This window comes from Salvelinus namaycush, chromosome 40, assembly GCF_016432855.1.
Source record: "Salvelinus namaycush isolate Seneca chromosome 40, SaNama_1.0, whole genome shotgun sequence".
Taxonomy (NCBI): Eukaryota; Metazoa; Chordata; class Actinopteri; order Salmoniformes; family Salmonidae; genus Salvelinus; species Salvelinus namaycush.
The window spans coordinates 419,173-563,351 of NC_052346.1; the positions used below are offsets into that span (position 1 = coordinate 419,173).

The 144,179-nt window shown below is 42.3% G+C and overlaps 1 protein-coding gene across 1 annotated transcript; it reads right to left on the minus strand.

The window, feature by feature from the left end:
• Positions 1-1,843: 1,843 nt before the first annotated feature.
• LOC120033159 (zinc finger protein 804A-like) lies at positions 1,844-98,672 on the minus strand. Its single transcript, XM_038979444.1, has 5 exons — positions 98,562-98,672; positions 13,845-13,988; positions 5,227-5,357; positions 3,523-4,589; positions 1,844-2,379 (listed from the first exon to the last, which is right to left on the minus strand). Exons 1-5 carry the CDS (start codon positions 98,670-98,672, stop codon positions 1,844-1,846), a joined length of 1,989 nt encoding a protein of 662 aa, XP_038835372.1.
• Between the last annotated feature and the right edge of the window lie 45,507 nt (positions 98,673-144,179).

Here is a 144,179-nt window from a genome sequence, read left to right on the forward strand (position 1 = left end):
AAGGTATTGGAGTGAACATCACAAAGCCCTGACCTCAATCCCATAGAACATTTGTGGGCAGAACTGAAAAAGCATGTGCGAGCAAGGAGACCTACAAATCTAACTCAGTTACAACAGCTCTGTCAGTAGGAATGGGCCAAAATTCACCCAACTTATTGTGGGAAGCTTGTGGAAGGCTCCCGTATTTTAAATATTATTCAAGTTTCTCTAGAACAATGCAAAACAGTAAAACAAGACAACACCCTCACAGTGGAGAAGTTTTGGAAACCTCTATCAAATACTTGAGTGTTCGATAACCCATTCTGGAAAGAAATGTCACCACACATTTTCCGGAGGCAAAAGAAACACTCACCTGTCTAGGCAAGTTGCTGGCTAGCGGAGTAGAACACTTGAAAAGAAAAGGAGAGCCGCATCCTCTAGGAGCTCATATGCAATACTTTAATAACCAATGTTTCGACAGACAAGCTGTCTTCACACATTTTCACACAGAATGCTATGCTGGCTGATATACAATAGATAAATAAATACAATGAGAGCTGCCCTAAAATAATAGATAAAAGTTCTAACGCTCGGACAAAGCACTTCCAGTGCAAGTACACTATATGACCAATATGCTCGTTGAACATCTCATTCCAAAATCATGGGCATTAATATTGAGTTGGTCTCCCCTTTGTTGCTATAACAGCCTCCACTCATCTGGGAAGGCTTACCACTAGATGTTGGTACATTGCTGCTGGGATTTGCTTCCACTCAGCCATGAGCATTAGTGAGGTCAGGCAGTGATGTTGGGTGATTAGGCTCGCAGTCGGCATTCCAATTCATCCCAAAGGTGTTCGATAGAGTTGAGGTCAGGGCTCTGTGCAGGCCAGTCAAGTTCTTCCACACTGATCTCAACAAACCATTTCTGTATGGACCTCGCTTTGTGCACCGGGGCATTGTCATGGGGAACTGAAACAGGAAAGGACCTTCCCCAAACTGTTACCACAAAGTTGGAAGCACAGAATCATTTAGAATGTCATTGTATGCTGTAGCGTTAAGATTTCCCTTCACTGGAACTAGCCCGAACCATGAAAAACAGCCCCAGACCATTATTATCTTCCACCAAACTTTAAAGTTGGCACTACGCATTCGGGCAGGTAGCGTTCTTCTGGCATCCGTCAAACCCAGATTCGTCCATCGGACTGCCAGATCGTGAAGCGTGATTCATTACTCCAGAGAACGCGTTTCCACTGCTCCAGAGTCCAATGGTGGCGAGTTTTACACCACTCCAGCCGACGCCTGGCATTGCGCATGGTGATCTTAGGCTTGTGTGCTGCTGCTCGGCCATGGAAACCCATTTCATGAAGCTCCCGTCAAACAGTTATTGTGCTGTTGCATCCTTAGGCAGTTTGGAACTCGGTATTAAGTGTTTCAACCGAAGACAGATGATTTTTACGTGCTTCAGCACTTGGCGGTCCCTCTCTGTGAGCTTGTGTGGCCACTTCTCGGCTGAGCCGTTGTTGCTCCTAGATGTTTCCACTTTACAATTACAATTGACCGGGGCAGCTCTAGCAGTGCATACATTTGACAAACTGACTTGTTGTAAAGGTGAAAGTTGAAAGTCACTGAGCTCTTCAGTAAGGCCATTCTACTGCCAATGTTTGTCTATGGAGATTGCATGGCCATGTGCTTATTTTTATACACCTGTCAGCAACTGGTGTGGCTGACATAGCCAAATCCACAAATTGAAGGGGTGTCCACATACTTTTGTATATATAGTGTATATACTATGTAGTCAAAACCAGACTTTACAAAGCAAAGAGGGCTACACTAGTATTTTAATTCTATGGAGGTCAATGGAGTCTTAAAACAGAGGATGTAGGGGGATGACAGTGTGGTGAGGTGGGAACATATGAGGAAACATAGTGTGAGGCAGGGTGTGAAAGGACATAGTCATGGGGTGCAGGCTCGGTCGTGCCATGACCGAAATTGGGGCTGGGTAAATAAAGGGAGGGTGACCGTGTGGGCAAACCTCTGCCCTCAGCGGCAGGTGAGTGAAGGGGAGGATAGGTGACATGAGTGGGGGCTGTGGCTGGAGGAAGTCTGTGTGGTGCTGCAGGAAAGTCTGGTGGATGGTGATGGAGGTGGATAAGGGTAGAGGGAGTTGTACAGGGTGTAGTACTACGGGGGAGGACACAGGGATGTGCGGGCTGGCTAGAACTGGTTTCAGTTTGTCAGGGAACGCTTGATAGTCCATAGCCTTCCTGTGGGCTTGGAGATGTTGGAGGCAATGCCACTCCAGTCTGTCCAGTGTGGACCTGTAACAGTCCTTTGAGTTAAATGATTCCTCCTCTAATTCTGTGTAGCTAGCATTAAAGGTCTCTGACATTTTCCCATTGCCTATTGGTAGAAATACTTTACAGGAGCCATCACTCTTACTGTGAAAGTTTGGCTGATCTGGGCTCATCACAGACTTATGTGCAACAATAACATCTGAGCCCTTAGCTCCGGAATCAAAAATATACCTCTTGAGATCTGACCCATTGATCTGGCCTTTGCAGCTGGATCTGCCATTTACACTGTCAATACTCTTCTCAAGTGCATCAGGTTTCAATCTATCCTCAGGTCCAGGGGAGTCGGAGCCAGTGTATGGGCTAAGGCCATTTGCTCCTCGACTCTGCTCATATCTCTCTCCACTGCTCATGTCAGCCACTGAACTCTGATGAGCTCCACATGCCCTTCTCCTCCTTCTTCGTCTCTTGTTTGGTTTATGCAAAGAGTTCACACAAGTACTACCAACAGTTTGGTCATCCATAGTTCTTTTTCGACATCTTCCACCTTCCTGTAACAATGATTCAGGGAGTGGCTGGTGTTTTAAAGGTGTGGGATCTCTTTTATTCATCTGGTCTGCGCTTGTGATGACCGGGTTGGTCTGGAGAGATCCACAGTTGAGAGAGGTGTGTTCTATGGCATTTACGTGTTGGGACAGCTGAAGGTGCATATTGCCCTCGTTGATCTGTCCTGGACCCTGGAGAGCCTCATCAGAGTGGGCCAGACTAGCTGCTGGGCCATTCATACACTCTGCCAATGCCTGCCTCACAACACCTGCTGTGTCTCTGTAAGCTTCAATTCTCCCCTCGTTGCCCTCAATTGAGGGTGATTGCTTGGGCTCGTCTGGCTGAAATTGTTTTGCACTGCTATCACTTATTTGGTCATCAAGCCTTTCACAATGATTGGGAAGTGTCAGGCAATTACCAAATCTTTCTGTTGCCCCTTCATATCCGTCTCCCCCCCGGTGAGTCATCCGTCTGTGCCCCCGCCGCCTTCTCCTCCTCTGGCTTGTGCTACAACACCTGCGTGTGTCCACAGCCATAGCTGTGTGTGTCAAGCTTGTGGTTGCCAACTGTGCTGAATAATTGCAACACTGCTCATCCTTTCTGATGAGTGTGTTGCTTTGCTCCTCGCATCCATGACTTTTAGGCCTCTCGCAATCCTCCTGAACAAGGCTGCGCTCTGGGCTTGGCAAGCTTTTAAACAACTCACGTGTTTCCAGGGTTGCTTCATCGCTGCAGAACTTCTTAGCTAATTCAGCTGATTTCTCGACATCTCTTTCCACCACTCTGCAGCCAGCGTTTTTAGTGGAGGCTCTGAAGTCAAAGTGAAGGGGGTTGCAGCTGAAGGAAATAGATGGGCTTGTCCTGGTGAATGTCAACATCTCAGAGGGCCACTGGAGCACCGTTTTCCTATTTCTACTGAGGATAGAGCAGAAAGGTTTACATGGCCTTGCAACTGTCCATTTCTCATCCTCTGACACACTTAGGTCTTCGTCTTGAGGTTGAGTGTAAATTGCTTCATTCGAATGATTAGCGCAGTTCGACAATGGGTGTTCTCCCTTATGGGAGACATTATCTGCTAACATGATTTTGTCAGGCTCTGTCCCCTGTCCTTGTTCCACCTCAGTTTCCTGTCTTTGTTCAGCCAAGTTGCTTTTTAGACTTCCCTGCACCATGTCCAGTTCACAGTCATCTAATGTGTTTGAATGGGAGAGAAACATGGAGGATTGGACTGTGCAGGGAAAAGCCACATCCTCAGAGTAAACGAGGATAGCGCACAAATCAGCCGGGGGCATCGAGCTGTCTGACCCCGATGGTGCATTGGTTAACCCCTGACCCTGTGAGCCTGCAATGTGAATCTTCCCCTTGTTATGCAGAGCCTTCTCGCTGGCAGGGGGGCTGGGGGAGTTGAGGCCAGCGGGAGGCCGTGGGGAGTTGAGCTGCACACTGAGTCTCTGTCTACATGCATGCCTGCTTGACCCGTCCTCCCCAGCCTGGCAGAACACCGCCGCCGAAGACTCCAGCTTCACAGAGGCCTTTTTAGGGAAGGAGAAAGATATTTTTTGGCCACACTTTCCGGCCACACTGCTGGGAGTTTGCTGGGCCTGAATGGTGCTGGGGTTATCTGTAAGTGTGTCTAGGGTGATTTTTGGGCACATTGTGTGTTCCTGGGTGCTGTTCTGTGCCCGGCTGCTGGCTCTGTCACCACCGGCTCCCCTGTAGCCTCCCTCCACGGCCACAGTGGTAGATCGGAACATGGGTCCACTACCAGGTGCGCTGCACAGAAAGGAGTTGACACTAGAATCAGTATGACAGCAGCCAACATCCAAAAATCAACATGTTTACATGCACACTAATAATTATATATTAAACTGATTACGGCAGAAGGCAGAGTATGGCATTAGTCATGCATACACCTTACTCTGCTTACCGTAAGGTCATAATCAAAGTAAGCATACACCGATTTAAAACACCTGGTTTTCATACAAACTCTATATGTCTGAACTCAGAATCAAATAGTGTTACTGTTATTATAACACAATATCATGGTCACTGTGGTAGAACGTTTATTTTGATTGCCGATTTTCTGCATTTATCAAAAGTCCCATCAGCAGCCAGATTTGAGATGTGTCCATGTAAACATAATTGTTAGGGAAATTGTTCTTCTTGCAAAGCATGGACATGTTTTAAATTAAGTATTATATTAACTTGACTATCCACAATAATCACACTGTGTGCATGTAACCGTGCTCATCGTCTAATTCATCCCAAAAATAAATACATCTAACATTAGTTTTGATAAGTATTTTAACTTACGTAAACTACAATTGCAACTCGTTCTAAAATTAATTTACAGCCTGTAGCAATTATGTCATATAGGGACACATACGAGTCCATTGGCTGTTCCACCCACCTTTGGACCTCCCGCCGCTGTTCGGCCAGCTCATGTAAACGTCGTAGTGCTCTCTCTTGCTTTCTGCCATCCTTCTTGGATTTGGAGGACACGTTCCGGGCAAACTCCCGCTGCTTCAGCTCTTTCAGTCTCTGGCAGAGAGAAGAAATATCACCAGACTCATTATCTACTGTACTGAGTCAGCCACTGAGGAGCTTACTCCAGCCAAACTAATTGAATTAAGTGATATTACTCTTTCAGGTCATTTTTATTTCCTTAGACGGTCCTCTCCAATATAAGGCATTGGAACGCAATGAAGATATAATGTCTCTATGGAGAAGGTTTTAAACTAACTGTACAGTATCAGACAGCCACCCACAGTGCTGTAAATCTCTGGAGGCATGTGTTGTAAGAATATTCTATGTACACATTTTATGCCACAACAACTCACATCTCATTAATTCACGTTGGCTAACCTTATCCAACTTATTCCAAATCAGCAATCCTGACGTTCACTAATTGGTTACCATATCCTCACAGTTACCCTACACCTGTTTTTAATTCAATGAAGCAAATATTAAAAAAATACAATATTGCAGTGATTGGGAAGGTGAGGTTTATTGATCACATTGCTTCACAATTTACAGCATGTTTAATTATAGACTCATACCCTAGGACTGAGTTCACACTCAGTGGAACAGAAGTTATACAATGCATTTTTCCACAACTGTTGTGTGACAACCAAGGATGTAGTGGACCATAAACACAAATGCAGATCATGCACATTTTGCAATTAGCGTTTATGCACCTAGTGTTCTTTAAATTAGTGTTTAGCGTTACTCGCCACAACTATTGTGTGTACAACTGTTGTTACCCTTGAGTGAACTAACCCTACATTTGCCATAATATATCTTTATTTTTCACCTAATAGAATAGATAATCTATAGGGCTCTATAATTACCCAAACCCATGAATGGCTCCACCTTATGTATTCTACACAGGCTCCTTTGTATTACACACAACTCAGCAAGGCTATGTGACCTTACCTCTTTGAAGTACTCTGATGGTTGCATTTAGAGTGGCTGGGTCACAAAGCCAGGAGATTATTTGCATGCATCCGAGATAATTTTGTCATGTTAAGTAGCCTCTTCTCTCAGGGTTATCGAGCAGAGAGGCTAGGCAATTGTTAATGTGCTGGGTTTACAGTATAGGACGAGCCTGTCCAACAGACACACGTTATTGAGCTTCTACCTCTTGCAGGCTCTCCAAAATGTTTAGCCTTTTCATTCTACAAGTGAGGTAGGTACAAGTGACTATTGATGCAAATTGTTGCCCTCGAAGGTAGAATGTAATGTAGATAAATGACTGTATATGCAGACACAATGTTTTGTTCAGCCAAATGTCAGTCTTTACATTACTTATTAATATATTATACAACAGGTCGGTCTAATCCTGAATGCTAATTGGTTATAATCGCATTCCACCCTGTGTCTATTCCACAAGTTACCACCGGCTTAATCTATTAAAATGCCTATTTACTCTGTTCCATCTGACTGTGCAATCCACTGTCTCATCAGCACAGCCAGGCACTTTATAAACTTGATCTCCACTAGAAAAAGCATCTAGACATTATCTCACATTCCTTTTGAACTAACATTTAGTTTTCAACAGCCGAGATTTGTAAAAACCTTGCTCTCTGTCTCTCCGACTTTTGCAACATTGTTTTAATATTCAAATTCGATCTCCAGCTGTCCCATAGTAATGAACGACGTCGGGACAAGACCCCCAGTCGAAATCATGAATCAGCTAGCATAATTCTTCTGGATATATACAAAGAATTGTCAATTGAAAAAATGTCAGTTAGTTTGCAGTCTTTCCAGCTTCAGTTTGAAGGGATTGTATTAGGTGTGTTGTTGGCTACCTCCTCTGAACAACAACAGTGTCCTGATGAGAAAGCACATTTTCTATGCCAGGCGAAATTGCAACTCATTAGCTCATTATTATGGATATATTCAAATAAATGTCACTAGAAAACAGCTTAAACAAATGCAGCTACTTTCCTATTAATCTGGCTGCACTTTGACGTAACTGTAAATTAGCCATAGTTGGCTAGCTAGCAATCAAGGGATAAGAGTGATAACGCTCTTGAAGCTGGTGTTTGGAGGATATATTGCCACAGTTAACAACACCCATGCCAATATATCCTTCAAACACCAGGTTCTCGGGCGTTATCACTTACATGGAAATACACAATGCACAATGAAGTGCATGTGACATTGTCATGTTATTGTTTTGCAGAATAACGTTTTTTTTGTTATCGCCTCTTAACGGATACTGTTGGGATAACCATCACAGAGATACTCTAAATTTTGACACCTTTAAACACTCACCTGCTAGCCTAGACCAGATCTGTGTGACGCTTTAGCTACAACTGCCCTGGTCACAGTAGTTTGCTAAATCACATGTAGATATAAACCAGGCTACTGTCTTTTTGGTTCTCATCAATCTGCTTTTTAGATGGGGTCAAAGTGGAACTGATATTTAGACTGTTCCAACTATGCTGTTGTAGGCTGCTCCGGGATGAAGTTTACACTAGGCACAGGTCTAGGATCAGCTTCCCCTCCCCCAATAGTAACCTTGCAATACTGACAATGTAATTCTGACCCAAGATCTAAGGGAAACTTCACCCTACTCCTTGTGTGTAGGATAACACAGCCAGCTAGAGGAATTAGCTCTGTCAGTGTTATGTATATGTCTGAAAATCGGTTTATTCATTGACCTGTGCTTGATAAGTGAGAATGGATGTTAATGCAAAATTAATAATGCAGATACAGTTCAGCTTAGGTTAGCATATGATCTTTAAACAAATATTAATTACATTTGTGACTGGTTACAGAATCGGGGACGTTTGACAATAGTTCTTACCTCACAGTAATGTCGTTTGAAAGAAAGTTTAAAAAAATTATAATTCTCCAGAAATGCCTTCTTGAGTATGTGAACTTTCTAGGCCTTAATTACAAACCTGTATGTGATCCGTAAATATGATTATGAGCCTAGTTTAGCCAAGGAGAAGCACTGAGCTTTATATGGAGGAAGACAGGATACTTCCTGGCTAACGAAGACTGGCTGGGATCATGGAGGGGTTGACCATGGTAACAGTTGGTCATGCATTTGCATGTGAATTCTTAAAGAGATGGGTGGGACTAATGCTTAAGATGTTGTGAACAATGCTGAATGGGAGTAAACAAAGAAAATCTATTTAGCAAGTGTGAAAACCTCATCAAAATCTTTCAAGGGTATTTTCTGCTTGTCTCCTAAGTGGGATATCAAGTTTGTCAACTTTCAAAGCAGCATAACTTTCCCATGTTTCCTCCAACTACAGTGTATGTACCATTTTGAAGCTCTGAGTCTGTACTTTTATCAAATAAATTAAGTGAACCACTTAAATTTGACTTTTCATAGAGATATCTGGTCACATTTGATCAAACCTCAAAAACCTTAATATACACGGAGTGTACAAAACATTAGGAAAACCTTCCTAATATTGAGTTGCACCCTATTTTGCTCTGAGAACAGACTCAATTTGTCAGGGATTCTAACAAGGTGTCGAAAGCGTTCCACAGGGATGCTGGCTCATGTTGACGCCAATTCTTCCACAGTTGTGTCAAGTTGGCTGTTGGGTGGTGGACCATTCTTGATACACACAGGAAACTGTTGAGTGTGAAAAACCCAGCAGCCTGGCACCTACTACCATAGCCCATTGAAAGGCACTTAAATCGTATGTCTTGCCCATTCACCCTTCAAATGGCATACATACACAGTCCATGTCTCAAGACTTAAAAATCCTTCTTTTATATTTGCTATTTACCTCTGCTAGATCACATTTATCAATAAAAGAGCTATTTGTAAAAAATAAAAAAAGATTTTTGCAAACAAAATCAAGACATGGGTGGAATAAATCATGTTTATCTTGAACAAATATAAATGAAACAAGGTTTTCATCAGTATTGATGTTTATTGCTTTGACCTGAACAAATTGGAAGGACACATTTTACACACAGTATTTTACGGAAATGATAAATGAACCCCATTGAACACAAATTAAGGCCGGTCTACACACCACATGAGGGACAGAGTTTTACACTGTCTGTGTGTTGCAAATGTGTTTCTTGCCCTTGATGCATGTGTACTGTGTATTCCTGTCCTTCTTGGGTAAAGACATATCACAGCGCTTCTTCTTGTTGCTACCGGCTGCAATCTAGAATGATGAAAACACTTAGTTCAGGAATTTTACTAACATCTCACTCACATATATAGTTACAGCAGGCCAAGTTAGGAGAGACACACACACACACATGCAACAACATCATTCACACTTACTTCCGGTACTAGAGTTGTTGGTTCTGTGGATCAGGTGGACGGGGCACCAGCATCCTCCTCACGATGGCAGCAGAAGCTGGGGTCCTTGGGATAAGTTGCCTCCTCTGGATTTGAGGTCTTACCAATGTCTTGCCCAGCTCCTTGAGAAAGAGCCGTCTCCTCTGGAGCTTCCCTCTGTTCCAATCTGGGTTCAATGCCATCCAGATGACAAACGTGCTGTATGCCAAGATGTCCAAGATGAATATCACAAGTGGCCAGCGTAGGGTTCTTCTTTTGCAGCTGTAGCCAGTCACCAGCTTGTCTAAAATGTCCACCACTCCCTTTGTGGCATTGTAATCCATTATGATTTCTGTTTTTTAATGTTCCTGGCCACAGACTCTCCCATCCCTATGCAGTGTACTCATGAGTGCCATATTTTTGTCTAGGGACGTGTCGGCCGTGAACACAAACTTACAGGAATTGATAGCTGTATTCAACAGCTGAGGTGGGAGTTCTGACTTGTTTTTTCGTACTGTTCTTACCATCGTCAGCTTCCTCTTGAGGAACTCTTGGCCCAGCTTGTGCGAAGTTAAAAAGTTATTTCATGTGATGTTGTGGCCACGTAGTCACTGTGTCACGTCCAAGGACAACCTGCATCCCTTGGATCTTCTCAGGGGCTCCTCCATCTGGCTTCCCCATATACAGTTGAAGTCAGAAGTTTACATACACATTAGCCAAATACATTTAAAAAAATTTTTTTCACAATTCCTGACATTTAATCCTAGTAAAAATCCCTGTTTTAGGTCATTTAGGGTCACCACTTTATTTTAGGAATGTGACATGTCAGAATAAGAGTAGAGAGAATGATTTATTTCAGCTTTTATTTCTTTCATCACATTCCCAGTGGGTCAGATGTGTACATACACTCAATTAGTATTTGGTAGCATTGCTTTTAAATTGTTTAACCTTTTACTGCTAGGGGTTCCGCTAGCGGAACGTTTCGACAACTTCCGGTGAAATTGCAGAGGGCGAAATTCAAAAAAGATTATTAGAAATATTTAACTTTCATACAATCACAAGTGCAATCCACCAAAATACAGCTTAACTTCTTGTTAACCTCTTCGGGCTAGGGGGCGGTATTTTCACGTCCAGATGAAAAGCGTGCCCAAAGTAAACTGCCTGCTACTCAGGCCCAGAAGCTAGGACATGCATATAATTGGTCGTTGTGGATAGACCACACTCTAAAGTTTCTAAAACTGTTAAGATGATGTCTTTGAGTATAACAGAACTTATTAGGCAGGCGAAACCCCGAGGACAAACCATCCAGGATTTTTTTTGTTGAGGTGACAGTGGTTTCAAGGGGATTTCTATGTGGATCTAGATTTCTAAGGCACTTTCTTGCAGTTCCTATTGCTTCCACTAGATGTCAACAGTCTTTAGAAATTGGTTGATGTTTTTCCTTTGAGAAATTAAGAAGTAGCCATTTCCTATCTGGGTGGATAGCCAAGTGTACTGTTGTGGTTGGGGCGCGCGACCTGAAAGCTCGCTCCACTTTGTTTTTATCCGCTATTGAACGCAGCTTATCCCGTCTTAAATTTGATTGATTATTTCCGTAAAAAAATACCTAAAGTTGGATTAGGAAAGTTGTTTGAAACGTTTGGACAATGATTACAGGTAACTTATTAGATATTTTGTAGTCATGTTGTGCGAGTTGGAACCGGTGTTTTTCTGAATCAAACGCGCCAAATAAATTGACATTTTGGAGATATAACGACGGAATTTATCGAACAAAAGGACCATTTATGAATTTTATGGAACATATTGGAGTGCCAACAGAAGAAGATCTTCAAAGGTAAGGCATGAATTATATAGTTTTTTCTGAGTTTTGTGTCGCGCCTGGCGAGTTGAAATGCCATTGTCATGTGTTTGATTGATAGGGTGTTGTCCTCAGATAATAGCATGGTTTGCTTTCGCCGTAAAGCCTTTTTGAAATCTGACACGGTGGCAAGATTAACTTGGGTCAAACGATTCAGGTAGCCTTCCACAAGCTTCCCACAATAATTTGGGTGAATTTTGACCCATTCCTCCTGACAGAGCTTGTGTAACTGAGTCAGGTTTGTAGGTCTCCTTGCTAACACATGCTTTTTCAGTTCTGCCCATACATTTTCTCTAGGATTGAGGTCAGGGCTTTGTGATGGCCACTCCAATACCATGACTTTGTTGTCCTTAAGCCAATTTGCCAAAACTTTGGAAGTATGCTTTAACTTCCTGACTGATGTCTTGAGATGTTGCTTCAATATATCCACATAATTTTTCTACCTCATGATGCCATCTATTTTGTAAAATGCACCAGTCTCTCCTGCAGCAAAGCACCCCCACAACATGATGCTGCCACCCCTGTGCTTCACGGTTGGGATGGTGTTCTTCGGCTTGCAAGCGTCCCCCTTTTTCCTCCAAACATAACGATGGTCATTATGGCCAAACAGTTATATTTCTGTATGATTTTGTACGAAAAGTACGATCTTTGTCCCCATGTGCAGTTGCAAACTGTAGTCTGGCATTTTCATGGCGGTTTTGGAGCAGTGGCTTCTTCCTTGCTGAGTGGCCTTTCAGGTTATGTCGATATAGGACTCGTTTTACTGTGGATATAGATACTTTTGTACCTCTTTCCTCCAGCTTCTTCACAAGGTCCTTTGCTGTTGTTCTGGGATTGATTTGCACTTCTCGCACCAAATAAATTCATCTCTAGGAGACAGAACGTGTCTCCTTCCTGAGCGGTATGACGGCTGAGTGGTCCCATGGTGTTAATACTTGCGTACTATTGTTTGTACAGATGAATGGGATACCTTCAGGCATTTGGAAATTGCTCCCAAGGATGAACCAGACTTGTCTGATTTCTTTTGATTTTCCCATGATGTCAAGCAAAGAGGCACTGAGTTTGAAGGTAGGCTTTGAAATACATCCACAGGTACATCTCCAATTGACTCAAATGATGTCAATTAGGCTATCAGAAGCTACTAAAGCATTACATAATTTTCTGGAATTTTCCAAGTTGTTTCAAGGCAGAGTCAACTTAGTGTATGTAACCTTCTGACCCACTGGAATTGTGATACAGTGAATTATAAGTGAAATTGTCTGTCTGGAAACAATTGTTGGAAAAAATACTTGTCATGCACAAAGTAGATGTCCTAACTGACTTGCCAAAACTATGTTTTTTTAACAAGAAATTTGTGGAGTGGTTGAAAAACGAGTTTTAATGATTCCAACTGTAAACTTCAACTGTACACTTGCAAGTTCCACGCATATGATGAAGCATCATCACAGGCAGCCTAGATCTTGATTCCATATTTTGCGGGCTTGATTCCATATTTTGCGGGTTTAGACGGTATGTCCTGCCTGAAGGGGCAGCGGCCCCAAAATGGCATAAACTGCTCATCAACAGTAACGTTGGCCCATGGTTGTAAAACCGTGGAAGGCGGTCCACCCACTTGTCCCACACTGACTTGATTGCAGTTAGCTTGTCTCTCTTCCGCCGAGCTGGTCTGGTGTCTCGGTTATTGAAACGGCTAATCCTTGAAATAATGTGGACGTTTTCCAGAGACATTGTTGCACAGAAAAGTTCTCTGCCAGTTTCTGCATCCCAAAGGGATTCAAACCCACTTCCCTGGCATTTCAAGTGCCATGCTCTACCAACTGAGCTTCAAAGGACCACAAACTTTGTTGAAGGCATGAACAAGAATCCCCTTTAGTGGAATAATGTGTTCACTGTAGTTCAGTGTTTCCCAAACTCGGTCCTGGGGACCCCAAGGGATGCACATTTCGTTTTTTATCCTAGCACTACACAGGTGATTCAAATAATCAAAGCTTGACGATGAGTTCATCATTTGAATCAGCTGTGTAGTGCTAGGGCAAAAACCAAAACATGCACCCCTTGGGGTCCCCAGGACAGGGTTTGAGAAAAGCTGCTGTAGGTAACGGGGGATATAAATGTGTACACTGTAGTAAATGGGGAATATGCTCATTCAGGGCACAGGTCAAATATTTTTCTCAGGTTAAGCAAGTCATGCAAATACTGTAGCATGGAAGAACAAACACCTTTTTATCCCCTCATATTCTTTTGATATGTACTTTGAAATCAAATATGCCCTTTTGTTGGAGATTGCTATTTTGACAGTGTTTTCTTTGTCCTTCGTAGATTAGATTTTTTTTTGCATTTGGCAACGTTGAAATGTAACTAGTCTGAATGAATTGCATGGTAGGAGGTATTAGGTGCACCATACCTGTTTGTGAGCATGGTCGTAAGAGTTGATGTGGTTGTCAAACTCCTGATGCTTGTAGTACTGCTTGTCACACAGCTCACAGTAGAAATGAGCCTTCAGGTCCTCAAGTGCCTCGGCCATAGTCCTCTCCTTCTGTGAGTAATCCTGGTCAGGGAAAATTTAGAGAAAATGCTAAACTCAATTATATGTCTCACTAGCTAGGTTTCCATCCAATTTCAATTGAATATTCAAAAATGTGCATGAACTAATAAGCACCTTTTTCCACCAGAGATGTGTTTCCATCAAACTGACTTATTGGGGGGAAAAGTCTGTACGTGATGACGTAGTGCACATGACAATAATGTTTGTGGTTAAATTCCAATGTGCCAAATGAAAAATACAAGTTAAATGGGTTTCCGTCGCATTCAACTCTGCTGATGGTTTTGTCACAAAAACTGTTGCGCAAATGTGCACGCTCTGGTCTTGGCACGTGCGCTCTAGCCAACACCTCACAGATACGTGTAGGTTACCTACATTATGAGATAATTATGGAAATATATACATTTATACCATAGTTACCCGGAGGAGGGTCCTGCTTTTTCAATTTCAGTCAGGGGGAGGGTTTAGTATTTATTTATTTTGTCCAGGGGAGGGTCATGTAATTTGTAATCGATTACATGTCATATTACTCAGGGTTTGAGAATCAGTTGCTTATTTAAGTATCTCATGTGTGCCCGATGATGCCCCCCATCCTTGATTCTCTGCTGGGCACTCAATATAAGTGTACTTAATGTGGTCTCAATAAAATTATCCGTAGCCTATATTATAGGCTATATGAAGAGCATGCTCGGAGACGCTCACGGCAAAGTTTTGATTCCTGAGTTTTTGCACTGCTGGGATGGTGTGTATACAAACCTAGGCCACATTGCATTACACTGCAATGGAGAGGCATTCCCAATTATGAGCCCTGACCCGCCCTGCTTTTGCTGATGTGAACCGTTATGTAGTGCCTATCCAATGACTGTACTGTGTACAGTGGCACTATAGGAGGCGAGTCCATTTGTAAAAAAAAAATGCAATATCTGTGCGTGTGGACTAGGCCTACTTATGTCCTGTTCAGTTTGAGATGAGAAGGAGACCGGAAGTCTAAGACACTGCACCTCAGTGCAAGAGACGTCACTGCAGTACCTGGTTCGAATCGAGGCTGTATCACATCTGGCCGTGATTGGGAGTCCCATAGGGCGGCGCACAATTGGCCCAGTGTCGTCCAGGTTTGGCTGGGGTAGGCCGTCATTGTAAATAAAAATTTGTTCTTAACTGACTTGCCTAGTTAAATAAAGGTTAAATAAAAAATAAATAAAAAGCTTGCTACGCTATAATTAATTTGAATAAAACCAGTATGTTTTGTTGCCCATAATGAAACTATTTATCAGTTATTGATCTCACAATAAGCCATATTCAAGTAATTTACATAACATACATTACTATGAAGTGGCAGCCGGGGAGATGGAAAGCGTATGGTGCTAAAAGAAGGCTAATTCGAGAGGGCCTAAATCATTTAAACAGTCTCCATTTTAATTTGACTTTAGGCTACTAACAACGAGGTCTTTGTGTTTGAGCCTATTTATTCCTATTAAAAAAATAAGCAGTAGCCCTTACTGTTTGACAGACAAAATCAGTCATAGATTTTGTCAGCAATGTTCCATTCAGAGAACAAATCACTTTTCTCCCGGGTAACCTAGTATTTCCCAAAGAAAACTGGAAGTGTCATTCAAACGCATATAAATACGTCTGGATTTGACTAGAGCTTTGATCGGCATAAAAATTCAAACCTCATGCTACCTGAGCATGATAAGCCTTACATTAAATATGTTTTATGAGCCCTACATTAAATACATTTTATGAGGCCAAGCCCAAAAAAGCCGAAATAATTGTTCCCTTATCCAATACATAGCCTATGATATATAGGCTAACGCACATTACGCACTACAGAAAAACATAAAAGCCCATTGATGTAGCTATGCTCTCTTGAGAAAATAAATTAAACTAACTCCAGTAGGCTAATATTTTTGAGTGTGGACTGTAGTACTGTACTGTATTGGATTAAATGAGCAGGAATTAAGCACCTTGTTCAAACCATGATGCTGGGAGAGAACATGGGATGCTGGTGCAGGACATGCAGCCATAAAAGTATAGCTACTTTGCAACTACTTAGCATGTTAGCCAACCCTTCCCCTAACCTTAACCCAACTCCTAACCTTAACCCTAACCCCTTGCCTAGCTAACATTAGCAAGTTACCTAACGTTAGCCACCTAGCCAATGTTAGCCACAACAAATTGTAATTCGTAACATATAATACGTTTTGCAAATCGTAACATATTGTACATATTGCAATTCGTAACATATCGTACAAAATGGATGATGGACATCCACAAATTAATACATACCATACAAAACATAACATATCATACTGAATGGTGTGTAGCTGGTTTACGTACAGATTAATACGGTTGGTCAGCCATGATTAAGACCTTTGCTGAATGGGTTAATGTTCTGCTTGTTGAGGACCTGGTGATGACCTGGTCATTTAGAAAACACCATGTCTGCTCTGCCAGCACCAAGCAGTAGATCAATCAGCTTTCTCCTGCCACGCCACTTACTGTACATCAACCCACCCACACTCTCACGCTGTGATAAACCAATATATAGACCAGCATGGCTCTAGCAGTAGGGATAATCTTTCATACACTCACAAAAGGTCATGTGGGACCACTACATTTGGAAAGTTTGGAGAGTTCAAGAATGATTTTACATGACTCTGAAACATCAATGTTTCAGAGTGAATCAAAGTGAATCATCAGTGAATCATTTTTATTCACAAATTATCTCAGTAAAAGAGAAGTAAAGCAATGCATAAGAAGGTAAATGTTTTAAGGGGTTGTGGTACTGACAGAAAAAACAACATTTGAAGTTTATAAGATCACAAGTCACTCAAGTATGGATGTTTCATTCTGGGCGGGAGAATATTTTAAATGTCAGGTTGCTTTTCATCTATTCTCTGCCATCAGGGAATTTAGACTAGAGGCGTTTAACCTTGTAGTATTCACACTGTGAAAAGATAATTCTATTCTATTCATTATTTAATTTGTGGTTGTAATTATATTTCGTCTTTTTGAAGTAGTTACTGATTTCCATATGTTGAATGTTATGAAGACATCTTTGCAAACAGTGATTATGTTTGACTCTTGTACTTCAAAGATGACTGAAATGATTGATTTTATTGTAGGCCTACAGCTAGATTCCGTTAACTCAAAGTTATTGCTAACCAAAGATTGCATAATGCCTATGTAACGAGTATTAATATTGTCTTATATATATTTAATCTAAATCCTTTTATTTGTTTTTTATTTACCATATCCATGGATTGTGAGTGTATCGATTGCTTTTTGGTATAGTGCTCTGGCCTGCAGTATCTTCAAGTCAGCTGCGGGAGTTTGAAGCAAATACATATGCTATGAAGCCCCTAAATAAGATCTGGTGCAACCAAATACCTCCAGATGTCAAATAATTAGTTAGATTGCACACAGGTGGACTTTATTTAAGTGTCACATGATCTGTCACATGATCTCAGTATATATACGCCTGTTCTGAAAGGCCCCAGAGTCTGCAATACCACTAAGCAAGGGGCACTACCAAGCAAGCACCATGAAGACCAAGGAGCTCTCCAAACAGGTCAGGGGCAAAGTTGTGGAGAAGTACAGATCAGGATTGGGTTATAAATATCAGAAACTTTGAACATCCCACAGAGCACCATTAAATCCTTTATAAAAAATTGAAAGAATATGGCACCACAACAAACCTGCCAAGAGAGGGCCGCCCACCAAAACTCACAGACCAGGCAAGGAGGGCATTGATCAGAGGCAACAAAGAGACCAAAGATAACCCTGAAGGAGCTGCAAAGCTCCACAGCGGAGATTGGAGTATCTGACAATAGGACCACTTTAAGCCGTACACTCCACAGAGCTGGGCTTTATGGAAGAGTGGCAAGAAAAAAGCCATTGCTTCAAGAAAGAAATAAGCAAAGACGTTTGGTGTTTGCCAAAAGGCATGTGGGAGACTCCCCAAACATATGGAAGAAGGTACTCTGGGTCAGATGAGACTAAAATGTAGCTTTTTGGCCATCAAGGAAAACGCTATGTCTGGTGCAAACCCAACACCTTTCATCACCCCGAGAACACGATCCCCACAGTGAAGCATGGTGGTGGCAGCACATTGCTGTGGGGATGATTTTCATTGGCAGGGACTAGGAAACTGGTCAGAATTGAAGGAATGATGGATGGCGCTAAATACAGGGAAATTCTTGAGGGAAACCTGTTTCAGTCTTCCAGAGATTTGAGACTGGGACGGAGGTTCACCTTCCAGCAGGACAATGACCCTAAGCATACTGCTAAAGCAACACTTGAGTGGTTTAAGGGGAAACATTTAAATGTTTTGGAATGGCCTAGTCAAAACACAGACCTCAATCCAATTGAGAATCTGTGGTATGACTTAAAGATTGCTGTACACCAGCGGAACCCATCCAACTTGAAGGAGCTGGAGCAGTTTTGCCTTGAAGAATGGCAAAAATCCCAGTGGCTAGATGTGCCAAGCTTATAGAAACCTACCCCAGGAGACTTGCAGCTGTAATTTCTGCAAAAGGTTTCTCTACAAAGTATTGATTTTGGGGGAGTGAATAGTTATGAATGCTCAAGTTTTCAGTTTTTTTGTCTTATTTCTTGTTTGTTTCACATGAAAAAATATTTTACATCTTCAAAGTGGTAGGCATGTTGTGTAAATCAAATGATGCAAACCCCTCCAAAAATCTACTTTAATTCCAGGTTGGAAGGCAACATGGAAAAATGCCAAGGGGGTGAATACTTTCGCAAGCCACTGTATTCTAAGATTGTTGTGTTGCCAGCTAAACTTTTGGGATTAAATATAATTCTGCTGAAAGAGTCTTCTACCGCGTGGTGCAATATTAGGCTATCTAGCTACAGTACATGCTAGCAGACTGTCTGCAACATAGCTTCCCTTGTGTGCACTGTGTGCAGCATTGAGAAACTACCCCTCATTGTATTGCATTTATTTAATCCAATCCAAGTATGTAGGTCTACAGTGGTATTGTAATGTGCATTGCATTTAGTTGTGGCAAGTTTGTTACTGTTTATAGTACAGCCGGTGGTCTTTTGTAATGTGAAGTGTACAACACACAAATATATTTATTTGTATAATGCAGAGCTTAACCTGATGAGGACAGAGGGCGCTGTTGTCACTTTGGGGGAAAAACGTGCCCAATTTAAACGGCCTCGTACTCAATTCTTGCTCGTACAATATGCATATTATTATTACTATTGGATAGAAAACACCCTCTAGTTTCTAAAACCGTTTGAATTATATCTGTGAGTGAAACAGAACTCATTTGGCACAAACTTCCTGACCAGGAAGTGGAAAATCTGAAATCGATGCTCTCTTCTGGGTCCTGCCTATAAATGGGCATGATACCTATTAGTATACATGCACGTCATACACCTTCCCCTGGATGTCAAGATGCAGTGAGAGAAGAAATGGAGTGTTTATCTTGGTCTGAGATGGAATACGTCCTCTTGGAATGACGTGTCACCCATTTCATGTTTTCAGGAAGGCGCGAAGTTGGACCTGGAAATGCCTTCTGAATAGTTGTCGTTATAGGCGACTACTATCTCCGGCTTTGATTTTATTTGATACATGTGACAATATCATCGTAAAGTATGTTTTTTCAATATAGTTTTATTAGATTTTTGAAATTTATTCGGGACGTTAGGCGTGTTGAGTTGTGTGCCTTTGTTCAGAAAGGAGAGCTTCGCGCCACTTGGCCAGTGTGCTTGCTAATTCAAGAGGGAAAAACGATGTTCTAAATCCAAACAACGACTGTTCTGGACAAAGGACCCCTTGTCCAACATTCTGATGGAAGATCACCAAAAGTAGGACCCATTTTGTGATGCTATTTCATATATCTGTCGAACTGTGTACTAGTAGTTTTGCGCCCAGGTTTTGGCCACTCTCTCGCTATAACATAAGCCTTATGTCGTAATGAAGATATTTTTAGAATTCTAACACTGCGATTGCATTAAGAACTAGTGTATCTATCATTTCCTATACAACATGTATTTTTTTGTAATGTTTATGAATAGCTATTTGGTCAGAATAGGTGAGAGTCTAATAGAAATATCCGCACATTCTGGGAAAAAGAAGCTACGTTAGCATAATGGATAACCACTGATTTCAGCTCTAAATATGCACATTTTCGAACAAAACATAAGTGTATGTATAACCTGATGTTATAGGACTGTCATCTGAGGAAGGTTTATGAAGGTTAGTGAAAATTAATATCTTTTGCTGGTTTATTCGCTAACGTGCCTATTGCTATCGCTAACGTGCCTTGATGGATGAATGCGGTAGTGTGGTAGGCTATTGTAGTAAGCTAATATAATGCTATATTGTGTTTTCGCTGTAAAACACTTAAAAAATCTGAAATATTGCCTGGATTCACAAGATGCTTGTCTTTCATTTGCTGTACACGATGCATTTTTCAGAAATGTTTTATGATGAGTATTTAGGTATTCCACGTTGGTCTCTATATTTACTCTGGCTGCTTCGGTGCTATTTTTGACGGTAGCTGTGATGGTAGCTGCAATGTAAAACTGATTTATACCTCAAATATGCACATTTTTCGAACAAAACATAGATTTATTGTGTAACATGTTATAAGACTGTCATCTGATGAAGTTGTTTCTTGGTTAGTTTGGTTGGTTCTTGGTTAGTTAGGTTGGCTTTGTGCATGCTACCTGTGCTGTGAAAAATGTCTGTCCTTTTTTGTATTTGGTGGTGAGCTAACATAAATATACGTGCTGTTTTCGCTGTAAAACATTTTAAAAATCGGACATGTTGGCTGGATTCACAAGATGTGTACCTTTCATTTGCTGTATTGGACTTGTTAATGTGTGAAAGTTAAATATTTCAAAAAAATATATTTTGAATTTCGCGCTCTGCCTTTTCAGTGGAATGTGGGAGGAGTTCCGCTGGCGGAACGCTGGAGCAGTAAAGGTTAATTACTTTGGAGTAATGGTATTATTTCAAATACATTTTTTAGATCCATTGAATGTACAGTATCTGTTTTGATTCTATTGAGGAGATGTATGCACTGTGTGCAGCATTGAGAAGTTCACCATTCATTGTATTGCATTTATTTAATCCAATCCAGATTAATAAAGGACCAGAAACCGGCAACTAGCAGACAGGTCTCTGACTGATGTGTAGCTACGTTTCTCCGATTGTCAAGACTTTTGCCGAAGTTGGTCCCTCTCCTTGTTCGGGCGGCGTTCGGCGGTCGACGTCACCGGCTTTCTCGTCACCACCGATCCATGTTTCATTTTCGTTTTGTTTTGTCTTCATTATACTCACCTGGTTTCCATTCCATAATCAGCGTTCCTTATTTAACCCTCTGGCTACCTGGCTCTACCTGGCAACCGTTCGGCCGGCTCCTTTGGAACGCGAGGTTGTGAACGCCCTCATCTCCTGTCTGACTGGTAAAGCACTTGAATGGGCCAACGCCATCTGGGGAAGGGAAGGACCGGTGTTGGACGATTATGAAGATTTCACCCGCCATTCCGGGCGGTTTTCGATCATCCACCTGAAGGGAGAGCGGCGGGGGAACGACTATATCATCTCAGACAGGGGATGAGGAGCGCACAAGAGTTCGCGCTGGACTTTCGTACTCTGGCCGCCGGCGCGGGATGGAATGAGAAGGCCCTGATTGATCACGACAGGTGTAGTTTACGCGAGGACGTTCGTAGGGAGCTAGCCTGCAGGGACACCACCCTTAACCTTGACCAGCTGGTGGACCTATCCATCCGGCTGGATAACCTGTTGACCTCCCGCGGACGTCTGGATCGGGGTCCGTCAGTTCCATCCCCCAGCACTTCCGATCCAACGCCGATGGAGCTGGGAGGTGCTGCTATGAGGGGGATCGCAGAGGGCACACTGCTGGTCGGTGCTGGGGAGGGTTCCCCAGGGAGTCGAGTTAGCAGGCGGAGCGCTGGTGGATCATCCCAGGTGAGTAGGCACCCGACTCACTCAGAGCTCCCTGTTGCACATATGTGGTTGTATATAGAATTTCCTGAGTTTTCCCCGCATTACCAGCATAAGGCGCTAGTCGATTCAGGCGCAGCTGGGAAATTGATTGACCTTTCCTTTGCACGTAGATTAGGGATCCCTATTGTTCCTGTTGATGTTCCCTTCCCTGTACATGCCTTAGATAGCCGTCCTTTGGGGTCGGGGCTAATTAGGGAGGTCACAGCTCCACTCTGTATGATAACGCAGGAGGGTCTCAAGGAGAGAATTAGTCTCTTCCTGATCGACTCTCCTGCGTTTCGTGTTGTGTTGGGCCTTCCCTGGTTGGCCTCAAATGACCCCACTATTTTGTGGCAACAGAGGGCTCTCAAGGGATGGTCCCGTCAATGCTCAGGGAGGTGTGTAGGTGTTTCCTTAGGTGCAACTACGGTGGAGAGTCCAAACCATGCACATCCCCCCCGAATATGCCGATTTGGCACTTGCCTTCTGTAAAAAGAAGGTGACTCAATTACCACCCCATCGACGGGGGGATTGTGGTCGACGGGGGGATTCTCGGCGGGGGGATTCTCTTGGTAGACGCAGCACCTCCCAGGAGTCACGTGTATCCTCTCTCACAGGAGGAGACGGCGGCTATGGAAACATATGTCACCGAATCTCTGGGACAGGGATACATTCGGCCTTCCACTTCACCTGCCTCCTCGAGTTTATTTTTTGTGAAGAAGAAGGATGGAGGTTTACGCCCGTGTATTGACTATCGAGGTCTTAATCAGATCATGGTAAAGTACAGTTACCTCTCATAGCCAGTGTGACAGAGTCATTGCACGGGGAGCGCTTCTTCAAAAAATTGGATCTCAGGAGCGCTTAAAACCTGGTGCGTATCCGGGCGGGGGATTAGTGGAAGACGGCATTTAGTACCACTTCTGGGCACTATGAGTACCTCGTCATGCCGTACTGGTTGATGAATGTTCCATCAGTCTTCCAATCCTTTGTAGATGAGATTTTCAGGGACCTGCACGGGCAAGGTGTGGTGGTGTATATAGATGACATTCTAATATACTCCGCCACACGCGCCGAGCATGTGTCCCTGGTACGTAGGGTGCTTGGTCGACTGTTGGAGCATGACCTGTACGTCAAGGCTGAGAAATGTCTGTTCTTCCAACAGTCCGTCTCTTTCCTAGGGTACCGCCTTTCCGCGTCAGGGGTGGAGATGGAGAATGACCGCATTGCAGCCGTGCGTAATTGACCCACTCCAACCACGGTTAAGGAGGTGCAGTGGTTCTTAGTGTTTGCCAACTACTACGAGAGGGGCTTTGGTCAGGTACCGGCTCCCATTACTTCCTTGCTGAAGGGGGGACCGGTGCAACTGCAACGGCTGGGGCGGACAGGGCTTTTAGTCACCTGAAGGCTCTGTTTACCTCGGCTCCTGTGCTGGCTCATCCTGATCCCTCCTTGGCATTCATAGTAGAGGTGGACGCGTCCAAGGCTGGGATAGGAGCTGTGCTGTCTCAGCGCTCGGGTATGCCACTAAAGCTCCGCCCCTGTGCTTTCTTTTCGAAGAAGTTCAGCCCGGCGGAGCAAAATTATGATGTGGGGGACCGGGAGCTGTTGGCTGTTGTCGGGGCTCTGAAGGCGTGGAGACATTGGCTTGAGGGGGCTAGACACCCTTTCCTCATTTGGACTGACCACCGCAATCTGGAGTACATCCGGGCGGCGAGGAGACTGAACCCTTGCCAGGCGAGGTGGGCAATGTTTTTCACCCGCTTTGTTTTCACCCTATCATACAGACCAGGATCCCAGAACGTGAAGGCAGACGCGCTGTCCTGGATGTATGACACAGAGGAGCGGTCCGCGGATCCCTCTCCCATAATTCCAGCTTCTTGCCTGGTGGCACCGGTGGTATGGGAGGTGGACGCGGACATCGAGCGGGCGTCACGTACAGAGCCCACTCCCGCACAATGTTCAGTTGGGCGTCTGTACGTTCCGTCTGATGTCTGCGACCGTTTGATCTGTTGGGCCCACACGTCACACTCCTCTGGCCACCGGGCATCGGTCGGACCGTGCGCTGTCTCAGTGGGAAGTACTGATGGCCCACGTTAGCCAAGGACGTGAGGGTTTATGTTTCCTCCTGCTTGGTGTGCGCCCAGTGCAAGGCACCTAGACACCTGCCCAGAGGGAAATTATAACCCCTACCCGTTCCACAACGGCCGTGGTCACACCTATCGGTGGATTTTGTGACTGATCTTCCCCCGTCACGGGGTAACACCACGATCCTGGTCATTGTGGATCGGTTTTCTAAGTCCTGCCGTCTCCTTCCTTTGCCCGGTCTCCCTACAGCCCTACAGACTGCGGAGGCCCTGTTCACCCACGTATTCCGGCACTACGGGGTGCCTGAGGATATAGCTTCTGATCGGTGTCCCCAATTCACGTCTAAAGTCTGGAGGGCGTTTATGGAACGCCTGGGGGTCTCGGTCAGCCTCACCTCAGGTTTTCACCCCGAGAGTAACGGGCAGGTGGAGAGAGTTAACCAGGATGTGGGTAGGTTTCTGCGGTCCTATTGCCAGGACCGGCCGGGGGAGTGGACGGTTTTTATTCCTCAATAACCTATCACCTTTTCAGTGTCTGCTGGGTTATCAGCCGTTTCTGGCACCGTGGCATCAGAGCCAGATCAAGGCTCCTGCGGTGGATGAATGGTTTTGGCACTCGGAGGAGACATGGGACGCTGCCCATGTGCGTCTACAACGGGCCATCAGGCGGCAGAAGACGAGTGCCGACCGCCATCGCAGTGAGGCCCCGGTGTATGCACCGGGGGACCGGGTCTGACTCTCGACCCGAAACCTTCGCCTGCTCTGCCGGAAGTTGGGTCCGCGGTTTGTGGGGCCATTTAAAGTTCCGAGGAGACTGAACAAGGTTTATTATAAGTTACAACTCCCCCCTGATTACCGAATTAACCCCTCGTTCCATGTGTCTCTCCTCAGGCCGGTGGTGGCTGGTCCGTTCCAGCAGTCTGAGGTGCGGGAGGTTCCTCCCGCACGGTGCGAGCCATACGGTGCGAGCCATCATGGACCTAAAGCGTCGGGCGAGAGGCCTCCAGTACCTCGTGGAGTGGGAAGGGTACGGTCCGGAGGAGAGATGCTGGGTACCGGTGGAGGACATCCTGGATCCGTCCTTACTGCAGGAATTTCACCGTCTCCATCCGGATCGCCCTGCGTCTCGTCCTCCGGGTCGTCCCCGAGGCGCGCGCGACTTACGCCGAAGTTGGTCCCTCTCCTTGTTCGGGCGGCGTTCGGCGGTCGGCGTCACCGGCTTTCTTGTTACCACCAATCCATGTTTAATTTTTGTTTTGTTTTGTCTTCATTATACTCACCTGGTTTCCATTCCATAATCAGTGTTCCTTATTTAACCCTCTGGCTTCCCCTGTTGTTTTGTGCGTGATTGTTTTTGTCAAGTAGTTCCGTGTACGTGATCTGGATTGTTTATGTTTATCCTTGTTGGAGTATTGTTGAATTTGAGTAAATATCGTGGCTTTACTCATACCTGTGTCCTGCGCCTGACTCCGCCTTATTCCATTCCCCTAGAACATTGACACCGGTACACTTTCTCGGTCAATCCAGACAATTTTTCTCCAGTAAAATGCTAAATTAACTTTAAGAAAAACATTAGCAAATTAAGCTGGCTACATTCTTTATATGATTAACATTAGAAATATGATGGCCATGCATCGGTTTTATAAAAACTACCTTACTTTTTCAATGTACGCTCATTTACTTGTGTGGCTGTCAGCCAAATTGTGTTGCATTTCTGTTGTCATCTGATTAAAATGTTCTGCCGAATGTGTTGCCCTAAAGTATTTTGCGTGAAAGAAAACTATAGATGCACGTTCCTGATCACTCTATTAAAGCAAAAAAAATAAAACTTAACTTTCATTATAAAGCGCGACCCCAGCTGGACTGACCTGCCGTTATGTTATTTACAAACAAACACGTGGCTGGCTCAACTGTTCTGGGGAACTCTGGTATGCTTCATAAGTTAATGTAACGGGTGTCGTCGTCGGATGAGGAAGAATCGGACCAAAGCGCAGCGTGGTAAGTGTTCATGACTTTTATTTAAACTGAACACTAGAACAAAAAGAACAAAGTGCAAAACGAAACGGAAACAGTCCTGTCAGGTGCAGAAAACACTAAACAGAAAATAGCTACCCACAAAGCATCGGTGGGGAAAAGCTACCTAAGTATGGTTCCCCATCAGAGACAACGATAGTCAGCTGTCCCTGATTGAGAACCATACCCGGCCAAAACAAAGAAATACAAAACATAGAAAAAAGAACATAGAATGCCACTACATGCCATAACTTCACCATTCCAAAAATGGCTGGACAGCACATATTCCACTGAAGTTTGGGCTGATTCCACCATCTGTGTATGATACTAAGAGCTAATCCTTATTAATTAACATATTGAAAACAGCAATGAAAAGATGTCTCATTGATTTTAAAGTAAAAAAAAAAGTTTTTGCTGGACAATTACTACACAACGGTTAGGTCTAGTTTCTCTTTTTGGTGTTTAATTATTTGTAGTGGAGCGACTTACCACTGTTAGTGTAGTAGATGGGGATCTGTGAAACTCAATCCTCAGCCTGAATTATCGCTGATTGCACCACTAAATAATGCATTTTTGGTGGCGTGATGGGTTGAAAAGCTTCAGGAGGGGTATCACGTGTTTGCAAGGCAGATGTCCCACATTCGAGCCAGTTACTGTAGATGCCAGATCATGGGGAAGTGGTCCTCGCAAAGCAAGCAGCGTAACGTTCTTTACAATTGTGCACGTGGACTTGGTTCTACAGTTGCGCTCAGCTCAACTGCTGGTGTCACTGTGGAGTGTGATTGGGGGGTGAATGTAGCAGACAGAGATATGGGAAACTCAGTACATCTTTATAATGAAGATCAATGTCAGAACCAAGTCCTTTTATTGTTATCTGGCTCACTTATGTTGACAGGTAACACTTTACTTAACCATGTCATAACCAGTGGCGACCCCTCATTCAGGGCAAGTGCGGCAGATATCACATATCAGTTTGCAAACAATGTAAAAATGCAAAATGTTATTTGAGTCAATAAAGCCGCATACAAACATGGTCTCTCTTTGGTTTTCTTGAGTAAGACAGCTTCAAAATGCAGGTGTTTCAACCTAGCTCAGTGCTTTCTGTGGTGGTGGGGCAGCCAGCGGAATATATGGAGCGTAGGGGTTGGTAATGTTCTCTAGTTGCACTATCATTTGTTTTTCAACTGGACAATGACCCAACACACCCCCTGGCTGTGTAAGGGCTATTTGACCAAGAAGGAGTGCTGCATCAGATGACCTGGCCTCCACAAACACCTGACCTCAACCTAATTGAGATGGTTTGGGATGCGTTGGACAGCAGAGTGAAGGAAAAGCAGCCAACTAGTGCTCAAAAACTCCTTCAAGACTGTTGGAAAATCGTTCCAGGTGAAGCTGAATGAGAGAATGCCAAGAGTGTGCAAAGCTGTCATCAAGGCAAAGGGTGGCTACTCTGAAGAATGTCAAATATCAAATATATTTTGATTTGTTTAACCCTTTTTTGGTTGCTACATGATTCCATGTGTGTTATTTCATAGTTTATGTCTTCACAATTATTCTACAATGTAGAAAATAGTAAAAATAAAGAAAAATGCTGGAATGAGTTGGTGTGTCCAAACTTTTGACTGGTACTGTATATATTAGGTCTCTTTCTACAAATATTTATAAAACAACTATTTCATATGCAATACAGTCAAGGTATAATGTGGAGGAGTTTGTAGAGCAGTGGTTCCCAACCAGGGGTACTTGGCCTATATACTTGAGGCCAACTGGTAAAATGCACATGAGGGGGTACTTCAGGAGTACTCCAGGCAGAGCAAAATTCAATTGGTGGTACTGTAAGCGAAAAATGTTGGGAACCACTGTTGTAGAGGATTACTCCTCTGTGTTTGGAAATAATGAATTTTTTTCCTAGCACATATGGCAGACCTATTGAAACCGGTCAACAATGGCAGTAGTAAAGTGGTTCTACACCACAGAATCAATTTTTGTAGGCTGTGTGGCAATTTGTTTGGCCCTCCCACTCAATCAGATTGTGGTTGAATTTTGTGACTGAGGTGTTGGTATTCTATTATAGCCCTTACACTAGGAAAAAGATCATGATGGAATTGAATAGAGCTTCCGTCCCCGAGAGAACATTGTATTACAAACTCAATAATGTCTGGTCTTTCACTCCACTGTAATGCTTTCCTCTGAAAGGGCTAAAGAGAACAGAGCTTTAAAAAAATCACTCAGGTGCTGACTTCTCCTGAGTGCTTAACCCTTGTGTTGTCGTACGTGTAAAAAATGACCCGCCACTATGTTTAAACCCCCTAAATTATATTTTTTCAACTTGAAATTTGATTACTTTTCCTAGAGTGACCCCAACATTAGAAAAAGTGAAACATTACCTTTGTCAATATTTTCATGAAAGCTGTATACCACCAGAGTACAAATATTGTCTTAGGGTCATTTTTGACCCGGCAGTTATAAAATAATTTACGCACGCACACACACACACACACACACACACAACGAGGAATTGAGATGATGTGTGCTACTGATTGAACTCAGCCAGGAGCTCCTGTAGAGGAAGATCAGCATGGTTGGCACAGTTAGAAAGAACAAGCCTGAGCTCCCCCTGCACTCCTCGCAACAAGGGGGAGAGAGGCCTTCTCATCAAAGTTTGGCTTCACCCCCACCACCACTATAGTTTTTTACCTCCCAAAGAGGAACAAGAATGTGGTCCACCTGAGCACACCGCAGAAAACGGCTGAGGTCAGTAATCGTGAGGACAGGAAGCCAGCCATCATCCTGGACTACAACCACAACAAAGGTGGTGATTGGAACTTACAGCTGCAGGAGGATGACTGCCCGCTGGCCCCTGGTCATCTTCCATAACATCATTGATGTTTCCTCATACAATGCCTTCGTGATAATAAGATCAACCCTACCTGGATGCCTGATAAGCAGAACAAGAGGAGGGTGTTCCTGCAGCAGCTGGGAAAGACACTTGTAACTCCACACATTCAAAGAAGGGAGCGCCTCCCCCGCACAGTAGCCTCTGCAACGCTTGTGAAAGCTGTTCAGGGGGCTGAATCTTGTCCTGATCCACCTGTGGCTGCAGCTGGGGTGTCACGTTCCTGACCTGTTTTCTGTTGTTTTGTATGTGTTTAATTGGTCAGGGCGTGAGTTGGGGTGGGTAGTCTATGTTATGTGTTTTCTATGTTGGGTTAATGGTTTGCCTGGTATGGTTCTCAATTAGAGGCAGGTGTGTGTCGTTTCCTCTGATTGAGAGCCATATTAAGGTAGGTTGTTCTCACTGTTTGTTTGTGGGGGATTGTTCCTGTGTCTGTGTATACCACATGGGACTGTTTCGTTTGTTCGTTCATTTTAGGTAGTCTGTTCCTGTTCGTGCGTTCTTCGTCTATATGTAAGTTCGTTTGTTTCAGGTCTGTTGCCTTCGTTTATTGTTTTGTAGTTTGTTCTAGTGTTTTGTCAGTGTTTCGTCTGTTAAATAAATTCAGTATGTATTCATCACCCGCTGCGCCTTGGTCCGTTCAATCACCACAAGACGAACGTTACATGGGGCAGGCAAGAGGAAGAGATGCCAATTCTGCCACCCAAAGAAGGACTGTAAAACAAATGCTATGTGCTGCACGTGAGAAATACATTTGCAAAGTCCATGCACACACCCATGCATACTGTTCTACATGTGCTAATTAGAGTTGATTGATTTATGTTTTTCACATTTTAGTTTTGTAGCTATTATCTTATTTTATTCTAATTTATTGTTGTTGTTTATACACCTTGTGGGCGGAGGAAATGGTTAAAAAAATGGGAGAAGACTAGTATTTTGTAGTTGAATTCTTCATTGTACAGTGTATATAGGAATATATCACTATGTTGCAAAAAAAGTTCAAGACTGTTATTGTTTCCTTCAATAAAATGCATTCAAACTACTTTCTGCACATTTCTGCTAATTTCTTAGGCTATACAAGTGCTATCGCTTGAAAAAAAAATCTTTACACCTATGCAATACCTTTAGCAATAATAATAATAAACCTCTACTTTAGTAAAGAAAACAATTATGACAGGTGTGTTATAATAAAAACGAGTGGTGTCCACTGATTAAATGCAGTCTTTCTGCATTGTGAAGAGGGAAAACCCAGCTATTCACAAAGTTTGTGATGCATGACAGGTTGAATCTTCATGCAAAATAGATTTGGGGTTTAAAATTCAATTAAGCTGCTTTATTTGAGGGGTTTAGTGAAGGCAGGTCATTTTTTACTCTTAGGGCAAGGGGAATATACACAATGTTAAAACTACACAAGGGTTTAGAAAATACACAGGTAAGCCTGGGTTAAAAAAAACTGAAAAGTAAAGTAAACTCAGTAGGTAGAGTCTGATTTGATGTGCTGAAATAATGGTTAATCAATGATCTTCTTGGTACAGATATAGGATCTTAATTTGTGCCAGTTTGCTACAGTAGGAAAATAATCCTGTAGCAACAGAAAGTTAATTATTATGTGGATTATAATTAATAGAGACCTTTTGTAGGGTTTGATACATTTTTTGTTAGGGCAAATCAAATATGACATTTGAAGTGGAAATTACAAACTTTAGAAGCATTCTTTGCAGGAAAATTCCTGAAACAACAGGATGACTAAATTAAGATACGGCATCTGTACACATCCTTACTACACTATAAAGCTGCGTTGAGACAATGATTTATCAATGACTCAAGCCCAGCTCAGCTAATCCCTACCATTGTGACGCAGAGTTGTCATAATGCTTCAGAAAATGTACATTACACCAGTGGCGTCAGTAGACACAATATAAGTAACCTAATTTATGTCCCTTTAACTGCCCTGAATGCCTCTACTGATCTTACAGCTATTGTATGCAGTAATCATGTGCCTATGAACCAGAGTTATACTGTTAGCACTAAGCCGGTGTGCCCTGAGGAAGTCCACTGTGAGCAGCTCACCCTGCACTAACATAAATAACATGAGCATGTCTACTTCCCAGTAAAGCAATAAAAGCATGTAAGCATCCCATAAGAAAAGTGCTCAAAATTAGCCCACGTTAATATATATAGCTTAAGAAACAAGGTTCATGAAATCAATATTTTGCTAGTAACAGATGACAATCATATTCTGACAATCTCTGAAACGCAATTAGACAATACCTTTGACAATACAGTAGAAGCAATTCAAGGATATGACATTTATAGAAAAGATAGAAATGACAATGGTGGAGGTGTTGCTTTTTATATTCAGAACCCCATTCCTGTAAAGATTAGAGTGGATCTCATGTCAAATACAGTTGAAGTAATATGACTACAGGTTCATCTGCCTCACCTAAAGCCAATTCTAGAGGGAAGCTGATATAGACCACCAAGTGCTAAAAGTCAGTATCTGGAAAACATGTGTGAAATGCTTTAAATTGTATGTGATATCAACAGAGAGGTATATTTTCTGGGTGCTTTTTCAATATTGACTGGCTTTCATCAAGCTGCCCACTCAAGAAAAAGCTTCAAACTGTAATCAGTGCCTTTAACCTGGTTCATGTTATCAGTCAACCTACCAGGGTAGTTACAAACAGCAGAGGAATGAAATAATCAACATGTATTGATCACATCTTCACTAATGCTGCAGAAAGGCCACTCCAGGACTTTGAAATGCTTCTTACGAAGCCACTCCTTCGTTGCCCGGGCGGTGTGTTTGGGATCATTGTCATGCTGAAAGACCCAGCCACATTTCATCTTCAATGCCCTTGCTGATGGTAGGCTTTGTTACTTTGGTCCCAGCTCTCTGCAGGTCATTCACTAGGTCCCCCCGTGTGGTTCTGGGATTTTTGCTCACTCATTTTGACCCCACGGGGTGAGATCTTGCGTGGAGCCCCAGATCGAGGGAGATTATCAGTGGTCTTGTATGTCTTCCATTTCCTAATAATTGCTCCCACAGTTGATTTCTTCAAACCAAGCTGCTTACCTATTGCAGATTCAGTCTTCCCAGCCTGGTGCAGGTCTACAATTTTGTTTCTGGTGTCCTTTGATAGGTGTCTTTTATACTGATAACAAGTTCAAACAGGTGCCATTAATACAGGTAACGAGTGGAGGACAGAGGAGCCTCTTAAAGAAGAAGTTACAGGTCTGTGAGAGCCAGAAATCTTGCTTGTTTGTAGGTGACCAAATACTTATTTTCCACCATAATTTGCAAATAAAATCATTAAAAATCCTACAATGTGATTTTCTGGTTTTTTTTTTCTCATTTTGTCTGTCATAGTTGAAGTGTACCTATGATGAAAATTACAGGCCTCTCTCATCTTTTTAAGTGGGAGAACTTGCACAATTGGTGGCTGACTAAATACTTTTTTGCACCACTGTAGTGTATAAGAGGTCATACAAGACGTTTTGTAGCGATTCCTATGTTATTGATGTAAAGAATATCTGTTGGTCCGTGGTGTGTAATGAGGAGCAAACAGACACTGCACTTGACTTATTTATGAAATTGCTTATTCCATTTGCTAATAAGCATGCACCCATTAACTGTAAAAACTGTTAAATCCCTGTGGATTGATGAGAAATTTAAAAATTGTATGGTTGAGAGGGATGAAAAAAGGAATGGCAAATAAGTCTGGCTGCACAACCGATTGGCGAACTTATTGCAAATTGAGAAATCATGTGACTAAACTGAATAAAAAGAAGAAGAACTACACTATGAAACCAAAAATGATTTTTGTCTATCAACAATGACACCCGGGTCTGACAACTTGAATGGAAAATGACTGAGGATAATAGAGGACGATATTGCCACTCCTATTTGCCACATCTTCCATTTAAGCCTGCTAGAAAGTGTGTGCCCTCAGGCTTGGAGGGAAGCAAAAGTAATTCCGCTACCTAAGAATAAGTAAGTCCCCTTTACTGGCTCAAATAGCCAACCAATCAGCCTGTTACCAACCCTTAGCAAACTTTTGGAAAAAATTGTGTTTGACCAGACACAATGCTATTTTACAGTAAAAAAATTGACAACAAACTTTCAGCATGCATATAGAGAAGGACATTCAACAGGCAGGCACTTACACAAATGACTGATGATTGGCTGAGAAAAATTGATGATAAAAAGATTGTGGGTGCTGTTTTGTTAGACTTCAGTGCGGCCTTTGACATTATCGATCAGTCTGCTGATGGCAAAACGTATGTGTTACGGCTTTACACCCCTTGCTATATTGTGAATAAAGAGTTACCTGTCTAACATAACACAGAGGGTGTTCTTTAATGGAAGCCTCTCCAACATAATCCAGGTAGAATCAGGAATTCCCCAGGCAACTGTCTAGGCCCATTGAAAAAGGTAATCTTTACTTATGACATGCCTTTACTTTACTTATGACATGCTTTGAGTAAAGCAAGAGTGTCTATGTATGTGGATGACTCAACACTATACACGTCAGCTACTACTGCGACTGAAATGACTGCAACACTTAACAAAGAGTTGCAGTTAGTTTCAGAGTGGGTGGCAAGGAATAACTCAGTCCTAAATATTTCTAAAACTAAAAGCATTGTATTTGGAACAAAACACTCACTAAACCCTAAACCTCAAATACATCTTGTAATAAATCATGTGTAAATTGAGCAAGTTGAGGTGACTAAACTGCTTGGAGTTACCCTGAACTTCCTTGGCATTAGCTAATGGGGATCCATAATAAATACAAATACACTGTTCTTCTATCCTGTCACAACCATGCCCATGTTTGAAAAGCGTGGTGACTTGAGGCATTAATGATTGGTGTCATAGATTTTCTTCTACCCGGCTTGAGTGTCCCCCAAACCCTGCTAAAGAAAAAGTGTGTGAGTTTGTTGATAAATACATGTACATGCCAGCGGCCTGACATACACATTATGCCAGCTGCTCCACATTTTGGCAGCTGTAAAAGCAGAGACAAAATTTGAAGGCTGAGATATTTCAACTTTAACATTAAATGTTGTCTTCTTCCTGTGCCTGAATGTCTGATATTTATTGATATCTTCATTCATAACATGGTAAAAGGAAAACATATCTGATGGTCCATTCAAAGTAAGGGAGACTGGGGTTGGTTGTTACACATTTGACTCTTTTGTGTATTTCTCAGCACCAGTATATCTTAAATGACTTGTTTCAATATTAGGAGAAAGACCACGGTATTGGGTTGAAATTTGTATCCTCATATCTCATTCCAACATGGAGTTATAAGCCATCAAACACACTCTGTCCACTTGTGTCAACCAGTATGGGGTTGGTCATCACAATGTTTGCCCTGCTATTAATATTGAGGGTTGCAATGTGTTTAGAGCTGACAGAAAGAGTAGAGGTGGAGGATTGGCCATTTTATAACAAATATTTTCTCTGTCTCTTTACTGAAATCCATTTCCCTTGCCAATTTCTTTTAGCTACCATCTTAAAACTTCTTCTCAATAGGGGGTGCTGTTTGCACTTTGTAATAATTTCGTTCCCAAATTAAACTGCCTCGTACTCAATTCTTGCCCGTACAATATGCATATTATTATTACTATTGGATAGAAAACACTCTCTAGTTTCTAAAACCGTTTGAATTATATCTGTGAGTAAAACAGAACTGGACTTAGAGCAATTTTCCTATGAGGATGTGAGAATGCTAAAGTTCGGCAAGCTGTTCTGAGATCTGTTTATAAATCTGCCTGTCTTCTATTGGTTGAGATGCACTGCATACGTCTTCCCCTGGGTGTCAGCGAATAGTGAGAGTTGAAATGGGGTTGCTAGGCAGAACTGAGAGGTTATAAATGGCCTGGGAACGAAGGGTCCGGTCTTTGTTCACTTCGCTCTGACGCAGGAAGGACATCTGGCTGTGGCTCTAGAACGCTGCGGTTATAGGCCTTAGATATATCCGGTCATGTTTTTATTCGTTATAGGTGTTAAAGACATCATAATGTTGCTATATTAAACCGAGTTATATCAGTTTATATCGGTATATTGCGATTTTCGGATATTTAATCGTCCTGCGTTTTAGTGAGTCGGACACATCTTTGCCACATGGCTAATGTTTACTGCTAAATCGAACGTTGAAGAGGACAATCTACAACCAAGCAACGATTATTTTGGACTAAGGACACCTTGCCCAAGATTCTGATGGAAGCTCATCAAATAGTAAGAAGTATTTATGATGTTAATTCGTTGTTCTGTTGAAAAATGTAGAACAGATATTCTGCCAATAATCTAGGTGCGGTCTCGCTTTAACGCACGCTGTATGTTGTAGTAACGTTAATTTAAAAAATCTAACACAGCGATTGCATTAAGAACTAATGTATCTTTTATTTGCTGTCCAACCTGTATTTTTTAGTCAAGTTTATGATTAGTTATCGATTAGATTAGGTGCCTCTCCCAAGATTTCTCCCGACATATTGTTGGCAGCCTGGCTACTTTTCTCATTGTATAACCACGATTTGTGCCGCTAAATATGCACATTTTCGAACAAACTCTATATGTATTGTGTAATATGATGTTATAGGACTGTCATCTGATGAAGTTTTGAGAAGGTTAGTCAAAAATGTAATATATTTTGCTGGTTTATTCGCTATCGCTAACGTGCATGAATCAATGCTGCTGTGTGGTTGCCTATTGTAGTAAGCTAATATAATGCTATATTGTGTTTTCGCTGTAAAACACTTAAAAAATCTGAAATATTGGCTGGATTCACAAGATGTTTGTCTTTCATCTGCTGTACACTGTGTATTTTTCAGAAATGTTTTATGATGAGTATTTAGGTAATTCACGTTGCTCTCTGTAGTTATTCTAGTCGCTTTGGTGAGAGTTGTGATGGTGGCTGCAATGGTAAACTATGATTTATACCTGAAATATGCACATTTTTCTAACAAAACATAAGCTATACAATAAATATGTTATCAGACTGTCATCTGATGAAGTTGTTTCTTGGTTAGTGGCTATTTATATCTTTATTTGGTCGAATTTGTGATAGCTACCTATGCAGGAAAAAAATGGTGGAGTAAAAAAAGTTGTGTCTTTTGCTAACGTGGTTAGCTAATAGATTTACATATTGTGTCTTCCCTGTAAAACATTTTGAAAATCAGAAATGATGGCTGGATTCACAAGATGTGTATCTTTCATCTGGTGTCTTGGACTTGTGATTTAATGATATTTAGATGCTAGTATTTACTTGTGACGCTATGCTAGGCTATGCTAGTCAGCTTTTTTACTGATGGGGGTGCTCCCGGATCCAGGATTGGGAGGAATTAGAGGTTAAACCTTTGTCTAGGGATTTTTTTTGTCATAACATTATATGGGTCTACCGTCCAGCTAACCTTTGTTCACTTGAGGAGTTAACTAGTTTGTTGTCTTCTTTACTAAAACAGAAGTTATTATTTTGTGTGACCTAAATTATGATTGGGAAAAGTAGGCTTCAGACAATCTAAATGATGTGTAATAATCTAAACCTAACCCAGCTGGTGAATAAGCCTAAATGGCCCAGTCCTAAAGATTCTTCAAATTCAACTTATTCTATTCTTATTCTAATGTTTCTACTGGTGTCTTCCCCCAAGATATTAGTGACCATTGCCCAGTTGTTTGTGTTAGAGATACAAAAATCTAAGCCTCATATGATCACAAAGACAAACTTTAAAAACTGAGCAGGCTTTTTTTTTTTACATAATTTTTATTTCAGTGACCTTGATTGTATTTTAGCTATCTGAACCTGATTTGGCTTTCAACCTTTTTGCTGATATATATATTTTTTTACCAGGTAAGTTGACTGAGAACACATTCTCATTTACAGCAACAACCTGGGGAATAGTTACAGGGGAGAGGAGGGGGATGAATGAGACAATTGTACTTTGGGGATGATTAGGTGACCATGATGAAGGTCAGATTGGGAATTTAGCCAGGACACCAGGGTTAACACCCCTACAATAAGTGCCATGGGATCTTTAATGACCTCAGAGAGTCAGGACCCCTGTTTACCATCCCATCCAAAAGACAACACCCTACACAGGGCAGTGTCCCCAAGCACTGCCCTGGGGAATTGGGATATTTTTTAGACCAGAGGAAAGAGTGCCTCCTACTTGCCCTCCAACACCACTTCCAGCAGCATCTGGTCTCCCATCCAGGGACTGACCAGGACCAACCCTGCTTAGCTTCAGAAGGAAGCCAGCAGTAGGATGCAGGGTGGTAAGCTGCTGGCAAATATCTTCAATAATATTATGGATAATCATGCTCCCTTCAAAACAATAAGGGTTAAAGGCAGGTTGAATGCCTGGTACACTCCAGAATAATCAGAAGTCATTCATAAAATAATTTCTGCTTCGGTCAAGTCCAGGAACACAGGATTAGGCCTGGACAGGCAAGCTTTTAATTAACTGAGGAATCATTGTGTAAGACAAATCAGAAAGGCTAAATCTGACTATTTTGTAACTGCTCTTTCAGATTTTAATGGGAATTCGGCAAAAGTTTTGAAAACTCTCAAATCCCTGAAGGTTTCTACTTCCTCCTCTCTGCCACAACACATTAATTCAGACTGTGGCCTCATTACAGAAAAAATGCCATCATTGGTGCATTTCTTCACCATTTTATTTCAGCGGGCTCTCTCTTTCAAAGAAATTCGAAGCTTATTCACAATGATACTGGGCTGGATGCTGATAGGGGAAACTTGCTGAATGATCAGATACATTATTGTCAAAGTTTTCCTTTTAGGCTACTTACAGAAAAATATGCCCTGGATGATTTGCTAGCAATAGACAACAAGAAATCCACAGGGGCCGACCAATTGGATCCCAGTCTGCTTAAGTGTGCAGCGCCCATCATTTTTGGCTCAATAACCCACATGTTTTATTTAACATTGTGACCAGGAAATATTTGAAAAGTATGGAAATCAGCTCTTGCGCTGCTACTCCATAAGGGCGGGGATAGTAGTGATCTTAATAATTATCGCTCCATTTCAAGGCTTCGCTGTGTATCTAAAATTCTTGAATCCTTGGTAAATGTACAACTTTGCTTTTTTAAAATCTGAGAAATGTATTTTGAATGTAAAACAATAATGGTTTAGGCATGGTCCTAGCACTATTACAGCAACCACTTCAGTTGTTAATGATCTTGTCAATGCTTTAGACACTAAAATAAAATGTGCTGCTTTGTTTCTGGACATGTCAAAAGCTTTTGATACTGTTGATCATACTATTTTATTGAATAGGTTGTCCTCGATAAGCCTGAGGTCTGATGCCTGTTTATGGTTTCATGATTATCTTAGTGACAGAACCCAGGCCATCGTGATTGATGGTGTTAAGTCTGAGTGCATGAAGGTGTACCACAGGGGTCGATTTTGGGACCTGTTCTCTTCACTATTTATATAAACACCATTGGTCAATCTGTTTAATTTTTTTTACTTCATCTATATGTGGCTGATACTATTATGTATGCTATTGCCTTTGACTGTTGATCTGGCTGTGTCAAACTACAGCCAGATTGTATAGCTATGCAGGAATCCCTTGCTGATGTATAACTTGTGCTTAATAGGGATCAGCCAGCCTTAACTCGGACAATCACCTGCCAGTCTGCACAGCGCGATATCAACCCAGAGCATATCGGACTGCTTCTCTCTACCATTTCACCGGATTCTTGACGCTCTGGATCATTACCCTGGATCATCGCAGCTAGCTAGCTGCAAATGAGTGGCTAATGTTAGCTAATGCCTCTGTCCCAAAGCAAGCACCAGCTAGCCTTGAGTTAGCCTCGAGCTAGGCCCATATACCAGCTACAATACATCCTTTGCTAATTGGCCTCAACCCTTTATTGTCGACATGGAGCCCCGCCAATCCATCACGACTGGACTGCCAACTTGATCGCCCAATGTGGTCTCAACAGACTATTTTGTTACGATATCGCCGAAGAACAATCTACTAGCCCCGGCCCGCTAGTTTTTCTGAATGTTGTGTCCCCTGCTTTCCTAGCATAGTAGTGACTACCGAACAGCACCCTGACTCACCTATTGCTGCTCTTTTGACCCTATGATCACCCGGCTACACAGCTGATGCCCCCTGGACTGTTTCAATAACATGGTACCTCATTTTGTTTACCTACTGGCCCCAGCCTCGAACTCAGGTCCTGTATGTACCTAACTGACCCACTCTGCCCATTCATTGCCATTTACCCGTTGTTGTCTTAGCTCTCCTGATCAACACCTGTGATTGCTTTATGCCTCTCTCTAATGTCAATATGCCTTTTCTACTGCTGTCTTGGCTAGTTTTTGTTTTATTTCACTGTAGAGCCCTCAGTCCCACTCAAAATGCCTTAGATAGTTATTTCGTCCCACCCCACACACATGCAGAGACCTCACCTAGGGTAACTGATGCCTGCAGAGACGAAACCTCTCTCATCGTCACCCAACGCATAGGTTTACCTCCATTGTACTCACATCCTATCGTACCCTTGTCTGTACATTATGCCTTGAATATATTCTACCATGCCCAGAAATCTGCTCATTTTATTCTCTGTTCCGAACGCACTAGATGACCAGTTCTAATAGCCTTTAGCCGTACCTTTATCCTCCTCCTCCTCTGTTCCTCTGGTGATGTAGAGGTTAACCCAGGCCCTGTAGCCCCCAGTATTACATCTATTCCCCAGGCACTATCATTTGTTGACTTCTGTAACAGTAAAAGCCTTGGTTTCATGCATGTTAACATCAGAAGACTCCTCCCTAAGTTTGTTTTTCACTGCTTTAGCACTCTCTGCCAAACCTGATGTCCTAGCCATGTCTGAATCCTGGCTTAGAAAGGCCATCAAAAATTCTGAAATGTCCATCCCCAACTACAACATTTTCTGACAAGATAGAACTGCTAAAGGGGGCGGAGTTGCAATTTACTGCAGAGACAACCTGCAGAGTTCAGTCATGCTATCCAGGTCTGTGCCCAAACAGTTAGATTTTCTAATTTTAAAAATCAACCTTTCCAGAAATAAGTCTCTCACTTTTGCCGCTTGCTATAGACCCCCCTCAGCCCACAGCTGTGCCCTGGACACCATATGTGAATTAATCGCCCCCAATTTATCTTCAGAATTTGTACTGTTAGGTGACCTAAACTGGGAAATGCTTAACACCCCGGCCGTCCTACAATCTAAGCTAGATGACCTCAATCTCACACAAATGATCATGGAACCTACCAGGTACAACGCTAAATCCGTAAAAGTGGGCACCCTCATAGATATCATCCTGACCAACTTGCACTCTAAATACACCTCTGCTGTCTTCAACCAGGATCTCAGTGATCACTGCCTCATTGCCTGCGTCCGTTATGGGTCCGCGGTCAAATGACCACCCCCATCACTGTCAAACGCTCCCTAAAACACTTCAGCGAGCAGGCCATTCTAATCGACCTGGCCCGGGTATCCTGGAAGGATATTGACCTCATTCCGTCAGTAGAGGATGCCTGGTTATTCTTTAAAAGTGCTTTCCTCACCATCTTAAATAAGCATGCCCCATTCAAAAAATGTAGCACTAAGAACAGATATAGCCCTTGGTTCATTCCAGACCTGACTGCCCTTGACCAGCACAAAAACATCCTGTGCCGTACTGCATTAGCATCGAATAGCCCCCGCGATAAGTAACTTTTCAGGGAAGTTAGGAATCAATATACACAGTCAGTCAGGAAAGCAAAGGCTAGCTTTTTCAAACAGTAATTTGCATCACAAACTCCAAAAAGTTCTGGGACACTATAAAGTCCATAGAGAATAAGTGCACCTCCTCCCAGCTGCCCGCTGCACTGAGGCTAGGAAACACTGTCACCACCAATAAATATACGATCATCGAGAATTTCAATAAGTATTTTTCTATGGCTGGCCATGCCTTCCACCTGGCTACCCCTACCCCGGTCAACAGCTCTGCACCCCCCACAGCAACTTGGGCAAGCCTACCCATTTCTCCTTCAACCAAATCCAGATAGCTGATGTTCTGAAAGAGCTGCAAAATCTGGACCCCTACAAATCAGCTGGGCTGGACAATCTGGACCCTCTCTTTCTAAAATTATCCACCTCAATTGTTGCAACCCCTATTACTAGCCCTATTACTAGCCTGGAAAGATGCCGCGGTCATCCCCCTCTTCAAAGGGGGAGTTACCCTAGACCCAAACTGTTAAAGACCTATATCTATCCTACCCTGCCTTTCTAAAGTCTTCGAAAGCCAAGTTAACACACAGATCACTGACCATTTTGAATCTCACCGTACCTTCTCCTCTATGCAATCTGGTTTCAGAGCTGGTCATGGGTGCACCTCAGCCACGCTCAAGGTCCTAAACGATATGATAACCGCCATCGATAAAAGACAATACTGTGCAGCCGTATTCATCTACCTGGCCAAGGCTTTCGACTCTGTCAATCACAACATTCTTATCTGCAGACTCAACATCCTTGGTTCTCAAATGACTGCCTCGCCTGGTTCACAAACTACTTCTCAGACAGAGTTCAGTGTGTCAAATCGGAGGGCCTGTTGTCCAGACCTCTGGCAGTCTCTATGGGGGTGGCACAGGGTTAAATTCTCGGGCCGACTCTTTTCTCTGTATACATCAATGATGTCGCTCTTGCTGCTGGTGATTCTCTGATCCACCTCTACGCAGATGACACCATTCTGTATACTTCTGGCCCTTCTTTAGACACTGTGTTGACAAACCTCCAGACGAGCTTCAATGCCATACAACTCTCCTTCTGTGGCCTCCAACTGCTCTTAAATGCAAGTTAAACTAAATGCATGCTCTTCAACCGATCGCTGCCCGCACCTGCCCGCTCGTTCGTCTAGCGTCACTACTCTGGACGGTTCTGACTTAGAATTTGTGGACAACTACAAATACTTAGGTGTCTGGTTAGACTGTAAACTCTCCTTCCAGACTCACATAAAGCATCTCCAATCCAAAATTAAATCTAGAATCTTCATCCTTCACTCATACTGCCAAACATACCCTCGTAAAACTGACTATCCTACCGATCCTTGACTTCGGCGATGTAATTTATAAAATAGCCCCCAACACTCTACTCAACAAATTGGATGTAGTCTATCACAGTGCCATCCGTTGTGTCACAGTGCCATCCAAGGCCCCTTATACTACCCACCACTGCAACCTGTATGCTCTCGTTGGCTGGTCCTCGCTTCATATTCGTCGCCAAACCCACTGGCTCCGGTCATCTATAAGTCTTTGCTAGGTAAAGCCCCGCCTTATCTCAGCTCACTGGCCACCATAGCAGCACCCACCCGTAGCATGCGCTCCAGCAGGTATATTTCACTGGTCACCCCCAAAGCCAACTCCTACTTTGGCCGCCTTTCCTTCCAGTTCTCTGCTGCCAATGACTGGAACAAATTGCAAAAATCACTGAAGCTGGAGACACATATCTCCCTCACTAACTTTAAGCATCAGCTGTCAGAGCAGCTCACAGATCATTGCACCTTTACATAACCCAACTACTTCATCCCCATATTGCTATTTATTTTGCTCCTTTGCTCCCAAGTATCTCTACTTTCACATTCGTCTTCTGCTCATCAATCACTCCAATGTTTAATTGCTGAATTCTAATTATTTTGCCACCATGGCCTATTTATTGCCTTACCCACCTAATCTTACTTCATTTGCACACACTGTAAATATACTTTTCTATTGTGTTATTGACTGTATGTTTGTTTATCCCATGTGTAACTCTGAGTTGTTTGTGTCGCACTGCTTTGCTTTATCCTGGCCAGGTCACACTTGTAAATGAGAACTTGTTCTCAACTGGCCTACCTGGTTAAATAAAGGTGAAATAAATAAATAAAGTAATTAAAAAGGGGGCAAAACGAAATACATGTTTTTAAACTCTCGTAAGAATGTTTCAGATGAACTACATGTTCATTCATTAGATGCTTTTCCAATTGAACGTTTTTCGGCATTTGGATTGATATTGATTTGACATTTAAAAAATACATATATAGGTTAGCTGGTTAAGAAGTTAAGATTTAAAGTTGTCTTTTTCTACAGAAACAGATCATGCCTTAGTAGGAAGCAGATTATTCAATGAACCCTTTTATCTGTCCTTGATTATTGTCAGAGTGTGCGCAACTGGTCGAAGGAAGTCAGGTGCAGGAGAGCAGAGATGAGTAAACAGGCACACATTATTTAGGCAGAGGAAAATGGCCGGATGCAACTGTGTCACAACACTCTGGCCCCAGGAAAAAACGAGCACACAAATACACAAAAATGGTACGAGTAACCAAACCACGGGTTACAAACCCGGCGCAAAACCAGCCTGTAGCGTCACACACGTAACGAAACGAACAATACCACACACAGACATGGGGGGAACAGAGGATAATATACACGTAGAGTAATGAGGGGATGTAAACCAGGTGTGCGGAAAAACAAGACAAAACAAATGGAAAATGAAAGGTAGAGCGGAGATGGCTAGAAGACCGGCGACGTCGACCGCCGAACGAACAAGGAGAGGGACCGACTTCGGCGGGAGTCGTGACAATTATGGTGATATCATTTTTCAAGTGCAGCTGCTACTACTCTTAAACCTTTGGGTGCTGTTTGGCAGTTTAGAGTACTGATTGGGGAATTATTTGTGGAGGAATGTAACTGTATTTCTTGTTGATTTGTGATGTTTTTCTTGTGGCTCACAATTTAAAAATTTAAGAAAAAAGTAAAGGCTTTACTTGAAACATTATTTCTGCAAAAATTCAACACAGTATTTGATTTGACATTTGAGTTCTTACTCAACTCAAATTGTCATATTAATAGTTAATAAAACAAACAGTAACTATCTGATATGTGGAGAATTTTTTTATAAGGACTTTGGTAAATTGAAACAAGGAATGCTTTTTCAAAAATAACAGGTGTGTGTGTGTGTGTGTGTGTGTGTGTGTGTGTGTGTGTGTGTGTTTGTGTGTGTGTGTGTGTGTACCAACATGTGAAGTTCATAGGAGAATGTCAAATGAATGTCCAGACCAAATCTGAACCGATCAGACGTCTATGTTTTACAGGTCTGTACATTAGAGTACAATACTGTACTCTATTGGTGCAGAGGAATGGAATGGTGTACCAAACTATATAAAATCCATCCCTACGCTAGGGAGTTTTAAGATAAACCTTAAGAAATGGTTTATGGGCAAAATGATTTAAAACTGCACAGGATTAAAGAAAGCATAATTGTTCAATGAGCATTAATTGGTCATCTATTTTATTCCTTTCACAGTTTCCTCCCTATTGATGAGATGCATTTTGTTTTCATGTTGTAATCTTGTGTATATTTTGTTGATGTATTTTGAGAAGGACCACAATTGAAATAAGTTTACTCTCGATTATTTTTACTGTACTGTATCAATGCGTGTTTTTGCACTGTGTTTAAAATGGTCAAGAAATAAATCAAAATTAATTGTTACAATGAGGATGGTGACAACCAACGCCAGCATCAATGTGACAACCACCCCCAATAGCAACTATTTTCCTAGCTATCACATGACTTAAGCTAGCAACTCACAAATGTGCTTGAAATAAAGCTCTCCCTTATCTCTTTTCAATCAAAGTAATTGTTTATGGATACTCCCACCATACACATATTTATTAAAGAAATTACAAGCATGTGAATATTTACTTTTGACCCATTAAAAGTTCCTCACCTCAATGTTTTGTGATCCTGACCTGAATTGACCACGTGGATCTCTCCTACAGAGAAATTATTACACAGCACCCTCTGTATTTTGTGTAAGAAGCATTGTGACAACCAACCCCTGTGACAACCAACCCAGGTCTCTCCTAATCATATTCAACCATGTTCACTTCTTGCTTCACCGAGGAGAGAAATACACGTTTTTAAATCAGGATACAATCTCCTCAAAAACACACAACACACGTAGTTGAGCACATTACAAATGCATGCAAGTGCGCGCACACACACACACACACACACACACACACACACACACACACACACACACACACACACACACACACACACACACACACACACACACACACACACACACACACACACACACACACACACACACACACACACACACACAACTCCGTTTTGAAAGGGGCTCTATTTTTCAGTTGTGTGGAGTTGTGGCTGCCGTATGTGATGTGAGTGGGGAGGTTCGCCCGGTGCAGCTCTAGTCACAGTTAGGGGAATGGATGGATGGCTGGATTAGAGCACTCAGTGGGAGGTGCACACTGGGAAAAGAGGAATTGGACTGAAAAGCTACAATGTTCTCTGTCATCCTTCATCTGGAGACTCAACCTCTCTCATAAGCAGTGCTACACTAGAGCCGATGTGTAATACACTCAGTCTGTTGCTCTCCCACCTGTAAGGATTTATAGCCTTTACCCCTACAGATGTAGGATCTTAATTTGAGCCAGTTTGCTACAGCAGGAAAATAACCCTGAAGCAACAAGAAATGTGACTTATTGTAATGAATAGATATTTGTAGGGGTTGATACATTTTTCGTTAGGGTTTCGTCAGTCTGACATTTTAAAATGTAAACTACAAACTTTAGAAGCCTTTTTAAACCTTGAATACACTTTTCATATCCTGCTGTGAAGGAAAATTCCTACAACAGCAGGGTTATCAAGTTAAGATACGGCATCTGTACTCTCTTCAGAGGGCAGGGGGGAAATGAAGTAGACTTCCTCTAAGACAAGAACATGAGAAAGGCCTTCTTATCATCCAGATTCATAACACTGGTGTGTACAGTAGAATGTAGGGCATAAAGCCCTAGGATGAGCTCTTCTCTATTTGTATCTTCATATATGTCCCGTTACTCCTACCAGGTTGTCTCAACGTGGTGCGTACGGATATAACACAACGTTCAAACTGATGTAAAGACCGACTATGGAATACAGTCAGTTTGCATTGATATAGTGTCGTCTGACAGTATGGAACAGTATAACGAGGTAGCCCTTGTCCAGTTGTGTGCTATGAAGCTGTAATCAGTCAATTTCACCAGCATTCATCTGAAGTTGAACAGCACACTTTCACTTCATCTCTTTTTAGCACTACGGGCAATCACAAGCAGTGTCCTGCAATTACAATTATAGTTATTTTATCTATCCTCGTCTCCTTCCGACTTCCTCAAAATTACATTTATGGTAAATGTGACTAGATCGAATTACGATTATGCAAAACGTAGATAAGGCCTTTCTGACCAACATCAATGAACAACTATACAGCCATATTGATGTCGGGAGTTCTGCAACATATCATTGTTCAATCAGTAAATCTTGACAATGCAACAAACTTTATCCAAGCTAAAACCCAACCTGGTCACAGAGCATTTCGTATTATTCTGTACGTAACCCAAGACACTCCATTCAGTATGATGGAGTGTCATACAGAATAATAGGTATGGTATATATTAATTTATGGATGTCCATCACCCATTTCATATCATATGTTATGTATTCCAATTCATATGATATGTTATGAATTGGAAAAAACGTACAATATGTTACACATTTGCAAAACGTATAAGTTAAAAATTCTAGCTAGCTTGCTAACGTTAGTTAGGCTAGGGGTTATGGTTGGGGGTTAAGTTTAGGAGTTAGGGGAAGGGTTAGCTAAAAGGGTAAGGGTTAGGGGAAGGGTTAACTCAAATTCTAAAGTTGTCCCCGTGATGAGATTCTAACTTGAAACCTTTGGGTTGCTAGACGTTTTCGTTATACACCCACACATCCACTCCGACCAACCACCCTCCTTTCGTTTTTGCCTTTAGTAACCATCTGTCTTGTGTAACCATACCAAACGCAACATATCATACTAAATGAGTATCTCGGATTTAGATACAGAATAATATGAAATGCTCTGAGAGCAGGTTGTAAAACCGGGTGCACTTTTCCTACTTGTTTAGAACCGAGTTGCCTAATAGATTTGACTGTTTTTTACCTCTGACTTCACACAGTGCTCACATTGACTAGCGTCCTGTTGAGATATGATTTGGGGGGATTCAATCAAAGGCCCGCTATAGCGCAGGGAACTATACAGCAGACAATGTGGCTTTTAAATGGCTTTTCAATGGCTTTTAAATGGTCTCCCAAGTGGTGCAGGAGTCTAAGGCACTGCATCTCAGCGCTAGAGGTGTCACTACAGACCCTGGTTCTATTCCAGGCTGTATCACAACCGGCTGTGATTGGGAGTACCATAGGGTGGCGTACAATTGGCCCAGTGTCATCTGGGTTAGGGTTTGGCCGGGGTAGGCCGTAATTGTAAATAAGAATTTGTTCTTAACTGACTTGTCTGGTTGAGTTAAAAAAAGATAGATAAATTAAATGCATTGTTCGTGGAAATCGCATTCATGGTAAATGCTGTGCATGTTGGCTTAATTGAAATAACCTTTAAAGGGATGTTATATAATGTGCTGTGCAGTTAAATTATTTTAATAATTTAATAAAAAACACCAAGAAGAAATAAAAGTAACAAATAATTAAATAGCAGCAGTAAAATAACAACAGTGAGGCTATATACAGGGGGTACAGTTTCAGAGTCAATATGCAGGGGTACCGGTTAGTTGAGGTAATTGAGGTAATATGTACATGTAGGTAGAGTTATTAAAATGACTATGCATACATAATAACAGAGAGTAGCAGCAGCGTAAAAGGGGGAGGGGGCAATGCAAATAGTCAAGGTAGCCATTTGATTAGATGTTCAGGAGTCTTATGGCTTGGGGGTAGAAGCTGTTTAGAAGCTTCTTTGACCTAGACTTGGCGCTCCGGTACCGCTTGCCATGCGGTAGCAGAGAGAACAGTCTAACTAGGGTGGCTGGAGTCTTTGACAATTTTTAGGGCCTTCCTCTGACGCCGCCTGGTATAGAGGTCCTGGATGGCAGGAAGCTTGGCCCCTGTGATGTACTGGGCCGTACGCACTACCCTCTGTAGTGCCTTGCGGTCAGAGGCCGAGCAGTTGCCATAGCAGGCAGTGATGCAACCAGTCAGGATGCTCTCAATGGTGCAGCTATAGATCCTTTTGAGGATCTGAGGACCCATGACAAATATTTTCAGTCTCCTGAAGGGGAATAGGTTTTGTCGTGCCCTCTTCACATCTGACTTGGTGTGCTTGGACCATGTTCGTTTGTTGGTGATGTGGACACCAAGGTACTTGAAGCTCTCAACCTGCTCAACTACAGACCCTTCGATGAGAATGGGGGAGATCTCGGTCTTCCTTTTCCTGTAGTCCACAATCATCTCCTTTGTCTTGATCATGCTGAGGGAAAGGTTGTTGTCCTTGCACCACGAGGTTGTTGTCCTGGCACCACATGGCCAGGTCTCTGACCTCCTCACTATAGGCTGTCTCGTAATTGTCGGTGATCAGACCTAACACTGTTGTGTCATTGGCAAACTTAATGATGAGGTTGGAGTCGTGCCTGGCCATGCAGTAATGAGTGAACAGGGAGTACAGGAGGGGACCTGAGCATGCACCCCTGAGGGGCCCCCGTGATGAGGTTCAGTGTGGCGGATGTGTTGTTATCTACTATTACCACCTGGGAGTGGCTCGATAGGAAGTCCAGGATCCAGTTGCAGAGGGAGGTATTTTGTCCCAGGGTCCTTAGCTTAGTGATGAGCTTTGAGGGCACTATGGTGTTGAATGCTGAGCTGTAGTCAATGAATAGCATTCTCACATACAGTTGAAGTCGGAAGTTTACATACACCTTAGCCAAATACATTTAATCTCAGTTTCACAATTCCTGACATATAATCCTAGTAAAAATTCCCTGTCTTTGGACATTTAGGAGCACCACTTTATTTTAAGAATGTGAAATGTCAGAATAATAGTAGAGAAAATGATTTATTTCAGTTTTTATTTATTTCATCACATTCCCAGTGGGTCAGAAGTTTACATGCACTCGTACATACACTAGTATTTGGTAGCATTGCTTTTAAATTGTTTAACTTAGGTAAAACATTTCGGGTAGCCTTCCACAAGCTTCCCATAAGTAGGGTGAATTTTGGCCCATTCCTCCTGACAGAGCTGGTGTAACTGAGTCAGGTTTGAAGGTATCCTTGCTCGCACACGCTTTTTCAGTTCTGCCCACAGATTTTCTATGGGATTGAGGTCAGGGTTTTGTGATGGCCACTCCAATACCTTGACTTTGTTGTCCTTAAGCCATTTTGCCAAAACTTTGGAAGTATGCTTGGGGTCATTGTCCATTAGGAAGACCCATTTGCAACCAAGCTTTAACTTCCTGACTGATGTCTTGAGATATTGCTTCAATAGATCCACATAATATTCCTCCCTCATGATGCCATCTATTTTGTGAAGTGCACCAGTCTCTCCTGCAGCAAAGCCCCCCCACAACATGATGTTGCCACCCCGTGCTTCACGGTTGGGATGGTGTTCTTCGGCTTGCAAGCCTCCCCCTTTTTCCTCCAAACATAACGATGGTCATTATGGCCAAACAGTTCTATTTTTGTACGATTTTGTACGAAAAGTACAATCTTTGTCCCCATGTGCAGTTGCAAACCGTAGTCTGGCTTTTTCATGGCGGTTTTGGAGCAGTGGCTTCTTCCTTGCGCTGAGTGGCCTTTCAGGTTATGTCGATATAGGACTCGTTTTACTGTGGATATAGATACTTTTGGATATGTTTCCTCCAGCTTCTTCACAAGGTCCTTTGCTGTTGTTCTGAGATTGATTTGCACTTCTCGCACCAAATATGTTCATCTCTAGGAGACAGAACGTGTCTCCTTCCTGAGCGGTATGACAGCTGAGTGGTCCCATGGTGTTTATACTTGCGTACTATTGTTTGTACAGATGAACGTGGTACCTTCAGGCATTTGGAAATTGCTCCCAAGGATGAACCAGACTATTGGAGGTCTACAATTATTTTCTGAGATCTTGGCTGATTTCTTTTGATTTTCCCATGATGTCAAGCAAAGAGGCAATGAGTTTGAATCTAGGCCTTGAAAGACATCCACAGGTACACCTCCAATTGACTCAAATGATGTCAATTAGCCTATCAGAAGCTTCTAAAGCCATGACATCATGTTCGGGAATTTTCCAAGCTGTTTAAAGGCACAGTCAACTTAGTGTATGTAACCTTCTGAACCACTGGAATTGTGATCCAGTGAATTATAAGTGAAATAATCTGTCCTTAAACAATTGTTGGAATAATGACTTGTGTCATGCACAAAGTACATGTCCTAACCTACTTGCCAAAACTATAGTTTGTTGAAAAGAAATTTGTGGAGTGGTTGACAAACGAGTTTTAATGACTCCAACCTAAGTGTATGTAAGCTTCCGACTTCAACTGTATCTACAGTACTACATCCAATGTATGTGTGTGTATAGTGCATGTGTTCTCGTGTGCGTATATGCATTTGTCTGTGGCTATGTTTGTGTTGCTTCACATAAGGTGTTTTTTTAATCGGTTGTGTAAGCACAAGCATATTGCTACACTCGCAATAACATCTGAATGTGACCAATACAATTTGTGTCAATACCTCTCATAAATACAAGTAGTGAGGAAGTCAATCTCTCCTCCATTTTGAGCCAAGAGAGATGCATGCATATAATTAATATTAGCTCTCTGTGTACATCCAAGGGCCAGCCTTGCCGCCCTATTATGAGCCAATTGCAATTTTCCTAAATCCTTTTTTGTAGTGCCTGAGCACACGACTGAACATTGGTCAAGATGCGATAAAACTAGGGCCTGTAGGACCTGCCTTGTTGATAGTGTAGTTAAGAAAGCAGAGCAACGCTTTATTATGGACATACTTCTCCCTATCTTAGCCACTGTTGTATCAATATGTTTTGACCATGCCAGTTTACAATCCAAGGTTTAGTCACCTCAACTTGGTCAACTTGCTCAATTTCCACATTATATATTACAAGATTTAGTGGAGGTTTAGGGTTTAGTGAATGTTGTGTCCCAAATACAATGCTTCTAGTTTTAGAAATATTTAAGGCTAACTTATTCCTTGCCACCCACTCTGAAACTAACTGCAACTCTTTTTTAAGTGTTGCAGTCATTTCAGTCGCTGTAGTAGCTGACGTGTATAGTGTTGAGTCATCCGCATACATAGACACTCTGGCTTTACTCAAAGTCAGTGGCATGTCATTAGTAAAAATAGAAAAAAGCAAGGGGCCTAGACAGCTCCCCGGGGAATTCCTGATTCTAACTGGATTATTTTTGAGAGGCTTCCATTGAAGAACACCCTCTGTGTTCTGTTGGACAAGTAACTCTTTATCCACATTATTGCAGGGGGTGTAACACATACGTTTTTCCAGCAGCAGACTATGATCGATAATGTCAAAAGCTGCACTGAAGTCTAACAAGACAGCCCTGTATTATCAATTTCTCTCAGCTAATCATCAGTCATTTGTGTAAGTGCTGCGCCTGTTGAATGTCCTTCACTATTAGCGTGCTGAAAGTCTGTTGTCAATTTGTTTACTGTAAAATAGCATTGTATTTGGTCAAACACCATTTTTGCTAGAAGTTGATTAAGGGTTGGTGACAGACTGATTGGTTGGCTATTTGAGCCAGTAAAGGGGGCTTTACTATTCTTGGGTAGCGAAATTATTTTAGCTTCCCTCCAGGCTCGAGGGCACACACTTTCTAGTAGGCTTAAATTGAAGATGTGGCAATATCGTCTTCTATTATCCTCAGTAATTTTCCATCCAGACTGTCAGACCCCGATGTCTTGCCATTGTTGATAGACAAGAAAGACATGTTCACCTCTTCCACACTGACTTTACGGAATTCAAAAGAACAATTCTTGTCTTTCATAATTTGGTCCAATATACTTGGATGTGTAGTGTCAGAGTTTGTTGCTGGCATGTCATCCCTAAGTTTATCTTGCCAATGAAAAAGTCATAAACCTCTTAAGGATTGGCCCCTTTTTTTCAATTTTCACCTAAAATGACATACCCAAATCTAACTGCCTGTAGCTCAGGAAGGGGTAACATTAAAGTATTAGAACATGAAGGACAAACAATACAGCATCAAGACACTATCAAACATGTATCAGTCTTTCCGCAACAGAGCCATCCTTATGTGTGAGGGTGCATGTGCATGATAGTGATATAAAATATATGTCATAGTTTCCTTTTTCATGATCACAATCTTGTGAAACCCAAACCCTCCAAGATCCCCCCACAGTTCCCCAATAGCTGTCCCTGAACCATTCGAGACCCCTCCCACAGTCCCCAACCCCCCGGGAATAAAAAAAATAATAATAATAATTCCATTCCCCACCCCCAAGAACACCGCAACAACCAAGAGAATGAACTAAAGAGAAAAAAGGAAAAGACAGAAGAAAACAGCAAACAACAATGCAAATGTAAAAAAAAAAATTCTAATAATTTCAAACAAAAGGACATCAAGGACAACTGAAATGTTTGTGTGCATGTCTGGCACTATTACATGTATGTGTGTGTTCTTGTATGTGTTTATTTGAATGACAGTGTGTGTATATGCATGTGTACAAACACCTGCACGGCATCAGCCTCAGGCAAACCGGCATTAGTTGTAAAAACACTGCCACTTCGTGTCATTCAAATGTACTTTTATTCTGTTTAATTTTGACTTTTTTCCCTTTATCTTTTGAACATCAATCTCTCTCTCACACAGCAACTCCACTCCCACTTGTCTCCAATTCCACATACCAACCCTCAGCTTCCCTCAGCCCATCCCATCTATCTTTGCTGGCCACCCACTTTGTGTTTCTATGCAACACATATCTTTCAACTATGCTATGATGTTTAACGTACAATTTCAATCTATCTAATTGAATAGAATCTTTATACTCTTTTACTAAGAGTATTAATATATTAGTAATTGACTAACCCGGTCTCTCCAGATCAATTTTAGATCAATGCTATGCATTTTCAGCCATTCCTGAACCTGAGACCAGAAACAGGCTACCTGAGGGCAATACCAAAATAAATTGTCTATTGATTCTGTATCCTCACAACAAAATCTGCAGAGCTTCGATGATTTTATGCCCCAAATATTCAACATTTTGTTGGTGGCAAGAAATCTATATAAGTCTTGAATCTTGCGTTGTTTTATATATCAACTCATACACCCTGTTCCATGGAATCGGGACATCAAAAATCTCTTCCCAACTTTTTTGCAATCTGTATGGCACAGTTGTCAACATCCTGGTCCTCAAATGAAACTGGTATACTTTCCTATTTATGCTATTTTTATTCCTCCGCCAGTTTTGATCCTTTATATTGGGCAGACAGACCAGTTCCCTACCTCCTCCCGCTGCCACCCGCCTCCTCCATTTTTGGGGCAATGCTGTAATCAATTGGTTGTACTCTTGGATTGAGCAGACCTTCCCATACAATTCAACTCCATGAAGGACATAACTCTACCATTACAATTTACAATACAATTTAAGAACAAAATACCCTTTTCAAACATCTTTCCCACAAATACAGGTATTTTATCAACCAGCACATTTGAGTTCAGCCATTTTGTTTGTGGTAATATATGTTCTATCTTTTCAGGGGGATGAAATTGAAATTGTAGCCAGCTCTGCAATGTTTGTTTGAAAAAGACAGATACTTTGAAAAAAGTATCATTTTCAATTAATCGAAAATGAGACATGGCTATCTGCACAAAGGAAAAAGGCAATTTTTTAAACAATGGATAAGCTTTTCTTATTAATCTACTTAAGAACCATTTAGGGTTGAAATACAACTTTTGAATGAGTGCAGCTTTTAGAGATAGGTTTAGTGCTTTTATATTTAATAATCTAATTCCACCCAATTCATATTCATTATATAGATAGGCACGTTTTATTTTGTCTGGTTTAGCGTCCCAGATAAAGGGAAATCTTTTTTGCTCATATGATTTGAAAAACGAATCATCAGGAGTAGGCAGCGCCATACGTTAAACTGAGATATGACTAAGGAGTTAATCAGGGCAATTTTTCCATAAATAGACAGGTATTTACCTCTCCATGGTTGCAGGATCTTGTCTATTTTTACAAGTTTTCTATTGAAAATCATTGTGGAGAGCTTATTTATATCTTTTGTGATATGAATACCGAGTATGTCTACTTCACAATCAGCCCATTTTATAGGTAAGCTGTAAGGTAATGTAAAAGTTGTATTTCTTTAAAGATCCAATACGTAATATTGTACACTTATCATAATTAGGTTTTAGTCCAGAGAGTACAGAAAAGTTATCTAGATCTTTAACCTCTCTAGGGTAGTGGGCAGCATTCGGAATTTTGGATGAAATGCATGCCCAAATTAAACGGCCTGTTTCTTGGGCCCAGAAGATATGATATGCATATAACTGGTATATTTAGATAGAAAACACTCTAAAGTTTCCAAAACTGTTAAAATAGTGCCTGAGTTTAAAAGAACTGATTTGGCAGGCAAAAACCTGAGAAAAATCCATTCAGGAAGTATTTTTTTTTTGGTTTGTAGTTTTCTATTCAATGCCATTACAGTATCCCTTGAGTATCCCCGGATATAATTTTGATTTTTTTGTCTTCCTGTTCTGACTGCGTTTCAGCCTGTGGATTACTGAAGAAAACGCGCGAACAAAACGGAGGTTTTTGGGTATAAAGAGACTTTATCGAACAAGAGGAACATTTATTGAGTAAATAAATGTCTGCTGAGTGCAACCATATGAATATCATCAAAGGTAAGGGATTAATTTTATCTTTATTTCTAAATTGTGTAACTGTTCTATCTGGCTGGCTACTGTTTGTAATGATTGGTCTTGTGGGCTATGTTCTCATAATCGTAATGTATGCTTTCGCCGTAAAGCATTTTTTAAATCTGACACCGTGGTTGGATTCACAAGAAGTTAATCTTTAAACCTATGTTTAAACCTATGTTTAGACTTTTGTGGCGCACCTGCCTGGTTGAAATACGATTTTCATGTGTTTGTATGCGGGGCGCTGTCCTCAGATAATCGCATGGTTTGCTTTCGCCGTAAAGCCTATTTCACTGGATTAACAAGAAGTTAATCTTTAAACCTATGTAAAATATGTTTTGTTTTCTGAATTTTTATAATGAGTATTTCTGTATTTGAATTTGGCGCCCAGCAGTTTCACTGGCTGTTGAAGTGGTGGGACGCTACCGTCTCACGTGCCCAAGAGAGGTTAACCTCTCTTGGGTAGGGGGAAGTATTTTCACCTCCGGATGAAAAGCGCACCCAAAGTAAACTGCCTGTTACTCAGGCCCAGAAGCTAGGATACGCATATAATTGGTAGAGTTGGATATAAAACACTCTAAAGTTACTAAAACTGTATAATGTCTGTGAGTATAACAGAACTGATATGGCAGGCGAAACCCCGAGGACAAACCATCCAGGGGAAAAAATTGAGGCCATAGGATTTTCCATTTGTTTTCTATGGGATACCCTTATTATTAGGAACCTGGTTGCAGTTCCTATGGCTTCCACTAGATGTCAACAGTCTTTAGAAATTGTTCTATGTTTGTCTTTTGAGAAATGAAGAAGTAGTGTTATTCATTGTAAGTGTCACTCCAGGTGGACTCTACTGTTTTGATGCGCGTGAACTGGAGCGCGCTTCAAATTGTTTTTATCCGGTTTTGGAAACAGTTTATTCCATCTTAAATTCTATAGATTGTTTACGTTTTAGGGTACCTGAGGTTGGATTAGGAACGTTGTTTGAAATGTTTGGACCAAGTTTGCAGGTAATGTTATTAGATACTTTGTAGGTATGTTGGGGGAGTTGAAACCGGTGTATTTCTGAATCAAATGCGCCAAATCAATTGACATTTTTGAGACATAAAGAAGGACATTATCGAACAAAAGGACAATTTGTGATGTTTCTGGGACATTTTGGAGTGCCAACAGAAGAAGATCTTCAAAGGTAAGGCATGTATTACATCGCTATTTCTGACTTTTGTGGCGCACCTGCCTGGTTGAAATACGATTTTCATGTGTTTGTATGCGGGGCGCTGTCCTCAGATAATCGCATGGTTTGCTTTCGCCGTAAAGCCTATTTGAAATCTGACACAGCGGCTGGATTAACAAGAAGTTAAGCTTTATTTTGATGTATAACACATATATTTTCAAGAAAGTTAAATATTTGAATTTGGTATTTTTGAATTTCGCGCTCTGCAATTTCACCGGATGTTGAGCAGGTGGGACGCTACCGTCCCACAAGAAGTTAATGAGACATTGCAGGGATCTAGCTTGCGGACTTAACACAAAACTTGAGTCATCGGCATACATGGACACCTTTTTTTTAAGCCTTGGATTTCTAATCCTCTAATGTTGTTATTGGATCTGATTTTAATAGCTAGCATTTCGATGGCCATAAAGAATAGATATGGTGACAGCGGACACCCTTGTTTAACTCCTCTTGACAGTTCAAAACTCTCGGAGAAGTAGCCGTTATTTACTATTTTACACCTGGGGTTGCTATACATTATTTTTACCCATTTTATAAGAGAATTACCGAAATTGAAAAAATCCAGGCATTTATAAATAAAATCCAGTCTTACTTTATCAAATGCCTGTTCAAAATCCACTATAAATACCATTCCTGGCTTCTTAGATATTTCATGATGTTCTATTATTTCTAGTAGTTGTCGTATATTATCTCCAATGTATCATCCATGTAAAAAATCAGCAAAACACCAGTTTCAACATCAACAGTGAAGACGCGACAACGGGATGCTGGAATTCTAGGCAGAGTTGCAAAGAAAAAGCCATACCTCAGACTGGCCAATAAAAATAAAAGATTAAGATGGGCAAAATAACACAGACACTGGACAGAGGAACTCTGCCTAGAAGGCCAGCATCCTGGAGTCGCCTCTTCACTGTTGACGTTGAGACTGGTGTTTTGCGGGTACTATTTAATGAAGCTGCCAGTTGAGGACTTGTGAGGCGTCTGTTTCTCTCAAACTAGACACTCCAATGTACTTGTCTTGTCCTCTTCCTCAGTTGTGCACCGGGCCTCCTACTCCTCTTTCTATTCTGGATAAAGCCAGTTTGCGCTGTTCTGTAAAGGGAGTAGTATACAGCGTTGTACGAGATCTTCAGTTTCTTGGAAATTTATTGCATAGAATAGCCTTCATTTCTCAGAACAAGAATAGACTGATGAGTTTCAGAAGAAAGTTCTTTGTTTCTGGCCATTTTGAGCCTGTAATCGAACCCACAAATGCTGATGCTCCAGATACTCAACTAGTCTAAAGAAGGCCAGTTTTATTGCTTCTTTAATCAGAACAAGAGTTTTCAACTGTGCTAACATATTTGCAAAAGGGTTTTCTAATGATCAATTAGCCTTTTAAAATTATAAACTTGGATTAGCTAACACAACATGCCATTGGAACACAGGAGTGATGGTTGCTGAAAGTGGGCCTCTGTACACCTATGCAGATATTCCATAAAAAATCTGCCGTTTCCAGCTACAATAGTCATTTACCACTTTAACAATGTCTACACTGCATTTCTGATCAATTTAATGTTATTTTAATGGACAAAGAATGTGCTTTTCTTAGTGACCCCAATTTTTTGAACGGTAGTGTATGTTAACTTCATTGGGATAGGGGGTGCTGTTGTCACTTTTTCTGGAAATCGTGTAATTTTTAAACGGCTTCCTACTCAATTCTTGCTCGTACAATATGCATATTATTATTATTATTGGATAGAAAACACTCTCTAGTTTCTATAGCCGTTGAAATTTTGTCTCTGAGTGGAACAGAACTCATTCTACAGCACTTTCCCTGACATGGAGTCAGATTTCACACATCTTGGCCCCTGATCTGGAGTCAGTTTAAAGGTCCCTGTGAATGCTATGAGGATACAAACACTGCTTACGTCTTCCCCTGGATGTCTTTACGTGATGACGCTTTGAATGGAGTCGATTGCGCAATCACAGCCTCTATAAAACAGAACAACGTGTAGGTAGTTTCAACGTGTAGGTAGCACGGTGGACACCGACCTGCTCTTTTTCCAAGCTTTAGTGTAGCCAGTAATATTTCTCCGGTCATGTTTTTACTTGTAATAGGTGTTAAAGACATCATAAGGTAGTTAATTTAAACCGTTTTATAGCAATTTATATCCGTTTAGTGCGATTTTGGGACATTTATTTCTGAGACACTTTGAACTTCTGGGCACGTTTCCAGTTCATGCCGAACGCAGTGGGCATTTCCACATAGCAAGAGGACAGCTTTCGACCAAAAGACGATTAGACCCAAGAAAGGATTCTTTGCCCAAGATTCTGATGGAAGAACAGCTCAAAGTAAGAACAATTTATTATGATAAATCGTGTTTCTGTCGAAAAATGTTAATCGCTTATGCCGCCATTTTGTTAGATGTAGCTTCGCTTGGCGCAAACTGTATTGAAAAGTAAGGATAATTTAAAAAATGTAAATCAGCGATTGTATTAAGAATTAAATTGTCTATCAATCGCTGTCCACCCTATATTTTTTAGTCACGTTTATGAGTATTTATGTATACGACTAGATCACTGTCTAATATGTCGCACGACATTTTCTGACCAGCTGGGCAACTTTTGTCATTGTCTAACCATGATTTTGGTGGCTAAATATGCACATTTTCGAACAAACTCTATATGTATGTTGTAATATGATGTTACAGGAGTGTCATCTGAAGAATTCTGAGAAGGTTAGTGAAAAAATTAATATATTTTGGCGATGTTGACGTTATCGCTCTCTTTGGCTAGAATCAATGCTCTGGTAATGTTTGCACGTGCTATGCTAATATAACGATTTATTGTGTTTTCGCTGTAAGACACTTAGAAAATCTGAAATATTGTCTGTATTCACAGGATCTGTCTCTTTCGATTAGTGTATGCTGTGTATTTTTACGAAATGTTTTATGATTAGTAATTAGGTAATACACGTTGCTCTATGTATTTATTCTAGTCGAGTTGTGACGGTGGGTGCAATTGTAAACTATGATTTATACCTGAAATATGCACATTTTTCTAACAAAACCTATCCTATACCATAAATATGTTATCAGACTGTCATCTGATGAGGTTTTTTCTTGGTTAGTGGCTATCAATATCTTTATTTGGCCGAATTGGTGATAGCTAGTGGTGTTGGTGGACAAAGAAAAAATGGTGTCTTTTGCTAAGGTGTTTAGCTAATAGATTTACATATTGTGTCTTCCCTGTAAAACATTAAAAAAATCGGACATGTTGGCTGGATTCACACGATCTGTATCTTTCATTAGCTGTATTGGACTTGTTAATGTGTGAAAGTTAAATATTTCAAAGAATTTTTTTTTTGAATTTGCCGCTCTGCCTTTTCAATGGAATGTGGGAGGAGTGCCGCTAGCGGCACCCCTGGCCTAAACAGGTTAACGTAGGCTATTTAGAGCACTTTTCTAGTTTCCATTGCTTTACTGGGAAGCTTAGCAGAAGTAGATATTATCATGTTATTTATGTTAGTGCAGGGTGAGCTGCACACAGTGGACTTCCTACTAGGCACACCGCCTCAGTGCTAACAGTAAAAATCTGATTCATAGGCACATGATTGCTGCATATAATAGCTGTAGGATCAGCAGAGGTATTAAGGGCAGTTAGAGGGACATAAAGTTGAAGTCGGAAGTTTACATACACTTAGATTGGAGTCATGAAAACTAGTTTTTCAACCACTCCACAAATTTCTTGTTGACAAACTATAGTATTGGCAAGTCGGTTAGGACATCTACTTTGCATATGACACAAGTAATTTTCCAACAATTGTTTACAGACAGATTATTTCACATGTCATTCACTGTATCCCAATTCCAGTGGGTCAGAAGTTTACATACCCTAAGTTGCCTGTGTCTTTAAACAGCTTGGAAAATTCTGCACGGGGGTTACAGCATCATGGTGTAGGTGTGCTTTGCTGCAAGAGGGACTGGTGCACTTCACAAAATAGACGGCATCATGAGGAGGAAAATTATTTGGATATATTGAAGCAACATTTCAAGACATCAGTCAGGAAGTTAAAGCTTGGTCGCAAATGGGTCCTCCAAATGGACAATGACCCCAAGCATACTTCCAAAGTTTTGGCAAAATGGCTTAAAACTTCTTAGTGCCAGACAACATTCCGCTGAAAAGGCAGCGCGGGAAATTCAAAAATAATTTCTGGAAATATGTAACTTTCACACATTAACAAGTGCAATACACCAAATGAAAGATAGACTTCTTGTTAATCTACCCATCGTGTCCGATTTAAAAAAAACAGCTTTACAGCGAAAGCACAACATATGATTATGTTAGGTCAGAGCCAAGTCACAAAAACACACACAACCATTTTCCCAGCCAAAGATAGGAGTAAATAAAAAGCAGAAATAGAGATAAAATTAATCACTAACCTTTGATGATCTTCATCAGATGACACTCATAGGACATCATGTTACACAATACATGTATGTTTTGTTTGTTAATAAGGACAACAAAGTCAAGGTATTGGAGTGGCCATCACAAAGCCCTGACCTCAATCCCATAGAAAATGTGTGGGCAGAACTGAAAAAGTGTGGAGGAGGCCTACAAACCTGACTCAGTTACACCAGCTCTGCCAGGAGGAATGGGCCAAAATTCACTCAATTTATTGTGGGAAGCTTGTGGAAGGCTACCCAAAACGTTTGACCCAAGTTAAACAATTTAAAGGCAATGCTATCAAATACTAATTGAATGTATGTAAACTTCTGACCCACTGGGAATGTGATGAAATAAATAAAAGCTGAAGTAAATCATTCTCTCTACTATTATTCTGACATTTCACATTCTTAAAATAAAGTGGTAATCCTAACTGATCCTAATTTTTACTAGGATTAAATGTCAGGAATTTTGAAAAACTGAGTTTAAATGTATTTGGCTAAGATGTATGTTAACTTCCGACTTCAACTGTACATTAGATTATTTACATTGTGTCTATCAATGCCCCTGGTAAAATATACATTTGTTGAAGCCTTATGATGACTCAGTGACGCAATGGTCGGGATTGACTGAGCTAGGCTTAGGTCGTTTATAAGTAATTTTCTCAATGCATTCTTATAATGCTTTGAAAGGATCCAGAAACCCAAATGATTTGGGTGGATCCCATCCTCCTAATAAAATGTGTTTTGTTTCCAAAAGTTACACCCATTGAGCTGCAATAATCACGTAGCCAGTTGTGAAGAGAAAGAATCCTGCTAAAGCTTTCAATGCCACGATTTTCTATTTTATTTTTTATTTTATTTTTTATTTCACCTTTATTTAACCAGGTAGGCTAGTTGAGAACAAGTTCTCATTTACAACTGCGACCTGGCCAAGATAAAGCATAGCAGTGTGAACAGACAACAACACAGAGTTACACATGGAGTAAACAATAAACAAGTCAATAACACAGTAGGAAAAAAATTAGTCTATATACATTGTGTGCAAAAGGCATGAGGAGGTAGGCAATAAATAGGCCATAGGAGCGAATAATTACAATTTAGCAGATTAACACTGGAGTGATAAATCATCAGATGATCAATGTGCAAGTAGAGATACTGGTGTGCAAAAGAGCAGAAAAGTAAATAAATAAAAACAGTAAGGGGATGAGGTAGGTAAATTGGGTGGGCTGTTTACAGCTGCAGCGATCGGTTAGCTGCTCAGATAGCAGATGTTTAAAGTTAGTGAGGGAAATAAAAGTCTCCAACTTCAGCGATTTTTGCAATTCGTTCCAGTCACAGGCAGCAGAGAACTGGAAGGAAAGGCGGCCAAATGAGGTGTTGGCTTTTGGGATGATCAGTGAGATATACCTGCTGGAGCGCGTGCTACGGGTGGGTGTTGTTATCGTGACCAGTGAACTGAGATAAGGCGGAGCTTTACCTAGCATGGACTTATAGATGACCTGGAGCCAGTGGGTCTGGCGACGAATATGTAGCGAGGGCCAGCCAACTAGAGCATACAGGTCGCAGTGGTGGGTGGTATAAGGTGTTTTAGTAACAAAACGGATGGCACTATGATAAACTGGTCCAGTTTGCTGGGTAGAGTATTGGAAGCTATTTTGTAGATGACATCGCCGAAGTCGAGGATCGGTAGGATAGTCAATTTTACTAGGGTAAGTTTGGCGGCATGAGTGAAGGAGGCATTGTTGCGAAATAGAAAGCCGATTCTTGATTTGATTTTTGATTGGAGATGTTTAATATGAGTCTGGAAGGAGACTGTACAGTCTAGCCAGACACCTAGGTATTTATAGATGTCCACATATTCTAGGTCGGAACCGTCCAGGGTGGTGATGCTAGTCGGGCGGGCGGGTGCAGGCAGCGAACGGTTGAAAAGCATGCATTTGGTTTTACTAGATTCAGGAAGGACACGGGGTCAGATCTGATGGGTATTACTAGTGTCTAGCAGAGAGTCAATAAGCTCTTTGAAATCCAGTTTCAACTGTTCAGAGCTGCCCTTCATAGTGTCATTAAATCCCACATGGGAATTGATGTCCATGTCCTGGTGTAGTACGTTCGAGAGCAGCTTAGTAATGTCATTTACTCGAGCTCCAAGATAAGACAATTTTTTTGCACCAAGAACAGTCACATTTCTTACCATGGAGCTGCCCAAAATCACGGGTGGCGAGAAGACCTAGGAAATGTGGCCACTCCCACGCTTCACAGGATGGTGCAGGCCTCTGACAGATGGAGAAGCCCCACTTGATAAAGAGCAGGGACAGAGGGTTGCCGACGTCGACTTCGAAATCTTAGGGGAAGGAGTAGGCACAGTGGCCACAGACACAGGTACCTACAGCGACGAAGGTGTAGGAAGATCAGGCTCCAGGGCAGCAAAATTATTTGTTGTTGGTATCCGCTCCGGGCCGCTCGTTGAGAGTGTAGACTGCTTTGCGGGAGACTGCTGTCTTCAGCTTCCACGGCTTGTGACATGCGAATATCATTGATTTCCATGCTCCTCTTGCTGTGCTCTTTCGAGTCCGCTACCAGATGGGGGAGAAGAGGCAGGAGATGACAACGGCAAGACGTGCATCCAACATGCGCAAACGCCATCCAGCCACCGGCATACAAAAGGTAAAGGTTCAACTCTGCGTTTTCCCGAGTTTCATACGTAGGCTGGCAACCTGCGTTATCATGGAAGCCACTTCAAGCCTATAATCCTCTGCAAGCAAACAATTGCCGCATTGGAACTCTGAGTGAGAGATGAAATCGGTGAATACGGCCTTACAAGTCGTCCTGTGGGACCAAACTGTCACTGAAACCATCTTGTGGACCGTCCTGACAGAAGTGGAAGGAAAACTGTACTCCAAACCTTTGGAATATCTCTTTACAGAGATCGCTGATCCAGATCCGGTCACACCGAATCTGCTCTTTATGCGGCGCTTAGACGCTGCATTTCCTTAAGCCATGTATGCTGATGCCAACCTCATTGACAGACGCCGGTATCTCTGCTCAGATCTCTGCTGACCATTTCTGAGCCCAATTTATTTCGGATAACCTACCAAGCCTACAGCGTAGAGGGAAATGGCCAGCCTGGACACTGGCCAATTAGTAATGATAGTGGACACTCAACTGCCTTGAGCCTTCTGGCCGATGGGCCATATCACCGAGAAAATGCCTGGGATCGATGGTCGTGTTAGATCAGTGGAGATCCAGGTTATAGAACCGGACATACAGTATTTCCGTCCAGTTGCACGAATAATTCCTCTCCCTGAGATGAGCAAGGATGTGGAGGGATGAGCCTTTTGAGGAGTGTGGAATTTAACACAATTGGGGTGGCTGTGGAAAAGGCCCATGGAATTGGTGGAATTGCCCTTTAATCCACTTGCGCATCTGGGCCAGAGTGCTTTAATTAGGTCAGGTGGAAATGTCCAACAGATCTCAACTCATTAAAATGAGGAATTCGCCACCGCCTGACCTTGCTGCTTTCTCTCCCCCAACTCCGTCTAATCCAGACATTGTGTGTGTCCACGAATCAACGTAAGTCCACCGTATCTGTTATCTTTCATCTGAGCTATCTGTTGCGCTCGGGAGAGTGGGCCATCAGTTATTGTTTATAGTTATTACCTCGGAGCGTGGCTTTGAGCGCGCACTTCAAACCTATTGTGTTACATCAATGGACAATGATCAAGTCCCCTAACGGTCATCACAGGACAATTGTGCCATTGATATGTGACTCGTTTCAGGAAACTAGGTGCATGTCACTACCTCACAGGAGCGGCATTTGAATGTAAACGTTTATTTTTTATCAAAATGCTTTTATTCGGCAGAAATGCCTTCTGTAACATGTAAACTTTAATAAATACAAATACATTTGTTAGATTATGAGCCTAGTTGGTTTAGCAACGGAAAAGCCTTCCCGCTAGCCATGATTGGCTGAGATAGATGGGCTGGACAGGCCAGGAGATTAGTTTGGATTGTACTGCCATGTACAATCCAAACATGCTTCTGTTTATAATGTGAGCTGTTCAGTATGTGCTGACAGTCCTTTCTACCACAGCATTTTTGAAAGATGTAATGTTAGCCAAGTAGCAAAAAGTTTTGCTACTTTTCTCAACCGCATTGATGCCCTGAAGGCACTATCGACAAATCAGTTGGAAAAAGTTATGGGCCACTTTCTGCACACGCCACGGTCAGTGTGAACCGGAGTGACTTCACACAACGCTGGCCAAACAAGATGTAGCAACAAACAAAATGTAGTTAAATGATTTGAGTCTGCCGTGAAGCGTTCATCCATGTACTGTATATGGGTAAGAGTCTAGCTACATTTTGAGTTTCTAATTTTGTCAGAAAGTCGTTTTTATTGCAAGTTAAAGCATACAGTTAGTTAGCTAACAAACGTTGGCTTGCTGGCTCGCTAGCTAACGTTACGTGTATGATCTGTGTAGTAATATAATTCGAATCAGAAATCCATTTATATTGCTAGTTTTAGCCGACTGTTAGCTAGCTAACACATTTTTGTTTGAAAGCATGTTTTTTTCCTTCAGTTTTAACCTCTCTCCTAACCATAGCCCTAACCTTAAACATGTTGGTGTTCTTTCCTAAGCTTTACCAATTCAGTTTCATTGTGTCACTGAATACATCAATTTGACGAGTTAATGTCATAATGCTGACGAGTCAAGTGACATAATTCATGTCAAAATTGGACATCTGAGGCAAGAAAGACATACAGATGAGTTTGTTGGACATAAAGTAAGATGGATACAGCCATGTAGAATACCTCATTGAAGCCCAGGGCAGACAGGCTTCTGTAGAAACCATTAACGAGCTACAGAGACATCTGTGGATGTCTGCGGGAGATGATCTCACTCACACCTGCAGTTAAGGGTCATTAAAAATAATGTCCACACTATAATTACAAACAAAACCAATGTGAAAGAACAACCTGCCTTCTGGCACAACCAGCCAAAGAGACGCTGGGACAGTCCCCAAATGCTCTCTTACAATCCATTACAATGAAAATGGTGTTCATTAGCACCCCTTTCGTTCAGATTGAACACCCCTTGTGGAAATTCAATTATGGTGACAGACTTTTTATATCCCCACATCAAAGGGAATATCTGGCCAATAGGACATGCCTGGTGGGCCCCAACAGCAGTTGTTGGATGTTAAATGACTGTCACAAGTGATGATATTCCAGAGGTAGAGAGTGTGCATGGGCAAATCAAATCCAACTTTAAAGACTTTACAAAGTGTAGACTTTACCGTGAAATGCTTACTTACAAGCTCTTAACCAAAAGTGCAGTTCAAGAAGAAGAAAATATTTACTAAGTAGGCTGAAATAAAAAGTAATAATAAAAAGTAACACAATAAGAATAACAATAACGAGGCTATATACAGGGGGCACCGGTACCGAGTCAGTCTACAGGGGTACATGCTAGTTGAGGTAATCTGTACATGCAGGTGGGGGCGAAGTGACTATGCATAGGTAACACACAAACAGCGAGTAGCAGCAGTGTACAAGAGGGGGGGAGGGGGGGGTGTCAATGTAAATTATCCAGTGGCGATTTTAATGAATTGTTCAGCAGTCTAATGGCTTGGGGGTACAAGCTGTTGAGGAGCCTTTAGGTCCTAGACTTGGCGCTCTGGTACGCTTGCCGTGCGGTAGCAGAGAAAACAGTCTATAACTTGGGTGACTGGAGTCTCTGACAATTTTATGGGGTTTCCTCTGACACAGGCTATTATGTAGGTCCTGGATGGCAGGAAGCTTGGCCCAGTGATGTACTGGGCCATACGCACTCCGTGGCGCCTTACGGTCAGATGCCGATCAGTTGTCATACCAGGTGGGGATGCTCTCTACGGTGCAGCTGTAGAACCTCTTGAGGATCTGGGGACCCATGACAAATCTTTTCAGTCTCCTGAAAGGGGAAAAGGTTTTGTCGTCCCCTCTTCACGCATGTCTTGGTATGTTTGGACCATGATAGTTTGTTGGTGATGTGGACACCAAGGAACTTGAAATTCTCGACCCGCTCCACTACAGACCTGTCAACGTTAATGGGGGCCTGTTCGGCCAGCCTTTTCCTGTAGTCCACGATCAGCTCCTTTGTCTTGCTCACATTGAGGGAGTGGTTGTTGTCCTGACACCACACTGTCAGTTCTCTGACCTCCTCCCTATAGTCTCCTCGTTATCGGTGATCAGGCCGACCACTGTGGTTTCTTCAGAAAACCTAATGATGGTGTTGGCCAAGCAGTTGTGGGTGAACAGGGAATACAGGAGGGGACTAAGTACACACCCCTGAGGGGCCCCAGTGTTAAGGATCAGCATGGCAGACGTGTTGTTGCCTACTCTTACCACCTGGGGTCGGCCTGTCAGGAAGTCCAGGATCCAGTTGAAGAGGGAGGTGTTTAGTCCCAGAGTCCTTAGCTTAGTGATGAGCACTATGGTGTTGAACACTGAGCTGTAGTCGATGAACAGCATTCTCACATAGGTGTGGAGTGCGATTGAGATTGCATCATCTGTGGATCTGTTGGGGAGGTATGCGAATTGGAGTGGGTCTAGGGTGTCCGGGAGGATGCTGTTGATGCGAGCCATGACCAACCTTTCAAAGAACTTCATGGCTACTGACATGAGTGCCACAGGGCGGTAATCATTTAGGCAGGTTACCTTCGCTTCCTTGGGCACAGGGACAATGGTGGTCTGCTTGAAACATGTCGGTATTACAGACTCGGTCAGAGAGAGGTTGAAAATATCAGTGAAGACACCTGACAGTTGGTCCACGCATGCTTTGAGTACATGTCCTGGTAATCCGTCTGGCCCAGCGGCTTTGTGAATGTTGACCTGTTTAAAGGTTTTGTTCACATCGGCTACCGAGAGCGTTATCACACAGTCATCCAGAACAGCTGGTGCTCTTGTGCATGCTTTAGTGTTGCTTGCCTCGTAGCGAGCATAAAAAGGCATTTAGCTCATCTGGTAGGCTCGCTTCTGGGTTTCCCTTTGTAGTCCGTAATAGTTTTCAAGCCCTGCCACATCCGACGAGCATAGTAGGATTCAATTTTATTCCTGTATTGACGCTTTGCTTTTTTGATGGTTCGTTTGAGGGCATGGCGGGATTTTTTTTAAAGCATCCGGAGCCTTAGACCGAGTGGCACAGCGGTCTGAGGCACTGCATCTCAGTACTAGAGGCATCACTACAGACCCTGGTTCGATTCCAGGCTGAATCACAACCGGCCGTGATTGGGAGTCCCCATAGGGCGGCGCACAATTGGCCTGCGTCATCTGGGTTTGGTCGGGGTAGGCCTTCATTGTAAATAAGAATTTGTTCTTAACTGACTTGCCTAGTTAAATAAAAGTTAAATAAAATAACAATGTGTACAGTGATTAGGACCCTGTCAGGTGACATTAGCAGCGAGGACCCTTTGTGTGAATGATGAAGCCCAAAGGCAGTGGAGCGAGGAAGGCAGGCATAGGGGACACATCTGCTCAGGACACCACCAGGGACAGCTGGGCTCCATAGCCAACACATGGGGCCATGTAGCCAGCCACACACCCCCAGGGATGTGATTTGCCTCTAGGATCTGGATCACTGACCCATTGGATTGAAGCTCACCAAGCTGATGGTAAGATATGCAGCATTACGCATCTGATTACAGAAGCTTTTTCATAAAGTCATCTTGTGAAAGATAAGGAACTCTGATGTTTTATAGATAGGTAGAAGGTAAATGAGATGAGTAGGAAATCAAATTATTAGGGTATTTATGTACATGACAAGCAATACTTGTAAGCACCTGTAAGAAGCGCTTTAAATGAGTATGTTTGTGCAATTCACACACTTACGAACCTAAGCAGCTAATAAAGCCTCTTATATTTTGGATGATTTAAAATGTTATTCATGCCTTGTCTACACTAACAAGAGTGACTCCTAAAAGACTAAAACCTGTGATGTAAATCATAAAAGCTTGTGCACAAAATTATTGTGCTAGATCTAAGCACCTGATGTCTTTTCTGACCCTCCATCTCTCCCTCTGGCTGTGTTTATGTTTACGCTGCTGTCTGGCACATATTTGATTAATACTTCCTGATTACCATGTGTATGTTTGTACTTCATATTTAGGTAGGCTACTAATTTTACAGTTTTTAAGTGCTTGGAAGCAACCTGTCTCTTTTCATCAAATCATGCTATGAATCTTATGGCAGTGTCATACACTATAATAAATATTTATTTCACTGGAAAACATACTGTGTTATGCACTGTGCATGTCATTCATAATAAAAATTGTACACAGTGAAATCCACCATCATCAACAACATCATCTTTCAGCATGATAGAAAATAAACATTGCAGGCATTGTGATCGGCTTAACCAGGACATTTCAAGAGCCATTTAATTATTTCTCATTCAGCACTATAAGGATTGGAAGATGAAAAGGATGCATAGGGGCCTCCATGGGAGAACTTGAGAATGAATCATATATAACGGCAGCTAATGAAGGATGAAACATTAATTGATTCTACAGAATCCCTGACTCTATAGGGTACCAAATGTAGAAGTGTTAATTATACCCATATTGGAGGAAGTGCTCTGAAATGTGCTTATATTAACCAGAAAGGGAGGTTCATTATGGATAATTGCGATGAGTCACAGTGGTCTTTGTTATTCTAGTTCTTTATTGATGACTGCCAAATACAGCTTATGAAGACACTTGACTAATTCCACTGATACAAACTGCTCAAAATAAGTTGACATCATTAAGGTACAGTGATTAGGCATAGACAAGGAGCGAGAATCCACCTCTCTGAGGACGCATTCCCCACTTGAGATCTGCATGCACAACTATGACAAGATTGTGCAAACAATGTGCATAATGTAAGTGTTCCAACGATGAAAATATTTATATCGTCGTCTGATGTATGCCTAGGCATATGTTTACTGCTACTGTTACTGCTGTACATGTAGATATTCACCACAGTAAAACAAAAAACCTAGGCATTTGTATAAAAAAAGTCAAGTCTGCTATTAAGGTTTCTTTGTCCCCCCCCCCCCCCCCCCCACTTGTAGGGAAGGGCATTCAACATGTACGGCACTTACACAAATGACTGATGATTGGCTGAGAGATGACTCAGCACGTCAGCTACTACAGCAAGTGAAATCACGGCAACACTTAACAAAGAGTTGCAGTCAGTTTCAGAATGGGTAGCAAGAAATAAGTTAGTTCTAAATATTTCAAAAACTAAAAGCATTGTATTTGGGACAAATCATTCACTAAACCCTACACCTCAACTGAATCTACTAATGAATAATGTGGAATTTCAGCAGGTTGAGCTGACTAAACTGCTTGGAATAATTATGGATTATAAACTGTCCTGGTCAAAGATGTTGATAGAACAGTAGCTAAAATGGGGGGGGGAAGACTGTCCATTAAAAAAGCCCTGCTCTGCCTTCTAACAACACTATCAAAAAGGCAGGTCCTACAGGCCCTAGTTTTGTCGCACCTGGACTACTTTCCAGTCGTTTGGTCAGGTGCCACAAAGAGGGAATTAGGACATTTGCAATTGGCTCAGAACAGGGCAGCACGGCTGGCCTTTAAATGTGCACGGAGAGCTAACATTAATAATGTGCATGTCACTCTTTCATGATTGACTTCATCACTACTTGTTTTTGTAAGAAGTATTGACATGCTGAATACACCGAGCTGTCTGTTTAAGCTACTAACACACAGCTCGGACACCCATTCATGCCCCGCAAGACATACCACCAGAGGTCTCCTCACAATCCGCAAGTCCAAAAAAGACTATGGGAGGTGCACATGGGTAAATGGAACTCTATTCCACATCAGGTAACTGATGCAAGCAGTAGAATCAGATTTTCTTTTAAAACATATAACATAAAAAAACATAAAACAGCATATAACAGCATATAACACGCATACACATGCTACCACATGCACTCTACACACACATGCACATTGGAATATGTGTGGTAGTAGAGTAGTGGCCTGAGGCCACACATTTAATGTGTTGTGAAAATTGTTATGAAATGTAATGTCTTGTAATATTTTTTTATTGTATATAACTGCCTTAATGTTGCTGGACCCCAGGAAGAGTAGCCACTTCCTTGGCAGCAGCTAATGGGAATCCTTAATAAATACAAATACCTTGCCAATAGAATGAATAACCAGTGCTTTTGGCTTGCAACCTTAGATATAGAACGAATGACTAGGATTACTCATTAAAATGTTTTGAATGAAAACATGTTAATCTTTTAAAAAATATGTTGGTAAGTGTTTTATAAAATCAAAAGGCACTCTTAATAAGGGCTGTATCCCAACACTCCACTTCTCGTACATAAAAACAGCCCTTTTCGTCATGGGTTATTCACAATGATCCACGGGTTCTCATGCTTTATTGCTTAACACACTGTACCATGAACACAACCCATGGCAAAGGGAGAACACATGTTTGATACCACACCAGCAAACAGTTTATACAAAAATTGCAGATTTGGACAACTTTAAGGTGCTTGTGATATTTAGGCAACTGAAATTAATCTTGAAACTGCTACTGTTACTGCTGTACATGTAGATATTCACCACAGTAAAAAAAAAACTAGGCATTTGTATATAAAAAGTCAAGTCTGCTATTAAGGTTTCTTTGTCATTGCTCCACTTCTTAATGTGCTTCTCTGCAATGATTGATACAAAACAAATCAAGGTATAAACTGTCTTTGCGATTGGCAGCTTTGCGAATGGTTTGGAACACTAGAACTTGGGAAACAACTCCATTTAAAAATGGCATGATGGTTCTAACAATGATCTTATTGCTATGTACAGTACCTATGTATACGTCCAACTAACAAGGCTGCATTAACCAGGTGTCTGGCTGGTAGGGGCCTAAAGAAATGGCTGGCATAGAACCATCTGTAAAAGCACTTAAAGGATGAGACCAAAGGACAAATGGTGACTCTTAAAGGAAACCCAACACGCTGAGACAATATCCAATCTATGGCCAGTTGTGGCAAAATTAATTGGCGTCACAAAATAAATCAATACCCACAGTGGCCTTCTCTTTCCCTCATTTGTCATTTGAGCAAGGGAATGTCGAGAGAGACCCTGAAACATGCTGTTATTAAACACAGTCCCCATATGGCACCACTCCTAGTTCTGCTTAAGCAGTCCATTACAGATCCCTTTATCCCAGGAAAGAGGGGGAGAGATAACATTGTCACTCCCAAAAAATCGATCAACTGTAGGAGGAATTCTAGATTGCTTTTCCTCTCTCTCCCAAGATGGAAGAACATAAGACACATTATTTAGAAACATTCCAGTACAAAGTGATAGGGCTGAATTGATAGACTTTGGGTGCCAAGCTGGTCACTGGAAAAGCTATTTCCACTTTCCTGATATCCACCCTTCTGACAGTGAGAAAGGGAGCGCTCTGGGTACATTAACAATTGCAAGCCCACCCAATTGCATCTTGGGAGAGCTGAGCGTGTGAAGGTTTGACAGCATGAACAATACCCCAAGCAATTCAGCAAATGGATATGAAGGAATATGCTCATTCCAGCTGGGTCAATCATGTACTCTTTACTTGAAACGTATCATTTCAGATAGTATTTTTCACAATAAGAGACTGTTTATAGTGCTTTTATTAATACTTTGTTCCACAGGTATATAGCACTGACTCCTTGCTGTCCCCAGTCCACCTGGCCTTGCTGCTGTTCCAGTTTCAACTGTTCTGCCTGCAGTTATGGAACCCCTACCTGTCCCAGACCTGCTGTTTTCAACTCCTAATGATCGGCTATGAAAAGCCAACTGACATTTATTCCTGATTATTATTTGACCATGCTTGTCATTTATGAACATTTTGAACATCTTGGCTCTCTCTAATTCTCTCCTTCTCTCTTTCTTTCTCTCTCTCGGAGGAACTGAGCCCTAGGACCATACGTCAGGACTACCGGGCATGATGACTCCTTGCTGTCCCCAGTCCACCTGGCCTTGCTGCTGTCCCAGTTTCAACTGTTCTGCCTGCGGTTATGGAACCCCTACCTGTCCCAGACCTGCTGTTTTCAACTCTTAATTATCGGCTATGAAAAGCCAACTGACATTTATTCCTGATTATTATTTGACCATGCTTGTCATTTATGAACATTTTGAACATCTTGGCCATGTTCTGTTATAATCTCCACCCGGCACAGCCAGAAGAGGACTGGCCACCCCTCATAGCCTGGTTCCTCTCTAGGTTTCTTCCTAGGTTTTGGCCTTTCTAGGGAGTTTTTCCTAGCCACCGTGCTTCTACACCTGCATTGCTTGCTGTTTGGGGTTTTAGGCTGGGTTTCTGTACAGCACTTCGAGATATTAGCTGATGTACGAAGGGCTATATAAAATAAACTTGATTGATTGATTGAACATCTGCTGATTCAACCAGCAATGGTGTGTTTATGTTTTGTGTTACGACCCTATGGCCCTGGTTTGAAATACACTGTTGTGAGCTGAAAAGTGTCTCAATCCATACATTCAGCTCTAGGAAAGGAATAGCACTGTAAATACCAACCATGCACAAATCAGCTGCAATATATAGTGTGATCAATCCAGTATGGCGCTGTCAGGTTCAGGCACTCTCTGCATTAATTAGCTCCAGAGGGTGAAACTCATCTGGGTGTACACCTCTGCACTCAGAGTTCTGGTGCTCTGTGTGTGTGTGTGTGTGTGTGTGTGTGTGCGTGTGCGTGTGCGTGCGCGTGCGCGTGTGTGTGTGTGAGGAGGGAGCATGGGGGACTGGATCAGCCGATGTTTGCGGGACAGAAAGGAGCTTGACATCAGAGAAGGATAAGAGATGTGAGAGGTGGTTGGGCTATAATTGGTACTGCCTCCTCTATCAGCAGAGCATCTGAAGCACTGTGCACAACACACTCTACTGCTCTGCACGTCTGATTCAGAGTCTGACTGCATCATCAAAACAAAGCAGGGGACATTGTCTGTGCACATTCATTAAAAATATATATTTTTCACCATCTGTAAGCTGACACTTTTTTGCAGGATATATTCTAGACAAAAGATCACCAGACATTGTGCTCACCCTCTTGATAACCAGACGTTGTGCCTACCCTATGAGAGGAATCTTGTTCAAGGCATTGTAATTGCCAATGAAAAATATGGGGGCTGTGAGAGTTTATGAGACGTAGCAGGTTTTTATCTCAGCCAAGAAATCTTGTTGATAGCACTTTATTATTTACTTGGTATTGTCGGTCTTATCTGAAGAGAGAAAACATTGTTATTTTCTTCCAAGGGTGCCCCCAAAGCCTGGCGTAGGAAAAAGAACAAAATCTGTGAAAGTCTCCTCTAAATGATCGAATGTCTTTTTATCTGCGAACTTAAGCCTGATACCAGTTTATAGGCTTGCTGATGTTTCTTGTTCCATTCCTACAAGATGGATTGGGCTAACGCTGTCTCTGCAATAAACCACTCAGCACTTATCCATTAGGACATCAGAGCCTGGCCTGGAAGAGAGCCAGGTGCTGCACTGAATCCCTAAGGCTTTCCCACACACTAAAGCATGTGCACACATACACACATGCACATGTGTGTACACATACAGAGACACACACACACACACACGTGACAGGCTGGCAGGCATGCACACATACGTATTAGTGTTAGATTGCCCAAATACTACTCACACCTGATTGAGGCTGACCCAAAAATCTAATCATCCATCCACTGCGTATCAAAGTTGGGTAAGCTCTTCTAAAGCTAAGATGGGATATTGTATGTTGCAAAGTGTTTTGGTGTTTTCTGACTTCATAATGCTGTGATGAACAGCAGTAATATACATCGGGCAAGGTGATTTTAATCTTGCATCTCTCCCTCTTTTCTTCCCTCTCTCTATTCCTCTCTAGGGTAAATGTATCATGACTGACCAGAGGCTGACAGGAGGGCTGAGGTGATCATGGCCTTGGTGCCAAGTCACTGACCTGAACTCAGCCAGCCCACATGCATCCCCCCAGCCCTCTGCCTTGATAAACCCAAACTGACAAGCACCTGCTTAATTGGGCCGTTGTCTCGCAAAACATCAATGCCCTCTGAAGATAGTTTAAGCATCATGATACATAGTGATCTGGCTCCTTAAGCCATAATGACTAAGGTGGAGAATGGAGGAGATGATCGGTAGTAACATATACCTATGGCTTCCTGTTCATTAAGGATGAGAGAGAGGGAGATTGAGTTGGATAAGATTCGATGGGATTACACGTTGGACTGTATCATCATCTCTGTAACCATCTCGTTTGCGGTCAATTCCATTTTAAGCAAGTACATTTACATTTAAATTCCTTCTCAGAGAAGCATTGAGGAAAATAGGAGAATTTCAGTTTTGACTGAAGTCATATCTGAGGACTTGTTTTAGGACCTGCTTGTGTTCGGGTGCTGGATGCATGACAGTCTACTGCATTGTGTGGAGTCAAACCCTTCTCTTTATAGTTTAGGTCCAGACTCATTGATCAAGATGCAGACTCATTGATCCCTCTGTCCCATATATTGAGACCCCACTCTCAAAGATAGGGAAGACTATCTCCATTTTCCCACACACCTGTCCAATCTCTCCATCCTTCCCTGTCCAACCTTTCTATACTATTTTCCCCACCCTCCCTTCTCCCCTGTCCAATCTCTCCATCCTTTCCCCCTGTACAGTGTCCTTATTAGGACAGCCTCAGCATCACAAGGAGTTGGTGTCAGTCACAAAAGGTTAGTGTTGCAAGAAGTTCTGACCAAATGCTCCATTCTCCCTTTTCCAACTTTTCCATACTCCCTTTTCCCTTGCAGTCTGATCACTTTAGATGGCAGATGGCAGAGCTGGGGGGAGGTTGTCTGAACAGCGCTACCCCTCATTACAGCAGTGACTCAGCGCTGGGAGCACCAGACAGGCCATTAAGCAGGCAGAGAGTTACAGTATAATAAGCCATCAAGCTTACGGCAGGAGGTAGAGATCATAGTTTATCACATATGATTCCCATACATTTCCCCTAGCCGTACAAAAAATCTTCAGAACATTCACCCGCTTGGCAAAAAATGTATGTTAGCTTAGTTTATATCAAACAGCTATGTCGAGGAACTACATTAGGAGGGTAAAGGTCATGTAAGAAAGTAAAAGAAGCAAGTGGCGAAGAATGGTCAATTGAGGCGTCATTGATGATGAAATCTAAAATACTGTAGTACACACACACACAAAACCAGAGAACCCTTCTTTAATCTAACGTATCTTTCAGCTGGATTGAATTCTTTAATTCACACAGCCAGCCAGCAAAAGCACGGCCAAGCTGACCATGCACTCCTCCATGGTTCCTCCCACTGCTATTAGCTATTCAGCCGTTTCAAGCTGAGATGAAGTGAGTCAAGCCACAGATACAGTACATTCTGTGGGATATGCCGGGAGACAGAGGAAAAATCTATGCTTTACCATGGGAGAATTTTAATGAAGGTCTGGCCCTTACAAATCATGGCAGGCTAATCCTTTCTAATGCCGCCTGTTGGATCTGAGCCTGGCTGTATAGTGCTAAGCAAGGAGCTAATTGGGGGGATATGCCTTAAAAGTACACCATTTTGTACCCATATGCACCTATTTACATGTGGATATTTGAGCTCATCACATGATATGACTTACTGATGGAAACGCATGTTTTAACATGACAATTACATCAATTCACATGAGGACGTCCAAGACATCACTGTAACATGACAGTTACATCAATTCACATGAGGACGTCCAAGACATCACTTACTTCAAGCTTATTGTGTCTATACATTCTTGTGAAAACGGTGAACAGCAAAGTTAGTGTGTGTGGAGGAGGAGGTTGGAAGTTGAAGCTCATTTACTGCATTTTTACACCCACTTTTTTTAAAAGACCCCAGTCATTAAATATTGTCGCAATATTTGGTTTAAAGGTCTGTGGAACAGCATATACAATGGCAACCACTACTCAACCTCATCATAAATTGACAAATTTACATACAGTGCAATGTGAACTTGATGTGTTATATAGGTATCAAGTCACAGCAAGGCCAACTTCAAATGCTGCCATCCATAGGCTTGTGAGTTTCAAGTTTATTTACCATAAAATTGCACCTTTATAATAATGCATCTATCATCGCATTTGCAGATGAATGTAAAATATGCTACTATTCCAATTGTGATGAGTAGATTGCATCGTCATAATTTTGTCTGATAATATAAATCGATCAGTGTCAGCAAAACAGACAGTTCTGAATAATGCAGAGTATCTCTAATCAGAGACATTTCTTCTCCAGACATAAAACAGACATAAAAGTAGCGTGCACAGTTTGTCTTCTATTTGTAGTGGAAGCCTAGCTTGATTTTTAGTCGTTTACAAAGTTCGTCAACATGCATTTTAAAAGACAGTTTATCATCCAACCATATCCTTAAGTTTTTATATGCAGAGACCTGATTAATTCGAGAGCCATCTAAGCTCGTAAGTGCAAGTGTATTTTCAACCAACTTATTAAAAACCAAACCTATTAAAAATCATAAAATGTGTTTTCTTTGCATTTAAAACAAGTTTAAGCTTTACAAAAGACCCTTGTAATATCTTAAAATCTGTCTCCAATTGTGATAATGCTTGGTCAGCTGTTGAAGCAATAGAATAGAGTGAGTACATGACAGTGTCATCAGCAAATTGATTAATTTTACACGTTCTTATCTCATCACCGATATTGTTTATGTAGATAGTGAACAGTAATGGACCAAGAATAGAACCTTTAACCAACTCCAATGACTCCGACTGGATGCCGTCGACTCTAACAGCCTGACTTCTATCCTTTAGATTGTCATGAAACCAACGACAGGCATCCGATCCCAGTCCTATTAACGACAGCTTACCCAAAAGTATCGCATGGTCTACAGTGTCAAAAGCCTTAGACAAATATATAAAAAAGGTGGTACAGTACTTTCTATTATCTATGGTATTAGTAATATCTTTACAACACGTACAGTGGCCGTAGTGGTACTGTGTTTATGTCTGAAGCCAGATTGATTGCTAGAAAGAGTATTGTTAACAGTTAAAAATGATTGTAGTTGCCTACAGACCAATGACTCTAGAATTTTAGCCAAACAGGAGAGCTTAGAGATGGGCCGATAATTATCCAATTCACTACCATCACCTCCCTTGAGGAGTAGTAAAACAAAAGCTGTTTTCCAAGCTTTAGGAATCTTTCCTACATCTAATGTTTGATAAAAAATATGGGTCACTGCCTTTGCAATGATAGGTGCCGCACACTTGAGTATATATGGATCCAGATTGTCAGCGCCTAAAGATGTCTTAGAATCTATAGCAGATAGTACAGATAAGACCTAATTTCTGTGACTTTTTGGAAATTAAAAACCGGCTTACTCTTTTCCACATCAGCTGGGGGCCGAGGGCTGAAACAATAGACCGGTCAGGATCATGTTGGCCATTTTTTCTTTCAAAAAGAAAACCAGCAGAAATAAAGTACTTATTAAAAACATCACAAATTTAAATTCGGTCACTGATGATCCCAGTTTCCGATGTAATTTGCTTTGGTAGGGAAGTCAAGGAGTTTCCTTGTTTAAGTGAGTTAACAGTTTTCCAGAATTTAGAGGGATCACCAGTAGACTCTGTCATAGCACTAAGAAAATACCTAGATTTTGCCTTTTTTATTCCTCCGGTCCATTTATTTCTCAATTGCCTAAAAAGCAGCCAATCAGCTGTTTCATCATAAACCATTATAAACACATTTCATGCAATTCTACTACACTTTATATGACTGGAGACATAGGGCACAAATGAATAGCCTACTCTGCTAACACTAGTTAGGTTTCCATCCAATTCGCAACAGATTTTCATGCGAATATTCTAAAATTCGCATGAAGAAAATATGTGCATTTTCCCACCAACGGTTTTTCCACCAAACTGACTTTTTTGCAGATAAAAATCAGTGCGTGATGACGTAGTGCACACAAAACCAACTTAAGCGAAAAAGGATTAATGTAAAAAAAATCTAAAGTTCAGTGCGTTTCCATCACATTTTCAACTCTGCTTATAGTTTTGTCACAAAAACTGTTGAAATTAAATAGCAAATGTGCCTACTCTGGTCTTGGCACAAGCCAACAGCTTGCAGATACAGTGCAGGAAGGCTGTGCGTGTAGGCTAGTCTACATAATGAGATTATTATGGATAAGAGCGAGAACATTTGTTGTGTCGATCAAGTATCGATCATTATGCCACCAGAATCAGACCTTCAATATTTATTGGAAAAGAGCTTCAAGATCACCCTGCACTTTCACCACCTTCTGAAGCTCATCATAAATGATTTAATCTTAGCCTAATAAACTGTATAGAGGACCACCCAGCATAGCATCACATGACTCCCAAGTTTAGTTCAATATAATGGCTTTTACATCCAATTTTGCGCATAAAGATGTTTCCACCACCATTTGTCGCATAATTAATTTTACAGACACAAAATGATCCCACCATGTAAATCAAACAGATTATCTGTTGGCATTTATAAAATTGTACTAGGAACTTCCTGTTTCCATCAGAGCTGTTGTGATTTTTTAAAATTCAGTAGGACTTCTTGCATAAAAACTGTGGATGGAAACATGGCTACTGATTAATTAACAGATCAGTAAAAATGACCTTGTCTTGAATGCAACCATCTCATCTAGACCTACAAAATGTGGAGACACAAATTGTACAATTTGACATTTATCTAGCCTGGAGGAGGAAATGATTGTCCTTCAAAAAACATTCCAGTGATAGGTCTACTGATTCAAATCAAATCAAATCAAATTTTATTTGTCACATACACATGGTTAGCAGATGTTAATGCGAGTGTAGCGAAATGCTTGTGCTTCTAGTTCCGACAATGCATTAATAACCAACAAGTAATCTAACCTAACAATTCCACAACTACTACCTTATACACACAAGTGCAAAGGGATAAAGAATATGTACATAAAGATATATGAATGAGTGATGGTACAGAACGGCATAGGCAAGATGCAGTAGATGGTATAGAGTACAGTATATACATATGAGATGAGTAATGTAGGGTATGTAAACATAAAGTGGCATAGTTTAAAGTGGCTAGTGATACATGTATTACATAAAGATGGCAAGATGCAGTAGATGATATAGAGTACAGTATATACATATACATATGAGATGAGTAATGTAGGGTATGTAAACATTATATTAAGTGGCATTGTTTAAAGTGGCTAGTGGTACATTTTTACATAATTTCCATCAATTCCCATTATTAAAGTGGCTGGAGTTGAGTCAGTATGTTGGCAGCGGCCGCTCAATGTTAGTGGTGGCTGTTTAACAGTCTGATGGCCTTGAGATAGAAGCTGTTTTTCAGTTTCTCGGTCCCTGCTTTGATGCACCTGTACTGACCTCGCCTTCTGGATGATAGCGGGGTGAACAGGCAGTGGCTTGGGTGGTTGTTGTCCTTGATGATCTTTATGGCCTTCCTGTGACATCGGGTGGTGTAGGTGTCCTGGAGGGCAGGTAGTTTGCCCCCGGTGATGCGTTGTGCAGACCTCACTACCCTCTGGAGAGCCTTACGGTTGTGGGCGGAGCAGTTGCCGTACCAGGCGGTGATACAGCCCGACAGGATGCTCTCGATTGTGCATCTGTAGAAGTTTGTGAGTGCTTTTGGTGACAAGCCGAATTTCTTCAGCCTCCTGAGGTTGAAGAGGCGCTGCTGCGCCTTCTTCACAACGCTGTCTGTGTGGGTGGACCAATTCAGTTTGTCCGTGATGTGTACACCGAGGAACTTAAAACTTTCCACCTTCTCCACTACTGACCCGTCGATGTGGATAGGGGGGTGCTCCCTCTGCTGTTTCCTGAAGTCCACAATCATCTCCTTTGTTTTGTTGACGTTGAGTGTGAGGTTATTTTCCTGACACCACACTCCGAGGGCCCTCACCTCCTCCCTGTAGGCCGTCTCGTCGTTGTTGGTAATCAAGCCTACCACTGTAGTGTCATCCGCAAACTTGATGATTGAGTTGGAGGCGTGCATGGCCACGCAGTCGTGGGTGAACAGGGAGTACAGGAGAGGGCTCAGAACGCACCCTTGTGGGGCCCCAGTGTTGAGGATCAGCGGGGTGGAGATGTTGTTACCTACCCTCACCACCTGGGGGCGGCCCGTCAGGAAGTCCAGGACCCAGTTGCACAGGGCGGGGTCGAGACCCAGGGTCTCGAGCTTGATGACGAGTTTGGAGGGTACTATGGTGTTAAATGCTGAGCTGTAGTCGATGAACAGCATTCTCACATAGGTATTCCTCTTGTCCAGATTGGTTAGGGCAGTGTGCAGTGTGGTTGCGATTGCGTCGTTTGTGGACCTATTGGGTCGGTAAGCAAATTGGAGTGGGTCTAGGGTGTCCGGTAGGGTGGAGGTGATATGGTCCTTGACTAGTCTCTCAAAGCACTTCATGATGACGGAAGTGAGTGCTACGGGGCGGTAGTCGTTTAGCTCAGTTACCTTAGCTTTCTTGGGAACAGGAACAATGGTTGCCCTCTTGAAGCATGTGGGAACAGCAGACTGGGATAAGGATTGATTGAATATGTCCGTAAACACACCGTCTGCGCATGCTCTGAGGACGCGGCTGGGAATGCCGTCTGGGCCTGCAGCCTTGCGAGGGTTAACACGTTTAAATGTTTTACTCACCTCGGCTGCAGTGAAGGAGAGCCCGCAGGTTTTGGTAGCGGGCCATGTCAGTGGCACTGTATTGTCCTCAAAGCGAGCAAAAAAGTTATTAAGCCTGTCTGGGAGCAAGACATCCTGGTCCGCGACGGGGCTGGTTTTCTTTTTGTAATCCGTGATTGACTGTAGACCCTGCCACATACCTCTTGTGTCTGAGCTATTGAATTGCGACTCTATTTTGTCTCTGTACTGGGACTTAGCTAGTTTGATTGCCTTGCGGAGAGAATAGCTACACTGTTTGTATTCGGTCATGTTTCCGGTCACCTTGCCCTGATTAAAAGCAGTGGTTCGCGCTTTCAGTTTCACGCGAATGCTGCCGTCAATCCACGGTTTCTGGTTTGGGAATGTTTTAATCGTTGCTGTGGGTACGACATCGTCAATGCACTTTCTAATGAACTCGCTCACCGAATCAGCATATTCGTCAATGTTGTTGTTGGACGCAATGCGGAACATATTCCAATCTGCGTGATCGAAGCAGTCTTGAAGCGTGGAATCAGATTGGTCGGACCAGCGTTGAACAGACCTGAGCGAGGGAGCTTGTTGTTTTAGTTTCTGTTTGTAGGCTGGAAGCAACAAAATGGAGTCGTGGTCAGCTTTTCCGAAAGGAGGGCGGGGGAGGGCCTTATATGCGTCGCGGAAGTTAGTATAACAATGATCCAAGGTTTTACCAGCCCTGGTAGCACAATCGATATGGTGATAGAATTTAGGGAGTTTTGTTTTCAGATTGGCCTTGTTAAAATCCCCAGCTACGATGAATGCAGCCTCAGGGTGTGTGGTTTCCAGTTTACAAAGAGTCAGATAAAGTTCGTTCAGGGCCATCGATGTGTCTGCTTGGGGGGGAATATATACGGCTGTGATTATAATCGAAGAGAATTCCCTTGGTAGATAATGCGGTCGACATTTGATTGTGAGGAGTTCTAGATCAGGTGAACAGAATGACTTGAGTTCCTGTATGTTGTTATGATCACACCACGTCTCGTTAATCATAAGGCATACCCCCCCCGCCCCTCTTCTTACCAGAAAGATGTATGTTTCTGTCGGCGCGATGCGTGAAGAAACCAGCTGGCTGCACCGACTCCGTTAGCGTCTCTTGAGTTAGCCATGTTTCCGTGAAGCAGAGAACGTTACAATCTCTGATGTCTCTCTGGAATGTTACCCTTGCTCGGATTTCATCAACCTTATTGTCAAGAGACTGGACATTGGCGAGTAGTATGCTAGGGAGTGGAGCGCGATGTGCCCGTCTCCGAAGCCTGACCAGGAGACCGCTACGTTTGCTCCTTTTACGGCGTCGCATAGGGTCGCCGGCTGGGATCAGATCCATTGTATTGGGTGGAAGGCAAAACACTGGATCCGTTTCGGGAAAGTCATATTCCTGGTTGGAACGATGGTGAGTTGACGTTGCTCTTATATTCAGTAGTTCCTCCCGACTGTATGTAATGAAACCTAAGATTACCTGGGGTACCAATGTAAGGAATAACACATAAAAAAACAAAATACTGCATATTTTCCAAGGAACGCGAAGCGAGGCGGCCATCTTGGTCGGCGCCGGAAGTTGAATTCAATGGTAAAGACAGTGAATATGCATGCACTCACTGGGGATATGGTCGATGCTCTCCGCTGGTGCCAAGATACTACTCTTCACTCAATTGGGAGTTGAGAATTGTTATAGAGTATTTTCTCTGTCTTCTCTTTTCAGCAATAGTTTAGAAATCAAATGGCTATGTTTTTCCTATGATCGGATTTTGAAATATTCCGATAGGCCTAGGCCTATATAACTACTTTACACTGACTATTGCAACTCAACAATCAGCTATTTGGTAGGCTATTTGCACTCTTAAAATAAGCTAATGATCCTCTGTGGCCAAATCATGCTCTCTGGTGTAGTACTTTGAATTATTTAATTTATTTATGTGTAGCCACAAGTAATTATTTAGCTAATTCTGGCTAATTTAATTCCATTTATTTTAGGGGAAGCTTATCTTCCCCAGCCTATTGGATGTGCCTATGTCGACATTGATGTGAAAGTAACAGGTGCATAAAACAGCTGGCTGCGAGGCTTACAAGGTTGAGTTCAAATGCAGATATCAAATTGAAAGTGATCAACGCACTGCCTAAATGGTTGACTGGGACAGCAAACTGTCTGGCACTGTTAAAGTTCCAGCTTCTCTCCGAGTGATGCTTTGCATGGTCCTAAAGCCAGCCCTTCAATACGATATACAGCTGTTGCATTTTAATCGGGTTTGGAATGATTTTAGTCTACCTTTGTGTAGCCTAATTTGTATTACATTTTTGGTCTTGAGCTAGGACATGGCCCTGCCATATCCAACTGAGCAAAGTGCACTTTTCAGCAAAGATGCTAGAGGCAAGCAGAACAGAGCGAAAGGCACGAGGTGCAGTAATGTAGTAGTTAATGATGATGAGAGCTGCATCAGTATTGTATTCAGTTAAGAGGACTGAGTGAGCATGAGTCTCCTCATCATTGCTACTAGACCACAGCATGGAATATCCACACAAGACAACAACATAATATTGTCCAGATACCAATGGGACATTTAACTAGAGGTACTTAAGTGTTTAAGGTCACACAAATTCCCAAGTGTCCACATCACTAAGGACCTGTCATGGTCCAAGCACACCAACACAGTCGTGATTTGGGCAGGACAATGCCTCTTCCCCTCAGGAGGCTGAAAAGATTGGGCCCTCAGATCCTCAAAAGGTTCTACAGCTGCACCATTGAAAGCATATTGAATGGCTGCATCACCACTTGGTATGGCAACAGCTTGGCATCCGGCCACAAGGTGCTACAGAGGGTAGTGTGTACAGCCCAGTACATCACTGGGGCCAAGCTCCCTGCCATCCAGAACCTCTATACCAGGCGGTGTCAGAGGAAGGTCCTAAAAATAGTAAAAGACTCCAGCCAGGTCATAGGCTGTTCACTCTGCTACCTCACAGCAAGCAGTACCAGAGCATCAAGTCTGGAACCAAAAGGCTCCTGAACAGCTTCTACCCCCAAGCCATAACTGCTGAACAGTTAATCAAATGGATACCCAGACTGGCACTCCAACACACACATACATACAAACAGACATACTTTTACACTCTTCACATACGCTGCTGCTATCTATCCTGATTTCCCAGTCACTTTTACACTTACCTACATGTACATATTACCTCAATTACCTCAACTCGTACCCCTGCACATTGACTCAGTACCAGTATTCCTTGTTATTGTTATTTTATTGTGTTAATATTTCCTTTTAGTTTTCTTATTTGCGTTTTTTTTACTCTGCATTGTTAGGATGAAAAGAGATTTGTGAGATAATTAGGAAAAAAGATATATCCCGGAATGAAGTGTAACAGTTTTCCTTGGGTTGGGTTTATTTCAATCCTGCCCACATGCTCACAGCTGGCAGCATCCAAGTACTTATCAATTCGAAGTGCAACTGAATGCGACCGATCATAATTACCATGGTCAATTTGGTTTGACATTTGATATCCCTATGAGGCTAGTTAGGAACCATCAGTAAATTACACAATGTACATGGGAGAATATTAAACAATTTCAATAGCTCCAAATTTCAATAACTTATTAAAAACCTCAAACCAACTATAAATTGTAGAAATGAATGTACAAATATTGAAAGCATTTAATGAGACAACTAAAATGTGTATGCAACATGAAAATATTGTTCCATTTACATTCTGTAATTTATTGACGGTTGTCGTGGCAATTTCCTGTATTACCAAATGAGGAGAGTTACAAACCACACACCAGTCAGAGTTATACTTAAATTTCATCTTTAATAATATGTTATGAGCTTTACAATAGCCCTTTGACTCTCAGATCAATTCAGTGTCTATAATGAATTCTGAGAGTCCCTACAAAAGAATACCAAGATCTTTTATAGCCAAGATACACCCCTCTCAACTTACATGACAAACCACAGATCTTAGGACAACTTCACAAAGTGCCTTTTACTTGAGAAAGGAGTATCCCATAGCCAGATAGCATTAGCTATAAATTATCGTTCAGTTTGGTCTCTAAGACGAGGTTCTAATCTTGTTCCTGGTACTTCATAGTACAAAAACACCAACTTATCTAATGGCATATATCAATTGTCAACTCTAGATATGCCCATCTCAAGTTCACCCCACTCCTGGACAAGCTCACTGAGGGGAGTGAGCCTCTAGGTCATATACTATCTCAAGATAAGTGCAACATCAGAGGGGACATACAATGGTTCCAGACACTGCCATACTCCTCCCCCCAATGGGAAAAGGAGGGCGTGACTGGCGTACAGACATTGTGGAGCCAAGAGATAATTGGTACCCCCTTAATCACGCCATCCCTTCACATGGTTTAACAGATACATTCACATATGAAGACAATGTTCCATTCTGACCTCTCCCTTTCTGATATTCTGCATATTACCAGACATGTAAAACACAAGCCTGACCTCTCCCCTCTCTGGGCCCCAAGTGACTTTTCTCTAGCTGAGAAGGGGAAAGTGCAACTGCCAACATTATAGTCCAAAGGGAGACATTCTAATGACAAGTATCTCACATAAGTATATTGTGTAAATAAAACATGTTATTTATCTATGTTATCCAACTAATTCTGATTCATCCTCCACACGGTCCCTAACGAGCCACGGAGAAAGGCTATCCAAAGTCAAACCAACTTTGCCACTGTTGCACACCAGCCGGCTGAAGCTAATTGGCGAAGAAGTTGGCGAGCACTAGCTAGCATAAGCGACTCCAAGACAAGACCTGGTTCGACTGTTTCAAGTCATGTAGACGGGTGTGTGACTGTAACTGTGTACTGTTTTGGTAGAATGAATGTAAAAACGCTTGCCACATGCGAACACACAGCTAACAGACACCCACTTTAAACTACACCCCCAAGACATCTCTTGTTTGGCTTTAGTCATGGCCGCTGCATTTCTTAATGAGCAAGCAAAAAAAGTAGGCCAAATCAGTAAGTTTAGCACCACTTTAATCAATTTATATTCCATTAGCTGAGCAATGGACAGGTTGCAGTCAGACTTCCTTCCCTCTAGTGTTTGTCTTTTCCGCGCTTTGGCTTTATACTCAAACTCAGAGGGCAACATTTGGCACATAGGGGAAGGGGCAATCTGCAGGTTTGGAATGATAAATTAGTGTTAATGTTTCAACTGCTTATCGCCACTTTATTTACATAGGGCATATTGCAACCATCGACGGCCACCAGATAATTGCAAACTGATCTCTGGTCAAACCATAAATACGTGCTAAATTCACCTGCACAGCTGATTTGAATTGCAACCATTACTGGTCACCTTATTACCGCTCCCTAAAAGCTGATGTCGGTGTTACCTTAGTCCTGCTTGCTACCAGTCTTTCAAGATAAGTTCACCTTCTGGTGGTTATTATCATCTGAACAATTTAGTCCTACTTTTTGATGGGCGATTTATATATTTCCCAATCATTCCGTACAACTTAAATAAAGTATTTCCTTATTTACCACCGCAAATCGACTGTGGAAATTTGCCTGACACATTGTATGAATGGAAAACTAATGTTGGTGTAGCCTACTCTTATTATTTGATTCATTTTCCAATTCATGTAATCCATTAAATACAACTGTTGTAAATTAAAACATATATTTCTTATCAAGATCGGGGGGAAAATATCCCTGGACTGTACATATTTAAGATGTGTAACTAAATCAAGACAATTGGGATTGAGTTACAGTAAATAATCTATATTTATCAAATGAAAATGTATGGTAATATTATTTTGACATTTAAGGTGAAATGTTTGAATGAAATATAGGCCTACTACTTCTATATTCTCACAGGCTACTCTAATAAGTATTTTTTAAATTCATTAGCCTTACGGTTTCCAATGCATAATCACTCAGGGCCGACATTATGGGCTGGCCCGCCTGGCCATACTTCCTTACCCATCCAAATAAAATATTCAAATATTGCTAATTTGACCGAGACGCGTTTTATGAAATCTAGCGGTAATATGTAGCGCAGCGCTACATTCTGCCCGTTGCTTGCAATGCACTCATTATTTTTGAGTTATAAACATAATTTCAACAGACTACAACCAACTGTACTCTGTTACAACCAGGTAAACATATTTTACTTGACAAGAACAAGATGTCTTGTGACAGATGTCATACTTTGGTTGCTATATGGTCAAATAACCAGATTATGGTAAATGTTTTTTCTGCTTGCTAAAATGACAAACAAAACCTCCTATAAAACCAGTATTTTCACCATGATGTCATGAAAGACATCATTACAACCAGTTTTGCCCGCTGGGAAGAGGCGCTAGCTTTGAGTCACATGCTTAAATCAGCATGAATTCGTTGCAATCAAACTCATTTGTACTAATGTCACAGAAACACAACAGTTGGACGTTGCCTACTCATGTATGCTATGGATCACACTGGTGTTGTACCCCGTACACACTGGGTCATATTCATATCACCCCGTATGTTGGTGCTCCTGCCTACCCTCCATTCCTGACTAATACTTATTCAAGCCATTCTTCAGACTAATAAATATACAATATACCATTTCGATTGAGGCTGATGAACTGATGTATGCCTCCCAATCTAGCTCTCTCTTTGCAATCGCAAGCAAAGAGTCACTGTAATGTCTCACTGTGATGTGTTGCAAAGTGCTGGTTTGTTTCTGAAACTGGAAAATAAATGACACGAAAAAGAAATCTCTGAGTAAATAGTATGTTTTTGTACCCATGTATTGTTAACTTTGGGATCTTGCAAATGCTAAATTCAATGGAGGCCATATTACTATTACTGCTGCTGAATCAAGTGATTCAAGTGATTATTTCAGCAAGGAGCTCTAATAGGGGACGGTTTTTCTCAGAGTGTGTGTATGCAAGAGTATGACTCTAGGTTGATCTGAAAATCATCTTAGAACTCCAGACACCTGGGGAATATCGCACCCCAGGAATCTTTCTTTGAGAGAAACAGAAATGTAAGTGTGTATGAAGCATGTACAGGGGTCAGGTAAATGTTGGAGGTGTAGCACATCTCTCTCACTATTCTAGAGGGGGACATGAACCCAAGAGAGTCACCCTGTAAGCCTAAGGAGTGACCCCCATTAACCCCCTATGAACAGCTCAGGATCTGTTATCACTCCTCAATGCCCTACATTTTTTTACATTTTTACATTTTAGTCATTTAGCAGACACTCTTATCCAGAGCGACTTACAGTAGAGTGCATACATTTTACATACTGAGACAAGGATATCCCTACCGGCCAAACCCTCCCTAACCCAGACGACACTATGCCAATTGTGCGTCGCCCCACGGACCTCCCGGTTGCGGCCGGCTGCGACAGAGCCTGGGCGCGAACCCAGCCCAGCCTGGGCGCGAACCCAGAGACTCTGGTGGCGCAGCTAGCACTGCGATGCAGTGCCCTTGACCACTGCGCCACCCGGGAGGCACATACGGTTGCATCCCAAATGGCATGCTATTGCCTTTATAGTGCAAAAATATGCATTATGTAGAGAACAGGGTGCGATTTGGGATGCAACCTACCTATAAAGGCAAGGGACATACCACAGCAGCACAGCATTTGCCATGGGTGTCACACCCCTATCAGTTTCACCTGTCCTCGTTATTGTCTCCACCCCCTCCAGGTGTCGCTTGTTTTCCCAAGTGTATTTATCCCTGTGTTTCCTGTCTCGCTGTGCCAGTTTGTCTTGTACGTTAGTCAAGTCAACCAGCGTGTTTTTACCGTAATCCTTTTTCTATTCTCTTTTTGATAGTCTTCCTGGTTTTGATCCCTGCCTGACTGCACTTCGTTACCGCCTGCCTGATCATCCTGCCTGGCCTGCCCTTGATTCTGCCTGCCCTTCGGTACCTTTTGGACTCTGAACTGGTTTTGACCCTTTTGCCTGTCCACGACCATTCTCTTGCCTTCCCTATCGGATTAACAAATATTGTAAGACTCCAACCATCTGCATCTGGGTCTCGCCTTGTGTCATGATAATGGGATGTCAAATGATAGAACTTTGCTGTTGGAATCTGTTTCAAGTTACATAAAATTATCAGATTTAAAACAAGTAAAGTTATCACTTTCCTAACAGCATCATGCCTTTTTCATGCCTGGCAAATATTTTATATTGGTTGAAGCAACACATTACACCAAGGAAAATATATTTTTCTGGTTGCTAAAAAGTGGTGTAAAAGACATCTGCATACCACCTAACCATTCAACCAATTTTTTTAACTAGAAATAATTTCATGATTACTGCTCCAATGATCATAACGATACAATAATCATTACAAACACAAAGACACATGTACACACACACAAGCATGCAAGCACACATGCATACACCTACGCAGGCACCCACGCAATGTGGTGTAATACTGTTTAAAGAAGTCAGTTTTTTCCCAGTCATTAGCCAGTGCCAGTAATTTGTATTTATTTTATTAAATACATATTAACCCCACATTTTTGCTTTTGATACATACATTTTGAATAGTATATGTGGTACTTTTATATACAGCATTTACATGAACAATATATATATATATATATATATATATGGCCTGCTGGAGGCCTGCTGGAGGTCATTTTGCAGGGATCTGGCAGTGCTCCTCCTTGCACAAAGGCGGAGGTAGCGGTCCTGCTGCTGGGTTGTTGCCCTCCTACGGCCTCCTCCACGTCTCCTGATGTACTGGCCTGTCTCCTGGTAGCGCCTCCATGCTCTGGACACTACGCTGACAGACACAGCAAACCTTCTTTCCACAGCTCGCATTGATGTGCCATCCTGGATGAGCTGCACTACCTGAGCTACTTGTGTGGGTTGTAGACTCCGTCTCATGCTACCACTAGAGTGAGAGCACCACCAGCATTCAAAAGTGACCAAAACATCAGCCAGAAAGCATAGGAACTGAGAAGTGGTCTGTGGTCACCACCTGCAGAATCACTCCTTTATTGGGGGTGTCTTGCTAATTGCCTATAATTTCCACCTTTTGTCTATTCCATTTGCACAACAGCATGTGAAATGTATTGTCAATCAGTGTTGCTTCCTAAGTGGACAGTTTGATTTCACAGAAGTGTGATTGACTTGGAGTTACATTGTGTTGTTTAAGTGTTCCCTTTATTTTTTTGAGCAGTGTATATATATATAGATAGTTGAAGTCAGAAGTTTACATACGCCTTAGCCAAATACATTTAAACTTAGATTTTCACAATTCCTGAGAGTTAATCCTAGTAAGAATTCCCTGTCTTAGGTCAGTTAGGATCATCACTTTATTTTAAGAATGTGAAATGTCAGAATAATAGAAAAGAGAATGATTTATTTCAGCTTTTATTTCTTTCATCGCATTCCCAGTGGGTCAGAAGTTTACATACACTCAGTTAGTATTTGGTAGCATTGCCTTTAAATTGTTTAACTTAGGTTAAATGTTTCGGATAGCCTTCCACAAACTTCCCAGAATTGGCACATTCCTCCTGACAGAGCTGGTGTAACGGAGTCAGGTTTGTAGGCCTCCTTGCTCGCACACACCTTTTCAGTTCTGCCCACAGGTTTTCTATGGGGTTGAGGTCAGGTCTTTGTGATGGCCACTCAAATACCTTGATTTTGTTGTCCTTAAGCCATTTTGCCACAACCTTGGAAGTATGCTTGGGGTCATTGTCCATTTGGAAGACCCATTTGTGACCAAGCTTTAACTTCCTGACTGATGTCTTGAGATGTTGCTTCAACATATCCACGTAATTTTCCTCCTCGTGAAGCCATCTATTTTGTGAAGTGCACCAGTCCCTCCTGCAGCAAAGCACCCCCACAACATGATGCTGCCACCCCCGTGCTTCACAGTTGGATGGTGTTCTTCGGCTTGCAAGCCTCCCCCTTTTTCCTCCAAACATAACGATGGTCATTATGGCCAACCAGTTCTATTCTTGTTTCACCAGACCAGAGGACATTTTTCCAAAAAGTTTTGTGCAGTTGAAAACCATAGTCTGGCTTTATAATGGCGGTTTTGGAGCAGTGGCTTCTTCCTTGCTGAGCGGCCTTTCAGGTTATGTCGATATAGGACTTGTTTTACTGTGGATGTAGATACTTTTGTACCCGTTTTCACAAGGTCCATTGCTGTTGTTCTGGGATTGATTTGCATTTTTCGCACCAAGGTACGTTCATCTTTAGGAGACAGAACACATCTCCTTCCTGAGCAGTATGACGGCTGCGTGGTCCCATGGTGTATTTACTTGGGTACAATTGTTTGTACAGATGAACGTGGTACCTTCAGGCGTTTGGAAATTGCTCCCAAGGATGAACCAGACATTTCTGAGGTCTTGGCTGATTTCTTTTGATTTTCCCATGATGTCAAGCAGAGGCACTGAGTTTAAAGGTAGGCCTTGAAATACATCCACAGGTACACCTCCAATAGACTCAAATGATGTCAATTAGCCTATCAGAAGCTTCTAAATCCATGACTTTTTCTGTAATTTTCTAAGCTTTTTAAAGGCACAGTCAAAGTAGTGTATGTTAACTTCTGACCCACTAGAATTGTGATACAGTGAATTAATCTGTCTGTTAACAACAATTGCTTGTGTCATGCACAAAGTAGATGTCCTAACCGACTTGCCAAAACTATAGTTTGTTAACAAGAAATTTGTGGATTGGTTGAAAAACGAGTTTTAATGACTCCAACCTAATTGTATGTAAACTTCTGACTGTTCTTCAACTGTTCACATATTTACTCTGGTATACATTATATGTAGTGTCTTCAATAAAACCATTACCATTAATGAGCTCCTATATCCCAATGCATGTTCCATTACACAAGGCCAAACATATAGAATATAGTTTTCACTCTAGTGATGCTGAGAGCTAAATAAAGGGTAGTCCCACCTCTAATGAAGGTACATCAAAACTGTCATTATGTGTGGAAGGAGAACTCCACCTGTCGCATATTGCCCAGAAAATGAAGGCGAGGACACATGAATAACTAACCACTGCCAATATAGACTTCAAACACCTCTCTGGAGAGGAGAGGGGAGTTCTCGCTCTCTTCAAAAAGTGTGAAGCTGAATGTGCTCCTCAGACCTAGCTCATTAGTGTGGCAATCAGGGGCTCTGAAGCACAGAAATGATGGGGAAAGAGAAAGAGAGAGGAGGCTAATTGACTTGTGCGGCAATGGTGGCTCGCTTGCCGTCCTCCTACAATATTCCCGGGGTTTGACAGAGGTGAGAGATGTGTGAACGCCTACGCGCACCTCGCACACTCCTTCAGTGTCCTCGGTAACGTGACAGCATGTCAAGGCAGTGTTCCCCGGTATACATTTGTATTTTTTATTTACCTTTTATTTAACTAGGCAAGTCAGTTAAGAACAAAATCTTATTTACAATGACGGCGCTGGGCAAATTGTGCACCGCCCTATGGGACTCCCAATTACAGCGAGTTGTGATACAGCCTGGAATCGAACCAGGGTCTGTAGTGACACCTCTAGCACTGAGATGCAGTCCCTTAGACCGCTGCACCACTCGGGACACACATACTTACAGTAGCTATACTTTGTGTTGCTCTAGACTAGAGGGAAAGCCAAAGCACATATCTGTGGTGGGGTACTGCATCTTGGAGATGCTGAATTTAGTTTTTTTCTAAATTAGGGGTATGAAATCATTTAAAACATTTAAAAACATATTGCAACAGACAATTAGGATTATCGTTTCTTATTGGACAAATCCAAATAGTCCCTCCCTCTTTCAGTCAGTTTTCTTCTGTTCGGTGCTTAATTAACACAACACTGGAGTTGTAGAGAGAAATTGAAAGTGTCTAAAATCAGTCCTGTTTCCTCAACAAATTACAGTTCTAATTCCCTGACCATTGGAACACAGTGGTTCCCAAACTTTTTATAGTCCCATACATCTTCAAACGTTCCAGCTGCGTACCACCTCTCGTACCCGGGTCAGCGCACTCTGTTTTTATCCATCATTGTAAGCCTGCCACGCACACACTATACGATACATGTATTAAACATAAGAATGAGTGTGAGTTTTTGTCACAACCCGGCTCGTGGCAAAGAGCACTTATAGGACCAGGGCACAAATAATAATAATAATGATCGATAATGTTGCTCTTTCTTTAGCCATCTTACATATTAAACCTTATTTGTTCATCAAAAATTGTGAATACCTCACCACAGGTTAAAACTTCTTCGGGATAGGGGGCGGTATTAACTGCCTGTTTCTCAGGCCCAGAAGCTAGGATATGCATATAATTAGTAGATTTGGATAGAAAACACTCAGTTTCTAAAACTGTTAGAATAATGTCTGTGAGTATAACATAACTGATTTGTCAGGCGAAACCCCGAGCACAATCCATCCAGGGAAAAAATGTTTTGAGCTCATTGTGTTTTCCACTAGTTTTCACTGGGAATCCTGATTTATAAGGGCCCTGGTTGCAGTTCCTATGGCTTCCACTAGACGTCAACAGTCTTTCATTCCTCTTTTGAGGAACGGCTGTTCTTTGTTCATGTCTCTGAAGGGCTGAAGTCTTTTATTGCACGTACACAGGAACGCACTCCGTGGTATTTTTCTTCGGTATTGAAAACAGATTATCCCGTCTTAAATTTTATTGATTATTTACGTTTTAGGATACCTGAGGATGAATTAGGAACGTTGTTTGAAATGTTTGGACCAAGTTTACAGGTAACTTATTAGATACTTTGTAGGCATGTTGGGCGAGTTGAAACCGGTGTATTTCTGAATCAAACGCGCCAAATAAATTGACATTTTTGGGACATAAAGAAGAACATTATCAAACAAAAGGACCATTTGTGATGTTTCAGGGACATTTTGGAGTGCCAACAGAAGAAGATCTTCAAAGGTAAGATTAAATGGCTATTTCTGACTTTTGTGTCACACCTGCCTGGTTGATAGATGAATGTTGTCATTTTTTATGCGAGGCGCTGTCCTCAGATAATCGCATGCTCTGCTTTTGCTGTAAAGTCTTTTTGAATTCTGACACCTTGGCTGGATTAACAAGAAGTTAAGCTTTATTTTGATGTATTGCACTTGTGATTTTATGAAAGTGAAATATCTACAATACTGTATTTTGAATTTGGCGCTCTGCAATTTCACCGGATGTTGTCAAATCTATCCTGTTAACGGGATTTGATCCCTAAGAAGTTAAAACCTCTTAGCGCTAGGGGTCAGAATTATTTTTTTCTTAAAATAACTTTCCCAAGGTAAACGGACATTTTCTCTGGCCCAGGTCGTAGTATTTGCATATAATTTACAGATTAGGATAGAAAACACTCCAAAGTTTCCTAAACTGTCAAAATATTGTCTGTGAGTATAACAATACTTATTCTGCAGGCAAAAACCTGAGAAAATCTAGCCCGGAAGTGATATTTAAAAAAAGAAATCTGTGTTTCCTGGCCCGTCTATCCTCCATTTAAAGGGGTATGAACCAGATTCCTTTTCCAATGGCTTCCTCAGGCTGTGACCAGGCTTTAGACATAGTTTCAGACTTTTATTTTGAAAAATGAGCGAGATGTTTCAAAAGTAGTCAGGTGTCCTCTGAATAATTCCTGTGCGCGAGAGAGGGGCTCCCCATTTTCCTTTTCTCTCTTAAAGAATAGGTTATGGTCCGGTTGAAATATTATCGATTATGTTTGTTAAAATCAACCTGAGGATTGATTATAAAAAATATTTGACATGTTTCTACGACCATTACGGATACTTTTTGGAATTTGTCGGACGGAACAAAGCTTTGGTTTTCTGAAGATACTGCGCAACCCAAATGGCGTTTTTTTGTTATAAAAATAATATTTATCGAACAAAAAGAACATTTGTTGTGTAACTGGGAGTCTCGTGAGTGCAAACATCCGAAGATTATCAAAGGTAAGCGATTCCTTTTATTGCTTTTCTGACTTTCGTGACCATGCTAATTTGGGGCTAGCTGTTGTAGCATTGATTGATACACTCACAAAAGCTTGGATTTCTTTCACTGTAAAGTATATATTCAAAATCTGACACGATAGGTGGATTAACAACAAAATAAGCTGTGTTTTGGTATATTTAACTTGTAATTGCATGATTATAAATATTTTTTGTAATATTTATGCATTTGGCGCCCTGCAATTCTAGCGGTTGTTTAGGAAAGTGATCCTGTAAAAGGGATCCGTAGCGCAGTGAAGTTAATGAGAAGGGTGTGCTTGAAAGGATGCACATAACTCTGCAATGTTGGGTTGTATTGGAGAGAATCTCTTAAATCATTTTCCACACACAGTCTGTGCCTGTATTTAGTTTTCATCCTAGTGAAGGTCGAGAATCCACTCTCACATAGGTACGTGGTTGCAAAGGGCATCATTGTCTTAACAGCGCAATTTGCCAAGGCAAGAAACTCTCAGCGCAGACCTATCCAGAAATCTGGCAGTGGCTTCTGATTAAATTAAGTAAGCATTACACTGTAAGGTCTACACCTGTTGTATTCGGCGCATGTGACAAATAAACTTTGATTTGATTTGAAATTCAATTTTCACAGAACCGCTTGTTTCAATTTCGATGAGGCTTTCTTGTTCAGATGTTGGTAAGTGGACTGGAGGCAGGGCATGAAGGGGTTATCCTCTTAAGGATCTGCCCCTTTTTAAAAAATGTTCGCCTGAAATGACATACTCAAATCTAACTGCCTGTAGCTCAGCCCTTGAAGCAAGGATATGCATATTCTTGGTACCATTTGAAAGGAAACACTTTGACGTCTGGAAATTTGAAAGGAATGTAGGAGAATATAACACAATAGATCTGGTAAAAGATAATACAAAGAAAAAACAACCGTTCTTTTCTATTTTTTTTGTACCATCATCTTTGAAATGCAAGAGAAAGGCCAAAATGTATTAATCCAGCCCAGGTGCAATACACATTTTGGCCACTAGAAGGCAGCAGTGTATGTGCAAAGTTTTAGACTGATCCAATGAACCATTGCATTTCTGTTCAAAATGTTGTATCAAGACTGCCCAAATATGCCTAATTTGTTTATTTATAATGTTTTATGTTAAAAATTGTGCACTCGCCTCAAACAATAGCATGGTATTCTTTCACTGTAATAGCTACTGTAAATTGGACAGTGCAGTTAGATTAACAAGAATTTAAGCTTTAAGCCAATATCAGGTATGTCTATGTCCTGGGAAATGTTCTTGTTATTTACAACCTTTTGCTAATCGCATTAGCCAATGTTAGCTCAAACGTCCCGTGGAAGGGACACCGATGCCGAAGAAGTTTTAATGCAGACAGAAAAGAGCTCCAACTTCTTAATCATAGCCTCAATTTTGTCCCGCACATTGAATATAGTTTTGGAGAGTCCCTGTACTCCTAGGCTCAGATCATTCAGGCAAAAAAAAACATCACCCAGATAGGCCAGTCGTGTGAGAAAGTCGTCATCATGCAAGCGGTCAGACACGTGAAAATTATTGTCAGTAAAGAAAACTTTTAGCTCGCTTTCTCAATTAGAAAAACGTGTCAGTACTTTGCCCCTTGATAACCAGCGCACTTCTGTATGTTGTAAAAGTGTTACATGGTCGCTGCCCCTATCATTGCATAATGCAGAAAATACAGGGGCCTTGCTTTAACAAAGTGAATCATTTTCACCGTAGTGTCTAAAACGTTTTTCAAGCTGTCAGGCATTCCCTTGGCAGCAAGAATGATGTCAATTAGCCTATCAGAAGCTTCTAAAGCCATGACATAATTTTCTGGAATTTTCCAAGCTGTTTAAAAGCACAGTCAACTTAGTGTATGTAAACTTCTGGCCCACTGGAATTGTGATACAGTGAATTATAAGTGAAAGAATCTGTCTGTAAACAATTATTGGAAAAAATGACTTGTGTCATGCACAAAGTAAATGTCCTAACCGACTTGCCAAAACTACAGATGGTTAACAAGAAATTTGTAGAGTGGTTTAAAAATGAGTTTTAATGACTCCAACCTAAGTGTATGTAAACTTCCGACTTCAACTGTATATACGGCTGGATCCGGATGGACTTGGGACCTGACCCGAATTGCAGTCATGTCACTACTCAAATAATGTAGCGTACATTTACTATAATGTAGCATGAAACATAAGGTAAATACAAGGTAGGATCTGCAAATCAGGCCGTTAAATAAATAGCCTGGATAGAATATAATTCACAGCTAGAGCAACAAGTGAAGTTATTGCTGTGCATATCTAAATAGATAATCTAGGGAAGTGTAAGTGAGATGACTCTTAGCGAGGGTAGCATAGTGAGAGTAGCATAGCTCTAATTACAGGAGATCTCACTAAGTCTTACTGAGTGCCTCAGAATCAGAGTCCTTATCCACCGCATTGAGGTGGCTTCTTAGTAGTCACATTGATTCCACATGTTTAGAATGAAACCACTGGCATATGGTAAATGTGGGATCCTTACTGATATATGAACAAGGCGCCTGCAAGTGTGTTGACTGTAGTGAGAAATCAACTGTCAACTGGATAGAGTGAGACTGCTGAGGGAGGATTGTGTACTCTTTTGCTTTCCAGTTGACTGGAGACAATCTGTTGCTGTTTGATGGCGACGACGCCCAACACACACACCAGCTGCGTTAGTCTATTAAACCCTGGGAACAGGGTTCCTACTAAGCGGTGATTTCTCATAGCCTCACAGTGAGTGCATCAATATCTCATCTGATATGATTCCACTTCTTTAGAGCGGAGGCTCCTCCGCCGGGAAAGCCCCCGGAGTGCCTTAGCGAGGTGTAAATACGGACTAGAGAGAGACAGAAATGGAACAAGCGAATGTGTGCATTTTCATTAGCGCTTTGAAAGCTTTGCAAGGATTTTCCTTCCAGGAATCCAGAAATGTACTATAATTAAATTACACTGCAGGGCTGCCGCCATATCATTGTTTCCTGCATATTTTTCACCAAAATCATCAGACAATAGACATTGCAGTTCTAATGCATTATTCTGATCTTTTAATTCTAGAGCCCTGTTCAGAGTATGGATAATATATAATCATGTATAATGTCATTTGTGATAATGAAGTGGTCCATGGTTTGGACACAGTGCGGCTTCCTTTGAAGCTTTAAGTTCAAAGGACTGGTCGTGTGTGTGTGTGTGTGTGTGTGTGTGTGTGTGTGTGTGTGTGTGTGTGTGTGTGTGTGTGTGTGTGTGTGTGTGTGTGTGTGTGTGTGTGTGTGTGTGTGTGTGTGTGTGTGTGTGTGTGTGTATCATCTCTTTTACAGAGCTGATATTCTGTAATATCACACAGTCCCAGATCTGTAACGCTTTATCACTGTTGTAATTACTAATAGCCGGCTTCCTCAGCAGACAATCAAACAGGATTCTATATAGCACATATTTTCATAAATGCATCCATATGGTTCAAAATGCAACATTAGTTAAATGTAGAATTTTGTCTTGTTCAGAGGTTTATGAGATGGTGCAGGTCTTACCAAGTTCTTGCTGCCATTCTTATTGAGGGGACCCCGGAAAACTCCCTTGATGTTCCTGAAGTGTCCATTGCTGAGGTGTGTGGAGCTGATGACAATGTAGTAACAAGCCATCGGAGACCAGTGGCTTCCATGTGCAAAAAGCACACTGTCTGGTCAAGCGAGAGAAAAAAAGTCAAGTAAAGTGTGCGGATGTAAACAACTTCACTAATCACAGAACACATAGGATGGACTCAGTAAGGCGTGAGAGTCAGGGCTGTCCAGACGCGGATGGAGAGGGTGGGAGGGCTTTTTCAGATTCTCTCCTCACAGCAAGGAGAGACTCTCCAAACTCTGCAGCCCATCAAAACAGAAGGCTCAGACACTCTGGGCTTCTGTGTTCCTCTCGCACACTATATCTTTATTTCTCTGTTCTCTCTCACGTTCTCTACGGCAGCGTGCTCTCGTTTCCTCATTCATCTCTTGCTGAGGTGCTCATGCTCCGGCTTGGTCTGCGAGCATCTGCTGGGGAGAGGATGTTTCCACAAACCGTGGCGACAGGCATGCATTTATACAGCGTTTGGTGTTGCTCAGCTGAGCCAATGGCTGAGAGCCCTCTACTCTGATGGCCAGGGCTGGGAGGAGAAGGGGCTGTCACACACTCTAGCTACCTCTCCTACATTCCTAGCTCAGCCTGCGCTTCCCGGCCAATCAGCGGCTATCTCTCAAATCAATTCAAGGCGCTTGATTGGCATGGGAAACAAATGTTAACATTGCCAAAGCAAAACAAAGTAGATAATATAGAAAAGTGAAATAAACAAAAATGAACAGTAAACATTACACTCACAGAAGTTCCAAAAGAATAAATACATTTCAAATGTCATTATGTATATATACACAGTGTTGTAAGGGTGTGAAAATGGTTAAAGGTTTTAAAGTACAAAAGGGATATTAAATAAACATAAATATGGGTTGTATTTACAATGGTGTTTGTTCTTCACTGGTTGCCCTTTTTTTGTGGCAACAGGTCACAAACCTTTCTGCTGTGATGGCACACTGTGGTATTTCACCCAATGGATATGGGAGTTTATCAAATTGGGTTTGTTTTCAAATTCTTTGTGGATCTGTGTAATCTGAGGGAAATATATGTCTCTAATATGGTCATACGTTTGGCAGGAGGTTAGGAAGTGCAGCTCAATTTCAACCTCCTTTTGTGGGCAGTAGCTTGTCTTCTCTTGAGAGCCAGGTCTGCCTATGGCGGCCTTTCTCAATAGCAAGGCTATGCTCACTGAGTCTGTACATAGTCAAAGCTTTCCTTAAGTTTGGGTCAGCCACTGTGGTCAGGTATTCTGCCGCTGTGTACTCTCTGTTTAGGGCCAAATAGCATTCTAGTTTGCTCTGTTTTTTTGTTAATTCTTTCCAATTTGTCAAGTAATTATAATTTTGTTTTCTCATGATTTGGTTGGGACTAATTGTGTTGCTGTCCTGGGGGTCTGTTTGTGTTTGTGAACAGAGCCCCAGGACCAGCTTGCTTAGGGGACTCTTCTCCAGGTTCATCTCTCTGTAGGTGATGGCTTTGTTATAGAAGGTTTGGGATTCGCTTCCTTTTAGGTGGTTGTAGAATTTAGCGGCTCTTTTCTGGATTTTGATAATTTGCGGGTATCGGCCTAATTCTGCTCTGCATGGATTATTTGGTGTTTTACGTTGTACAGTAGTGACCAAAAGTTTTGAGAATGACACAAATATTAATTCTCACAATGTCTGCTGCCTCAGTTTGTATGATGGCAATTTGCATATACTCCAGAATGTTATGAAGAGTGATCAGATGAGTTTTAATTAATTGCAAAATCCCTCTTTGCCATTCAAATGAACTGAATCCCCAAAAACCATTTCCACTGCATTTCAGCCCTGCCACAAAGGACCAGCTGACATCATGTCAGTGATTCTCTCGTTAACACAGGTGTGAGTGTTGATGAGGTCAAGGCTGGAGATCACTCTGTCATGCTGATTGAGTTCGAATAACAGACTGGAAGCTTCAAAAGGAGGGTGGTGCTTGGAATCATTTTTCTTCCTCTGTCAAACATGGTTACCTGCAAGGAAACACGTGCCGTCATCATTGCTTTGCACAAAAAGGGCTTCACAGGCAAGGATATTGCTGCCTGTAAGATTGCACCTAAATCAACCATTTATCGGATCATCAAGAACTTTTATGTTCCTTTTGATGGCATAGAAGGCCCTTCTTGCCTTGTCTCTCAGATTGTTCACAGCTTTGTGAAAGTTACCTTTTGTGCTGATGTTTAGGCCAAGGTACAGTATGTGTTACGGATACAGGTATCCTGTGTGTGTATCCTGTGTGTGTTTATTTTCTCCTCTCACAGGTGGCAATCATCATTCCCCAATCAGTCACCAATCAGTCGCTAATCAGAAGACACCTGCTCCTTTTCTCTTACCCTATCACATTCCCTTTCCCTTGGTTTAAAAACCCTGTCAGTTGTTTTCTCTAGAGCTCAATCTCTCTGTCATGCAATCTCTCTGTAGATCTCTCGTTTGGTTTAGCAACTACATGTCACTTTGTCCGTTATGCTGTGAGTATGGTGTTTGACTGTTTGTTTGATGGTGGGAAAAGGGAGTACCAAGACAAGTCGCCCATAGACATACACTACCCGTAGGAATACTTTGTCTAAGAACACTAGTTAGAACTGGGCCGACCACCCACTGTATTTTGGTTAGTTAGTTACCCAGTACTTCAATACTGGGTAACTAACTAACCAAAATACAGTCTAGTTTAGGGGGTGTTTTTGGATATTTGTTTCTTTCCTTGGGTCCAGCTCAGCCCCTGCCCCCCCCCCCCCCTTTACCGTGTGTTTACCAAATAAACCATGAGTGTTTGACGGTAATTTAGTTGTGTGGTTTTTCGTTCTCACTGTTATGTTTTCACTATTATACTTTGCATGAGTTATGTTACGGGTCTCGTTACCATCCCCCCCCCCTAGACTGCCGGGCCAAAGGGATTCGTAACAGTATGTATCGTTTTGTGTGTGCTCTAGGGCAATGGTGTCTAGATGGAATTTTTACTTGTAGTCCTGGCGACTGGACCTTTTTTGGAAACCATCATTTTGGTCTTACTAAGATTATCCAAGATGGCGTAGCAGTCAGGCGTCTTTGTCTTCGTCTTGTCGTGTCCCGTGTATATATCTTTTTTTCTTCGCATATATTTTTCCTGCAACGCGCCTCACCCAATGTGGTATGGATCTGCTTTTTTCTTTACTTTAGAACCGGAACCCCCAACAGAAGCTAGCCAGCTAACTAGCTAGTAGTCAGCTAGCCTTTAGCCTGGACAACTCCTGCCAGTCTGCACAGCGCGATTCATCCCAGAGCTTATCGTACTTCTTCTCCATGTTTCCGGATTCCTACCGCAAGCTCTGAACCTCTTCACCTGGATCATCACAGCTAGCTAGCTGCTATCTGATTGGCTTCTCCTGGTTAACGTCTCTGTCCCGAAGCAAGCCCCCAATTAGCATGGAGTTAGCAAATGCTAGGCCCATCTCCCAGCTAGCTGAAGAGGTCCATCAGCCACTCCTTGGGCTACAATACCTATTTTGGCAATTTGCCTGGACCCCTTTTATTGCCGTTACGCAGCCCCACCAATCCATCACGACTGGACTACCGACGTAAAACCGCCCGAGCAGGTTTTTCAACAGGCTCCTCCATCGCGACGTCCCCTGAATGCCCATCTACTAGCCTGCTAGCCGTCTAGAGCATACCAGATTGTTAGACAAAGAGGTCTATCAGTCAATTTCTTGGGCTACTATACCTATTTTGCCAATTGGCCTGGACCCTTTTACTACACGGCCCCCTGATGATCCATCACGACTGGTCTGCTGTTCGTAACCGCATGAGGGGGCTACAACAGACTTCTTCCGTCGCGACATCACTCTAAGGCCCTCCTGGTTTAATTGATGTTTCTAGAGACAATAGCTCTCTCATCGTCACTCAATGCCTAGGTTTACCTCCACTGTATTCACATCCTACCGTACCTTTGTCTGTACATTATGCATGGAATCTATTCTACCGTACCCAGAAACCTGCTCCTTTTATTCTCTGTTCTGAACGTACTAGACGACCAGTTCTTATAGCCTTAAGCCGTACCCTTATCCTACTCCTCTTCTGCTCCTCTGGTGATGTAGAGGTTAACCCAGGCCCTGTAGCCCCCAGTATTACATCTATTCCCCAGGCACTCTCATTTGTTGACTTCTGTAACCATAAAAGCCTTGGTTTAATGCATGTTAACATTAGAAGTCTCCTCCCTAAGTTTGATTCACTGCTTTAGCACACTCTGCCAACGTGGATGTCCCAGCCGTGTCTGAATCCTGGTTTAGGAAGGCCACCAAAACCCCTGAAATTTCCATCCCTAACTATAACATTTTACGACAAGACAGAACTGCCAAAGGGGGCGGAGTTGCAATTTACTGCAGAGTGTAGCCTGCAGAGTCATGTCTTACTATCCAGGTCTGTGCCAAAACAATTTGAGCTTCTACTTTTAAAAATCCACCATTCCAGAAACAAGTCTCTCACCGTTGCTACTTGCTATAGACCACCTTCTGCCCCCAGCGTTGCCCTGGACACCATATGTGAATTGATTGCCACCCATCTATCTTCAGAGCTCGTGCTGTTAAGCATGTCCCAGTTTAGGTCACCTAACACCCCAGCCTTCCTACAATCTAAGCTTAATGCCTCAATTTCACACAAATGATCAATGAACCTACCAGGTACAACCCCAAATCTGTAAACACATGCACCCTCATAGATATCATCCTAACCAACCTGCCCTCCAAATACCTCTGCTGTCTTCAACCAGGATCTCATCAATCACTGCCTTTTGCCGTTATGGGTCTGCGGTCAAACGACCACCCCTCATCACTGTCAAACGCTCCCTAAAACACTTCAGCGAGCAGGCCTATATAATTGACCTGGCACAGGTATCCTGGAAGGATATTGACCTTATTCCGTCAGAAGATGCCTGGTTCATTAAAAATGCTTTCCTCTCCATCTTAAATAAGCATGCCCCATTCAAAAAATGTAGAACCAGGAACAGATATAGCCCGTGGTTCACTCCAGACCTGACTGCCCTTGACCAGCACAAAAAAATCCTGTGGCGTACTGCATTAGCATCGGATAACCCCCGCGATAGTCAACTTTTCAGGGAAGTTAGGAACCACAGGCAGTTAGGAAAGCAAAGGCTAGTTTTTCAAACAGAAATTTGCATCCTCCAGCACAAACTCCAAAAAGTTCTGAGACACTGTAAAGTCCATGGAGAATAAGAGCACCTCCTCCCAGCTGCCCACTGCACTGAGGCTAGGAAACACTGTCACCACCGATAATTCCAAGATAATTGAGAATTACAATAAGCATTTTTCCACGGCTGGCCATGCTTTCCACCTGGCCAACCCTACCCTGGTCAACAGCTCTGCACCCCCCACAGCAACTTGCCCAAGCCTCCCCCATTTCTCCTTCACCAAAATCCAGGTAGCTGATGTTCTGAAAGAGCTGCAAAATCTGGACCCCTACAAATCAGCAGGGCTAGACAATCTGGACCCTCACTAAAATGATCAGCCCAAATTGTTGCAACCCCTATTACTAGCCTGTTCAACCTCTCTTTTGTATTGTCTGAGATCCCCAAAGATTGGAAAGCTGCCGCGGTCATCCCTCTCTTCAAAGGGGGAGACTCTCTAGACCAAAACTGCTACAGACCTATATCTATCTTACCCTGCCTTTCTAAGGTCTTCGAATGTCAAGTTAACAAACAGATCACTGACCATTTCGAATCCCACCGTACTTTCTCAACTATGCAATCTGGTTTCTGAGCTGGTCATGGGTGCACCTCAGCCACGCTCAAGATCCTAAAGATATCATAACCTCCATCGATAAGAGACAATACTGTGCCACTGTATTCATAACCTGGCCAAGGCTTTCGACTCTGTCAATCATTGGCAGACTCAACAGCCTTGGTTTATCAAATGACTGCCTCGCCTGGTTTACCAACTACTTAGACAGAGTTCAGTGTGTTAAATCGGAGGGCTTGTTGTCCAGACCTCTGGCAGTGTCTATGGGGGTGCCACAGGGTTCAATTCTCGGGTCGACTCTTTTCTCTGTATACATCAATGATGTCGCTCTTGCTGCTGGTGATTCTCTGATCCACCTCTATGCAGACGACACCATTCTGTATACTTCTGGCCCTTTGGAAACTGTGTTAACTAACCTCCAGACATGCTTCAATGCCAAACAACTTTCCCTCCGTGGCCTCCAACTGCTCTTAAATGGAAGTAAAACTAAACTCTTCAACTGATCTCTACCAGCACCTGCCTGCCCGTCCAGCATCACTACTCTGGACATTTCTGACTTGAATTTGTGGACAACTACAAATACCTAGCTGTCTGGTTAGACTGTAAACTCTCCTTCCAGACTCACATTAAACATCTCCAATCCAAAATTAAATCTAGAATCAGCTTCCTATTTCGCAACAAAGCATCCTTCACTCATGCTGCCAAACATACCTTCGTAAAACTGACTATCCTACTGATCCTTGACTTCGGTGATGTCATTTACAAAATAGCCTCCAACACTCTACTCAGTAAATTGGATGTAGTCTATCACAGTGCCATCCGTTTTGTCACCAAAGCCCCATATACTACCCACCACTGTGACCTGTATGCTCTTGTTGGCTGGCCCTCGCTTCATATTCGTCGCCAAACCCACGGGCTCCAGGTCATCTATAAGTCTTTGTTAGGTAAAGCCCCGCCTTCTCAGCTCACTGGTCACCATAGCAGCACCCACCCGTAGCACGCACCCTAGCAGGTATATTTCACTGGTCACCCCCAAAGCCAATTCCTACTTTGGCCGCCTCTCCTTCCAGTTCTCTGCTGCCAATGACTGGAACGGATTGCAAAAATCACTGAAGCTGTAGACTCATATCTCCCTCATTAACTTTAAGCACCAGCTGTCAGAGCAGCTCACAGATCATTGCACCTGTACATAGCCCATCTTGTAAATAGCCCATCCAACTACCTCATCCCCATACTGTTTTTTTTGGCTCCTTTGCACCCCTGTATCTCTACTTGCACATTCATCTTCTGCACATCTATCACTCCAGTGTTTAATTACTAAATTGTAATTATTTTGCTACTATGGCCTTTTTATTTCCGTACCTCCCTTGTCTTACATTATTTGCACACACTGTATATATACTTTTTTTATATTGTGTTATTGACTATGTTTATTTATTCCATGTGTAACTCTGTGTTGTTGTTTGTGTCACACTACTTTGCTTTATCTTTGCCAGGTTGCAGTTGTAAATGAGAACTTGTTCTCAACTAGCCTACCTGGTCAAATAAAAAATACATTTAAAAAATGTACTGTCAGGGCCCAGGTCTAGCAGAATCTGTGTAGAAGATTTAGATGCTGCTATAGGACCTCCTTGGTTGGTGACAGAAGCACCAGATGATCAGCAAACAGTAGGCATTTGACTTCAGATTCTAGTAGGGTGAGGTCGGGACTGCAGACTGTTCTAGTGCTCTCGCCAATTCGTTGATATATGTTTAAGAGGGTGGGGTTTAAGCTGCATCCCTGTCTCACCCCACGGCCCTGTGGGAAGAAATGTGTTTTTTGCCAATTTTAACCACACACTTGTTTGTGTACATGGATTTTATGTTGTATGTTTTTCCCCCAACACCACCCTCAATTTGTATAGCAGACCCTCATGCCAATTTGAGTCAAAGGCTTTTTTTAAATCAACAAAGCATGAGTAGACTTTGCCTTTGTTTTGGTTTGTTTGTTTGTCAATTAAGGTGTGCAGGGTGAATGTGGTCTTTCGTTTGATAATTTGGTAAAAAGCCAATTTGACATATGCTCAGGACATTGTTTTCACTGAGACAATGTACGAGTCTGCTGTTAATGATAATGCAGAGGATTTTCCCAAGGTTGCAGTTGACGAATATCTCACGGTAGTTATTGGTGTCACATTTGTCTCTACTTTTTGGATTGGGGTGATCAGTCCTTGGTTCCAAAGATTGGGGAAGATGCCAGAGCTAAGGATGATGTTAAGGAGTTTAAGTATAGCCAATTGGAGTTTATTTTATGTCATTGAGGATACCATCAACACCACAGGCCTTTTTGGGTTGGAGGGTTTTTATTTTGTCCTGTAGTTCATTCAAGGTAATTGGATAATCCAGGGGGTTCTGGTAGTCTTTAATAGTTAATAGTGATCATGTATATGTTTTTGCTCTTTGTTCTTTGCTGTTTGTTCTCCATTTTGGATAGATAATTCTTTGTGATGTTTGTTTAGTGTTTCCCAATTTCCCAGAGGTGGTTAGAGTCTATGGATTCTTCAATTACATTGAGCTGATTTCTGATGTGCTGTTCCTTCTTTTTCCATAGTGTATTTCTGTATTGTTATAGTGAATGCGTAGACTCAGGTTTTCTGGGTCTCTAAGTTTTTGGTTGGACAGGTTTCTCAATTTCTTTCTTAGGTTTTTGCATTCTTCCAAACCATTTGTCATTGTTGTTCATTTTCTTCGCAATAAACATATCAGAAAACCTATGAGGTTATGACATAGGTAATTCAAGAACAGCTAAAAGAACACACTGTCCAACAACTAAGACCTTAAATGAAAAAGTTCCACTAATTATAGTATATTCTAAGTGATATAAAAAGCACTGTCATGTTAGACAACAACAAAATGGACTTATTGATAGTGATATAACCTTCCTTCTAATAGAGCAGACTGATGAGCACAGCAGGCCCCGGCTGGAGCATTTAAATGTAAAAGATGACAATTGGAAATCAAAGCACTCAGCAATGGGAACAAAAGCATCATCTGTGTTAAAACCTGTTGATGATAGGGGGCGCTATTTACACTTTGGGGGGAAATCGTTCCCAATTTAAACGGCCTCATACTCAATTCTTGCTCGTACAATATGCATATTATTATTACTATTGGATAGAAAACACTCTCTAGTTTCTAAAACCGTTTGAATTATTTCTCTGAGTGAAACAGAACACATTCTGCAGCACATTTCCTGTCAGGGAGTGAGATTTCAGAAATCGAGGTCCCTGTTCTGGGGTCAGTTTATAAGTCCCAATGTAAGCTATGGGGCTACATGCACTGCATACGCCTTCCTCTAGATGTCAGTAAGCGGGGAGAATTTGAATGGAGTGGATTGCGCAATCTGGGACCTTATATAGGACCGTGGAACGGAAGGACCGTCCTTTTCAACAGTGCGCCTGACGCATGAAGACATCACAATGGCGTCCTGCAAACGCTTTCGTTTTAGTAGTTCTATATCTCCGGTCATGTTTTTATTCGTTATAGGTGTTAAAGACATCATAAGGTAGTTAATTTAAACCGACTTATAGCAGTTTATTGCGATTTTCCTGGATTACTTTGTCATGCGCGTTCACGAGGTGGACACCTCTCGAGTTGGTGGCTAACATTAGCGGCTATTTCGACAGGACAAGAGGACATCTTTCAACCCAAAGACGATTGTTCTGGAGAAAGGACACCTTGCCCAAGATTCTGATGGAAGCTCAGCTAATAGTAAGCAGTCTTTATGCTGTTAATTCGTACTTATGTTGACAATTGTCAGATAATAATTCCGCCATGAATTATGGTGCGGTCTCGCTTTAGCGCACGCTGTATGCTTGAAGTAACGTTAATTTTAAAAATGTAACCCAGCGATTGCATTAAGAACTAATTTGTCTTTCAATTGCTGTCCAACCTGTATTTTTTTAGTCAAGTTTTGGAATAGTTACTTATTAGAATAGGTGCCTCTTCAAAGATTTCTCCTGACATTTTCTGGGCAGCTTTGCTACTTTTCTCATTGTATAACCACGATTTGTGGCGCTAAATATGCACATTTTCGAACAAACTCTATATGCATTGTGTAATATGATGTTATAGGACTGTCATCTGAAGAATTCTGAGAAGGTTAGTGAAAAAATTAATATCTTTTGGTGGTTTATACGTCATCGCTATGTTTGGCTTGAATCAATGCTATTGTGATGTTTGCTATTGTGCTAAGCTAATATAACGCTATATTGTGTTTTCGCTGTAAAACACTTAGAACATTTGAAATATTGTCTGGATTCACAAGATCTGTGTCTTTCATTTGCTGTACGCTGTGTATTTTTAAGAAATGTTTTATGATGAGTATTTAGTTATTCCACGTTGGTCTCTATAATTGCTCTGGCTGCTTCGGTGCTATTTTTGACGGTAGCTGTGATGGTAGCTGCAATGTAAAACTGATTTATACCTCAAATATGCACATTTTTCGAACAAAACATAGATTTATTGTGTAACATGTTATAAGACTGTCATCTGATGAAGTTGTTTCTTGGTTAGTTTGGTTGGTTCTTGGTTAGTTAGGTTGGCTTTGTGCATGCTACCTGTGCTGTGAAAAATGTCTGTCCTTCTTTGTATTTGGTGGTGAGCTAACATAAATATACGTGCTGTTTTCGCTGTAAAACATTTAAAAAATCGGACATGTTGACTGGATTCACAAGATGTGTATCTTTCATTTGCTGTATTGGACTTGTTAATGTGTGAAAGTTAAATATTTCTAAAAAATATATTTTGAATTTTATCGCTCTGCTTTTTCAGTGGAATGTGGGAGGAGTTCCGCTAGCGGAACGCCTGGGCGAGACAGGTTAAGAGTCTCATTTTAGACAGTAGAGAGGGAGATAAAAAGTAAGGGCATTGACAGAATAAGCTCGACCAGACTCTGGCAGATAACACTGAATTTGAAATTACATTGGTATGGAGAGAGTCGCAACATATAAACCGGATTTAATTAAAGTGGAAATCTGGGATTGATATATACATTTTTGGACTTATGATAGCTATATATTATTTAAGCAATAAGGCCCGAGAAGGTGTTCGTATATGGCCAATAAACCACGGCTAAGGGCTGTTCTTAAGCACAACACAACGCAAGGTGCCTCATTGCTATTATAAACTGGTTATCAAAGTAATTAGAAAAGTAAAACGTTGTTTTTGTTGTCATACCTGTGGTATACGTTCTGATATAACACATATTTCAGCATTCAGGGCTTGAACCACCCGGTTTATAATGAAGAATATAACGTATTAATGTGTCATGAGCTGAGTTCCACTGTCTTACCCCTACAGACCCATAACTATAACCTTGCTTTACTCCATTGCTTGTAAAAAATGTAATAAAAAACGTTATAGCTTCAAAACATTGTTAAAACGACAATTTCTTCTCACCCTGATCTGTTTCACCTGTCTTGTGATTGTCTCCAACCCCTACCAGGTGTCTCCCATTACCTCATGTGTATTTTTACCTGCAATTTCTGTTTGTCTGTTACCAGTTTGTCTTATCAAGTACAACCAGCATGTTCCCGTGTTTCCTGTGCTCTAGTTTTGGCTTTTTCTAGTCTTTCCAGTTCTGACCTTTGTCTGTCCTGACCCTGCCTGCCGTCTTGTACCTGCCTGACTCTGATTTGGATTATGACTCTTTGCCTGCCTTGACCTACCGATTGCCTGCTCCTTGTACTGTAAAAAAAACTAACTCGTACTATCCGCCTCCTGTGTCTGCATATGGGTCTTAGTCTGAGCCGTGATACATTTTGAACTACCATGGATGGTCATTCCTTGCATACATTTCTCCAGCCCCATCCCTCAACTGTTTACTCCAAGAAGTGGCTGGGTGACGGCTTTGTTTTTTTTTAAAATAAGTACTTTAAAGGGGCAATCTACTATTCAAAGGGTGTATATGAAAAGGTGTCATGGAGAAGGAAATCCTTTACCAGGCACCATAGTATTGTTTTTCAATCTATTTATATCCCTAAAAATAATCTATATTCATTTTATACCAACGGGTTGAAAAGTGCTTTTGAACGTTCTTGACGTTCTGAATGAATGGTCACTCGAAAACCAGTTGATCAACTGCAGCATATTACTATAGCAGATGCCATAGAAATAACTGGGAAAAGGATGAATATTTTTGTTGAAATGATAGCCAGTTGCCTAATACCATGATTTAGATGGACCTGCCTATTCATTCATATAGGTATCTGATTCTAGAAATAAAAATACAGCTACTGTAGCATTCAGAACTTTAAAAAAAATTAGATTTTTATTTTTATTGAATATCCGAAACATACAATATACTTGCAGTGAACAACTACATCATACCAGTCATCCAACAGACTCCCATTCAGAGCAACACACAGAAGCATCCAGGGTCAATGCCATGCTCAAGGGCACGTTGACTGATCTCCCTTCAGGCCAAAAAACGTGAACTCGAACCCTCCAAGATCCCCCCCAAAGTTCACCAATAGCTGTCCCTCAACCATTCGAGACCCCTCCCACAGCCAAGAAGAAAAATGAAAAATACAATTAATTCCATTCCCCACCCTCAAGAACCCTCCAATGCACCAACACACCAAGAGAATGAACTGAAGAGAAAAAAGAAAGACACAAGAAAACAGCAAACAACAATGTAAAATTCAACAACAAAAAACCCCATTTAAAACAGGGACATCAAGGACAACTAAAATCATAATAGCAATGCCAATTGTATATGTTTGTGTGCATGTCTGGCACTATTACATGTATGTGTGTGTTCTTGTATTCGTTTATTTGAATGAGAGTGTGTGTATATGTACAGTGGGGAGAACAAGTATTTGAAACACTGCCGATTTTGCAGGTTTTCCTACTTACAAAGCATGTAGAGGTCTGTAATTTTTATCATAGGTTCACTTCAACTGTGAGAGACGGAATCTAAAACAAATCCAGAAAATCACATTGTATGATTAAGTAAAAAATGTGCATTTTATTGCATGACATAAGTATTTGAAACATCAGAAAAGCAGAACTTAATATTTGGTACAGAAACCTTTGTTTGCAATTAGAGATCATACGTTTCCTGTAGTTCTTGACCAGGTTTGCACACACTGCAGCAGGGATTTTGGCCCACTCCTCCATACAGACTTTCTCCAGATCCTTCAGGTTTTGGGGCTGTCGCTGGGCAATACGGACTTTCAGCTCCCTCCAAAGATTTTCTATTGGGTTCAGGTCTGGAGAATGGCTAGGCCACTCCAGGACCTTGAGATGCTTCTTACGGAGCCACTCCTTAGTTGTCCTGGCTGTGTGTTTCGGGTCGTTGTCATGCTGGAAGACCCAGCCACGACCCATCTTCAATGCTCTTACTGAGGGAAGGAGGTTGTTGGCCAAGATTTCGCGATACATGGCCCCATCCATCCTCCCCTCAATACGGTGCAGTCGTCCTGTCCCCTTTGCAGAAAAGCATCCCCAAAGAATGATGTTTGCACCTCCATGCTTCACGGTTGGAATGGTGTTCTTGGGGTTGTACTCATCCTTCTTCTTCCTCCAAACACGGCGAGTGGAGTTTAGACCAAAAAGCTCTATTTTTGTCTCATCAGACCACATGACCTTCTCCCATTCCTCCTCTGGATCATCCAGATGGTCATTGGCAAACTTCAGACGGGCCTGGACATGTGCTGGCTTGAGCAGGGGGACCTTGCGTGCGCTGCAGGATTTTAATCCATGACGGCGTAGTGTGTTACTAATGGTTTTCTTTGAGACTGTGGTCCCAGCTCTCTTCAGGTCATTGACCAGGTCCTGCCGTGTAGTTCTGGGCTGATCCCTCACCTTCCTCATGATCATTGTTGCCCCACGAGGTGAGATCTTGCATGGAGCCCCAGACCGAGGGTGATTGACCGTCATCTTGAACTTCTTCCATTTTCGAATAATTGCGCCAACAGTTGTTGCCTTCTCACCAAGCTGCTTGCCTATTGTCCTGTAGCCCATCCCAGCCTTGTGCAGGTCTACAATTTGATCCCTGATGTCCTTACACAGCTCTCTGGTCTTGGCCATTGTGGAGAGGTTGGAGTCTGTTTGATTGAGTGTGTGGACGGGTGTCTTTTATACAGGTAACGAGTTCAAACAGGTGCATTTAATACAGGTAATGAGTGGAGAACAGGAGGGGTTCTTAAAGAAAAACGAAAAACGAACATGTCTGTGAGAGCCGGAATTCTTACTGGTTGGTAGGTGTTCAAATACTTATGCCTTGCAATAAAATGCGAATTACTTAAATCATACAATGTGATTTTCTGGATTTTTGGTTTAGATTCCGTCTCTTACAGTTGAAGTGTACCTATGATAAAAAATTACAGACCTCTACATGCTTTGTAAGTAGGAAAACCTGCAAAATCGGCAGTGTATCAAATACTTGTTCTCCCCACTGTATGTGTACAAACACCTGCACGGCATCAGCCTCAGGCAAACCGGCATTAGTTGTAAAAACACTGCCCCTCAGTGTCATTCAAACGTACTGACTGTACACTCTGTCAGTAGCCATATGGGTAGGCTACGCTACTCCCCTGGATAGGCCTCGAGTTGGACAGTGAACGGGTTATTTGTTGACTGAACATCCCCTGATCAATCCATCCCTGCATCTCATATATTATATTACAAAATTGTTATTATTATGATATTACAGCTGTTATGATCGGCACATTTCAGTGATGAATACCTTGCAAATCACCTCGTCATCTATGTCACGAACCGGCTCAGAGCCCGTAACAAAAGGGAGACCACGTGGAGATAAGGAGTAACAAAATATATTTATTAAATAACGAAACTAGGTATAATATACAATGGTGTGTGTGTAATCAGTAATCAGTAGTGTAAGTGAATGTTTTGCATGCATGAATGTGATAATGCAGAGTGTTGAAAGATGCTAAAACAAACAACCAAAAAGCACCATGAAACATAACCGAATCTATCAAGGTGTCTGCCTGGAGAGAGTTTTCTCCATGAATGGGGAAGTGGTGTATTTATCCTGGGAGAGTGGGCCCAGGTGTTTCCCATGTAGCTGACGACCCTCCCAACTCCGCCCACCGGCATCCTAATAAGGAAACAAGAGCAAAGAGAGAGAAAACGGTAGACAGAGTGGGAGGGTCGTCACATTCCCCCCCATAAAACCGGGGACCAACAAGGACCCCGGAACAACATACCGGCCTCTGCGTCCCAAACTGACACAGCACTTGCGTCCCAAATTGATGAGGGGTTACGTGTTCCCACTTCCAAATTTGCCCCAGCCAACCTCCTCTCCAGACCTCAGCAACCTTTGTGCACGGGAAGCAACCTTTAAGAGGAAAGAAGACTCCCCAGACCTCAGCAACATTAGTGCATAGGAAGCAACTTTTAAGAGGAAAGAAGACTCCCCAGACCAGGACGGAATAGACAGGAAAGACAGAACCTGACCATACAAACATTCAGGAACAGGGCGCACGAGAGAGCGCATCAGCAATCACGTTATCCGTTCCACGAATGTGCTGCACATCGAGATGGAATGATTGTAAAAATAAACACCATCTCATTATCCTCTGATTAGGACACATCATGGACCTCAAAAAGGTGAGAGGGTTATGGTCAGTGTAGACCGTAATAGGTACTACCCCCGACCCGACATAGACCTCAAAGTGTTGCAGCGCCCAGATGAGTGCTAACGCTTCTTTTTCAATGACCGAGTAGTTTAACTGATATTGGTTAAACTTTTTCGAAAAGAAACTGACAGGTCTCTCAACCCCAGACACATCTGCCTGCAGCAAAACTGCCCCTGCCCCCACATGACTAGCATCCACCTGCAAGGTAAATGACAATTCCACGCGAGGAGCAGCCAGCACCGGAGTTGAGGTAAGCAACCTCTTTGCATCTTCAAAAGCGTGTTGACAACGAGAAGACCAAATGTAAACAGCCTTTGCTTTCAGCATATCTGTCAATGGAGCGACCACAGTAGAGAAGTTATTACAAAAACCACGGTAATAACCAATCATGCCCAAGAAACGCATCAGTTCCTTTTTAGTAGTTGGTGGAGGAAACGCATCAATAGCTACCACTTTAGCTCGAACAGGACGCACTTCCCCCTGCCCAACCACCTTTCCAAGGTATGTAACAGTCGCCTGAGCAAACTCACATTTAGCCAGATTGATCGTGAGGTGACCCTCAGCCAGGCGTTCGAATAAGGCTTGAATACGGAACAGATGTTCCTCCCATGTATCTGCATATATCACTACATCGTCCAGATAAACAGCACACCCTGTCAAACCGGCGATAACCCTGTTCATAAGTCGCTGAAAAGTGGCAGGTGCATTACGCAGTCCGAAACTCATAACCAAATACGAGTACAGACCAGAGGGTGTAATAAAGGCAGAGATTTCACGTGCCCTACTCGTCAGTGGCACCTGCCAATAGCCCTTTAACAGGTCAAATTTACTCACAAATCTAGCTGCCCCGACTTGATCAACGCAGTCCTCCATCCGAGGAAGAGGAAATGAATCTGGCTTAGTGACACTGTTGACCTTACGGTAGTCTGTACAAAATCTGTTTGTTCCATCTGGTTTTCTGACCAAGATACAGGGAGAAGCCCAACTGGAGAAAGAAGGCTCTGCTATCTTACTCTCCAGCATGTATCTGACCTCAGCATCCAGACAATGCAGTTTCTCTAAAGAACCTCTATAGAACCGCTGACGAATGGGGTCAGCATCTCCAACGTCAATATCATGTTCTATCAAGTTTGTACGTGTAGGTGTATCAGAAAACAAACCTGGAAATCTCCGAATCAGACCAACCATCTCTTCCCGCCTATCAACGGGTAGATGAGTGAGAATGCTGCCCAACATATCCAGTGTCTCTGAATTTTTCAATCTACCCTGCAGTATGCAATCGTCGGGACCAGGAACATCTTCCTCCTCATTCGTAGACCTATCCTGAGAAGAATCCAAGGGAATAACGGTTTCAGCCAAAAGAACAGGTTTACCGTCCTCTATAGATTCCCACTGTTCAGTCTCTGAGGAACGTGCATAATAGGGTTTTAACAAATTTACATGGCACAGCTGGTGTGCTTTCCTCCGTTCTGGAGTGGCAACTAGATAATTTTGCTCAGTGTACTTGCGCACCACTGTATATGGACCTTGAAACTTGGCTTCAAAAGGAGAACCAACAATTGGCAGCAGAGCAAGAACCTGGTCACCTGGACTAAAGTGACGTGGCTCAGTTCGGCGATCAAATATGCCTTTCATCCTCTCCTGTGAAGATGATAGCTTCTCTTTAGCCATTTCGCCAGCGGCATACAAGCGGCGCCGGAAATCACACACATACGATAACAAAGACTGAGGAGGCTCGGGAGACTTCCAGTCATCCTGAAGAACAGATAGAAGTCCACGCACCCTATGTCCAAACACAAGGTCATTTGGACTAAAACCGGTGCTCTCCTGTGAAACCTCCCTAGCGGCTAACAATAACCAAGGCAACCCCTCCTCCCAATCCTTATCCATCTCAGTACAATAACTTCTCAACAAAGACTTAAGTGTTTGATGGAAACGTTCTAGTGCTCCTTGACTTTGCGCGTGATAGGCGCTAGCCAGATTGTGCTTAATATGGAGCTGTTGGAGAACCTGACCAAACAGATTAGAGGTGAAATTAGACCCTTGATCACTCTGAATGACCTTAGGTATTCCAAACAGTGACAGAAACTGAGTCAAAGCTTTTAACACAGACTTAGTCGTGATAGACTGGAGAGGATAGGCTGCTGGAAACCTTGTGGTCTGACACATCACAGTGAACAGGTAACTACTACCCTTTTTAGAACGAGGCAAAGGACCCACACAGTCAATAATCAGATACTCAAAAGGTTGGCTGAGTACAGGAATAGGAAACAGTGGTACCGGCTTAATAGCTTGATTAGGTTTCCCAGTTAATTGACAGGTGTGGCAAGTTTTGATGAAATCAGAAACATCCCTCTTTAATCTAGGCCAAAAGAAATGTCTTAATATGCGATGGTATGTTTTCCCTACACCCATATGTCCAGCAACATCATTGTGAGAAGTTGTCAACACCAACTCACAAAGTTTTACTGGTACCACAACCTGACTAATCGCCTCCCCTAGAAAACAACTACCATGAGACACCCACTTTCTCATCAGGACATCATCCTGGAGAAAATAACCATGGGCGACATCTCCCAACTGTTCCACAGGCACAATTTGGTCACGCAACTCTTCTAATGTGGAGTCAGTCCGTTGCGCATTGATTAGATCTGAGCGGTTAACAGATAACGGAATAACAGGGAAAGCAGTGGCATACTTCTCATTAGTCGGCACAGTGACCAGTTCGCCACGGCTCATAGAACGCGTCACTGCACACGCACTGAACACCTCTGGGAAGCTCTGTACACTCTCATCAGGAATCTCAACAACTGACGGCTTTGTGGAAACCACTAGAGATGGAAACGCGACAGGCCACACCCGCTCACCTGCCAAGTTATTCCCAAGAATAACGTCGATACCCTCAATAGGCAACGAAGGACGCACCCCCACAACAACCTCACCTTTCACCAGTCCACAATCTAACATCAGTTTATGCAATGGAACTGAAAGAGTGTTCAAACCTATTCCCCTAATTAGAACACTATTCCCCGAATCAGTCTCAGCTGAAAAGGGTAACACAGACTCCAACACAAACGATTCGGAGGCACCTGTGTCTCTCAAGATCTTCACTGGCACTAATTCCTTACTTCCTAACATAGACACAAAACCTTCCGTAATGAAAGGTAAATAGTCTGGATCAATATGTACTTTCACATGCTCCTGGACCTGAGGCAATGAGTCATGAATGAACTGATGTAGAACAGGCGCAGCTAACGCGGTAGGCTTAGGTTTAGCGTAAGCACCCTTTGATCTGAGAAGTGGACATTCGTTTTTCCAATGACCTGAACCTTGACAGTAGTGACACTCTTGCCCAAAGTCAGCTTTACCACGGGAGTCAGGCTCAACCCGAGTTGAATTGAACTCTGCCCGTGAACCAAAATATCTCGGTGAGCGAAGCCCAAATCTATCCGAACGCCCCCACTCATTCCGAATACGGGGCTCTGCAAAGACTCTTTTGTGAGTCAACACATACTCATCCGCCAAAACCGCAGCTTCAGCGACATTCTTTACTTTTCGTTCGTTAATATACGTGGCAATACGATCAGGGATTGTGTCCTTAAATTGCTCTAACATAATCAGATCACACAGCCCTTGGAAAGTCACAACTGCAGAGGCAGAACACCAGCGATTAAACTGTACAGATAATTGTCGCGCAAACTCAACATGAGTCTGTTTATCATCCCTTTTTAAAGTTCTAAATCGTTGGCGGTAAGCCTCAGGGACCAATTCATAAATCTGCAACACAGCCGTTTTAACCTTATCATAACAGGCACTGTCGTGTACAGTAAGAGCTGAATATGCCTCCTGCGCTTTACCAGTCAGCACACACTGCAACATTAAGGTGCGGTCAGAATCAGGCCAACTCCTAGCGTCAGCAACACGCTCAAACAACGAAAAGAATGTCTCAGGGTCCTTTTCATTAAACTGAGGTAATAACCGTAAGTTCCCAACAATATCAAATGTGTCCGGGGCACGACCAAAAGAGGAACGACCCCTGGGTAAATCTGGGTCACCTTCCCAGAACAAACTCTCCCCGGAAATCTTTCCTTCCCTAACCAACTCTATCCGTTCTTGTTGCAACTTGATTTTAGCATACTCAATATCTTGTTTAAATGCTAATTCCTTTTCATACTTTACACGATCATGCTGCTGCTGTAACAGAAGCAGTTCTTTCTGCTGTTCAAAAAGAAGACTACTAGGACTAACCGATGGAATGGCCATTGTAACGTTAAGGGGAGATGACTCCTCAGCAGAGGCTGGCCCAGTGGTAACTTCAAGAATACCACTCTCCATCAAATTGGCCTTCAATATCAACCTAATAGAATTCTTTAGACGTTTATCACTAATTTCAACCTTGTAGTATTCGGCGATTTTCAACAGCTGTTCTTTAGTACCTAATTCTAACAATTCCTCTGATGGAAAGCGAATGAACTCATCTACAAAAGACGCCATAGTTAAAAAAAAATCTCACTCTTCCCCTCTGCTGAGCACACCAGACCACAACTCAAGAAATGACAATCACCCTGAGCACCACAGAAGAGAGATGAGATACGAAGCTTCCCCAAACCTACATTAACTCAACCCTAGTCTTCATGCGGATTTGCGGTGGGTATTTACGCACTGTAGCCCGCTGGCAAGGAAATAAACCCCCCAGCACGCTGGCAGATTCCACCAAGCCACGGATGTGCCCCCGAGACAACTGCTCAGTCCACAGACACCACACAAAAATAACAAACATTAACCATGCCCAACATATTCCAAAAATGAAACGTCGCTAAACCTATCAGGGGTAAAAGGCTATAGCTCCGGGTAGTAAATAGTACTACCCTATCCAAATCTCCCACTGAGGTACACAGCCGATTACTCACCTCAGACCGATGTCCCAACAGAAAGTAGAACAAGAGTTTCCAGGCTGGGCAGGGCCTGGAAACTAACCAATGTACTCTCTCCAACGCAGCACACCAACCAAACAACTAAAGCAACCAATACTGGGCCTATCAACTCAAACAAAATATTTAAACCAAACACGTACCTCCACGTTCTCCCAAACAAATACGTTCAATTAGTCCCGGATGAGCCCCCACTTGTCACGAACCGGCTCAGAGCCCGTAACAAAAGGGAGACCACGTGGAGATAAGGAGTAACAAAATATATTTATTAAATAACGAAACTAGGTATAATATACAATGGTGTGTGTACTCAGTAATCAGTAGTGTAAGTGAATGTTTTGCATGCATGAATGTGATAATGCAGAGTGTTGAAAGATGCTAAAACAAACAACCAAAAAGCACCATGAAACATAACCGAATCTATCAAGGTGTCTGCCTGGAGAGAGTTTTCTCCATGAATGGGGAAGTGGTGTATTTATCCTGGGAGAGTGGGCCCAGGTGTTTCCCATGTAGCTGACGACCCTCCCAACTCCGCCCACCGGCATCCTAATAAGGAAACAAGAGCAAAGAGAGAGAAAACGGTAGACAGAGTGGGAGGGTCGTCACATCTATTTATCACTCTATCGTAGGACATGGACATCTGTAAATTATCCAAAATGTTGTGATGTAATTGGCTACTGGGCTATTGTTTTAGAAAAAAAAAATACAAAATGATTTCATAGAATGATCTAAAATGCTAAACATGTGTGCAAGGTTTGCAGTTCCAGTGCACTCAGTCGCATCAATTCCTATGCCACCAGTTTAGCAGGTGGTCCCCCCCAGTGATTTCACAGAGCAATTGACAGAAACCAACAGTTTTTCAAAATGTCTCTACAAATGCACATACAAAGTATTGTAATTTTATTTTTTATTGGTTGTGAATAGGCGACTTTGTTTCAAAAAGTCCTTTAACAAAAAGATAATATGCCTACTAGTATATTCCCTGCTATTATCTGTGTGAAAGCAAAGACGAGAAACACCTTGACTCAAACTACTCCCTGCAAATAGGCTATATACCTTGAACTCCCACAGAAATATGTAGGGCCTCCACTGTGGGTTTCACTGTATCTTACAGACTCCATCATGCAGGGTCACACATTTCCTAAAGAATATTCCTTACCTCTAAATCCCCTTTCAAGGATGTCTCAAAGGCGTGGTGTACAGTAGGAGGAAAGGGAAAAGTGCCATATGGATGCCCTCCAGTTCAGCTTGCCATCTCAATCAGCTCCCTAAATCAAATCTGCTACATCAGTCACATTACATTTACATTTTAGTCATTTAGCAGACGCTCTTATCCAGAGCGACTTACAGTAGAGTGCATACATTTTATTACGATTTACATACTGAGACAAGGATATCCCTACCGGCCAAACCCTCCCTAACCCGGACGACGCTATGCCAATTGTGCGTCGCCCCACGGACCTCCCGGTTGCGGCCGGCTGCGACAGAGCCTGGGCGCGAACCCAGCCCAGCCTGGGCGCGAACCCAGAGACTCTGGTGGCGCAGCTAGCACTGCGATGCAGTGCCCTTTACCACTGCGCCACCCGGGAGTCACCCTCAAATAGCATGGGGGATATTATATATTATCCTCAGACAGTACAAGTCATTCCCGATCCATGTTGACATGAATCTCTTGATTTAGAGGTAGCAGGCAAGCGGGTAGAACAAAAGTTCTGGTTGATGTGTTGTTATTGTTGTTATTGTTGATGCAACATTATGTCAGATAACCAGATAGATTACACCCAGTTAAAGATATATTTCTGGACACAATTATGTCTAAACACAAAACCGGGTAAGTAAGTAAGCCTTGGACAAGTTAGCTTTGTCAGTGCCAGACCAGTCAGGTCTGTAGCGTGAGGCAGCTTGATGTACAAGTACACTGCCTGGACAGGATGCTAGTCTATCACAGAGCCTTTCCCCTTAATCCATCTCTTTAATGCTGTGTGCCAAGCAGAGACATCAGGTCCCATTCTTGGAGTCTTCGGTATTACTCAACCCAGGATCGAAACCCCAACCATCCAATCTCAGGTTGGACACCAAACCAAAAAGCCTCTGAAAAAACTGTGACAAACCCCAATTGGCCCCATTTTGGGGAATAAGAAATTTGAACATCTGGTTTTGAGATCAAATATGGTCACGAATTTGTCAGATCTTTCATCTTATGGTTGCACTCTAAACATACGCAAATTCCCATTGGTACAGTACACAGCCATTTTAAAAGTGCAGGGCTTGTGCAATGTGCCATAGATTCTTATGACATTGTCAGCAGTAAGACTTGAAAGCCAACGGTCCAATATTTTAGAACACTGCTGTGCCTACGCGTACACGTTTGGACAATGATAAACCTTTAATCCCATCTGCTTGCTGGTCACTGGTGTTTCTGACAGACCACTTCACCTCAGATCTGATCATTGGATCCTTTCCGTCATTATTCCCCTGTCTACACGGCACGAGGAAAGGGCAAGGGCAAAGTACAGAAAAAATACAGCCTCCTGCAGGCTTACAATGTATGATTCTAAACACATGATTCCAACAGGTACACTCTTAGAAAAAAGTGTTCCGAAAGGGTTCAACGGCTGTCCCCATAGGATAACCTTTTTTTGTTCCAGGTAAAACTCTTTTGGGTTCAATCTAGAACCTTCTGTAGAAAGGGTTCTACATGCAACCAAAAAAAGTTATTCAAAGGGATCTCCTGTGGGGACAGCCGAAGAACCCTAAGGATCTAGATGGCTTTTTTAAGTGCCATATCAGCATCCCTAAGACAGTTCCTGTGCCCATTTTAGCCCACTTTCATCCAAAACTTTCTCATTCTCATCTGCAGATACAAACCATATTAGCATATATATTGTGCTGCCCCTCTGTGCCTCTGAGCAGAGCCAACATGGGTGTTTGTTCAAATTATATTTTTCTCTTCTGATTCTCCCAGCACAGCTCTCTACATTAGAGTCCCTGCTTTGGCGTCAAGAACTGTCATATTCAGTCAGTTTCACATACCGATATACATATTAGTAATAATAACTTGGTTGTTATTGTTGAACACGTGGGTGGTAATCAAAAATTGCAAAACTCTACAGCCAACTTAATTTGACAACTTTAGAAGGACAGCAGAGTGGTTGGTTTATGTTTTAAATGTAATATTTAGTCATATTTGATTTGTTCACGTTTCTTTTTTTTAAACACTGCTTAGAAAACCTAAACTGGCTTAGTACTGCTTCTTACCATATCATAATCCAAAATACAGTAGTTTCAAGGACATAATGAAGTTTTCTATTGCTACTGTTTTTTCCTATTGTTGTCAACCTCCCAAATGAGAACCAAATGTAATTCAAGAAGTTGTGTACACAACAACAGCCGGACTGTCACATTCCTGACCTGATTTCCTTTAGCGAAAGCACCACAATAGATTATGTTAGGTCACCGCCAAATCACAGAAAAACACAGCCATTTTTTCAGCCAAAGAGTGGAGTCACAAAAAGCAGAAATATAGATAAAATTAATCACTAACCTTTGATGATCTTCATCAGATGACACTCATAGGACTTCATGTTACACAATACATATATGTTTTGTTCGATAAAGTTCATATTTATATCCAAAAACCTCAGTTTACATTGGCGCCATGTTCAGAAATGTCTCCAAAACATCCGGAGAAATTGCAGAGCCACATCAAATAACAGAAATACTCATCATAAACTTTGATGAAAGATACATTTTTTACATAGAATTAAAGATAAACGTGTTCTTAACTTCTTATGGCTGCAAGCCCGATGTCGGTACACTTATGACAACAGCCAGCTCAAGTGCAGGGCGCGAAATTCAAAAGATATTTTTTAGAAATATTTAACTTTCACACATTAACAAGTCCAATACAGCAAATGAAAGATAAACATCTTGTGAATCCAGCCAACATGTCCGATTTTTTAAAATGTTTTACAGCAAACACCACGTATATTTATGTTAGCTCACCACCAAATACAAAAAAGCACAGACATTTTTCACAGCACAGGTAGCGTGCACAAAACCAACCTAACTAACCAAGAACCAACCAAACTAACCAAGAAACAACTTCATCAGATGACAGTCTTATAACATGTTATACAATAAATCGATGTTTTGTTCGAAAAATGTGCATATTTGAGGTATAAATCATAGTTTTACATTGCAGCTACAATCGGAAATAGCACCGAAGCAGCTAGAACAATTACAGAGACCAAATTGAAATACCTAAATACTCATCATAAAACATTTATGAAAAATACATGGTGTACAGCAAATGAAAGACAAACATCTTGTGAATCCAGCCAATATTTCCGATTCTTTAAGTGTTTTACAGCGAAAACACAATATAGCATTATATTAGCTTACCACAATAGCCAAAAACACAACAGCATTGATTCAAGCCAACAGTAGCGATAACGAATAAACCAGCAAAATATATTAATTTTTTCACTAACCTTCTCAAAATTCATCAGATGACAGTCCTATAACATCATATTACACAATACATATATTGTTTGTTTGAAAATGTGCATATTTAGCGGCACAAATCGTGGTTATACAATGTGAATACGTAGGCAAAATGCAATAACAATGTCCGGAGAAATCTTGGAGAGGCACCTAATCTAATCAAATAACTATTCATAAACTTTACTAAAAAATACATGTTGGACAGCAAATTAAAGATAGCTTAGTTCTTAATGCAATCGCCGTGTTAGAATTCTAAAAATAACTTCAGTACGACATCCAGCTTACGTTATTGCGAGAGAGCGCCCAAAATCAAAGCGGAAAACACAACGACACATTTTCGACAGAAATAGGAAATAACATCATAAATGGGTCCTACTTTTGCTGATCTTCCATCAGAATGTTGTACAAGTGGTCCTTTGTCCAGAACAATCGTTGTTTGGATTTAGAATGTCATTTTTCCCTCTCGAATGAGCAAGCAAAACTTGCCAAGTGGCGCGAAGCTCTCCATCGTCAACAAACGCAAAGAACGGAACACGCCAAAACTCCCGAAAAAAATTCAATAATCTGATTAAACTATATTGAAAAAACATACTTTACGATGATATTGTCACATTTATCAAATAAAATCAAAGCCGGAGATAGTAGCCGTCTATAACGACAGCTTTTCAGAAGGCAATCCCCGGTTCCTTCTCGCGCCTTCCTGAAAACAGGAAATTGGTGTCACGTCATGCCAAGAGCTCTTATTCGACCTCAGATCAAGCTATACACTCCATTTCTTCTCTCACTGCCTATTGACATCTAGTGGAAGGCGTATGAAGTGCATGTATACTAATACATATCAAGCAAATTAATAGGGATGCCCTGGAACAGAGCATCGATTTCAGATTTTCCACTTCCTGTCAGGAAGTTTGCTACAAAATGAGTTCTGTTTTACTCACAGATATAATTCAAACAGTTTTAGAAACTAGAGTGTTTTCTATCCAATAGTGATAATAATATGCATATTGTACGAGCAAGAATTGAGTACGAGGCCGTTTGAAATGGGCACCTTTCATCCAAGTTACTCAATACTGCCCCTGCAGCCCTAAAAAGTTAATGCAGCCGCTGTGTCAGATTTCAAAAAGCTTTATGGCAAAAGCACAATATTCAATAATCTGATTACAGCGTTCAGCCACAAAAGCAAGCCATACAGTTACCCGCCAAATTGTGGAGTCAACAAAAGTCAGAAATAGCATTATAAACCTTCACTTACCTTTGCTGATCTTCGTCAGAATGCACTCCCAGGACTCCCACTTCCACAAGAAATGTTTGTTTTGTTCGATTACGTCCATATTTATGTCCAAATACCTCCGTTTTGTTTGCGCGTTTAGTTCACTTTTCCAAAGGCACAATGCGCGAGCGCAAAATCCAGACAAAAAGTCAAAAGAGTTCCATTACAGTTTGTAAAAACATGTCAAACGATGTTTACAATCAATCCTGAGGGTCTTCTTAGCTGTGAGATGGGGGGCTGTCTCTATCAATTTCCTCTATAATTTGGGTTAAATCTGTATACCTAGACTTTGTTTTAGCTTTTCCTGATTTATTCGCCAAAATTTTAATATATAAACTTGTTGAAAATGCTATTGAATATGTACTGCTATGCGTAACACTCGTTTTACGCCAGAGTTTACGACAAAGGCTGGTCTTCAAACGTATAACCATTACATATTGCCGTTTACCTCAGCTCATTGGCTATCTTCCAAGCTAGATTTCAAGATGATCAGTGGTCATTGGGCCAAAATACAGTCAATCAACGATAGACCGGTCCTACCATTGGTGCGGAATGAGGTCATTGGTTGGTGTCTTCAAATCGGTTTGTTTCGGTCAATACGTCCCGGGAAAAGAGCCATCATGTATGGTTGTGTTAGTAACAACCAGAGGATTGCAATGAAACCAACCATGACTGGATAAACGTTTGTTTAGTGTGTGTAATTACCACGAACGCTTCGTCCAATGTTGAATGAGACGGAAATCACGACGCAACCGGTTTACAAATGTTTCGTGTTAGGCTATAAAAAATGATTTTATCAAACAAAACGAACATTCACTGTGTAGTTAGGACACTTGGCATTGCCACCAGAGGAAGATCTTCAATGGTAAGCGATGTATTCTATTGTTATTTCTGACTTTCGTGACGCTAATGCTTGGTTGGAAAATGCTAGTAATACTTGTGTGTGTGGGGCGCCGTCCTCAGAAAATCGCATGTTTGCTTTTGCAGTAAACCTTTTTGAAATCTGACACAGCGGCTGGATTAATAAGACATTCATTTTTTAAATGATGTAAGATACATGTATTTACAAGAATGTTTAATACAACGAATGGTGTATTTAAAATGTTAGCTCTCTGCAGTTTCACCGGATGTTGGCCTGGTGGGACGTTAGCGTCTCACCTACCCTAGAGAAGTTAAAGAAAAAAATCTTCTTTTAGTTTGAGGTGAGTAATCGCTGTTCTGATGTCCAAAAGTTATTTTCGGTCTTAAGAGATGGTAACCGCAAAATTATGTACTAAATAAGTAAAAAAATAAGTTTTAAAAAATGCTAAATGTTTATAAAATAGCACAGTTGATTAGGAGCACGTAAAACGGCAGCCATCCCCTCCGGTGCTATTCTGTCCTCTGTCATGGCAAACTCCAAGGTGCTGTCAAGTTCCTTTTACAGAGGAGTGGCTTCCGTCTGGCCACTCTACCATCAAATTCTGATTGGTGAAGTGCTGCTGAGATGGTTGTCCTTCTGGAAGGTTCTCCCATCTCCACAGAGGAACTCTGGAGCTCTGTCAGAGTGACCATCTGGTTCTTCGTCACATCTGTGACCAAGGCCCTTCTCCCCAGTTGCTCAGTTTGGCCGGGCGGCCAGCTCTAGGAAGAGTCTTGGTGGTTCCAAACTTCATCATTTAAGAATGATGGAGGACAGTGTTCTTGGGGACCTTCAATCCTGCAGAAATGTTTTGGTACCCTTCCCCAGATTGTGCCTCGACACAATCCTGTCTCGGAGCTCTATGGACAATTCTGTTCAACCTTATATAGACAGGTGTGTGCCTTTCCAAATCATGTGCAATCAATTGAATTTACCACAGGGGGACTCCAATCAAGTGTAGAAACATCTCAACATGATCCATGGAAACAGGATGCACCTGAGCTCAATTTTGAGTCTCATAGCAAAGGGTTGGAATACTTAGGTAAATAAGGTATTTCAGTAAAAAAAAATATACATTTGTAACATTTCTAACAACCTGTTTTCGCTTTGTCACCTAATCAATAGATTATTGGTGTCCTTCGTGGTTTCTTTGCAGCAATTCAACCACGAAGGCTTGATTCACACAGTCTCCTCTGAACAGTTAATGTTGAGATGTGTCTGTTACTTGAACTCTGTGAAGCATTTATTTGGTCTGCAATTTCTGAGGCTGGTAACTCTAATGAATTTATCCTCTGCAGCAGAGGTACCTCTGGGTCTTCCATCCCTGTGGCGGTCCTCATGGGAGCCAGTTTCATCATAGCGGTTGATGGTTTTTGCAACTACACTTGAAAAAACTTTCAAAGTTCTTGAAATTTTCCAGATTGGCTAACCTTCATGTCTTAAAGTAATGATGGACTGTTGTTTCTCTTTGCTTATTTGAGCTGTTCTTGAAATAATATGGAATTGGTCTTTTACCAAATAAGGCTTTATCCTGTCTAGGAACGGATTTAAAACAGATTAAAAAAAAACAAAAAAAGCACACCATGCAATAATCTGAGTACGGCGCTCAGAGACCAACACAACCCAAACAGATATCCGCCATGGAGTCAACAGAAGTCAGAAATAGCATTATAAATATTCACCTTTGATGATCTTCATCAGAGTGTCTAGTTTGAGAAACAGACGCCTCACAAGTCCTCAACTGGCAGCTTCATTAAATAGTACCCGCAAAACACCAGTCTCAACGTCAACAGTGAAGAGGCGACTCCAGGATGCTGGCCTTCTAGGCAGAGTTCCTCTGTCCAGTGTCTGGGTTCTTTTGCCCATCTTAATCTTTTCTTTTTATTGGCCAGTCTGAGATATGGCTTATTCTTTGCAACTCTTTCTATTCTGGTTAGTGCCAGGTTGTGCTGTGTAGGGAGTAGTACATAGCGTTGTACGAGATCTTCAGTTTCTTGGCAATTTCACGCATGGAATAGCCTTCATTTCTCAGAACAAGAATAGACTGACAAGTTTCAGAATTAAGTTCTTTGTTTCCGTTCATTTTGAGCCCACAAATGCCAATGCTCCAGATACTCAACTAGTCTAAAGAAGGCCAGTTGTATTGCTTTTTAATCAGAACCACAGTTTTCAGCTGTGCTAACATAATTGCAAAAGGGTTTTCTAATGTTCAATTAGCCTTGGATTAGCTAACATAACGTGACATTGGAACACAGGAGTGATGGTTGCTGATACTGGGCCTCTGTACGCATATGTAGATATTCCATTAAAAAATCCAGCTACAATAGTTTCCAGCTACAATAGTAATTTACAACATTGACAATGTCTACACTATATTTCTGATCAATTTTATGTTATTTTAATGGACAAAAAATGTGCTTTTCTTTCAAAAACAAGGACAATTCTAAGTGACCCCAAACTTTTGAACGGTAGTGTATATGTGCCTAATTTTCCACATACCAATCATAACATGACTTCAAGTTTACATAGAAGCAATATCTGCTTTATTTACACAATCTTTGCATGCCAGAAGAAAGTCATTATTCAGATTTGATTAAATAACATTGAAGTTCTCTATGAAATCAAAAACCTTGGTTCTCAGTGACAATTGTCTACCCATATTATTCCACTTTCTTCCCAATTGTTTGTCTATTTCAATCCACATTTTTCCTGAAACACAATAGAATTCACATTTGTCAATGTGGTAAAGAAACAATTTTTTCCCTCGGACAGCAAATTACATCCACAATATGCTCAGAAAATCAATAGCCTGGGCCCACAAAATAGTGTAGGTTTAACACAGAGAAAAAGTGAAAAGGACGCTCGACGGAAATGGGTAAAAATAATAGAGTGCTGTTGTAGGCTACTAGGGTAACTTCAGTATGATTATTTGACATTGACTAGTCGGTGGGTAAAATACTTCCTTTTAATTTGGCATTGATTGGATTAGCTGATATCGTGTGTTCATCAATCATAATGCATGGCCGTAACTATCCATTGTACAAAAAAATCCTCTGTGATACTACTTTAGTTGTAATGACATTAAATCAATTAACTCTTTCCAAATAGGACCATACAGTATTCTGCCAGCTTGTTAATTGTGCAGTAGAAATGCTGAATAAGGAGGAATAGATATTGAAGGGATAATGTACTCTGGGATTTCTGGTTATGTTGAACTGTTGGGCATTAGTGCAGACTCCTGACAGGTGTAGCAATTGACTGGGGTGGGGGGAGGAATAGAAAAAAAGCGAGTGAGTGAGAAGGAGAGATTAATATTATTTGATTGCCTTGTAAAGGTCTCTTTAAAACCATTTTTTGTTGTTGTAAGAGACCTTCTTTTTATGTAAAAGTAGTATAAAATCATAATTAATGTACACCATTTAGCAGTTAGCTACTAAACAACCTACTCTTCATCAGAACATCCAAACCCCACAGGACTAGCTCTCGCCTCACTTTCTGAGTTGAAGAAACTTCTTCAAACAAGCCTGAATAAAAAGGGGTGCTGGGGGATTCCAGTCCGCTGAACACGCTCATCACTATTGAAATCGATTGGCCCTTTCTCAGGTCCATGCAGATTGGCAGCCCATCCCCCTCATCCTCAAGCTGTAACTGGCCATGATTGAGATTCTGAGTGCACCCAGACTGGCTAGCCTACTGTATTCCCATCTCTCGCTCTCTCTCTAAAGAAAGGGCAGAGAAAAACACAAGACCTTGGTGAACTGCATAAATCATGCAGCCCTGTCGTAAGCGATAGCTCTGGATAAGAATCACTGAAACAGAGCGGGTAAACAGCAGTGCTAGAGAATGAAGGAAACATGAATGGTGCATGTTTTTTTTCTCCGTACACTAAAAAGATTTGTACAGCTGGCTGAATTTTCTCCCAATAACATTACGTAACATGTAGTTGGAGAACACAAATAGCATGTCTATGCTTTTTTGAACTACTACAAGTGTTTGAAAAGTATACATTGCTCTTATGCAAACAGCCAAATTGGGCCCAAGGATTGCAGAGTTTGGTTCCTCTTGACAGAGATTTGTTCACAATACTGCACTCTGTATTCATAAAGGAGAGCAGAGCATTCCTCATGTATGCAGAGATATTGCTGACTCGTAATTTATCAGCACTAGCGCTTGCCACCGAACAGAAATGAGGTGTGGTCATATGATAAAGCTAACGCTTGCTTACATGGTCTCCTCCCTCCTCCACAGTATAGGGCCATTTGCACCACACATATCAGCAGGCAGACAGTAATGGGAATTTTAATGTTTGTGCTTTTCTTATAACTAATTTCAGTGTTCTATTCATGTGCTGTTCTATAAACCAATGTGTTCATGCAAGTGGCTGACTACAAATCACACCTATCAGTAGCTGTAATTTGCAGTCCAACAGTCCAGGTCACAACAGGCAATCACACAGATTTTGCTCTCATTTTACCTCCTCTGCCCTGTTGTGCAGGGTGCTTCCCCCTTTAATCCCAAAACAATTACTGGCTTAACGAGTTACAGTCTTGCCTCGTTGGGGCAGGAAGTCCATATAAAGCTTGGGGGTGGAGCCAACGGACTGCCAGATATCTCCCCTAAATCACCACTTAAACAAATCCAAATATACACTGCTCAAAAAAATAAAGGGAACACTTAAACAACACAATGTAACTCCAAGTCAATCACACTTCTGTGAAATCAAACTGTCCACTTAGGAAGCAACACTGATTGACAATAAATTTCACATGCTGTTGTGCAAATGGAATAGACAAAAGGTGGAAATTATAGGCAATTAGCCAGACACCCCCAATAAAGGAATGGTTCTGCAGGTGGTGACCACAGACCACTTCTCAGTTCCTATGCTTCCTGGCTGATGTTTTGGTCACTTTTGAATGCTGGCGGTGCTTTCACTCTAGTGGTAGCATGAGACGGAGTCTACAACCCACACAAGTGGCTCAGGTAGTGCAGTTCATCCAGGATGGCACATCAATGCGAGCTGTGGCAAAAAGGTTTGCTGTGTCTGTCAGCGTAGTGTCCAGAGCATGGAGGCACTACCAGGAGACAGGCCAGTACATCAGGAGACGTGGAGGAGGCCGTAGGAGGGCAACAACCCAGCAGCAGGACCGCTACCTCCGCCTTTGTGCATGGAGGATCAGGAGGAGCACTGCCAGAGCCCTGCAAAATGACCTCCAGCAGGCCACAAATGTGCATGTGTCTGCTCAAACGGTCAGAAACAGACGCCATGAGGGTGGTATGGGGGCCCGACGTCCACAGGTGGGGGTTGTGCTTACAGCCCAACACCGTGCAGGACGTTTGGCATTTGCCAGAGAACACCAAGATTGGCAAATTCTCCACTGGCACCCTGTGCTCTTCACAGATGAAAGCAGGTTCACACTGAGCACGTGACAGACGTGACAGAGTCTGGAGACGCCATGGAGAACGTTCTGCTGCCTGCAACATCCTCCAGCATGACCGGTTTGGCGGTGGGTCAGTCATGGTGTGGGGTGGCATTTCTTTGGGGGGCCGCACAGCCCTCCATGTGCTCGCCAGAGGTAGCCTGACTGCCATTAGGTACCGAGATGAGATCCTCAGACCCCTTGTGAGACCATATGCTGGTGCGGTTGGCCCTGGGTTCCTATTAATGCAAGACAATGCTAGACCTCATGTGGCTGGAGTGTGTCAGCAGTTCCTGCAAGAGGAAGGCATTGATGCTATGGACTGGCCCGCCCGTTCCCCAGACCTGAATCCAATTGAGCACATCTGGGACATCATGTCTCGCTCCATCCACCAAAGCCACGTTGCACCACAGACTGTCCAGGAGTTGGCGGATGCTTTAGTCAAGGTCTGGGAGGAGATCCCTCAGGAGACCATCCGCCACCTCATCAGGAGCATGCCCAGGCGTTGTAGGGAGGTCATATAGGCACGTGGAGGCCACACACACTACTGAGCCTCATTTTTACTTGTTTTAAGGACATTACATCAAAGTTGGATCAGCCTGTAGTGTGGTTTTCCACTTTAATTTTGAGTGTGACTCCAAATCCAGACCTCCATGGGTTGATAAATTTGATTTCCATTGATCATTTTTGTGTGATTTTGTTGTCAGCACATTCAACTATGTAAAGAAAAAAGTATTTAATAAGAATATTTCATTCATTCAGACCTAGGATGTGTTATTTTAGTGTTCCCTTTATTTTTATGAGCAGTGTATTTTACATTTGAGATTCTTCAAAGTAGCCACCCCTTTGCCTTGGTAACAGCTTTGCACACTCTTTGCATTATCTCAACCAGCTTCATTAGGTAGTCACCTGGAATGCATTTCAATTAACAGGTGTGCCTTCTTAAAAGTTAATTTGTGGAATTTCTTCTTCTTAATGCGTTTGAGTCAATCAGTTGTGTTGTAACAAAGAGGGGGGGGGGGGGGGGGGGTATACACCACATAGCCCTATTTGGTAAAAGACCAATTCCATATTATTTCAAGAACAGCTCAAATAAGCAAAGATAAACAACAGTCCATCATTACTTTAAGACATGAAGGTTAGCCAATCTGGAAAATTTCAAAACATTTGAAGAAGTTTCTTCAAGTGCAGTCGCAAAAACCATCAACCGCTATGATGAAACTGGCTCTCATGAGGACCTCCACAGGAATGGAAGACCCAGAGGTACCTCAGCTGCAGAGGATAGGTTCATTAGAGTTACCAGCCTCAGAAATTGTAGCCTAAGTAAATGCTTCAGAGTTCTAGAAACAGACACATCTCAACATCAACTGTTTAGAGGGAACTGCATGAATCAGGCCTTCATGGTCGAATTTCTGCAAAGAAACCACTAATAAAGGACATCAATAAGACTAAAACACTTGCTTGGGCCAAGAAACACGAGCAAAGGACATTAGACCGGTGGAAATGTGTCCTTTGGTCTGGAGTCCAAATTGGAGATTTTTGGTTCCAACCGCCGTGTCTTTGTGAGACGCGGTGTGGGTGAACAGATAATCTCCGCATCTGTATATCTCACCGTAAGCATGGAGGAGGAGGTGTTATGGTGTGGAGGAGCTTTGCTGCTGACACTGTCTGTGATTTATTTAGAATTCAAGGCACACTTAACCAGCATGGCTACCACAGCATTCTGCAGCAATACGCCATCACATCTGGTTTAAGCTTAGTGGGACTATTATTTGCTTTTCAACAGGACAATGACCCAACACACCTCCAGGCGGTGTAAGGGATATTTTCCCAAGAAGGAGAGTGATGTAGTGCTGCATCAGATGACTTGGCCTCCACAATCCCCTGACCTCAACCAAAATGAGATGGTTTGGGATGAGTCGGACCACAGAGTGAAGGAAAAGCAGCCAACAAGTGCTCAGCATATGTGGGAACTCCTTCAAGACTGCTGGAAAAGCATTCCAGGTGAACCTGATTGAGAGAATGCCAAAAGTGTGCAAATATGTCATCAAGTCAAAGGGTGGCTATTTGAAGAATCTCAAATATATAAAATATATTTTGATTTATTGAACACTTTTTTGGTTACTACATGATTCCATATGTGTTATTTCATAGTTGTAAAAATAAAGAAAAACTCTTGAATGAGTAGGTGTTCTAAAACTTTTAGTATACCCAATACACACAAATATAAGTAGGAATGAATTAAGACTATATACATATGGACGAGCGATGTCAGAGCAGAACGGACTTAGATACAGAATAGTATAGAATACGGTATATACATATGAGATGAGTAATGCAAGATATGTAAACATTGTTAAGTGAATGAGATACCGTAGAATAGTATAGAAAACAGTAGAATAGTATAGAAAACAGTATATACATATGAGATGAGTAATGAGTAATGCAAGATATGTAAACATGATTGTGACTAAGATACCATAGAATAGTATGGAATACAGTATATACATATGAGATGAGTAATGCCAGATATGTAAACCTTATTAAAGTGGCCAGTGTTTTCTAGTCTAGTCCTACAGGCAGCAGCCTCTAATGTGCTAGTGATGGCTGTTTGACAGTCTGGTGGACTTGAGATTAAAGCTTTTTTTCAGTCTCTCAGTTCCAGCTTTGCTGCTCTGTACTGACCTTGCCTTCTGGATGAAAGCAGGGTAAACACAGCTTGTGGTGGGATGTAAATGGCCGTGGCGATGACGGAGGAGAATTCTCTTGGGACATAATATGTGAGGTATTCTCGGTCGGGTGAACAAAAGGACTTGAGTTCCTGTATGTTTCTAGAATTACACCATGAGTCGTTAATCATGAAACACACCCCTCCACCCTTCTGCTACTCTGAGAGATATTTATTCCTATCTGCGCAATGTACTGAGAATCCTGCTGGCTTTACCGACTCTGACAGAGTATCCCGAGAAAGCCATGTTTCCGTGAAACAAAGTGTTACAGGCCCCAATGTCTTTCTGGAAAGAAATCCTTGCTCTAAGCTCATCAATTTTGTTATCCAAAGACTGAACATTAGCGAGTAATATACTCGGGAAGCGGTGGGTGGTGTGCGAGAGTGAACAAAGGATCTGCTCCAGGGAAGTCGTATTCCTGGTGGTAATGCTGGTAGTTCTGGTGAATTACCTCCCCTCTGTTATCCAATAGTCCTTCCCGGTTGTATGTAATGACACAAAACATTTCCCGAGCTAATAATGTACAAAAATAATACATTAAAAAAAATGAAATACTGCAAAGTTTCCTAAGAGAACTCATTTGGCAGCAAACTTCCAGACAGGAAGTGAAAATTCTGAAAATGGGGCTCTGTTTCAGGGCCTGCCTATTCAACTGGCTTATATTTATCGATATACATGCACTTCATACACCTTCCACTAGATGTCAACAGGCAGTGGAAGGTGGAATGGGGTGTCTAGCTTGATCTGAGGTCGAACAAGAGCTTTTGGACCTTTCTCTACCAAGGCGCGCGAAGCACCTCGATATTGTCTTCTGATAAGCGTTCGGTTTACACGGCGAATATCTCCGGCTCTGATTTTATTTGATACATGTGATAATAACAAAGTATGTTTTTTCAACCGAGTTTTATCAGATTATTCAACGTTTATTGGGACTTTGAGTTTTCCGTTCTTTGCGTAGAGAGACGATGGGAACGTTATCAAGCTTGGCTAGCATTGTGGTGCGAATTCGACAGAAGAAAAGGACATTCTAAAACCAAACAACGATTTATTCTGGACCAAGGACTCCTTGTACAAGATTCTGATGGAAGCTCAGCAAAAGTAAGAACAATTTATGATGTTATTTCGTATTTCTGTGGAAAATGTTGATTCCTATTCTCTGCCGTTTTGGCGAGCGCTGTCTCGCAATAACGCAAGCTGTTTGTTATGGTAAAGTTATTTAAAAAAATCTAACACGGCGGTTGCATTAAGAACCAGTGTATCTTTCATTTGCCATACAACAAGTATTTTTATGTAAAGTTTATGATGAGTTCTTTGGTCAGATTAGGTGAGTGTCCAAAATATCTCTGGAGATTCTGGTGAATCGATGCTACGTATTCACAATGTATAATCAGGATTTGTAGCTCTAAATATGCACATTTTCGTACAAAACATAAGTGTATTGTATAACCTGATGTTATAAGACTGTCATCTGATGAATTTGTTCAAGGTTAGTGATTAATTTTATCTCTATTTTGTCGGTTTTGTGCAAGCTATTTTTGCGGGGAGTAAATTGCGTTGTGTGTTTGGCTACTGTAGTGAGCTAATAGAAATATATATTGTGTTTTCGCTGTAAAACAATTTTAAAAAAATCGGAAATATTTGCTGGATTCACAAGATGTTTATCTTTCATTTGCTGTACTGTCACGCCCTGGCCTTAGTTATCTTTGTTTTCTTTATTATTTTAGTTAGGTCAGGGTGTGACATGGGGGATGTATGTGTATGTGTTTTTGTATTGTCTAGGGGTTTTTGTATGTTTATGGGGGCAGTGTCTAGTATAGGTGTTTGTATGTCTATGGCTGCCTAGATTGTTTCTCAATTAGAGGCAGCTGTTGTTCATTGCCTCTGATTGAGAGCCATATTTAGGCAGCCATATTCATTGGGTATTTCGTGGGTAATTGTCTATGTCTATGTTTTGACGTTAGTTGCTTGTGTCTGCACTTTCGTTTTGTAGCTTCACGGTCGTTTGTTGTTTTTGTCTAGTTTGTATTAGTGTTCGTGTTCGTTTTCATCTTCAAATAAAAGAAGATATCACGCTGCGCCTTGGTCCTCTCTTTCACCTAACGACGATCGTGACAGAATTACCCACCATACCAGGAGCAAGCAGCGTGGTAACGGGCAGCGGCAGCAGCGCAAGGAGGAATGGCAATGGGAACAGAGTCTGGACTACACTACGTGGGAGGAGATCAACAGGTGGGCGAGAATGCCGGAGCCCGCCTGGGATTCTCTGGAGCAGTGTGAGGAGGGATACCGGCGAATGGAGGCAGCACGACGACGTGGTAGGAAGCCCGAGAGTCAAGCCCAAAAATTTCTTGGGGGGGGCTACAAGGGAGTGTGGCGAAGTCAGGTAGGAGACCTGCGCCAACTCCCCGAGCTTACCGTGGAGAGCGAAAGTACGGGCAGACACTGTGTTACGCGGTAAAGCGCACGGTGTCTCCTGTACGTGTGCATAGCCCGGTGCGGTACATTCCAGCTCCACGTATCGGCCGGGCTAGATTGAGCATTGAGCCAGGTGCCATGAAGCCGGCTCAACACGTCTGGTCTCCAGTGCGTCTCCTCGGGCTGGCATACATGGCACCAGCCTTACGCATGGTGTCCCCGGTTCGTCAACACAGCCCAGTGCTGGTTATTCCACCTCCCCGCACCGTCGGGCTACGGGGAGCATTCAACCAGGTAAGGTTGGGCAGGCTCAGTGCTCAAGGGAGCCCGTACGCCTGCACGGTCCGGTATATCCGGCGCCACCTCCCCGCCCCAGCCCAGTACCACCAGTGCCAACACCACGCACCAGGCTTCCAGTGCGTCTCCAGAGCCCTGTTCCTCCTCCACGCACTCGCCCTATGGTGCGTGTCTCCAGCCCGGTACCACCAGTTCCGGCACCACGCACCAAGCCTCCTGTGCGTCTCCAGAGCCCTGTGTGTCCTGTTGCTGCTCCCCGCACTAGCCTTGAGGTGCGTGTCCTTAGCCCGGTACCACCAGTTCCGGCACCACGCACCAGGCCTACTGTGCGCCTCAGCCGGCCAGAGTCTGCCGTCTGCCCAGCGCCGTCTGCGCTGTCCGTCTGCCCAGCGTCGCCTGCACTGCCCGTCTGCCCAACGCCGTCTGAGCTGTCCGTCTGCCAAGCGCCGCCTGCGCTGCCCGTCTGCCCAGCACAGTCTGAGCTGTCCGTCTGCCAAGCGCCGCCTGCGCTGCCCGTCTGCCCAGCACCGTCTGAGCTGCCCGTCTGTCCTGAGCCTTCAAAGCCGCCCGTCTGTCCTGAGCCTTCAGAGCCGCCCGCCAGTCAGGAGCAGCCAGAGCCGCCCGCCAGTCAGGAGCAGCCAGAGCCGCCCGCCAGTCAGGAGCAGCCAGAGCCGCCCGCCAGTCAGGAGCAGCCAGAGCCGCCCGCCAGTCAGGAGCAGCCAGAGCCGCCCGCCAGTCAGGAGCAGCCAGAGCCGCCCGCCAGTCAGGAGCAGCCAGAGCCGCCCGCCAGTCAGGAGCAGCCAGAGCCGCCCGCCAGTCAGGAGCAGCCAGAGCCGCCCGCCAGCCAGGAGCAGCCAGAGCCGCCCGCCAGCCAGGATCTGCCAGAGCCGCCCGCCAGCCAGGATCTGCCAGAGCCCCCCGCCAGCCAGGAGCAGCCAGAGCCGCCCGCCAGTCAGGAGCAGCCAGAGCCGCCCGCCAGCCAGGAGCAGCCAGAGCCGCCCGCCAGCCAGGATCTGCCAGAGCCGCCCGCCAGCCAGGATCTGCCAGAGCCGCCCGCCAGCCAGGATCTGCCAGAGCCGCCCGCCAGCCAGGATCTGCCAGAGCCGCCCGCCAGCCAGGATCTGCCAGAGCCGCCCGCCAGCCAGGATCTGCCAGAGCCGCCCGCCAGCCAGGATCTGCCAGAGCCGCCCGCCAGCCAGGATCTGCCAGAGCCGCCCGCCAGCCAGGATCTGCCAGAGCCGTCAGTCAGCCAGGATCTGCCAGAGCCGTCAGTCAGCCAGGAGCCGCCCGCCAGTCAGGAGCTGCCAGAGCCGCCCGCCAGTCATGAGCTGCCCCTCAGTCCGGAGCTGCCCCTCAGTCCGGAGCTGCCCCTCAGTGCGGAGCTGCCCCTCAGTGCGGAGCTGCCCCTCAGTCCGGAGCTGCCCCTCAGTGCGGAGCTGCCCCTCAGTCCGGAGCTGCCCCTCAGTCCGGAGCTGCCCCTCAGTCCGGAGCTGCCCCTCAGTCCGGAGCTGCCCCTCAGTCCGGAGCTGCCCCTCCGTCCAGTGGCGCCCTCTAGGATGGTCTTCAGTCCGGGACTCGCTGAAAGGGTCGCCGCTCCAGAAGCGCCACCAAAGCAGGTTTTGACTATGGTGGAGTGGGGTCCACGTCCCGCACCCGAGCCACCGCCGTAAGAAGGCCCACCCGGACCCTCCCCTTCTGTGTCAGGTTTTGCGGCCGGAGTCCGCACCTTTGGGGGGGGGGGGTACTGTCACGCCCTGGCCTTAGTTATCTTTGTTTTCTTTATTATTTTAGTTAGGTCAGGGTGTGACATGGGGGATGTATGTGTTTTTGTATTGTCTTGGGGTTTTTGTATGTTTATGGGGGCAGTGTCTAGTATAGGTGTTTGTATGGCTATGGCTGCCTAGATTGGTTCTCAATTAGAGGCAGCTGTTGTTCATTGTCTCTGAGAGCCATATTTAGGCAGCCATATTCATTGGGTATTTCGTGGGTAATTGTCTATGTCTATGTTTTGACGTTAGTTGCTTGTGTCTGCACTTTCGTTTTGTAGCTTCACGGTCGTTTGTTGTTTTTGTCTAGTTTGTATTAGTGTTCGTGTTCGTTTTCATCTTCAAATAAAAGAAGATATCACGCTGCGCCTTGGTCCTCGCTTTCACCTAACGACGATCGTGACAGAACACCATGTATTTTTCATAAATGTTTTATGATGAGTATTTAGGTATTTCACGTTGCTCTCTGTAATTATTCTGGCTGCTTCGGTGCTATTTGTGATGGTAGCTGCAATGTAAAACTATGATTTATACCTCAAATATGCACATTTTTGTATAACATGTTATAAGACTGTCATCTGATGAAGTTGTTTCTTGGTTAGTGACTAATTATATCTCTGATTGGTCGGTTTTGTGATAGCTACCTATGCGGTAGAAACATGGTGAAAATATGCGGTTGAGTCTTTGGCTATTGTGGTTAGCTAATAGAAATACATATTGTGTTTTCGCTGTAAAACATTTTAAAAATCGGAAATGATGGCTGGAATCACAAGATGTTTATCTTTCATTTGCTGTATTGGACTTGTGATTTCATGAAAATTATATTATATGATATCCCTGTCCCGTTAGGCTAGGCTATGCTAGTCAGCTTTTTTGATGAGGATGCTCCCGGATCCGGGATGGGTATCACTGAAAGGTTAAGAAATAAGGTTAATGAAATCAATAATTTGCCAGTAACAGATGACATTCATATTCTGACTATTTCTGAAACTCACTTAGATAATACCTTTGACGATACAGTAGTAGCAATACAAGGTTATAACATTTGTAAAAAAGATAGAAATGCCAATGGTGGAGGTGTTGCTGTTTGTATTCAGAACCACATTCCTGTAAAGATTAGAGAGGACCTCATGTCAAATACTGTTGAAGTAATATGGCTACAGGTTCATCTGAATCACCTAATGCCAAATCTGGTGGGAAGCTGCTATAGACCACCAAGTGCTAACAGTCAGTATCTGGATAACATGTGTGAAATGCTTTAAATTGTATGTGATATCAACAGAGGGGTATATTTTCTGGGTGCTTTTTCAATATTGACTGGCTTTCATCAAGCTGCCCACTCAAGAAAAAGCTTCAAACTGTAACCAGTGACTGCAACCTGGTTCATGTTATCAGTCAACCTACCAGGGTAGTTACAAACAGCAGAGGAATGAAATCATCAACATGTATTGATCACATCTTCACTAATGCTGCAGAAATTAGCTTGAAAGCAGTATCCAGATCCATTGGATGTAGTGATCACAATATAGTAGACATATCTAGGAAAACCAAAGTTCCAAAGGCTGGACCTAATATAGTGTATAAGAGGTCAGACAAGAAGTTTTGTAGCGATTCCTATGTTATTGATGTAAAGAATATCTGTTGGTCCGTGGTGTGTAATGAGGAGCAAACAGACACTGCACTTGACACATTTATGAAATGACTGTAAAAACAGATTAATCCCCATGGATTGATGAGGAATTGAAAAATTGTATTGTTGAGAGGGATGAGGCAAAAGGGATGGCAAATAAGTCTGGCTGTACAACCGAATGGCAAACTTATTGCAACTTGAGAAATCATGTGACTAAACTGAATAAAAAGACGAAACTACACTATGAAACCAAGATAAATGAAATAAAGAATGATTTGGAGAAGCTTTGGAGCACCCTAAATTAAATTCTGGGTTAAAAGGCAAACTCAGCTCCATCATTCATTGAAACTCATTCATGGCTCATTCATTACAAAACCCACTGATATTGCCAACTACTTTAATGATTTTTCCATTAGCAAGATTAACAAATTTAGGCATAACATGCCAGCAACAAATGCTGACACTACACATCCAAGTATATCTGACCAAATTATGAAGGACAAACATTGTCATTTTTAATTCTGTAAAGTTTGTGTGGAAGAGGTGAAAAATTATTGTTGTCTATTAACAATGACACGCCACCGGGGTGTGACAACTTGGATGGAAAATTACTGAGGATAATAGCGGACGATATTGCCACATCTTCAATTTAAGCCTACTAAAAATTGTGTGCCCTCAGGCTTGGAGGGAAGCAAAAGTCATTCCATTACTTAAAAATAGTAAATCCCCCTTCACTGGCTCAATTAGCCGACCAATCAGCCTGTTACCAACCCTTCGTAAACTTTTGTGTTTGACCAGATACAATGCTATTTTACAGTAAACAAATTGACAACAAACTTTCAGCATGCTTATAGAGAAGGACATTCAACAAGCACAGCACTTACACAAATGACTGATGACTGGCTGAGAGGAATTGATGATTAAAAGATTGTGGGTGCTGTTTTGTTAGACTTCAGTGTGGCCTTTGACATTATCAATCATAGTTTGCTGCTGGCAAAACATACGTGTTATGGCTTGCTATATACCCTGCCATATTGTGGATAAACAGCTACCTGTCTAACACAGAGGTTGTTCTTTAATGGAAGCCTCTCCAACATAATCCAGGTAGAATCAGGAATTCCCCAGGGCAGCTGTCTAGGCCCAATAATTTTTTCAGACTTTACTAATGACATGCCACTGGCTTTGAGTAAAGCCAGAGTGTCTATATATGCGGATGACTCAAAACTATACATGTCAGCTACTATAGTGACTGAAATGACTGAAACACTTAAAGAGTTGCAGTTAGTTTCAGTGGGTGGTAAGGAATAAGTTTGTCCTAAATATTTCTTAAACAGAAAGCATTGTATTTGGGACAAATCATTCACTAAACCCTAAACCTCAACTAAATATTGTAATAAATAATGTGGAAATTGAGCAAGTTGAGGTGACTAAACTGCTTGGAGTAACCCTAGATTGTAAACTGTCATGGTCAAAACATATTGATACAACAGTAGCTAAGATGGGGAGAAGTATGTCCATGATAAGGCACTGCTCTACCTTCTTGACAGCACTGTCAACAAGGCAGGTCCTACAGGTCCTAATTTTGTCACACCTGGACTACTGTTCAGTTGTGTGGTCAGGTGCCACAAAAATGACTTTGCAATTGGTTCAGAACAGGGCAGCACGGCTCATGATGTGAGTCATGTGTCCAAAGGGGGAATTTCCGGGCCCTTCACCGGGCCCTTTGTTACATACAAAAATGTATTTTATTCACATGCCTGTCTGTAAAAGAGAAAAAGAGATGTTGGTGATGGATAACAGTTACTTCAATGAATTGAAGTTATCCCCACCTCGAGTGATAGACAAGTATTGCTGTTGTTGTTTTATTTTATTTTATTTGTTTTTGTCTCGCTTCAATAACACATCTCACCAGATTTGGTCTGCTGGATGGTCGGGATTTCTCCCTAAGGATTAGCCCTCTGACTCCCTGACCTGTAACTCCGCAATGAGATCGCCAAGATGATAGGGGAGTATAAACCAATTTGGGGGGGAATAAATAGTTTTCCTGAATTACAAATGACCTAAACTAAACTGTTGTTCTGGTAGGTCCTCTCTCGAGGTAATGGCGGAGATGGTATCTAGATGCATGGAAGATCATTCGGTCGATGAACAGTGTGAACCTCAACACCCCCTCTAACCGGCTGAAAATGGCATTCAGTGTGGTCCACTCACTACCGTGAGATCTGAGTCCGAGCCAGGTGAAGATATCAACTGCCTTTTGTTTTTTTCTCTCTCAGGAGTGACATGCGGTGCATGTGGAGTGAGCATGGAGAGAGATCCAGTCCAAACTTCTCTCATGCTGCTGGTGTACTGGTCGAAAAATGGACAAAGACATAATGGACTGTAAAGGATACTGAGAGACATTATCAAGGCCCATCCACTTTGAACATGTGCCATTTAAAGGACGAACAGAAACCGTATCTGAGAAGAACAAGAAAGAATAATGAGTGCCGTGAAGGGGGGTGGTCAACCGTGCCCGTAATTGATTTAGGCTTGTCCAAAAATGTTTATTTGGGGTATCAGGTTTATTGTGAAGATCTGCACAGTGCAGAATGTAGTAATTTAGACTAAGAATGCAATGAAATACAAATCTGTCATTACCACAAGTGATGAGAAAAGTGAGGGTCTTAGATGAAAGTGATAGAACCAACGTGAAGCACTAAGGACTGTCGTTCTAAATTTGGGTTGGATAATATATCAATAGTTATAATTATGATTTGGAAAGGCAAGGCTTCTAGAGACAGAGCTGTGCCCTAAAAAATGCAAGGAGAGACACTAGATTGTAGCTTTGGGCTAACCTTGCAGCAATCTCATTCTTCGCTAGGTTGGTGTGAAACGGTTATAACGTGTTCTCTTTCTCTTCCCTGTGAATTGTTATTAACATGCTGTATGGCGTTGTGCCTCTCTGGCTGATAGGATTTCAGTAGCTATATCTTGTTTTCTACTCCTCCAGAGGATGGTGAAACAGTTAGATGCCAACTCTGGATGAGCCCTATTTACCTCTGTAGATACAGGACGATGAGTAATGATTGAAGGTTGTTTTCTTATAACAAATTGAGAGTAAGGTCATCTAAACCGTTAACTTGTTTACATTAAGTGGAACACTGAGCTGATGAGCAAGCACCAACCTTTTGAAGATCTTAGCAGAATTGTTAAACAACTGGGTTTTATATTTTGACTAGGTGGATGTCCCAGGGACAGTTACTGAAACCATAGGTCAATGCAACCCGACTGTGGTAAGAAATATGGAAACAATGGTTAACGTTGAGATATTTATTCAACTCTGAATCTGCAGATCTCTTGTGTACGTGTGTATTGTTTATACACACTCCCATTAATTAAGTTTAACTTTATTATAATTATAGTATTACCATACTAAGTGGATTGTACAACCCAGAATGAAGGGTCTGAAATGGAATGTCTGTTTTTTTCTGTGTTGATTTCCCTTGCTTTAATAGAATATCTTGATATAGAAGCTAACATCTAAATGCTTACATTAAAATGTAATGATTATTATCACACATAGTGATAAGAGGATGGAATGTAATGGGAATTTCTTAAATCTAATTTTGGTGTTCTATTCATGTGCTGTTCTATAAGCCAATTTATGTGTTCATGCAAGCGGCTGACTGTACAAATCACACCTATCAGTCGCTGTAATTTGGCAGTACGCCCAGACCATGTTTTGAAAATGAACGACCGTGTTTTGAGAACAAACAAAAGATATCTCAGTTTCACTGTCTCAGCTTAGAGAGGTGAAGCCCCGTGAGGTGTTGGTCTGTCACATGTTATGAAACACTATTGGTTGGTCACATGAATGAAACAACACTTTAATGATTCATTAATTATGCAAAATCATGCAAAAATAACTTGTCTGTGTATAGCCGTATACAAGACAACTGCTGGGTCTGCCAAAGGAGAGCTCCCGATTAACCTGTGTATTATGGTGCATTGAGTTGGAACCTCTCCAGCATGCTGACAAACAATGATTAATTTAAGATTGACTTCGAGTGTCCCTGTGTAAGATTTTTTTGCATAACAAGACGGAATCTTTCACTCCTAGCAAAGTGGTTATTTTCTAGTAAATGTGGAGCGACGGGTAATTTGTACTCGTGGAATATGAGCCTCTGTCCGTCTTTCCTTGGGGGATTTAACAGAGCATGAGAATGCCTCTTCTCAGCTCTAATGCGGATCCACTTTGTAATAGATCATTGAGGTTGAAGTGCAGGAAGAGGGGGACATTAGCTGACA

Coding starts and splice junctions, on each gene's coding strand:
- LOC120033159 (XM_038979444.1), bottom strand. CDS start 98,672: ATGGCTTGTTACTACATTGTCATCAGCTCCACACACCTCAGCAATGGA. Junction 5,358..13,844: donor ACGACCATGCTCACAAACAG/GTATGGTGCACC, acceptor TCTCTCTGCCAG/AGACTGAAAGAGCTGAAGCA. Junction 4,590..5,226: donor CAGCGGCGGGAGGTCCAAAG/GTGGGTGGAACA, acceptor CTTTCTGTGCAG/CGCACCTGGTAGTGGACCCA.